Source organism: Python bivittatus, unplaced genomic scaffold (genome assembly GCF_059951505.1).
Source record: "Python bivittatus isolate LINGU-HERP-01145 unplaced genomic scaffold, Pbiv_v1 ctg000020_np1212, whole genome shotgun sequence".
In the NCBI taxonomy this organism is placed as follows: domain Eukaryota; kingdom Metazoa; phylum Chordata; class Lepidosauria; order Squamata; family Pythonidae; genus Python; species Python bivittatus.
The window spans coordinates 46,763,887-46,908,065 of record NW_028277030.1 but is presented as its reverse complement, the minus strand read 5'-3'; the positions used below and the strand labels follow the sequence as shown (position 1 = coordinate 46,908,065).

The following is a 144,179-nucleotide window of genomic DNA, read 5'->3' as shown; positions in this document are numbered from 1 at the left end:
TAGGCTGAACCCATTTAGCCAACTGCCAATTTTACTTCTAAAACTTATTCCAGAGATCAGTACATCAAGTTGTCTCCAACGGGTAAGGGAAACATGCACCACAACAAACATTTTAGATGAATTGCTAATACAGTACATGTTTGGTTCAAACAATGCAACATGACTGCAGACTATATATGAGATTTAAGATTAAACAGAAGTTACTTCTGCAGTGTCTGTCAGGCTGTCTAACTTGTAGTTCCATTATGACTGAATCTGCATGCCCAAGCATTTCTAAATGTGTATTATGGAAATCTTTGCAGTTTTAAAGGACAACATTGGCATTAAATATAAACATTGTTATTTTCAGACACTAAATGTACATTTTCATGCATTGCTTCTAGGGAGTGCAAATGTAAGAAAAGAACACCTCAAATCTTCAGCATGCCAGCAATCCGTCCCCATCACTGCAAAGCTTAAAAAGAGCTCTGGGTACAGGCCAGTTCTCCTCTGCAAGGGCCGTACGAGAAGATGATCCTGCATTTGGGCAACTCCCATTCATTCCAACAGTTTCCTGATAGATCATGCTCCGATAGCTAAATATACCTATATTACTCCTGGATTAGACCTGTTTCAAATGTTATTTCTGAAGAATATAAATTTGGCTACTGAATTCAAGGAATGAAATGCTGTTAAATTAAAGCACACACAAAAAACCCTTTGGAGCAGACCAAAAGCCTTTCTAACAGAGCTCTGCAAATTGTTCAGAAGAGGCTGTTTAGAACACATGGGAGCATTTGTTACAGCAGCTGCGTCATTCTTCTTCAGAAACTGCTCCTGGCATTCTCCAGCTTGAAGCAGCTGCTTTAATGATGTTTCCTATGGGCTCCCACCTGTTCCAAGGCATCCCATTTAAAGGATTTGCCAAGCCCTCTATCTAATACAGCATCCTGACTTTTGTAATGGCTGAGAGAGACTTATGGGAAATTCCCAAGCACGATATGTTGCCCAGGTCTTGGGACTTAGGAAATTCTGACTTTGAAATATTGACAGTCCTACATTTTGTGGGTCTCTTGCTTATTTTGCAATATAAAAGTTCTAGTAGAGGCTTGGATACACAGTGTAAAACAGGGATCACAGCTCAAATGGAGAAACTATCTGAGGTAATATTTGCAGTCTTGAACCTTTGAGCATTCACATTAATAAGCCCCACTGAACATTAAACCAAAATAATATCAGTCTGGATGGTGCTCAGAATTCAGTATATTCTATGTTTCGTGTATTCAAATATTCTGTTGGGTTAGGACAGAATAATAGCCCTTGTTCCCTAATTGCTTTTAAAAATAAAATAAAGGACAACTGATCCACTGCAGCTGATAATACTTAGCAAATATTATTTGTGCACAGTCCTTCTTTCCAGACTGATGGTTTCTATTCTGTCTATCTAATTATCTATAAATAATTCTAAGGATTTAGATTTGAGTAGTTTTTAATCCTATCGAGCAATCCAGTGTGGTCTTGTACCTATAGGTCAGTGCAAAGTTGCATTGAAATAACTCATTTTCAAGAGCCTTCCAACAGATTGTCTGAATACAGGTAATCCTCACTTAATGGTTCAAAGTTACGATGGTGTCCGAAAAAGCGATTTACAACCTGTACTTGCACTTATGACCATTGCAAACCGTTGCACCATCCCCCGTGGTCACATGATTGTGATCTGCGACCTTTTTTATGACAGTCATTAAGCGAGTCACATGGTCGTTAACTGAATTCCGGCAAAAAAGTCCATTGGGGAAGCCGGATTCGCTTAACAACCACGTGATTTGCTTAAAGACTGTTGTAAAAATGGCCATAAAGGTCTGGTCACATGGTGACTCGCTTAATGACTTCCCCGCTTAATGACCAATTTTCTGGTCCCTATTGTCGTTAAGTGAGGACTACCTGTACTGCAAGTTTCCAAATACTTAACATAACGCCCCCCCCCCAAAAAAACCTCTGTTTCTTACCACTCTGCAGGAACCAGCTTGAGATATTTCCTATGCTCCGGTGTGTTTGGTCCCTGTAGTTCAAACTTCACCTGAAGAAAAAGGGCCATATGGGACATCCAACTCAAATAAATGAAGGCTTAATTTTACAAGTACAGGTGAGTCAATAACTGAACTGGGCTGCTCTGCATAGCAGGCTACTGGTATTTTGAGGGGTACTTTGCATAATGGATAATAATAGGAGCCACCAATCGGTACTGAGATGGAATGGGAGAAGGATGTCTGATAAACATTTTCCCTGATAGATTTAGCTCCTATTTAACTGAAATGAACGATCATGCTCTAGAAACCAATGCTGTCCAAACTTTGAAAGATCTTTCTTGAAACCAACAGGGCAGAGTGCATTCTCAAGATACACATATACCCCTGGTGCTTCTGAAATAGTTCTGTCCCTGAGTCTACATTGCCTGCTTGGTTAAAGATTACACACAAGTCAGGACAGTTGCCAATGTTAGAGTAACCATAGGCAACTTGGTGTTTTCTAGATGTTTTAAACTTCAGCTCCCATCCACTCTGGACTGTGGGAATTGTCAAAAACATCTTGAGAATATCAGTTGCCTCCCCCATGTTAGAGAATCAAGAATATCGAAACCCTTCCCAAATTCTCTCCACAGGGAACCAAATCAAGCCTGTTTTTTTTTTTTCCCTTCTCCCTGAAACAAAATTACTTCCATTTTTTCCCTGTATGTAATTGCACTTCCAATGCAACTTCAAGATATGAAGGGGGGAAAACGCACAATAGTGCCCATATCACACATATTTCCAAAAGAACATCCTTCCATAGAGTTTTTCATCCACCACACAGCAGGCACATGGGAGCCCATGAAAATGGCAGGACCCTGTTTCAGTCAAGCAGGTTGTTGTCCACTTCATGCCAAGGACATAAGTTCTACCTTGCTTTTGCAGTACATAAAGAGTGAAATAAGGAGGTTGGAATTAGAAACTGTCTTGAACCAAGTCTTATTCTCCTTTCTCCCACACAGAGGTTTTTCTTGTTTTGGTCGAATTCATTCAGCCGCTGAAAAAAGAAAGACAAAATTAAATCAGATTTTTTTTTCATCTTGCCAGCTTTAACTGCTGCTCCTCAAATATCTTGACTTGAGAGGAAATTCAACAACTAAGTCTACTGAGCAGCAGTCAAGGCAGCTAGTTATCCAGTCCACTGGATCAGAGGAAGGATGAGAGAGAGAAACCACGTTTGAACTAGAGATTAAAAAAAAAAAAAAAAAGGAAATTTTCAAATTACTAATTCATAATGAGATCTTATCAACATCCTTGTCCGATCACTTTCTATTTTAATGGTTTAGGCACGCGTTGTTTAGGTGTTATATTTTAATAGTTTAGGCACACATAGAACATTGTTGAAACTAACAGGGCAGGCCTTTGATCAATGCCTGCACTACCAGATAGTTTTAGGGGAATAAGGATTGGGGTCCAATCATTGCATCAAAATGATTCTTTCTTATTCACTATTGCACATTAGTTATGTATGTATAGTCCAGCAATCCAGTTAGCAAATACATGGGTACAACTGGCATCCAAGAAAAGAATCATAGGGAAGCAAAACACTCAAAGGTTTTGAAACGCAAATCATAGGATTGCTGAAATGCCAGGTGACGTGAGAAACTGCTGGCACTCAAGAGAAGAGCATCTTTATTGTATTCAAAAGATCCTAGGCTCAGCCTCCAACATCTGTACATATAGGAAAGCCCCCATGAGAAACCCTGGAAGACCATCTATGAAGACCAGATGGTGAGGTGAATCATTTCCTGTCCTCAGGTATTGGGGGAAAAAAAAAATAGTACAGGCAATCATGATTTGGTTGAAAATGGTCAGGTAGATGAAGACTGCTGAGCATGAAACTGAGCAAACTCAGGGAGGCAGTGAAGGACAGAAAGGCCTGGTGCGATATGGTTCATGGGGTCACGAAGAGTCGGACACGACTTAATGACTGAACAACAACAGATGAAGACCAGCTTATAGTTTTTCTAGGCATCACCTTCACCTTTTTGCCTACTTCTTCCCACCCCAGTTGGAATTAATAGATTGCTATATGGAAAAGAAGAAACTTGGGAGAGAGAGGAGGGTGACAGGACAGGTCTTCTAATTTCATACAACAAAAGTAGCCACTTTCAGCATCTCCTCTCCTTTTCCTGAAAAAAATGCTGCTCAGCTATACGAATGCATCTAAGGGGAAGAGAACAAAAGTGAAGCTGGTAACGGCACTTCACGTGTAGTGTTGTGTGTGGCTGGCTACTCCTCACATCATAAGGTAGTTCTGCTTTTTGTGTACAGATGGAGTATCTTAATAGTTAAGTCTGATAATTGAAGTGTTACAGTAAACAAGGAGCCCCAAAGTACAGGCAGCCACAAGGCTGATGATACTGAGCTATTTGGAAATGTGATGTTTTTATAAAAAAGAATAATCTTCTGAGGAATAATGTAAGTTGTTCTGCAGACTCCAAGTGTACCTGGGGAAAGGTCTTCTTGACCTTGGGCCCTTTTCAACTCTATTCCAACTTCTATTTCCATTCTTGGGATGGAATGGCGTGAGTACCTATTGGGGTAATCCATTTTCCATTCCAGATTAACACCTGAATCTGAATAAAGTTCTTAGATGAGGACAAAATAGCATGACTGGTCTTGAAATACTTCCTTTCTAAAAGATTTTCTTGGCAAATCTGGACATTACACACTTTATAAACCGTAAATGCTATCAGCTGCTAAGGAAATAGACGCTGTGAACTATGCCAAGGGGCTCCAGTACCAGAAAAACCAGCTCTGAGAAAGAGAAATTAATACTTTCTAGTTATATGTTGCAGAGAAAAGGCAATACTGTACATGCATTTGTTTCAGCTGCTATAGGATTATATTCTATATATTTTAATTCTCATCAAACAGATAAAAATATCAGTCTATTGTTTAACAACAGTTCTAAGTGCATATAATTTGAGAGCAAATGCCCATCTAAACACATCATGTATTAACAAATGCATAGGGAAGCAGGGAATAGAACCAAGTTCCAAAAGAGAAACAACCAGTTCTTTAACATTATAATTGCCTTCCACTTGTTTCAAATGTCTACTTCACTTCAGCCAATCTGACCAAAACTGATACAGGAGAATACTGTATTCATTGATTAGGAAACATGCAAATGTGCTCAGGTTTTTTTTTAAAAAATGAAAGACTGATTCAAATTGGTCCAAATCTCATAAAAATATTATGGTATGGAATGCCATTCAAAGCCTTCATTGAAGAAGCTGATGTCTCCCTGTAATATTATCTGCTAACATAGGCATGTGTTTGGTTAGTCCTGTACACATTTCTCATGGGTCAAATTAAGATTTGCATTGCAGTATTGCTTAAGAGAATCCAGTGCACCTTCCAAAACTGAAATGTTACTTTTTAAAATCAATACAGACCTGTATTAAAAACATTGAAGAAATGACTTTAACAGTTATGCTGTCTGAAAAGGTATTTTTAGTTAGCACCTGCTGTATTTTATTTTTTTAGAAAAGTGCTTATATCAAAATAGAGTTGTATTACAAACTCTAGTAATGTCACAGACTAAGTAATGATTAAAATTAGAAAATTTGGATTTGTAAAACAAAAACATAAGTCAGTAGTACAGATTTTATTTTCTTTTCATCCCCCAAATATGGTATGATTTTAACAAATTTGCAAAAAGGGATTTAGCAGAACTTGCAAAAAGGGTGTGTGTATATGTGTACGGAAGCTTCATAAACAGTGGTATAGTTTAGCTATAAACATTCTGAATAATGGTAATTATTTTATACATGCTTAGATAGATATACATGCCATTGAATTCATTGGGACTTATTTCTAAATTAACATGTGTAAGATTGCTCTGTAAATTGCTACGGTAACTTGTTTGTGATTTATTAGACCTAGCTGAAATAACAGTATTTCACAAGCAATACCAAGAATGTGATACATTACATAACTTCCCAAAAATTGCTAAGGGCAACTTAACAGAAAGTGAATTTATCTATTTAGAGCTGATGTGCAGATTGGCATCACAGTTCATGCATTCCAGTTTGTTTCTAAGACTGTGTTTAATATACTTCCTGTGCTATCACAATGTTCAAACTGAAGGTGACACTGTGCTTTGCATAACATCTTTATAAATGTGCAGACACACATACGGCCATAGCTATGCACAAGTTAAACCATAAAATATACGTTTAAACAGATGCTATATCCCTCCTTGTGAATATTAACTGAGGTTTGAAGGACTGACTTGCATAATATGGCCTTTAGCTTGATTCATCTGCTTATAATTTCTGCCATATATATATGGCAGAAATTACAAGCTGATGAATCAAGCTAAAGGCAATATTATATTGCATATATATGGGTGATCCGATAGTTGATTGCTCCTCCACATTTACAGCCACCCGAGTCTGGAAAACTGTATGAAAACCATTCTTCTTAGTATTCCACTCTTCTACGTAAGGGACTATACAGGTGAACAGTTATGTCAGCCTCCCACCTTGAGGTTGGAAGATTTACCACCTCTCAACTGAAAACTAAGGCCACCTTAACTCCAACAGAGATGATGTATAATCAGATGCTGTTGCTAAGCATACTTATTTGGGAGTAAGCCTAGCACTCCATGGACTTACATCTTAAACATTTCTCCAAAAGTATATGTGCTTAGGTCCTCAGTCTAATTATTCCAGTTTAGATACATTAGGTATGATTTGGTCAAATTAAGCACTTGGAAAACTACTCTTTTTCCACAAGATGGGGTGTCACTGAAACTCATGGGACGTTATGGCTGGGTTCATGGGTTAAGCCATGATTGGTTTAATAATGGTGTGTTGAATAAGCCACAATTGGCTGGGTTCACAAAATAATCTGAGCAACAGTGAAACAATCCATATTTTAATTCAATGCAATATGTGATTTCAGTTTAAGATTCCTCACATGCGCCTGGGAGTAATTCTCACTGAGTTGCCAAAAGTAATGTTTTCATAGATTCAAAAAAAACTGCACAAGTGCCCATTACTTAGCAGCAAGATCCTGCTCCCAATTTCAGTGATTGTTCCAAGAATCAGTGGCCATTTAGTCCTTTGTCTTTCCACTTAGAGCTGTTGTACAACCACCCCAGGTAACAAGCAGCTGTGTAAAATGAGATTGTATAATAAAAGAGACGGCTGTTGACATGCAGTTTAACAAACAAGTGCAAATTATTATATCTTTGCATTTTCCTAGCCTGCCTAAAAATAAACATTTCCAAACAAATGTGTGTTTTTTTTTAAAAGGACATTCTTTCATATTTTGCACAATTTTTATCAAAAAGGAAAGTACCTTCATCCTGTCGTGGGCTTAATTTCCATATTATAAGAGGATAATAGCCAGGTTCAGCAAAACAGAAATTCATGTAAGAACATTTATTGAATTGTTTAACAGTGAAAACTCAGTTCATATGCAATTTATATGAGGTGAGGGTCCTTAAAAACACCAATTTTCACATAAATTGCAAATGCTTGTATCTTTTACCAAAAGCAAAACCATACAAGTGGTTTGCTCAAACAAGTAAAGAGCAAGCATGCAAATACTTGATTTTACTTGGCTAAGGGATTTGATTTTACTCGGGCTAAGGGTTTTCCCCTTAGCCAGGTAAAATCAAGTATTTGCATGCCTTGCTCTTGCTTGTTTGTACAAGCCACTTTTCTAAATATGTATGCAATCTATAGGCCTCTTCACAATTAGGAGGCATAAAGACAACCTTCTAGCAATCAGTAAAACATTTCTCTCAAAAAAAGTTGAGGCAGTCTTTGTTGAATGGTACTTTTTAATATGCGCTCATGCTTTGAAAATATCAGAGGGGGAAACAAAGAGGGAAATGTTCCTTATCTTTTTAGATGCTGAGAAATATCCAACCACGAACTGGTAGTGAGTTGCAAAGAAAACAGGCTGGAAGGTAGTAACGGGTTTCTTACATATAGCCTGGTACCATGCACCTCATTCATAATAACAATAATGTGAATGTTGTGCAGGGAGGCATAATTCTCTGCACATGTGAAGTCTCTGATGTCTAGGTGAAAAGGGGGCAGGAAGTAGATGGAGGGAAGGAATAAAGCTAAAGTCTACATTTCATGCATGGCTATCATGCATCAGGCCCACTTCCCCATAGTGTATCTTCAGACATCTGAGTTGGAGTTCAGGTTTGTTAGCCTGGGATCTGTGTTGATCTCGTACCTGTAGTGATAGCCCTCCATGTGGTCTCTACAGGCATCTCTGATATTATACATCCACTTTTTGATCCCCTTTCGGTTCAAATATAAAACCAGAAGGAAAATGGCACCAATGAGGGCCAAGACTATCCCAAGGAAGACGTAAGAGGTCTGCAGCGGGGTCTGGTCATCGATAGGAAGCAGGCAGCTGAGCTGTGACACATTGATGCTCACCAAAGAGCGCTCTTGTGACTCCTGGGGATAGGAGCACTTGAGGGCCCCTTTGGCCTCCACCTGCTTGTTCTCCTTCAGCCAGTTCACCAAGTCCTCGATGTGGCAGTCACAGACCCAGGGGTTGAGGCTGAGGTTGAGAGCCAGCAAGGGGAGGCCCTGCAGCTGCTGGAGGGTGTCATTCCTCAGGGTCTTCAAAGCGTTGCTGCTGAGATTGAAGCTCTGCAGCCGGCGGAGGCTCCCAAAGAACACGTTATGCAAACTCACCAGAGAGTTGTTATGCACATCCAGGTGCTCCAGATTGGGCAGCGTGGAGAACATGCTGGCCGGCAGATAAATCAGATTGTTATCCGACAGGTCCAAGCGCTTCAAGTTGAGAAGCGTGCCCATCTGGAGCAGCTCGGCAACGAGGAGCACGATGCTGTGATTGTAGAGGGAGTTGCTCAAGTCCAGTTCCTCCAAGGGGCTGCTGGCATTGCCCAGGGCCTTGGGGCTGAGCCAAGTGAGTGCATTATCACTCAGGTCCAGCTGCTTCAGGTGGGGCAGCCCTGCGAAAGTCTCAGCGCCCACCCGGCTCAGCTGGTTGCCCCTCAGGTTGAGGCTGCTGAGCTCCGAGAGAGAGGCGGAGAGGAAGGAGGCAGAGGAGAGGTTCCTGATGCAGTTACTGGTGAGAAAGAGGTCCTGCACGAAAGGTGGCCACTCGGGAGGCACCTCTGTCAAATTCTTGTTGATGCACTTCACTGTTTGGGCTGCCTCGAAGCACTCACATAGCGCAGGGCACAGGGCGGTTGGCAGTCGTGGCTGCTGAGCCCAAACCCAGCTGGAGAGGAGCAGCAGGAGCAGCAGCTCCAGTCCCCCAACTCCTCGCCTCTCCCCACTTAACGTAGGGGGTGCACAGCCCCAAAGAGAGCACCCCAGCATCACCGCCTCTTGCCAGGGCCTGTTCTCCTGTGGTGCTCCCTGGGCTGGTTCTGTCTCCAAACAACCCTTAGCTCCAGCACTCCCTGGAGGGCTGCTTCTTGGTCAAGCTGGAAGGTGGAGAAAGGAAGCCTGGAGGGAAGTCACAATTTCTTCCACACAGGCAGCTGGGCTGGGACACCGCGGTCTTGGAAGTAGAGGAGCAGCCCCAGGGATGGTCGTTTTCTGTTTCACGTCCGGCCACCCTTAAAAGAAGCAGAAACAAAGGGGAGGATGAGAGGAGCTGTTTGAACCGAGCCAGGCTGGGGAAGAGATCATGCTTTGCTCTAAGACCCTGCCTTCCTGGATGCTGCCAGCACATCCCTGCACACCGTCTCAAGATCATTTCCTCCTGCCAATGCCATCCCTTGAGTCAAACCACCAAACAGCCTGGACTGCAAAAGAGAGAGAGAGAGACGGAAAGAGAGATAGATGGAGAGAGAGGTCCTTAGATTTGTCTTGATGTATTACAGCAAGTTTTGCCAGCCTGCCTGTGTCTGACAGAGCCACACCCTCGGGCAACCTTCCCCAGCAGGGAACAGCAGAGGATAATGGGCATTGTAGTCCAAATACCTGGAGGGCATCTGGTTGGGGTATGCTTGTTTATTTGCTTTTAATAGATTTCTTTTCCTCCTTTGCTCAGAAGCTCAAGATAATATCTATAGTACTCCCTCTTGCAATCCCCCCAACAACCTTGTGAGGTAGGCTGGACTAAGAGCGGCTGGCCAAAAAGTCATCAGCGAGCTTCCATGGCTAAGAATGGCCTTGAACCTGGGTCTCCTTACCTTAACCACTATGCCACACGTTCTCTCCCTTACAACTTCTACAGATAAAAACATGTCCGTGCGCCTGAATTGCTGCTACTGGGTAAAACGCTAGGATTTCCCTCCCTCGCCCTTCTCTGCCGGCATCCTTTCAGAGGACTGGAAACGCAGCGTTGGGTTCAAAGGATTTGCTGTGGGCCAGCGAGTTACTCTAGTTCTTGTCCCTCAAAGGCCATGCTGAAAAGCGGAGCCTTAATCCGCGTTCGCTTTCAGAATTACGAGTTATGGTTTTGTTCAACCTAAGGAACACACTGGAGAAATCTGCAACTTTTCGCAAATCCCCTCCGTTGCCAAACCCGAAAGCCGCCGCTTTCCTTATTCATCTCCTCCCCTTCCAACTTTTCCAACATCCTCCTCCCCGCCACACCCCAAAAACAAGCTTCACGCCCGGGTCCCGGCGCTTCGACGTTCCCAACGGGAAAGCCAGCCTTCCCTCCCCTTCGCCCTACGGCTACCTCCAATCCTAGGAAGGCAATGCCCGCGAGCTCCAGCGGTTGCGTTTCCAGAGGAAGATGCGCGCGGTCGAACCGTAGAGCGAGACATCCCCCGCCCCTTCAGGCGGGCGTAAGCGGGGGCTGAATCAACCTGGGACGAACTGAGACCGGACTCGTCTCCCTCTCTTCTGGGGCGGGAGGGCGAGGGCATTTAGGAGCGGGTTCAGCCTGCAAGGCTCAGCCAAGGAAAGGAGCGGACGCGAAAGCAGTCCTTCCTCGCTTTCCCAGCCCCCGCCAGCATCAGCTTACCTGCCTCGCGCCTGGGCTTCTACTCCGCCAGTCCCGCGCAAACTCCCGGGCCGACTGGGAACTGCACGGCGCAGGCAGCAACTTTCCCTGCCCCCCTCTCTCCCGCCCTCCTGGCTTGCCTAGCCCAGCCTCCGCTGCAGGAGAAGCCAATGGTAGCCGCGGCCTGCGGGAGGCCGCCCGGCTCCGCGCACCACACCCTCGGTGGCAGCGGGCGCTTCTCGCCTCCCTGCAGCGGTTTCCCTTGCAAAGAGGTCAGGTAGGGCTGGTCGGCCGCCGCCGGCGCCGGGTTTGTAAGTATTATGCCCGACCTTACAGTGGGACTGCCAAGGGCTCACGGGAACGGGAGCCCTCTGCGGTAAGAGGGAAGCCCTCTGCACGAACTCAGAGGTACTCGTTATGTGTAATCGCGGCATCGCTTTACAGAGCGGAACCCTGGCATCTAAGAGGGCAGGTTTATGTGTTGACCTCAACGTGGTGATCACAATGCTCAGAGCAATGCACAATGCCTTTCATGTGTCTCTTCACAGCAGTCCTGCGGGGTAGGTTAAGCTGGCAGAAAGATAACTGAGCATCTAATTCAGCCACGGGCACCCAGCGAGCTGTGACCCCAGGATACTACTGCCATAACAGGCTGGGCACTATTCTGTGCTGGGTAAACTTACCCTGCTCGAAGCAACATTCTGGCTGGTACTGTAATTCTTTGTAGCCGCAACTTTTGGTAGAGTCGTTTAACCCCACTGAGAGGTCTGACTCTGATCAGGGAAGTTTGCTGAAGCAGTGGGGAGATTTATATACTAATTAAAGACATATGGGAACTGAAGATGGGTTAGGTGCTGTGTTTAGCACAGCTCTGTTCTTTTTGTATCTAGGGAAGAATGGAATAAGGAGCTGTTTACACAAAAATCAGAGTGTTCCCTGTACCCAGTGGCTGTTGCACCTTAAACTTTATGCATAAGAGCAGATTCTCCTGTGCCGAAAGCCTGAAGACTTTCTACCAGATGCAGAGATGTAAAAGACAAGGTTAAGTTGTAATTGTGGAACCAGTGTCCCTCCATATTGTTTCCAGAAGGATGGAAAGAGGTGGTGTACTTGCTGCTAGACCTAAGCCAGAAGACAAGTTTTCTGCATGCATGCCTGAGATTACTGTCATGCCCATGTCAGCTCAGGACCAGGTGACCCTCCAGATAAGAAATGATTTCAGTGACTCCTCTTGCATTCTTCTTTTGTCTATGTTTGGGAAAAAAAAAGTTTTCTGTCCTATTTCATGACTTTGCATTCATGATTGACTTCCCACCTTAGAAGATGAGTTTCCACAAACGGATCTGATCGTTGTCACAAGAGGGAATCGAACCCTCCCTGTAAAGGTATAGTTGAGAAACTTTATTCCTGGTTCCTATAAGGGAAGAAACCAATATTTTCTAAAGGTATTTAAAGAGAAAAAGATCAGTTTCTCTTGAAACAATATTCTCTCGGAATGAGTTGGGGTCATTTGAGGAAATATTTGGAGCGGCTTAGTTGGGGGCACGTCTATAGGTTCTGATCAGGTATTTTCATACATACAATTTGGACACTGATGCCTATTCTGTCACAGATTAAAAAAAAAAGTTGGGACATTTTAAACCAGTTCCTGAGATCTGCAAGCGCTGATAGAGGGTAATATATGTTTCAGCCCATAAGTGAATGATTGAACAATTAGTCTGTGACAGGTGTCCTCTGCCTCCCAAGCCTAACACGTCAGTCAGTTTCCCCTAAAGCTGGCCCTGTTTCTCAGTTGTCTTAAAGAAATGGAGGAAGAAAACTCTATGCGAATGATCCTTTATGATCTGAAAGCTGAATGATAGCCTGGCTGTATATGTGGGTACCAGCCGGGGTGCAGGTGGAAGTGGGCGGGGGACAATGACAAAATGTATATCATAACAGAAATGCTGCCTCAGTGTTGACTGCAAGTACATAAGCGGTGGAGCTTGTGTTGTGCTGTCCTGACACACATTTCATCATTTTGACAACATCTTGGCTTGCTGCGGACGTCTCTGGCTGTACTGGTAGATCCATAGTGAGTCACTTATGCTCTTTTATGACAAGGTTACAAAGCCATTTTTAATGAACACGGTTCTTGCTTAATACTTTGGGGAGTTACATGCTTATCGACTGACTGGTGATTGGTCATTGCAGGCAGGGTTCACAGCTTTACAAAATCCCATTAAGGCTGTTTTTGGGGGGTCCGGCCCCACTGAGAATTGGCTATATACTAAAGGCTTTGTGGCTGACACCACAGAACATTTGTGCTGGCAGATTGGGGGCAATGCCTTTGTGGATACCCTGTTCTTCTCTTTTCGGTTCCTGTTGGGAGTGATGAAAACAAAGCTGCAAAAAAGGCTACATTTCTGAAAAAGGTGACCAGATGCAGCTCAGAACAAGGATGAAAGGAAAATAAATCAGGACCCATTAGTATGTCTCTGGACAATTTGTTGTACATAACAAGGTTTCTAACCCCCATTTATTGAATCATGGAACTAAAACATAACACTTCATCTTTCTTTCTTCTGAATTAGGTTTGTTTATTTATTAGATTTCTACCCTATTTTTCCCCCAGACCTTACAGTGGTGTACAGAGCACTTAGTCCTCTGTAGGTCCCCCCACCCCCCAAGCAACTATTTAATGTCACTCAGTAAATCTCCATAGCTGAACTGGGTGTCCCTGATCCCACAGCACCTTAACCACTGTGCCAGTTTGTTAAAACTGGTTTATAACTGGATATGTAGGTTATTCCAGAACATGACTTAAAAGTAAAGAATTTATGGAAGGCAGACATGTTAGTCTATGGTGGTAAAAAAATCAGGAAGCGTCTACTAGCACCTTTTCTAACATATTTTATTAAAAGTGAATGTTTTCATGAGCTGCAGGTCACTGCATTAGATGTATAGATTACCTAGACTGATGAAGAATTTAAATGGGATGAAATGGGAGATAGAGGGGAAGTTAGGTTGGTTATGCACATATAGGTTACACGAGAGAGAGATTACAAGTACCTTATCAATTAACAATTGCAATGGGTTAAAAGCCCATTGGGTTTCATGAGATCTTCTGAGATTTATGTGAGATGGGGAATGGGGAGAAAGAAGAAGATCCATTGTTTAAATGGTGGTTTGCTTAACTGGGCATTGGACATATTGGACTTTTATTGGGATCCTTATGAAAGGGGCTTTTATGGTCACAATATTTGTAGAGAGTTTCTAGAGGTAGCAAAATCCTGCCAGGATTTGCTTATCATTTTGTTTACATCCTTTGATGTTCCTGGAAACACATTTCATTCTTTTGCCTGGGGAGGAACCTCCAGTGATGTTTTGGAATTTGGGCAGGGCAATGGTGGGAGAGTCTAATGTCAGTGTGGGAATGAGCAAAATCACCTTGTGATGTCATTAGGAACTGAATAAACCAACTTCATCTGTATATCTATCAGCAGTGTTGAATCAAAGACTGTATAAAGTATCTATATTTAACTGTAATTGGATTAAGATAATGTCAGTTGATTTTAGGGACATAGTAAGCTAAGCTGGCATGTCTCAGAACTATATGTCTGTCTTGGAATGCTTGCAAGCCTATAATCTCTGGCTGCAAAAATCCAGACAGCATTTGATGGCATCAAAGAGGTAGACTTTTCTGAATCTCTTTGCTGCCGTCTAGTGGGCACCCCAGTTTTTGCAGTCAAAGTATTTGTATGGCAATAGTTCTCCAGAGTCTCAGGCAAAGTTTTTTTCACCTTGCCAGTTATTTTTTGCAATGGTATCTGGGAAAGACCTTTGGAAATGAGACAAAGAGATAACAGTCAGATAAGAGGGAACATAGCCCACAGCTGCATAGTGTGTGGAGCAAGAGGCTCAGAAGGCCCCCTCCCCAAGTTCTTAAGCTGTAAAGGTTATGGCAGGAGAATTGTACTTTCAGACTTGCAAGATTCTGTTAATGTAGCTTTACAATAAAGTAGACTTAGTTTATCTGGTTGTGTTTCCTGTCTGGTCTACCTGGTGAGGCTGACATTTTCTTCTTTGAAATACTGATGCTAGAGGTGGACTGCGGACCCTTCTATAAGCAAAGTGGCCTCTCAACACTGAATTGTAGAAGTTAGTCCGACATCTGGCATTCCAAAGGTGTTTTTCAAATCTTGGGGCTGCTCTCTTAGGTTCCATGGAGCAATGAAGTGCTTTGTCAGTTATTGGGAAAGGCTGGAGAACCAGCTTCAGTAATGCACAAGAGCAGTAATCTTCCCCACTACAAGACAGCCTTTTGCAATCATTTCATAATACTGAAGTATCAGATTTCTTTTATCTCCATTTTGGATCTGTCTTTTTCAAAGACTAGGCCTTAAAATAGTATGTTCTTCTTGGCAGCAGTGCTAGTGGTAGTGAAATGAGCCTTGTTTTATATTCTGTTTTTTTGTCATAGAAATTGTTTGCAAGAAGAGGGTTGTGCTTTTTAAGTTGGGGATTAACTTGAAACTTAAGTGTGCTGACTATCAGTGAGGATAGCATTCTTGAATAAAGCCCTTCTGATTTATCTTCCCCCCCAAATGATCCTGTTGGTTAGGAGAGGGAAGGGTAACCTGTGTCTTCCAGATGTTGTTGAACTGCAGTGCTCATCCCTTCATCTATATTAGCTAGGACTGATGGATTTCAACATCTGGATTACCATACAGTATACTGTTCATCTCTATATTGGAATGAATATATTCCAGTATAGTGGAATCCCTCTCTCTGAGCCCTAGGCTGAAGGAAATGGCAAGCCACTCCAGGGATTTGTCCAGGCAGTTGTCCTGAGTAAAAACTGACTTGAAGCTTTAAATTTATTTAACACCTGAAAGGAGTAAACGCATACCAGATTTTTTAAGAAATGCAGGTGAAAGTTTGGAATAGACATTGTCTGGATTCTTGAGAGTAAATCAGTGAGCAAGTACTCTCAGTGCTACAGAAAATGGCTCAATGTAGAAGCTTCTTTGATCTCCACAGTTCTGGCTTATTAGTGCTACTTTGGTCTTTACTTGGAACAAATGATCTCTTTGCTCTTTCTGCATCCAGGAGAAGATGTATGGACAGAACTTTACAGCTGATGACCTCTACTGCCCTTCTTGGCTGCTGATTTTTAACCAGTGTCATATTGTCAACTGAGCAAGTGCCAGCAAGATTAACTATGTCCACAGCTGCCAATTCACAAGTTGACTCAGAAGCAAAAGTGTTCTTCCCTTCCTGTATTGCACTGTGAACATGTAAAAGAGACTTTGAAGCAGAAAGGAGCCTGTGTGAAGGGATCTGGGGACCAATGGCTTTGGGTGGGTAAGGGTTGGATTTGGCCTTGGCTTTCAAATGCTTATTACCTTACATTCTCTTAGCAAAAAAGAGACTCTGAGATCCTTCCAAAGACTGGGAAGTTAAGCCATGTCAAAAAGCACTTTTCCCCCCTCAGACAAATAGAAGAGAGCAGAAACCTGTGACTAATAGGTGGCTACAGAATTAAGGGGGAAAATTGTAATAAAGAGAAGAAGAGCTGAAACTTTGCATGTAGAAGTTCTAGGATCAATCCTGGAAAGGCTAAGTAGAACTGGGTGAGACTATTTACTAGAACTTTTCGTTTTCTTTCTTTCATATGTAGCTCAAACATCAGACACTTCTTGTATGCCTATAGTCAAGATAAAAAAGTAAACTCTGGAAAATGTGGAAAATGTGCAACATACCCCAATGAGAGAATGAAAGTAGAGCTTGAGACTAAGGGCACAATTGCCACTCCTGTGTGTTAGAATTTAACACAGAGTTAACCTAATATGTGCAGTTGTTTATCCAAAAGGGGATGGAGAAGGGATTAATAAAAGCACAGTGGCACGTTCTGAGTTGCCACCCAACAATATATATTCCATTGCTTGCAGATCCGATGGAATAGAAAGCAAACTCAGAAGCTCTTAAAAATACTAGACCAGAGTATATTTTAGGAAGCAGAGCAAGATAAGGTACAATCGTGAAGGTATGAGAGTGATAAAATTATGAAAAAGTGAATAAGAATATTTTTCTCCCTCATAATATTGGAAGCCACGCTCTTTTGGTGAAGCTGAGTAGTTGGAGATTCAGGTCAGACAAAAGGAAATTCTTCATACAGCACACTGCTAAAAATGGAAACTGTGGTAAGATGTCAGAAGAGCATGACTGGATTCGTTCATTGCACTAAGCCGTGATTTCTTGAATAAACCACAAGGCTGGGCTCGCTCAATAGACTATGCCAGACCCAAACATACCTGATACCTTTAAGTGGGAATTAGACAGATTCAAGGAGGTGAAGATAAGATAACTATTAGTCGTGATGCTATATTCTATTGGTAGCATTAAAAGCAACATATTTCTGAATTCCAGTTGTTGGAGAAAACAACAGGATGGTGCATTGCACTAATGCCCTGTTTCTGGGCTTTCTAGGGATGTTTGATTAACATATTCAAAAGTACTGAAACAGAATGATTGGACTTGATGGATTTTGATCTGATCCCACAGGTGCTTGTTATATTCTGTAATCAACTTGTAGGATTTTGGGTAAGTAGAAAAAGAAGTCTTGTCAAAGTGTAATGAGAGCAGTGCCCTGAGAATTCTTCATATCTTGAAAGCCATATTCTGCTAAAAATAAATGAATATGCCTCTAGAATAGTATTATTCTTAATCTTGCTCTCTCTTTCCTATTTATTACTTAAAAGAACTATGCTGCAATTTAGTTCTGAAGTTCTTTAAATTGATGAAAAAGGGGAAGGAAGAAAAAGAAAAAGAAAAGAAAATTCAGAAGGATCACCATGTTGAGTCAATTGTATTATTCAAAAGAACAAAAAATCTTATGGCACCTTAATGCAAAGGAACTGAAAAAGAGAAATAAAAGTTGAGTTAAAAATCAATAAACCATTCCATTCTTTTTTCTATAATTTGAATAAAGAAGAACGATTTATTTTCTGATCGCTTGTCTCTGCCCATAGGCTAAGCAGGCTTGGGCCTGGTTAGGAATCCAACTCATCTTAAAGGAGATTTTACCTTTTTTTACACGTGCTCATCCTTTGCTTGGATATGTGTGTTATAATCTGATACTGAACAAATTTTATGAACGAACAGTTTTATAAAAGTGAAAAGATGTTTGTACTTCTTGCATTTCATTTCCTTCTGACTTCCATATTTACAATCTCTCTTTCCTGTGAAAATGTATCTGTAATTTAACACAACACACCATTTGATAAAGTGAACTCTAATAAACTGGTTAAACTTGATGCACTTGTGAGACTATTGTTTTTGTTAAAAAATGAATCCACATAGGATCAAACAATATCACAAAATAATTGGATTTTTACACCTTCCTTTTCTCTTTTCATGGTTAGGGTCTTTGATTGCTGTATATTAAAGTCAAGGATGCTTCCAAGGATGGATAGAAGGTAGATTTGAATCTTCTGATAAATCTCTGATAAATTTGTAGTAGAATATCCTTGGAATTATCACATTATTCAGTTTTAAATAAGAGTGTATGGAATGTTCTGCTCGTGGAATTGGATGGGATGAATTTCCCTCCATAAGGCATATCATCGGTACTTGTAGAGGATATCCCAGCCCACTGGATCACACTTGGAAGATACAAGGGGAATTACGGGGGGAGACGGAGAAGAACTACCATTGATTGAAGGAAAGTCCAGTCTTATTGGATTCCAGTGCAAGATCTTTTTGATGACTCTTAGGATCCTAATTTAAAAAAGGTAGGTCTGGTTAGTTTAAACTCTGGAGACCTGTTGGATTATCCTGTAGTGATAATGCTTCTGCCACCAGTCAGTTAGGTTCCTGTGATGTGGTGTAGAATGAGTTGCTCAACTATTTGCCATGCAGTTTTTATGAGGAAAAGGAATGTCACTTTGGCGTTGAGTAAAGATCTCCCTCAGTGCAGGCTGATGACAAGAAAAAGCTGATAAATGCAATACTGGCTTCCTAAGAGAAAAAGGAAATTTGGAACATTGTGATCAGCCCCTTTCTAGGGGACTCTAATCTTAAACTGGCCATTCTTCAAGCAAAACCAATTTCAGTGCAAACTAGTATTCATTAAGAGGTTCAGTTCCGTAGACTGTGTTTCAAGTGACATAAAGGGCTTATGTGGAATGGCATACAGTACTATATCATTTTACTGGTGTCTAAGGTCAAATCAGGACCAGGCATATGATAATTCAAAAGATTGTTATGATCTTATTACACTGATCTTTATTGTTGGACTTGGCCAGATTTCTGCAAAAGGATATTATTTGTACAGATTCCTGTGCTTCTTGCTGAATTCTTTTTTAAGTTTTAATATCACTTCTCCCTAGAAAGAAAGCAATATTATGTCATTAACTTTCTCCTTTGACACAGGATATTTCTTCTCTTCTAGCCAATCTGATTCCCTGGCAGACAGCTGGGATTTGACATAGTTGAACAAAAGTGAAATATTAGTGCTAGGAAGAGGTAATAATTCAGTCTGAAAAAAATACTGGTCAAATGATCAGAAAGAAATAGTTAGACCACCTTTCTCCAACCTGCTGCCTTCAATGCCCTCATCCTCTGTGAGCATGGGATATTGACTTGGAATGATGGTTATTGTTATTCAACCCACTTGGAGAACATCACCTTGGGAAAGATGAATGAAAGAAACAAGAACATACGCTACGGCTAAAAAGTTCAAACAGCTCCATTATCTATCCTGTTAAACTTAGAACTTAAATATACTTAGGTAGAATTGAATCTCAATGCTGTAAGCTTTTGGATCTCTTCAGTATAATATTTTTCAATAATAAATATGAAGCTTTGTCATATGGGATGTCAAGAAACTTTTCTCAGGGAATGCAGATTTTGCATTTACTTTTCCCTCAGTCTGCAATATTTTATCACTGATAAATGAAATTTGTCCACTACTTACAGCTTACAGTCACTTTAGCAAATATGATGAGGCCTGTGGATTTGATTAGACAAGTGTGGAAAATAGTTTCTGGCATAGCTTATAATAAATAGGTACTCAAACATTCCTCTCAAAATGCTTTTGAGCAAACATATTCCCTCTGCTGTATAATTTCATAAAAGATAATGATCTAGCCATTTTACAAAAAGAAAAAATTGCAATTATCCCTATGTTAGCACTAGTATGATTACTAACAACAACAATAATGGTAAAAGTCTATTGTTGTCTGGAAAGACCTATATTTTTCATTTTACACACACTAGATTGATGTGAAATGGTAAAATCATGATTCCAGGTTCAGAATTCTTTTATTGGAATTTGTTTGTAGCAGCATATTTTGAGATTGCTATAGCTCTGGTTCTACCAGAGAAAGAGAGTTACACTCAGTAGATATTTTCAACAATTCAGCAAAAATTTCATATATGATAATAGCATCGAATAGTTTCACCCCCAATACTGTAAATTGGAAAACAAGGTATCTCAATGGTGACATCTTGTGGCTAAAACAACCCATAGATGCTCAAGCACTTGGGGAGATTATTTCTATTACTACTATTATCTGACAAATGGATAAAGTTATTCCTTTATTAATAACAGCTCTTAATATCACAAGAATTGAAATACATCTACCAAATCAATCATACTAATTGAAATCCCATTTAACTCAGTATAACACAAGTCAACATTATTTAATGGTAATAATGTGGAAGTAATATTCCGGTAGATAATCTCTTACACCACTCTGTTTATACAACAATGGAGCCAACAAGGTTCTGGATATCATGGGAAGAATCATATTAGGCCGAGAGGATAAGCTAGGTTTCCATAACAGTTTTTCTCCTGCACTGCTACTAATAAATATGCATCAGGACATTTCAGTTATATATGTTTAAGATCAAGGTTTAAGACTTCACCCAGCCAGGTGGCAGCAACTAGCTGCTTTGGCTGATCTCAAACTACACTGGATCTGACTGATTAGGGGTTGGATGGGAGGCCTCCAGAAAATCCCAGGACTGTAGACTACATGCAAATCCATTGGACTACATTACCATCTAATCCATATTTGCAAGACAATTCCTATCTGCAAGGATATCATGTGAGATCTTGACAGATGTCTTATTGAGCTAAGGGATATTACATCCATAGCACTCCCTTGGTCTACCAAATTAGTCACTCTTTCATAAAAAAATAGGGTTAGACTTATATGTCATGTTCTTTACAAATCTGTGTTGGTAGAGAGAATAAAGAGGATGGCCTTGATGGAGAGAGGGGAGATCCATTAGCAAAGCAATGAGGAGGAAAACATCGCTTAGGTCCAAACAATGAAGGAGGAATGTGAAAACATCTCAGACACTTCCCTCATTCACATTAGTATAAAAGGGGAGGAGGTAAACCACAATAAGACATGCAAGATTCTGTTATTATGGTCAATCTTAATAAAGCTAGTTTTAGTCTTAATGTGAAATGATTTCTTGTCCTGATCTACATAGTGGGGCTAACAGGTGGTTCAGGTAATGGTAGCGCTCTTTTTAAAAGTGCTCTGTACTCCTGGGAGTGCAGAGATAACCTTGAAGAAGGAATGCAAGAATGGCTGAGTAAAATTCAGCTCAGCCCTGAGAAAGGGGAGTGGAGTAAGAATGAAACTCAAAATTACCCTGCCTTGCTTCTCTTTGGAATAAGTGGGGGCAGAAGAAACTCTGTCAGGCTTTCATGATTCTGTTGTTATTCCCTACAACAGTAGAGTTCTAGTAGTCGTTGTGGTCTCCGTTTCTTGCCCTGGTCTACTATATATTGAAGTACTGACACAAACATGCTGTTTGGCAATCTCTTCTGCTATCTTGTCAGTGCAGATGTTAAACCAATAGTTTTGGTTGATACCACTTTCCCTTTTTAAATATTAGGAACCCAGTTTGCCTTCCAATCTTTTGGCATGTCACCGGCTCTCAGGAGTTTTCACAGGTGGTAATTGGTGGTTCTGAGATCACATGTGCCATTGTTTGGTCCTGGAGTTTTGAATTCATTTGAAGTAGAAAGGTAGGTCACTTTTATAGCTATAGTGATCCAGAGCTGTGTTCTTCCTCCTTCTTCAATCTCCCTGTTCTGAGAAAAGACAGATGTAAAGATGTTATGCAGTTCTACTGTCCTACCCTATTCCCTACTAAGCAACAGGCCAACAGACTCCTTGACCCTTCTTTTATTTTGGATAGACTCTGCAAAATTTTCTTACTGTTTTGTACATTCTTCATTAGCCTAACCTCATCCCGAGCTTGAGCTATTCTGACTCCATTCCTATGGGCTCCAGTTAGCTGTTTGTTCATTCCTTTCTATAGTTTTCAGCCCCTGATTCTATTTCTTATAAATACCATTTTTGCTTCTGTTTGTCACAGAACTCACTATTTATTAATACTAGCATCTAACGGTTTTATCTGTTTTTCCTTCTTATTTATGCTCCATGCAGTGCATATCTTGTTTATGGGTGTTGTTTGTGTCTATATTTTAGTTCCCCATTTTTCAGGATCTTCCATCCCACTTTGTCTTGCTTATCCTTTAAGCTTTCAAGACATGGAACCCTGCCTACCTTTTTCTGAGTTCATTAAAAGTCAAGGTATATGGCTGACATTTCTTAGCTTTTCCTCTCCCAGTTTTCTTGAACTCCAATATGATGTGTTACTTTCTCCCAACATGCCTGATACCTTCAGTTCATCAACCATTTCCTTTCTATTGGCCAGAATTAGGTCCAGAATAGCTGATCCCTAACTCCTTGTTTCTTCTTCCATTTTCTGAAAAATGAAATTGTCAGCGAGATTAGAAATCTGTTGGATCCTCTACTTCTAGATGAGTTAATTTTTTTTAGCAGATATCAAGGCAGCTGAAGTCTCCCATTACCACTATAGGCCACCCTCTAGAGAATTTGGTGAGTTGATTTAGAAAGGCACTGTCCACATCTTCTGCCTGGGTAATGGCCTGTAGTAAGCTCTAACAATGTTATCGCTTTTGCTTTTTGCTCCTTTTAATTTTGCTCAGATGCTTTCATCATTCCATATTCTAGAGACACAGATTTCTTCCCAGCATATCTTTCAGTACAAAGCTGCTCTCCACCTCCCTTTTTGTTGTCTGTTTCTTCTGAACATGTAGTATATTTTGAGTTCTATATTCCAATCACAGAATGTAAGAAAGTTCATCCATCAGTGAATTGGCTAACGGAGCCAAACAAATTGCTCTGTACTGTATTCTGTGATGTTTATATAATGGGGATTTCAATCTGATAATTTTACATCACCTTGATGTAGATAATTATGGATATTAATTTTATTTTTCAAATTGATTTCTATGACAATGTTGATACTGACATCTTCAGCATGCAAAGCTAGCACAATATTAGGAGAGGGTGTGGCTGCTGAGTGCCATTTTAACTTGTAAATGCAAAGTATATTTTCCTCAAGTCATATCCCTAGTGGTGGTCATCAGTAAAATAAGCAAACGGCTTAGCTATTAAGATTAGTCTCTATTTCTGGAAACTTTATAATGGAATAGGAATACATTTTAAAATTGTTATTAAATCAAGTATAATACACCAGGGCAAAAATTCTTTTTTCACAAGGAGACTCAAAAGAACTCTTCACAACAAAAACATTATACTATAAAGTGTTATTTATCTTAGGATGCTGAAGTCTGTTCTATTATTCTATTATTGTTATAACCATTATAATGCCAGTTATTTTTGGCAGGGCAAACTTTAATGTGTCTGTTCCCATTGGCTATCTCAAGAAAGAGCGGTAAGGTTTGTAATTATTACCCAGTATTATCTGATTGTAGTGTGTGTGTATGGGGGGGCATATCTGTGCTGTATTTTTGTTTATCACATTATTTGTATTTTCAAGTTGTTTGGATTGTTTGTGACATGACTGCTTCATCTTGAACATTTTTTTTTTAAAAAGCACACACACTCTTGACAATAATAACTAAGGTGAGTGTTCTGAAAAATGACCACATAATTTTGTTTTAAAGCTAACCTACATATTTAATGCTTTTCACTGTCCACCCTAGATAAACCACCTTCCCACTTTCGGTTCCACTTGGGCAACTGAAACCTAAGTCCATAAGTTGCTGAATTTATAGAAGATGAATTTTACATCTCCCTCAAATTGAGCTTGACCCTAGTGACATCATGGACACATCCCTGCTATTTCTTTGGAAATGATGAAAAAGTGGTTGGCTGCTGCTTTCTTCTGCGATGAGAATCCCGGGCTAACCTACTTCCCTGGAATTCCTAGCGATTTCTCATCTGATCCCGCTTGGTTTTTTCAAGACCAGCCCAGGCCGGCTAAATTCCTTGAATAAAACGCTAGATATGCCTACTGAAACCAGCCTGCGCACCACTAGAGCACCAGTTGCAGACTTCCTTGCAATTTCCTTGAAACTGGAAGGGCTGGAGAAGACGTATTTCCCATTCCTGTCCTGCAGCTACGAATCTATGCAGACCCTTAGCGGAGCAAGCCCCATTGAATTCAATGGGTCTTACCAGGAATGCATGCAGGGCAGCCTCTCAATCGCAGCCTTTCTAGGGAATACATCTCAGTGAGGAAACTCAGGAGGTGCTGGACCTACAACCCAAACCACCCGAGCTGCAATTCAGGCGGAAGAAGAGGAGCGTAGCCGTTGCGGACCGCTCCTCCTCCCCCGCCCCCTTATCGTTAGCCTCCTGCCCGAAGCGCCCTTTGCGTGTCAGCCCCTTTCAGCGCTGGGCAGAAGCCGGAGGGTAGCCTTCCGCCAGCCAATAAGCACTAGGAATACTCAGGCGCTGCCCAATCCCGCGCTCCTTTGCTCCCGTGTCCCCGCCGCCTCTATCTCGCCGCCTTCAGTGGCTTCTGGAGGTTTGCAGCCGTGGCGGCTCCTCGGGCCGTCTCTGCCTCCTTCTGCGGCCGCGCTCCTGGCCCGGCCCGGCGCCCTCCGGATCCACTGAGGATGAGTTTCCCGGCCTGCCAGCGCACGTCCTCCTGCGACCGTCCCAGCGCCTTCAACTAGCGATTGGTGAGGCGGTCTCGAAAGGGAAAACTCTGCTGGGGGGATGGCGAGGGAGCCGCGGAGCGAGAAGGGGCGGGCGCGAGGTGCAGGAATAGCAAGCGGGACCTTCACCCCCACTGGCTTCTGCTTTTCATACCTACTGCAGGCAGAAATCCGACAGGTGCAGAGTTTCCAAGTATGGGCAAGAAGGAAGAGGTGGCCGGATTAGATTTCTGCACGTCACGGAGATACTAAAGCTTCGTTGGGGTGTCTGTGTGTGTGGATTGCTAGTCCCAATAGATGAAGAAGAAAGGGCGGGGAGGGGGGAAGTCAGCAGTCGGTGTAACGGACAGTGACTGGTGAAAGAATAGGTATATAAAAGGAAAGGGAATGAACTATTGCCTCCCCCTCCTGGTGATTAGCCTAAATTAAGCAAATAGTAGGTATTTCTTAGGGTTACTGTACCTTATATGATCTAAAGATTACGGATTAGCACAAAAATGCCGTTCCTTAACTTTTTTTGTAGTGGAACTTGTAGTTTGGACTGTGCAGTTGCCCACGAGTCGTAGTAGTAGTAATCTTCTTTCTTCTTTCTTCCTGAAGGAAAAATCCGTTGTACTGTTTTCTGGGCAACTTTTTGCATGATTGTTTATTTTAGTGACAATGCTAAGTACTACCTGACTCTCAAATAAATGTTGCTTAGGTCAAAGGCTCCTGACTCTTTTTACGTTGACTGTAAACTGATTGCCACACAATAGCAAGTTGTTTAAATCAAATCAAAACAAAATCTATTGATTAGCCCTAAGGCCTTATCAAAATAACAATTAGACAGTAATTAATTAATACAACTCTTTACAAAAGTAATGTAGCAAACAGATTAAATAAAACATGAATAAAAATAGAATAATAAGTATAAGTAGGTATACATATAAGTGAAAATACAAATCATACAAATCATATTTCCATATCACTCTGGCAATTCACTCCAATCGACCCCACATATGTAGATCTCAAACGCATTGCTTTGCTTAAAAACAAGGCTGTGTTGTATGTTATTTTTGGGTTTTGACCACACATAAAATATGTTATTCTAATATGTGAATCCCAATGGGTCGTTCGTTTAACATATGGGGCAAGGTGTAAGTCTCTCACCGTCTTATACAAGTTACAGTTGAATAGTATGTGTGCTATATCCTCAATTTCAGGTGTTCCACATATACAAATGTGTTTATTATAAGGGATCCTGTTAAATCTCCCATATCTGACCATGGTATCAAGTTGTTCGAATCTAACTCTTGTGAATACCTCCCTAAGTTGTTTTGGCATCTGCATTTTTAAGTAATTATTGGTTTGAAATGTAAGTTTATAACAGCTCAGCCATTTTAAATTGCCAACCTTGCTGAGGGTGGCTATATCTTTTTGCGCTTTGATATCCAAAATTCTTTGTACAGCTCTCTTTTTAGCTTGATCTCCAAGAACATCAGAGACTAGGAGACCACAATTCCTTATAAAATTTATAAATTGTGTGATCCAAGTGGTCTGTCGTTGGGATTTTATCTGTTCTAATAAACACAATCTAGGAAGTCTATCAGATTCCATTTCATTAATTTTATACCAATAATTATATGCTCTGATTTTAGTTTGTGAATAGATTGTATAAACTCCCAGTTAGCAAGTTGTTTATCTTGATAGAATAGAGGAAACCCTACATTACGAGAAAGAGATCTCATATGAAGATATTTCAACTTTAGAGTGGTCAGTCTTCCTCAGCTTTGTGATCTCTAGATATATTAGCTTTCATGTCCCATAATCCTCAGGTTGGATGGCTTTTAGAAATCAAAAGCCAACATCTTTGGGCATTAGGGTAAGATGGTGATCTGAATATTTATTAAGTCTGAAATATTCAGAAGCAAGGAATATCAGAGTGACATTGCCTTTAGTGTTGTGCTTGTCTTTTATGCTGTTCTTGGTCATTTCCTGATTCTCGCTGGCATCCTCACTGTTTCATTTGTTGTGGGAATGAAGAATAAAATTGTGTTCGTTATGATTGGGGAGCTAAGTGAATTATGTTCCAAACATTGTGGTAGTTTTTTTAGGTTTTTCTTTAGCTATCATTGTTGCAGCCCAGTAACTTCAGTATTGTGCCAAATATGCCAACTATTGGCTGATAAGTATATGAATTAGGTATAGTCCACTGGCTCTAGACAAAGATTCTAAAATGAGTTCCAGTTACAAGCCATGAGGATGTGTGATAGGGGTTGGGTAATTGAAGCACTTGGAAGTGCCTCTTCTTTTTATACTGTTTCCCTCTGATATCAATATTATTAACAGTAGAACATATTAGTCTGATGGTGTAGTTTTATTACCTGGGAGTAAGTCCCATCAGATCCTGGTAAAATTTATGAAATATCTATATCTATATATCTATATCTATATATATGTCTATTAGTAGCAGAGTGAATGTAAAGGGATTTAGAGTTGACTTTGGAAATGGCTTGAAAGAGCCATTAAATGAAGAAGGAAGGAACAAACGGAAATTCTTGGAGAGGAGATTACACAGTCCAGAAATTGAAAACCTCTTGAGAAAGAAAATAATCTCACATTGATTTTCTTTAATATAAAATGGGACAGATAAACTTGGATTGGCTTTCAAGGTTCTGTTATTATCCCCTACAACAATAAAGTACTATTCCTGAAATCCCTGTAGTATCTCTTTCTTGACCTGGCCTACCTTGAATGGCTGATGTTATCTGAGACCCAGTCCTCATATAGCTAAAGTAACATTATTTATATGAGAAGAGGATTAACAGAAGTGCAATATATTTTTAAGGGAACAAATCCTCTGAAGAGGATCTATTACCCCCCCCAAAAAACTGCCAATGATCCAACATTTTTTATTTATTTATGAGATTAATTTATCTCACCTTTCTTTCAAAAACTCAAGATGGTGAACCTAACAATCATTCAACAACACTGTGAGTAGGTTGGGCTGAGAGTGAATGACTGGTCCAAAGTCACCCAGTGAACTTCTGTGGCTGAACATGGACTTGATTCTGAGTCTCTTTGATGCCATTCCAATACTCTAACCACTACACCAATACTCTAACCACTACACCACACTGGCTTTTGCATCACTATGTCACTTTGGAATAAAAGGTGGAAAGGAACTGATGAGAATGGCATGTAATAGCATGGTTGTCTGTCTGCATTTGTGAGAGAAGAGTTTCACACTGTTAGTAGTTTGTTCAGGTCTTATTTTTCTCTTCTGTACTCTATTTTCTAGATTGTGACTCTACTGTGACTAAACACCCAGGTGGTGACTTTGATAGTTACAAGCTTTTTCTCCGTTTTCTCACCTTCTCTCCTTTCATAAAAGTTCTGGGAAACATCAAAGTTCGTTCGTTGTTTTGTGATATTTTTGATTGCTTAACTGTGAATTTTGTCATTCACTCTTCCTTTTTTTTCCTTGAGTCATTTTAACTATCCCTTACAAAATGTCCTTAACAGAATTTCAGAACTGAGCTAATGTTTTTACAATTATAGTGATTTCAGAGCAGTGTTTGTGGCTCCTGGGAAACTGGGATATAATATTTATTTATTTATTTGGTGGTCTAAATATATTTTTCCCATTAGTTACTTTGTCCCCCCTTAGCCAAAACCTTAAAATAGGTGCCTACATATGTTTTTTTATTTAAAATGGGATGGAGATACAGTTAAATTCTCCAATAATATGAAGTTACAATGAAAATTAATGGATGTAGTAGATAAATCTAAAAGTTCTGGGGCAGAAGAAAATAATGGGAAATTAGAGATTGGTAATGCTGTGCTTTGAATGCTTTAAATTGCATGCTTACCTGAAGCAAGTGAAATCTTTCACTACTGTACTTGTATCTCTGAAATGCTGCTTACTTGCTGGTTGGCATCTCAATTAAATATGCAGCCTAAAGGAGCTGTGTTCTGATTATTTTTAAAGTCTCAAATTTATTGTTTCATTATTTCCCCATCTGCTAACAGTTAACCACATAGCTTTGGAGAATCTTGATTGTGATTTGGTTTCTTTTTTTCCTATAAAATATATGTCTCAAACACTCTGCATTGCTATAGAATCAGAGATTGATGTTACTTTTCTAAAAGTTGTTAGAAAGTTCATATTTGGAAAGTTGCATCTTGTGGCACTGCCATCCACTTCAAATCTGAGTTGGGCAAACTTGTTCCTTCAAATCCTGAGGATAAGCTGTTCTGAAGAAAAGAGCTGCTATAGAGTGCCTGCTGCAAGGGTATTATAGGCTGGAATTGTATACGGTTTTAAGGTGCGTAATCCATTGCACTAATAATTACTTTATTGGGTGATTCAATATTCTGGGAGGTTTCTGGTACACACAGGCACTTGCATTGATGGTATACACAGGCTACTTGGCATTCTATTCCTTGTTTCATTTTAAATAGTCAGTCATGAGATTTGTTGCAGGTTTCTTTGTTCTGTGTCATTCTCTGTTCTCTTTCTATTGTTTGTGAACATCTGGATGTCAAGAGAGGAGAAGTTAGATATTGTTTGATTATATTGCATAGTTGCTGATATTTTGAATAGTATACATCTGAAATCTGTGAGGCTAGCATACATTGTTTACATTTTGGGGATTTTAGGATAAACAAATTATTGTACTTCTAGCATGGATAGGATTGAATTTATTGCCACTCCTGTCCCCCTGTCCCCTTAAAAAAGAATATTTTGTATAAAAATTACTTCATGATAGGTTAAAAAGCTGTTCTGAAGTTTGAACACATAGTTTAACTATTTGGTAATCAAGAAGGAATATATAATTTTATTTTTTTTAATAATTAGCATGATTTTTAAATCAATATAAGGACACTGAATATACTCATGGATGAGCCAAGAATTTTAGGTACTAAAATACATCCAAAAAATCGGGTTCGTCTTATCTGTGGATGGACTTATCTGCAAGTACAGGTAGTCCTTGTTGAACAACCACTTGTTCAGTGACCATTCAAAGTTATGATGGTGCTGAACAAGGGGGACTTATGACAGGTCCTTGTAGTTGCATCCGTCACAGTCTCCCTGTGGTCACATGATTGTGATTTGGATGCTTGGCAACTGGTTCACAATTACAACATTGCAGTGTCCCGCAATCATGTGATTGCTGTTTGTGACCTTCACTGCTGGCTTCCGACAAGCAAAGTCAATGGGGAAGCTGGCAGGAGGTTGCAAATAGCTATCATGTGACTGTGGGATGCTACAATTGTGTGGGATTTGCCTAATGACTGCAACTGGGACTGCTGCAATTGCTGTTATAAGTCAGCACAGTCACATGACAACACACTTTACAACTATGTTGCTTAGTGATGGGGTTGATGGTCCCAATTACTACTGTTAAATGAGGACTATCTGTATAGGCAGTAATTTTTTTTTAAAGTACCCATGTATCCCAAATGTACTTGCGGATAAGCCCATCAGAGATAAGCAGACCCTTAAATTTTTAACAAAAATACCATGAAAAATGCACCACTCATGGATAAGCCAATTGTGAAAATGAAAACACATGAAAATTTTGGGAGTTGGGTTATCCATGGGTAGTACATTTTTCATGGTATTTTAATTAAAAATTTAAGGGTCAGCTTATCTGCGGATGGGCTTATCCACAAATATATACAGTATATCTTTATTTTACACAAAAATTAAATCATATTCTCTTAAAAGGGAGACATAACCATCTCTCAATTAGGGACTGATTCCTGTTTAAAAATACTGATATAATATATCCACTGAGATTAAGCATTATGAATAACATGTATAACATTTACTTTTTTGGATCCCAACAGGTGTGAGTATAGTAATATCACTATTAATGCTGCTCTGTGAACTGCTGTATAAGACTGTATCAAGGTACTGAAGCCTCATCATGACTGTAATTGTAAGGATCATGTATTCAGATGTATTCATCCTCTTGGGTGCAGTTCCCTTCTGCCAAATTCCTGCTTGGGAAATTTTGACTCCATTTGATGATGTCAGCCCTTTGAGGTAGGCCAGTTAAGGAAACTGATACCCCAAGGATTCCAGGAATGCTACTTTATTTTCCTCCCTCTCTTCCTGCACTCCTTTATCAAGGTTATGTCTGCATTCTTCCAGAAATGAAAATGTTTGAAGCAGGAAGGGGAAGCCACAATGAAAGGGAAAGTATCCAGGTGGGGGGGGGAGAAAGAGTGAGGGAAATAAGCTGAAAAAGAAGGGAGAAATGGCCCAATGATGATGCGGTAGCTCTGCAGCTGGGAATGTACAGCTTTCTGTCTATCAGGGTGATATGGACCAGCCCTTGTGTAGATTCAAACCATGGTGACCCAATACTGTGGCAACCCTTCTGGGACGGAAAGGATTTTAGGATGCCCCTTCTGGGCCAAGACTGGAGAGCCTGCCAAAGGGAGAAGCAAAGGAACTTCCTGAAGCAACGCTTGGATGCCTCCTGTTGTTGGACCAAGACACCTGATAAGCCTTACAGTTTCTGTGGCTGGCAGAAGGAGTCAGACTGGGAGAGGAATATCAAGCATAGGAGGAAGAAGAAGAGGCTGTAGTGCCAAGGCAGCAGGGAAGAAGGATGGCCATCTGGCTGTTCAGTAAAATGAAGACTGAGCATGTGGTAGCTCCTGAGAAGAATTTATCTGTTATTTTATTTTATTTATCACATTTATATAGCTATCCATCTCATGCAAAGCGACTTAGGTGGTCATTATGACTCACACAATGACTTAGGTGGTCATTGGCAACTGCCTGACAGCAACTCTGGTTCAACTAGTTTGCCTTTTTTACCAGTGACTTCCCATAGTGGTGAGGATGGTGCCATGCTCTTTTCTTGGCTGGGAGGAAGCATCTCTGTCCAGACCCAAGTTTACACCTTTTAATAGTGTGGGCTCCATTCCTTCTGTTGTCACCAGACATTGGAGCTCTGCAAATACTGTACTCTTCCTTCACCTACCTCTCAACACTTCTGGCTATCCAGAAATTTGTGACTCCTCCAACTTGCTTATTACTTCCTTTTTGAGAACGGGAAAATGTCTACAGAGCAAATGTCAGTAGGCTGTTAGTTTATGTCAGGGGTCTTTCACTGGCATGTTTAATTATTTTAATTAATAGAGCAATTCCAAACCAAGTATGATCCAAGTGTTACTTGTTAATGTTAGTAAGTCTTTTTTTGCTCTTGTATTACAAATAATAACATTTTGATTACCGGTTCTGTTTTAGTCTGGCCATAAAAGAAGCATTTCTTATTTGACTGCAAAGTGATTTCCGGCAGTGGCCATGTACTTCAGTCCCTGTAATTAAATTTGCAGTAGTTTATTGTGTAATGCTGTTGTAGCATTTTCATGGTTTATGGCCAGACAAGAAAAACTTGTTGAATGTGTAATGCTAGTTACTGCATTTGCTATAACATTGTAATAAAAACAAATTTGGAGATACTGATGGAAATAGAGATCTTTAATATTATGTTAAATTCTAGATATACACTTTTCCTGTTTTGGGGAAGGATCTGGGGTCAACTGTATTTTGAGCTGAATCCTAACTTCCAGCAAATGCTACTTAATGCTTGCTATATGTATAGTATTTTCTAAAGAGTTTACTAGGATAAGCTTATTTTTCTAGGAAACTTGCTTTGTATAATAAAGGTTGTTTCTTTATGTCTTGAATTGTTAATCTTGGGCATATTGCCATGAAATATGTAAATATGACTGTGAATAATCTGTTCAGCTTGGTTTACGAAAAAACATGTCTGAAGCCCCCACTTGCATGCTTAATTTGCCTGTCATTATTTCGTACTTGTAAAGTAATAGATAAGAGACAACTACTGAGTCAAAAATGTTTCACAACATCAGCAATCTATCTTCTTTTATATTAAGGTCCTAAATAGTATTCTAGCTAAAGTTGTCCTGCTTTTGGTTTTGTTCCCTCTATTCCCTGTAGTGTCAACTTGATAGACTAAATAGTTGTTATAAAATTGAATTTGCAATGGTTACCATTTAATAGTGCACAAAAAACATGTTTGTGCCTTTCTAATGTGAGAAGAGACATAGCTTCCAGGAGGAAATCTTTCACAGTTATTAAAATAGATTCTCCTGGAAAGAAGGAAATAAAGTTGAAACATAACTTGCCTTCCTAAATCATACTACCACAGATCTTATTGCATATACACTAAACAGTTGATACTATGAATTGTGTGATAAAAGCTGTCTGTCTATCATGGAGCACGGCATCAGATTTTTCAAGTATTTTCATAATTTATTTAATGCTCACATTTGTTTGCCACTCCCATACTGACTCTGAGCAGCATGCAAGGGGAAAAAAAAGACAATGTATTAAAAACAACTAAACAATAAGGCACCATCCACTGGGGTAGGCCCAAACTAACATCCCTTAAAAGCTTTATCAAATAAACATGTTGTTATGGCCCTGTGAACACCCAACAGAGAGGAAGTGGTCCAGATGTATGAGGGCAAACTCTCACAAAAGGCCATCACTTCATCACTGAGAAGGCCAGATTTTATGGTCTCTGCAGATGAAACAGTATTTGATAGGTATGGTTTATAATCAACATTGTTTAATATTCTACTGAGAAAATTCATTACTTATTTTGTGGTACCATTTTTGTGTGTATAGTCTGATTTATCAGTCTGATTAAGACTATTTGTCATGAAATCTCTGTAGTCTCACCTCAGCTATGAATACAGTTGCAAAGTAATTCTATACATGTCTATTACTAAGTAAGTCCAAATGAGTTTAATGGGACTTAATTTAGGAAAGGGAAGTGGCCTTAAATAACAAGCCAATTTTCTTTCAGTTTGTAATCCTTAATAATGGTATAGCATGTATATATTTATGGTAGGGGTTACTGAAATAAATTATGTGCAGACAGTTGGAAAAGAACGAAGAGCATAATGGGTTATAATTGAAAATAAGGGACTACATTAGAGAAAGAAGTTTACTTTGTTACCAGGCTCTTCAGCATAATGTATACACTATTGCTAATTTTTTATCTTGGATTTCTCTGTGTTGCAGCTCTCATTTGTGGAAAAAAGGCTTTCTAAATTCAATAGTATATTCCCCCTTTCCCTCACCATTATGGAATACATGGGTAAATAATTATTTGGGACATTTATTTCTAATGAACTGAGGCTAATGTCTAGGAAAGAAAATAAAAAAAATGGTCTTAATATGATTTATAGGAATGTGCAAAATGGAACAGTAAATGAAGATGCAACTGAAGCCATAGACATGCATATAGCTATGTATATTTCTCAGAAAACAGATTCACATTCTGTGTCAAGAATTTCCCAGTTTTGTATTATAATCGTTCATGAATACGATCAGTTTACTTGTCTCATTATATTTGGGATGAACAATATATTTAAATTCTATTATCTATCATAGATATACCTACTTATATGGATTTTGATAACTTGATCCTCTGAAAATTGCTAACCGTTATGATTGTATAGCAATAGTTTGAAGTATTAGTGTAAATGTGTGAACTAAAAGCTTTGCTGGCAGTCCTGGTGATGAGATAGAACTTAATTGCTAGGAAGAAACAAGGAGTACAGGCTGTATATGCCATCTTTCCCAATTCATAATGCTTCAGATCCTTAGCATTTTCCCTCCATTTCTGAGGATTTGAGTCTAATGTTGTTATAGCAATATTTTATACTCAGTGGTATGTGCATAGAACATATATACTCTGCTTGTTCTCACACCATAAACATAGTATCTTTTTAATATATTGAGATAACAAAATAACAGTACTAGATAATTCTCTTTTTTAGGAAGGCTTGTTGAAAGGTGGTTGGGTTATGGCTTCAGTCAAGTTTCATAGTGGGACATAATACTGAGATAGCATTGGTTGCACTTGCTGGTGGCACCAGGGCAGGGATAGTGCACTTGTACTGGTTCTCCTTGATTTCTCAGCAGCTTTTGATACCATTGACCATGGTATCTTTCTGGACTGATATGGGGATTAGGAATGGGAGACATGATGTTGTGGTGATTCTTCTCCTTTCTCTGTGATTGGTAGCAGGGAGAGATTGACCCAGAAACTCCGGGCATGTGAGTGGGCTTAGGGCTCTTTCTCTTTCTGTTTAACATTTACATGAGATTGCTGGGTGAGGTCATCCATCATTTTGAGGTCAGCTATCAGCAGTATGTTGATGATACCCAGTTGTACATCTTGAACATAGGCTGGTCAGGTGATATTATCAAGGTCTTGTCTCAGGGTCTGAAAACTCTGCAGATGTGGCAGAACATCTCAAACAGGCTCAAGCTCAAGACTGACAAGACTGAATGGGTGTGGGTATTTGGACTACCCAGATCTAGGGATATTCCATCTTTAGTCCTGAATAGGGTTGTACTTCCCCTTTCGGGATTGGGGAACAGCTTGGGGGGGCTTCACAGTCCTGCTCAAGCAGTAGGCACCAGGTGTGGCCAGGAAAGCCTTTACATAAATTCATCTAGTGCATCAGTTGCATCCGTATCTGGACTGAGAAACCCTTAGGACAGTCGCTCATGCTTTGGTTTAGACTGTTGCAATACGCTGTACGTGGGGCTGCTCTTGAAGACCACTCAGAAGTTCCAGCTGATTCAGAATGTAGCAGCATGGGCAGTTATGGGGATTGCCACAATATGCCCATGTAACAACTCTGATGTCGGGTTTAGCCCAGGGAACTCCAGGAGACCATGCAGATTCAATCCAACAAGGTTTATTAGCTGCAACCTCTATCAAGAATCTTCCCAGACTGAAACCTCAGTTCCCAAAGTCAGCCAGTCAAAACAGAGTGAATTCCTCAGGGAGGTGCCAGCCTCCTCCTCTTATCTCTTCCCCGCGCTTCGGGAGATGAAAACGCATTCTTTACTCCCCGATTCTGGCCCCCACAATTCCAGTCCATCACATCTGCTTTGTGAGCTGCACTAATTAATGCACCAGTACATTTCTGGGTGCAATTCAACATGTTGGATATCAACTATAAAGACCTTCATGACATAGGGCCTGATTATTTGAGGAACCATCTGTTTTCCATAGTTTCTGCCCATACTATATAATCAGGTAAGGTCAGCATGGTTCAGGTCCCATTATTAAACAGTATCATCTGGTGAGACTGAGGAAGCAGGGCTTCTCTGTCACATCACCTGCCCTCTGGAAAAATGTGCCATCAGAGTCATATTTCTCCCCCCCCCCCGCCAATTTAGATGAACCCTCAAAACCTGGGTCTTTCTCTAGCTTTGGATAGAATGCAGGTGGACCCTATGGGAGATATTTGGTTTGGAAATGTTGGTATTTTTTCTGGAGAAAGAAAGAAAAAAAAGAAAAAGAAAGAACGAACAAACCTGCAACTCTGCTATGTTAAATACTCTAATCTCTTTCCTTTCTCTGCTCCTCTTCTTACAGGTCTTTCTTGCAATTATGGATATCTAAAAGAACTAGACAGAGTGGAGGGGGAGCCCCCCTCCCCACTCCATTTGTTGCTTTTTGGAAACTTTTTTTTCTGGACAGTAATATATTTTGTAAATTAAAAATGAAGAAATGAACTCTGACTTTATATTGATAAAGTTATTTATTTTTTTAAGAATCAAGCCTTAATAGCACAAAGATTCCCGTGGAAGCTACCCGAAACTTGGAAATTATGAACTTCTTGTGAAAAAAGAGCAAAGCGAGAGTTTGCAGAGCCTTATCTTGCTTAAAGGAACAGTTCAGTGGGAAATAACATGAGTTCTTTGGTGCCTGATTGTACCTTGAAGTGTCGATCACTACAGCATGCTTTAGATATTGTTTCAGTAGTGACTCGGGGAAGTGAAGGTCAGATCAAAGCCTTTCTCACTTCTCATTGCTATAATGCTGCAACAAGCAAGGATATGTTTGGCAGGAATGCCCTCCATATTGCCTCTTCCTGTGGTAAAAAGGGAGTGCTGGACTGGTTGGCAGAAACAAACGGAGTGGATTTGTTGGCAAAAGACAAGGAGTCGGGATGGACAGCGTTGCATCGTGGCATTTTCTATGGCCATATAGATTGTGCATGGTCATTACTAAAGGTATTTCACAGTTTTTATTAACATTATGAATCTGTGCCAAGCCTGATGTCTTGAGAAACCAAGCTGTAGGCAGAAGAAAATTTTGTATAAATGTTGGTTGCTTTGTTACGGGTCCCATATAGTTAATCATTTTTTTATCTGCACATAACTTTTAGATGTTTGCTGAAGTGCTAAATAAAGTCTAACTAGATTGGTCTATTGACAAAATATTTAAGCAAAAATCCCAGCCCCCCCCACCCAAATGCTGAAGAATTGAGAATGATTGGAAAGACATTTCTTTCCCAATCAAGTAAGCAAAGTAGAGAGATACATGAGCTAATAAACAATTCAGATTTGCTTATTTTTTGTCTGTTAAAATTGCTTTAAACTACAGAGTAATTCTAGATGGTGTTATGTAGGATATATCTGGTAGCTGCTTTATCAAATATCCCTACTTTATTGGTGTGGTAGTTGAATTTTACTTGCCATAAGAAGTGAAGGAAAACTAAAACCAAGCGTGAATGCATAAATGAAAAAAAAATTAGTACTAGTAGTTGGTCAAAATTTATTTCTGCAATTAATAAGGTGGGGGAATGTCTAGTCTGACATCATAGCTTGGGGGATGGGTTTGTACATTATTCTGTATGTGGATTATTATGGGTTTAGTACAGAGCTTCTAATTTTCTTAATTTCTTTTCCCCTTGCTTTCAGCATGGTGTGAACTTGTATGCTCAGGATAAAGAAGGCTTGTCTGCTTTGGATCTTGTCATGAAAGACAGGCCAGCCTTTGTTACCTTCAAGAATACAGGTTGGTCATTATAGTGAGAGGTTTGTTACGGACTTGAACAAAAACACAGAATTGTTTTTTGGCTGGTGTGAATAGATATCGTACTCAATGAATGCATTAAAAATATCTGTTGGATATAATAACAGTATCGCATTAAATGTTGTATATCCCTCCTTAGTATATCTGGTACTGAAGGCAGTTCTCATAATGTGTGGACACCATTAGATACTTTAACTTGTCCATTTTCAATACATTATGGTGGGTAGATGTCAGTTATTTGTGGGTGTATAATTTTGTTATAGTAATACATTGTAATACAATAATACAGATTAATATTCCTAAATGTTATTTTGGGAATACAAAAAAAAGCAGTGATGCCAACATTTAGCATTTGGTCTGCTCAAGCCAAGAGATAGTCTTTCTTTTGCCTTAAAACAGCAGTGTTTAATCATTCCAGTCTGAGGGTGTTGTTAAATCATCTGATATGTTTTGGAGCCATCATTATATATATATTATTGTTGCTGTTATTAAAACAGGTGAGGTTATAATCTACTCACTTTCCCTCAGCTTATGCTATATTAGCTTAGCATACTAAATCTACATTTTTGAACCCTTCCAAATTCTTAAATTACATTCTTTAAAAAAAAAAAATTTGGAGTAATCCATAGACTTTATCCAATAATAATGATAGCAACAACTATTATCATTACTACTATTTTATATGCCATCAAATGGTATATACTGATTTGTTCTTCTGAACGTGTATGGTCTGTTTCTAGGCTTATCTTCTTTGTAAAGTATGTTAATTTCAAATAAATTGCACTCCAAAAACACTGTTTGTTCTGTTTTGTAATAAAAAAGTAAAGGTTAGCTTTAATACCAGTTTGCCTTTGGGAGCATATCTTACAAAATACTGTATTTTTCCATCAATAAGATGCCCCCATGTACAAGACAACCCCCACTTTTCCAACCCAAAATTAAGAAATCAATATTTTAAAGATTGTGCAGAACACATTTTTATTTAGTAATTAGTTAACATTTACCTTATACACTTGGTGGGAGGAGGTCCAAACCGTCTCTCTGCAGCTCTATTTCCATGCTCTTTTGCATAACTGATTACATTCAATCATGAGGGAAACTGCTGATAGCTTGTCTCTGTAAACAGACTTCCTCCAATTGGTTTGTTCAGCATCAGCTGACGTCAGTTACATAAGGCTCGTGATTGAAGGAAGTCTGTTTGCAGAGACAGTATGGGCAGTTTCACTCATGATTGGAGGCTCGTGATTGGAGGAAGCCTGTTTGCAGAGTCAAGCTATTTCACTCGTGATTGGAGGCTAGAAATAGGAGGAAGCCTGTTTGCAGAGACAAAGTATGGGGAGTTTTGCAACCGCGTGGTTCTCTCCTCAGCTTACTTCCTTGAATAAGATGCCCTTCAATTTTTAGCGTAAGGATTTTAGAAAAAAGTATTGTCTTATAGTTGGAAAAATACAGTATATTTGTAAGGTAAAATGTATTTGTATATAATATAAACATTGAAAATACAACACTTGCTATCATGAATAATGTCTGATTCAGCATTGATAGAATTATGTGTCTGCTTGTATTCTGGGTATGTCTTTTAAGATGGTATTACCTTAATTTTGATTCTGCAAATTATTGGGTGTATAATTTTGTTATAGTAATACATTGTAATACAATAATACAGATTAATATTCCTAAATGTTATTTTGGGAATACATGAAAAGCAATCATAAGCAGAAATAAAGTAAATGCATTTCATCCACATGTCAAATGATATAGTTAGAACTTACCATTTTACTTTAGATCCCACAGATGTCTATACATGGGGAAACAACATCAATTTTACTTTAGGGCATGGTGGTCAGCAGAGTAGACATCATCCTGAGTTGGTGGATCTCTTTCCTCGAAATGGCATTTATATTAAACAGGTAATGTAGGCATTGTGGAAAGTACTGCAGGGTGGGAGACTGGGGCGGTGGTGGTGGTGGTAAGCACTTGGCTGACCATAGAGGTTTGGGAGGAGTTCTTATAATTATATAGCAGCTAGTTCTCTTTCTGCTTAGCAGGAATATTTGAAAAGAGTTGTGATATTCTTTTGGCCCATGTTCCTTATTATACATCTGTGTCTAAACCAGTTTTTTAACCCATGCTTACCAAGAAATTAAGACTTTTATTTCTACTGTGTTTGTGGACAAGGGGAAAAAGTTGAAAATGGACAGGCCAGCTAACTGCTTTTTGGCTCTGTTGTCAAACATCATAACACAGTTGGGATTGAGCTGTGTAAAAACACTATTAGAACGCTTGTAGTTTTGCATTCTGTATCGTACAGTGACCAACCAGATGTATTTAGGAGCTCAAACATCTGCTTAATAGATAAGTAACAGGTATTTTAAACATATTGCCTGTAATTCCAAAGGTACTAAATAGTCATGACGATTAGTACCCATTAATAGCTCATCTTCCATAAATCGATCTATTCCATATAAGAGGTTGAGGTAGGACAGTAACCATTCTTGATACAAATGGAGCTAAGATTGCAGTTAAATGAATGCTATTACTGTATAAAATAGTTGACTAAAATAATAAATAAATTTGCTGTTTGCATTAAGATGCAGTGTCCTTTTCTGTTTTAGGAATACTTCATGTGAGTTCTTAATTATAAACCTAATTTAACAAATATCACATGCACACATGTAATTAGTGGCCCCCTTTTAAAATCCTTTAGTTGCCAACCTAATTGCAGACTTTGTTATGCTAACTCTCTTAGGCTAGCCTTACTTTCAGTTTCCTGGGAGAATAATAACTACTCAGAAGAGAGGTCAAAAGAGAAGAAAACTCAGTTTTTCACCCATTCTCATAAAAAGCCAGCTGTTGAACTACCCTTTTCACTCCACTGTGGCTCTCAGTCTGTGGCTGTCTTGCTATTAGTTTCCTTCCTCAGTGTTGCTTGGGTCCCTTTTCCAGCCGGTACCTGCTTTTTTCGGCAACTGTGTGGCTCTCACACCTTTCTCCTGAACTTCTTCCTGCCCTACAGCCATCAGTTTTCTTGGTCTTTAGCTTCTCCAATAGGTTGGGTCACCAACAGCATCTATTGATCCTGAAAGCAACCTCCTTCGTAACAGCCTACCTACTCTGTCACTTATATGCCTTGTTTCAAAAAGCAGATATGCCAGCTTACAGGCTAGAATTTTTTTCTAAATGCCTTCATGACTTTAGTCCTGCATCTGTCAGATTGCTAAGAATGGCAAACAAAAACAAAAAACCCCAACCCTTTAACCTTAATATTTCTAATGCTGAGAAGAACAGTTCCTATCATGGCAGTTCGTATTGCCACCCTCCCCTTTTATAACTATCTAAATTGCTGGTCATCTGGTGGTAGCAATGAAATTCATTTTAACTATTTGTTAATGCATTTAGTTTTAATGGTTGAGTCTAAGTTATAACTTGGTAAAAGAGGGAGAAAAAATTTTACATTTTCTATATCATACATGATTTAATAATTTAATATACTAATGTCTTAACTCCCTATGCCCATCTTTGTCCAAATTACAGTAAAAAGCCCCAGCTGCTTTTTCATATGGGAACTGCTTTTTTCATCACGTGGGAGCTGCTTTTTTTCCAACTTTTCCAGCTCTGCAATATATTTTTTAAATGTATGCATTTGTTAGATTTATAACCTGCCTTTCTTCCAGGAACTCAAGGTAGCATACGTAGCATTCCCTTCTTCATTTTTTCCCTCAACAGCAACCCTCTGAAATAGGTTGGCCTGAGAGGTGATTGGCCCAAAGTCACTTGGTGAATTTCTATAACTGAGGGCGAACTTGAACTTGTCACCCAGGTCCTTGTTTAATACTATACTGACACTTTTTTAGGGGTGGTCACTAATGCAGTACTGTATATAGCATTCCAAGTGTATTCTCTGTGTTATTTACCTGATGGTATTAGAGTTTTAGCTGTTTTATTTTCAATCAGTTCCTAATTATTCCGAGTATGGAATTTTTATAGCAGCCACCTATTGTGCTGGCATTTCCATTGAGTTGTCTGTTTAGTCCAGATTCCCTTTCTTCAATTACTGCCCACTCATATCCCATTACTGTGTGTGAGAAGTTTGGATATGTTGTGCCGGTGGGCATCACTTTGAACTTGCTTACATTGAACTCCATTTATCATTTTGCCCATAAATCACTTTTTTGTCCTTTTGGAATTCATGGCATTTTTCTTGATCTTAGGTGTATATTCTAACCAAGTAGTTATTGATGTAGATTTCAGTAAGCTTCAAGCATCCTGGAAAGACTTGATCCCCTTGACTTTGCTTTTCAACTTTCTTTTTACTGGTCCCCTCATTCTTTTTGGAAATTTTCTCTTTTGAATTAAAACAATGTGCAAAATTATATGCACATTGAATATGCTAGCATTATGATCAGATACAGTCTCCCTTCTAAAAATAAGTACCTGTGCCCTTGTTATCTGTGGTCTCATTATCTGTAGTTCTGATATCTTTGACTGGTAGAGACCCCAGACCCAGTATGTTTGTAAAGGCTTTTGTAGCATATCTGCAGGTTTGGCTCATTGTTTGTTGTATGTGAAATGGTGAACAGTTTTTTTGTGCATGTGTGAAATACATTTTTTAGATCACTCGTGCAATATATCAATATTTGCTTATTATTTTGCTCCTTAATTGCTTGGTTGTAGTAGAACTCATTGAGTCATCCTGGTTATGAGACCTTCTGTGACTTTTGTATCTCCCATACACACAATATCTTCTGTGCCATTGGCTGCACCACAAGCATATTCTTCTAAAACTTCATCTTTCTCTCTCTCCACCCTCTCCCAAATGTATCTTGTGTGGTGGCGGCTAGAAAACACATGATAAAATTTGTTTCATTAGTCCAGAGCAATTTGGACTGATATATTTAGAATATTTATCAAGGTTTTCTTTTGTCTGTTTGAAACAGTGACTTTGTGAAAACATGAGAGAAAAGGTTTTCTTATAATTCTCTTCTGCAGATCATTACTATATAAGCAATGCTGTACTTGTGGTACACTAGCTATTCTAGTGTCAGGTAAACTTTTCAGCAGATGATTTGCATTCATCTGTGGGGTCTGTTTTGCAGATCTGATCAGTTTTCAAGTAATTCTAGTAGAGATATTTCTTGGTCTCCAGATCTTGCCATGACTTTGACAATTCCATGTAACAATATTGCTTATAGATGAAATTGCTAGCTGGAAACATTTAGAGATGTTACAGTCTTGTTCTGCTTTGTAAGAGTGAATTATCTTTATTTACAAATGCTGAGACAACTGCTTAGAGGAGCCTATGGTTGTTAAAATTAGATAAAACAGTCATCACAGCCTGAGAGGTTAAAAAGGTCAGAGTACTTTTTCAACAGTGGAAATGTCTTCACCTGGCTAATTATACAGTAGGTCTAATGAGTCGATCACTTTTTGCAGCCTTATTAAGGACTTTGTTGTACAATGAATGAATGAATGAAAGCAAGCAAGCAAGCTGTAAATTTCTGCACCTGCACATATTCACTCTTTTCTTATTTTGAATCTGTAAACATTAAGCATGCAGTCAGATTTGCAGAAAGACATCAAGTTTAATGTTGTATCATGTAAAGGTTGTGTCAGTTTCTATTCACCTAGGGATTCATTGAAACATAAAGTTTGCTTCTCTAACTTCTCTGTATAACTGTGGCTGAGAATTAGCATACCAGTGGTATTTCACCTTGAATCAACAGATCACCTTTTCTAGCAGGTATTAAATAACACAGGGGAGAAGATAAAGTTTTGTGGCATCTCACATTGGAGTAATTGTAGGCGTGATTGCTCCTCCCCCATAACTACTAACAGGAAGTGCCCACTTGGGTAGACCCAGTCCACCATAACAAAGTTACTCCAATCTCCATTCCTTGCAGGCTGTCCAGAAGGATGCAGTGGTCAGTAGTGTCAATAAGACTAGGAGAGGCACACTTCCTCCATCTAGGTTTCAGTAAAGGTCATTCATCAGAGTGACCAGTACTATTTCCATTCCATGTTTGGACCTGAATCCTGACTGAAAAGCATTCAGATAATCTGTTTCCTCTAGGATCCTCCCCACCCTCTCAACAGCCTTCTCTTAAAAGAGAAGGATGGAGACTGGGCAGTAGTTGTTCAGTATGGTTAAACTGAGAGATGGCTTCTTCAAGAGAGGGCACAGTTCCACGAAGGAGGTTGGCATCTCATTTTCCCTCAAAGAGGCACTTATCACCTCTTGAATCCACAACTCCGAGGCTATCTGTAGGAGCCTGGTTTGGCATGGAATATAGCCAGAGATGGTAGAGCTCATGTTACAGAACACCCTTTTCACTTCCTTAAGTGGATATGTATGAAATGATCTGTTGCTACAGGTTTTCAGATTGATGCATAAAGTTATACTCTGTCTTGGTAATTCATGTGTTATTTGTTAAACTCATTTGAAAAATATTAGAAATAAAGACATTTGTTTTTGAAGTATCTATTTTTCATGTTACTTTTTCCTGTAATACAGTAAAGATAATAAGTGGTCCTGTGTGTAGATACCCAGTATTATAAATGTACAATGTAAATTTGTTTTGTATGTATTCATTTAAAATCAAACTGACACATGATTTCTTTCTGCATTATTACAAAGTAAATTATTTAAATATCAAATTACTTTGCAAAAATTAGCTAGATGAAATTCAAGTCCTCATTTTTTTTTCTCTCTCCCCCCTTAGGTAGTACTCTGCAAATTTCACTCTGTGTTCCTTTCCCAGAAAGGCCAGGTTTACACCTGTGGACATGGTCAAGGAGGACGCTTGGGGCATGGTGACGAACAGACTTGCTTGGTATTCTAAAACTAATAACTTAGATTATTAAAAAATAATTGGTTTTCAAAGATAGTTTCAGATCAACTAAGCTATATATACAGTAGGGCTTCTGATTTCTTTTTAAAAAGTGGCTATTTTGCAGATATCAAAAATGTGTTTCTGTTTAATGTAGTCTACTTTAAACATGAATATTATAATTCTAATTGCATATCCAGAATGTCATGTACACAGATGTTGCTCCCCTATTATCCACAGCTTGAGAACCATCAGATGGTGACTTTTATTCGAAGATGATGGAGATAGTCCAGTGTAGCTGGAAGATACAAGGTTGCCTTATACTATTAAAATAACTTTCTTATACATACACTGAACTGTACATAGACATACAGTTTACAGTACAAGCAAATATATATACACATGCGTATATATACACATATATACACCTACACATATACTTCTTGAAGAAATTAGGGGATGCCGTAATCCTATAATGGGTAGTTCATATTAAACTTTTTTGATCTGTGATTAAAGGTTGATTTGGTAATTGATTCCATAAATAATTATCTGTTTTCACTATTGATGAGTTCTCAAACCATTTGGTAGTGAACATGAATTAAGGAATTATCTTGGATAATGTTTTGAGAGGTAGCCATGGAGAAGTATTTTGCAGCAAAACAGAATCTTATACTTTAAAATTAACAAAGTTATTAGAATATAATGAAAACCCTATAAGAATATTTATTTAGTCAGTTTTCAGTGTAAATGGGTTATACTATTACGGGAAAAACAACAGAGCTTTGTAGTACATTCAGAAATTTACTTTTCCCCACAAAAGCTTGTATGGTAATAATAGTATTATTACAAAGTGTCCTACAATTCTTTGACATATTTATAACTACTAAGGATGATATTAAGACTGTTGGAGACACAGTATGTATGTTACATAAAATACTACTTTGAATATGATTTTGCTTGCGTTCTAGATGATGAACCTCCTAATTGAGAGAGGTGTGGTTTGAGACATTGAAGGTGACATTTTCTTCATCTGTCTTAGATTCCTAGACTGGTAGAAAGCTTGGTTGTTCATCAGTGTTCACAAGTAGCAGCAGCTAAAGATCATACACTTGTACTAACAGAAGATGGATGCTTATATGCCTTTGGCATCAATACTTTTCATCAACTTGGTATACTTCCTCCTCCTCCTAACTGCAGTGTTCCCAGACAGGTAAAATAACCTCCTTACCAAGAAGATGTTTTAGATGTGCCTATACATTTGTATGTGAATGCATAATGTGTGCATACCTGGGGGCATGAACATACTGCCATATATATGCACTTTCATATATCAAATGTAGTGCCAGTAGTACTGTGTGATATTTATTATTTATTCTACAGTATTTATATTCTGCTCTATTATAAAAACTCTAGGCAGTTCACAAAGCCGATTCGTAGAAGGATAATACCATGTTCTAGCACAATATAAATATATAAAATCCAGAATTAAAATTTAACATACATCTAATTAGAATGAAATGCAGCAGCTAGATGGTAATCTCTGAAATCTTATCTGAAAGGCCAGTTTTTAATTGCTTTCCTAAAAATAGCAAATAGAGGTAGTCCTCACTTATTGCCCACAGTTGGGACTGGCAACTCTGTTGCTAAGTGATATGGTCATAAAGTGAAAAATCATGTGACTGCACCAGACTTACAATGGCAGTTCATCAGTTCCTACTGTGATTGTTAAGTGTGACATCATGTGACTGCACCTTGCGACTTCCTGCTGGCTTTCCCATTGACGTTGTTGTCGGAAGCTGGCTGTGAAGGTCACAGATGGTGATCACGTGACCATGGGACATTGTGACCATTGTAAATGCGTGCTGGTTGCCAAGCACCAAATTGCGATCATGTGACTGTGGGATGCTGCGATGGCCACAGGTTCGAGGACCAGTCACAAGTCTCTGTTCAGTGCTGTCATAACTTTGATTATTGAACGAGTGGTCAGGACTACCTGTATGGGGACCATATGGATCTTGGAGGAGGAGATTTATTGCAGAAGATGGGGGTAACAACAGAGAAGAATTTCCTCTGTGCTCCAACCTTCTTCACTTTTGGGCAGGATGGAGCTTATATGATCCCTTCCCATGTGGAATGGACAGGACAGTTAGAATCATTATGATTTGTGCTACAGTTGAAGGAAAGTTATGAATAAATCAGTTAATGATTAGAACTTGGTTTTCTCTCAATATATTTATCATCCCAGATTTATGAATGAGCTGTATAATTTCAGCTATCAAATGTTGCTTATAAGACAGCATGTTTTGGTTTAAGCAAACTACCTGTCCTCAAGGCACTTGGTGTAGTGGTTAAGGTGCTGGGTTAGAAAGCAAAAATCTGAATTCTAGCTCTCCCTTAGGCCTGAAAGCAGCTGGGTAACTTTGGGTTGGTCACTCTCAGCCAACCTGCCTCATGGGTTTGTTACTGTGGGGAATATAGGAAGAGGGAGTTATTTTTATCCTGCCTTGAATTGATAAAAAATAAAGGGAGGATAAAAATCTAATAATAAATCAAAAAAATTAAAGCTACATGTCCTCCAGAAGGCTTGGTGTGGTTGCTTCAAAGTTTTCCCTGGTTGCTCTTGCGTGTGTGTGCATGCACAGGCAGCACTTCTGCTGGGTCTGACAGGGAAATGAAATGACTGTGTGTGTACACCACACAGAGACAATGGGGGAAAGCTGGTTTGAAGACTGCTGTGCTGAGCTTCTGTTTTGAGTGCTCTGCAAAACCCTATTAAGCAAGCTTTTTATTGCGATTAACATCATTCTTGGTGCTTTTAATCTAAACATGAGCCAAGCAGATGACAACAATAAAATATTAAAGCACATAGCAATCTGAGGGAATGTTGCAAGCACTTGTAAAAGCTGTCTTTAACAATTAGAGTTTTTCAAGGTCACTGAAAGTTGTCCAAGCCTGTTGGATGAAAAATGTTTCTCTCTGACATCTAAAGCTAAAAAGAGATTGCTTGGCAACTTTCCCTGAGAAGGGAATTCCAGAGCCGTGGTGTCACTATCACAGTGTTCAGCATCTCTTTTGTCAGTGGTTGGTCTAATAATATGTGTTTTTTTTTTTTTAATTTATGAATTAAAATGCTCTTGCTGAATTCTGTTGTCTTCATGTTCTTTAGATACACGGCTAAGCTAATTTGTTACATGACACCTGTATGTATGTCTGTGGGCTTTTTTATTCAGGTTCAAGCAAAAAATCTTAAAGGAAGGACAGTGATTGGTGTGGCTGCTGGCAGGTTCCATTCAGTACTATGGACCAAAGAAGCAGTCTATACAGTGGGACTGAATGGTGGACAATTAGGTGAGAAAATATTGACATGTTTGGGGGAAAAATCTCTTAAATCTTGCTATTCTTTTTAGAATCTTCTTGCTGTATGACCAATAAGATGCCTAAGTTGAAATGTATTTGAAGCGATGCTGTTAATGGCTAAAGCTAACTGTGCCCTTGGGAAGTTGCTTATTTTTTCATATTGCAGTTTTGATCTTAGTTATTTGATTTTCGTTACTGTGTAGCCCTCCTTATATATTTTGCCTACAGAATGCGGATGCCTGCCCACCCACACGAAAGGAAGGATTATTCTGACAGAGTGAAATAATTCCTCCCAGCTTAATACCCAGAATGTAGATACTCTTAATGTTGCACACAGAATTTTGTAATTAAATAAAATTGAACTTGAGCATTTTCAATTTAGGAGCTACCTAATCAATGGAACATAGGTACAAATTTTAGAAAAACGTAAAGCTTCCTTGAAATAGCATGTGAGTTTAATCTGTAGATTTGGCAATAGATTCAGACTGGTAAAGGTTGCATTATGAATCTATATCCATATAGCTTTAAGACTCCTTTCAAATAAATGTGCTCCAGGTAAAGGTATATATATTGACCATATTAGCAGTAAAGTTTTGTTTGTAAAATGTTTTAATACAGTTTGATCCTCCCTATAAGGTTGGCTTTTAGTGATATGCTAAGCAGGGTATTGTGCAATTATTAATTTAACAAAACAGATTTTGTGACCATCTTTCCATGCTGTAATCCAGAATTCTGTAAACTTTTCCAGTGTTCTATTTTAATATGGTCTTCATTACAAATGATCTGTGCTTTGGCAGGAAGACCCTGGAACATTGTTACTGATCAGAAAAAAAAAGTGCTGAATGTGGTGGGATAGTGGACTAACTCGGTATAAGGCTGCTTCATAATATTGGCATATGTTTAAAATTACTTTTTGATCCTCCAGGCATTTTTATTGTGCAAGTGGGTGAATGGAAACACTTATTTCAGCCTTTCTTAATAAGAAAAGAATTGTGCTTAAATGCCAAATAATTATGGATCTGAAAAACTTGACATTTAGGATATTCTCTTACATTGTAGGATACTTGCTAGATCCTAATGGAGAGAAGTGTGTAACTTCTCCTCGCCAAGTCTCTGCTCTACATCACAAGGACATCAATGTGTCCTTTGTCACTGCAAGTGATGGTGCCACAGTTTGTGTTACTGAAAAAGGAGACATCTATTTGCTTAGTGACTATCAGTGCAAGAAGATTGCTTCCAAGTGAGTGGTATTTTTTTTCAGAGAAATCTATAAGCTTCTCTTCCTGAGGTTTTTTTTAACTATGTCAACAAATTGAAAGGTTATGTTTTTTGCAAAATTTTCTATTTTGAGCATACCTATATTGCTGACATCTAATCCTAGGCCAATTGAGCTGTGATGCAGAAGGTTGCATGTGGAAGGACTAATACAGCTTGCTCCACTGTATAGATGTACAAGTCTTTGCCTAGACTGTTGTGTTAGTTGTGTGAAATAGGCTTCTGCATGTAGAACTGGCCTGGATGCAACCTGTTGTTTCTTATAGTACTGCAGGAACACAAGAAAAGGTAAAGCAAAACTAGTTTGTAAAAATAGAAATCCTTTAGATAATCCAACTTTTGAACATTTTTTTCCAGGGAGAGAACGCCAGTGAAACAAACAATATTTTAATATTTTCTGAACAGTACCTATGTTAATCTGTTAAAGTAGTGCGGTAGCACCTTAAATGTGGACCATTTATGATATCTCATTATAACATCCTTTTTTTTTTAGTTTTTAAAGTGCTACAAATTAATATTGCAATAATAATGAAGGCTGGCACATTAAAAGTGAATGATGGTGCCCCTAGAGTGAAAATATAAATCACTGACAATAAAACATTATGCTGCTTTTAGTTTCAAAATTCTATTGCAAGGGTGGGGAAACAATTTTGGCCAAAGGTTGAATTGACTTTGGGTAGCCATGAGAGTGGGTGGAGTTGCCTAATGCAGGCAAGCACCCTGATGTATTTTCTTAGAGACCACCGCCACACTCTCCAATTACTCGCCCTTTGTTTACTCATACTACACATGAAATTCTCCTTCCCACTTATTCAGCTTTTCTTACCTTCCTTCTTTGAAACCTGTGACAGTAACTGTGACAAAATGATATTGGGCTTACTGAATTTATCTGAAAGTTAGTTGCAGCCAGTACTCATAATTTGCAGAGGAAGTCTGTTGTGCAGAGAATCAAATGGAATGTATATGCCTATATTCGTTTATTCATTTCATTAGTCCACCAATCAATCAGTCAGCTAGTATACCACTAAATCCCATAAGACTCCTGCTGGTTGACAACACTGTATACATATAAAATATCCATAGTAAATTGAGATTAAAACATCCATGGTAAACAGCATTAAAATAAATGTAAAAATCAAATAATTCAAAGGTCATAATCATACATTCAAATCAAGATGTCATCAGTCAATATGCAAACACTATATGGAGAAGCTTAGTCTTGAGCATCTTCTGAAATGAAATCTGGATGGGTCTTCGTCCCTCTAAGCTTTAGCCCACCTCACCTGATAATAGTTGGTACTAGTAGAGGCTTCTCCTGGGTCAGGCTGGCTGATTGAATTGATTCTGCCTGAAGAATGTGTTGTACCAATTTTTTTGTATGAAATGTAATCTCACATTGTCCACTGCATGTCAACTATATTTAATTTTAGTTAAATTTAAATGTAAAAAAAAAAAGGTTAGCTTTTTCCAGGCCTTGTTTTTTTGGAGCACAGCTCCCAACGTGCCACTGAAAAGTCAAGTGTGGCCCCCTATCTGGAAAATGTTATATACCCTGCTCTAAATGCCGATAGTGCTAGAATCTATTAAAATACAATGTTAATTGTATTTTGTTTAGCTTAAGTTATGTAAAAATGAAATTGGAAATTCTACAAATGTTTCAATATGAATCTATGATAATCTTTTTTAAAATTATAAATTGATACTATGTGGCTTTCTAGATTTCTCAAATTTTGATTACCTAGATTGTGGCTATAATTTGAATCATTATCATCAAATTCTTTCCAGTTTACTTCAATCTGGAACTACAATGCTTTCCTAAAAATAATGCTTAACTTTCTGTTTTCAGGTGCCCGAGGAACTTTGCATACACTCTTGTCAGTAATCCTTACAATTTAATTCATACAACTCATATAATAGATCATTATTATTTATTGAGTATAAAGAAAGCTGAAAGTTTTAAGATGATTTATTGTGTTTGTGTTGACATTTCACCCGAAAAGGGCCTTATCCAGATTTTAAGTGTTTGAACCCACTTGTTGCCTCCAGGGTTAAGGATTTAGTTTGTGTTGTTTTTATTGACACACAACTTTTTTTTTTTTAAATGAGAGTTATGTGGTAGATACTGCATGATTTGTGAAGCAAATTGTTAGCAACAGAACAGGACAAAATGTCATATTACCCTACCATTGTACAGTTGTGATATTCCTACAGCAGTGAGAAAGGTTACTGTTACGCTGTTCTCTGTGCTTACTCATTGGGTTCTAGTCATGCCTGTATATCAACACTGTGGTTCTTTCATTTAAATTCACTTTTTAAACGACAAAATGAGATTTATTTTTATATTGTTATTGTTATTTGTTTATGTCTACATAAATACTTTTGTGTTCTTGTTTAGGCAACTAAACCTAAAAAAGGTTCTTGTAAGTGGAGGGCATTTGGATTACAGAGTGAATCCTCAACATCTTAAAGAAAATGGAGGTCTGAGGATTTATATTCTTGCACTGGATCAAGCTGGACGAGTAAGTTGTCTCTCTCCTCTCCCCACTCCATTGCTGTACCTGGATAGCATCCCCGGGTGGGTGAACTGCTGATCAGGCATGCTAATAGTGCTTCCCCCCACACTTTTTCCCCTTTTCTAACATTGAAAATTTTCTTTTTGAATTGGTTTAAGATTATGATTCTATTGATGCAACTATACATAGAGACCAAATTCACAATTAGGTTTCTGAAGTAAAATAGGCTCTATGGACTTCTCAGTACAGAAAATAATAAATGCAGGAAGCACTTAATCAGGATGTACAGTGCAACTGATGTAGACATATTTTTCTTTCCCTTCCTCCTATGTTATGTTTTAGGTGTTCTGCTGGAAATCTGCCAACAGTCCAATGAAGCAGTGCCGATGGATCTATGGCCGCCAAGTGTACATGTCTGATATTTTTCTAAATAGGAATGAAATTATGTTTGTTACACAGGATGGTGAAGCTTTTAAGGGAAAATGGATGGATGGGAACAAACATTCAGAAAAGAGAGGTCAGTTAACCTCCAGTAAGCTAATTTTCACAAAACTGAAGCCTTGAGTTTAATCATTTTTGGATAAGTATCAACATAAGCATACATCCCGTTCCTCTTCTCCCACTGCCAGCATTTATCTGCCTTTCTACTAGATTTGCTCTTGGTTGTCCTTTCGTTGTCCTGAGGAGGTTTTGAGGGTACATGAGAAAGTTGCAGTGAAAATGGCAAATTGCAGTCTTCTATTTACCTAACAGCAGTTCCCTCAGTGAAAAGATTATACATTTGATTTCACTCATAGTATTTCTTCTTATCTTCATGTATTCAGACACAAACTAAAAAAGCACATAGTCATGTTGGCAATTTTACTCAGGTATGTGGGACTGCTGACACCTGAGACAGTATTACAAACAGTGGAGCAAAAAAGTACCTGGCTAGTTAGTGCCATCTAGTGTGGTATGGATGCATGTATAAAACTGATGGAAAATGTGCTTGTTATTAAAGTGGAACTACATTAGTAATATATTGATTTTATTTATTTTAAAATACTTATACAGCTGTCCATATTGTAACAATAATCCTGGGTGCTCCACAAACCAGTAAAAACAACAAAAACTCATTATAGAGTTTCCAAATTATAGAATTTCAACTGAAAGGATCACATAAACCAACATATCTTCTAAAATAGTAGCATGCTAAAATTCTGCTACAGATGATTGATTTGCAGGTCATTCACTAGGTCCCCCCGTGTGGTTCTGGGATTTTTGCTCACCGTTCTTGTGATCATTTTGACCCCACAGGGTGAGATCTTGCGTGGAGCCCCAGATCGAGGGAGATTATCAGTGGTCTTGTATGTCTTCCATTTTCTAATTATTGCTCCCACAGTTGATTTCTTCACACCAAGCTGCTTGCCTATTGCAGATTCAGTCTTCCCAGCCTGGTGCAGGTGTACAATTTTGTTTCTGGTGTCCTTCGACAGCTCCTTGGTCTTGGCCATAGTGGAGTTTGGAGTGTGACTGTTTGAAGTTGTGGACAGGTGTCTTTTATACTGATAACAAGGTCAAACAGGTGCCATTACTACAGGTGACGAGTGGAGGACAGAGGAGCCTCTTAAAGAAGTAGTTACAGGTCTGTGAGAGCCAGACATCTTGCGTGTTTGTAGGTGACCAAATACTTATTTTCCACCATGATTTGCAAATAAATTCTTTAAAAATCAGACAATGTGATTTTCTGGATTTTTTTTCTCATTTTGTCTCTCATAGTTGAGGTATACCTATGATGAAAATTACAGGCCTCTTCATCTTTTTAAGTGGGAGAACTTGCACAATTGGTGGCTGACTAAATACTTTTTTGCCCCACTGTACAAGACCACTGATAATCTCCCTTGATCTGGGGCTCCATGCACGATCTCACCCCATGGGGTCAAAATGATCACAAGAACGGTGAGCAAAAATCCCAGAACCACACGGGGGGACCTAGTGAATGACCTGCAGAGAGCTGGGACCAAAGTAACAAAGGCTACCATCAGTAACACACTACACCGCCAGGGACTCAAATCCTGCAGTGCCAGACGTGTCCCCCTGCTTAAGCCAGTACATGTCCGGTCCCGTCTGAGGTTTGCTAAAGAGCATCTGGATGATCCAGAAGAGGATTGGGAGAATGTCATATGGTCAGATGAAACCAAAGTAGAACGTTTTGGTCTAAACTCAACTCGTTGTGTTTGGAGGAGAGAGAATGCTGAGTTGCATCCAAAGAACACCATACCTACTGTGAAGCATGGGGGTGGAAACATCATGCTTTGGGGCTGTTTTTCTGCAAAGGGACCAGGACGACTGATCCGTGTAAAGGAAAGAATGAATGGGGCCATGTATCGTGAGATTTTGAGTGAACACCTCCTTCCATCAGCAAGGGCATTGGAGATGAAACGTGGCTGGGTCTTTCAGCATGACAATGATCCCAAACACACCGCCCGGGCAATGAAGGAGTGGCTTCGTAAGAAGCATTTCAAGGTCCTGGAGTGGCCTAGCCAGTCTCCAGTTCTCAACCCCATGGAAAACCTTTGGAGGGAGTTGAAAGTCCGTGTTGCCCAGCGACAGCCCCAAAATATCACTGCTCTAGAGGAGATCTGCATGGAGGAATGGGCCAAAATACCAGCAACAGTGTGTGAAAACCTTGGGAAGACTTACAGAAAACGTTTGACCTCTGTCATTGCCAACAAAGGATATATAACAAAGTATTGAGATGAACTTTTGATATTGACCAAATACTTATTTTCCACCATGATTTGCAAATAAATTCTTTAAAAATCAGACAATGTGATTTTCTGGATTTTTTTCCCTCATTTTGTCTCTCAAAGTTGAGGTATACCTATGATGAAAATTGCAGGCCTCTCTCATCTTTTTAAGCGGGAGAACTTGCACAATTGGTGGCTGACTAAATACTTTTTTGCCCCACTGTATATATAATTCTAACAGTGAGACAGTGAAATTTAAAATCTTACAAATCTTACAATTATACAATTAGTGCTGTTACGCTGTGAGACCAGCAGGGGCCGCTAGGGGGTCATCCAGGCTTTTCCTCCTCCGTAGATCTTCCTCGCCGCTCGCATCGCTCATCGCTTACGCCAGCTGCATTCGGAGTTCGGCTAGCACCGGTATTTTGCTCCCCCACGTAGCACCGCTGGTTCCTCCCATCTACCCATAGAATACCCATTTATCTACTCACAGATGGAATAGCTTTCGAACTGCTGGGTGGGCAAGGAGCTAGGACAAGGGACAGGAGCTCACCCTGTCCCGCGGAGCTGGGCCCGAACCGCTGGAGTGCCAATAATTGTGTTTCATACTGCTTTGTATATGACATGTTGGTCTGATATGCAGTGCTGCCCTTATGTGGTTGACTGCATAGCGAGAGTAAAATGTTGGGGCATACAGGTAGTCCTCACTTAACGACCACTCACTTAGTGACTGTTTGAAGTTACGATGGTGCTGAAAAAAGTGACTTATGACCGGTCCTTGCAGTTACGATTGTTGCAGTGTCCCCATGGTCACGTGATCATGATTCAGGTGCTTGGCAACTATCATGCATTTACGACAGTCACAGCATCCCACGGTCACATGATTGCCATTTGCAGCCTTCTCAGCCAGCTTCCAACAAGCAAAGTCAATGGGGAAGCTGGCAGGAGGTTGCCAGTCATGGTCATGTGATGTCTTGCTTAACCACTGTGGGTGATTCGCTTAATGACTACAGCTGAGACTGCTGGAACTGCCTGTCCTATCTCAGGCCACACACCCACAGAGAGGTGGTTGCAAACTTTACTGGGAAGTTTGTGAAGCACATAAGCGGCAAAAGAAATGTGAGTGCAAACGCACATGCACGCACACTAGAGAAATCAAGTACCCAAAAGTCCAGCAAGCTTGCCTTGAGAGAATTCTAAATCCAAAACAACAGGTACAAGAATGGTCAAGTGAAGTTAAAGAATCCAAAGGTCGTGGAAGGGTCGTCAGCTGGTCCAGATCCAGAGTCACAGTCATGAGGTTTCAAGGCGGGAGTCAAGGCACATGGATTCCGGGTAAACGAACGGTTGTTGCCAACAGAGAGGCTTGAGGTCACTGCTCTTTTTAAATAGAAGCAACCCTGGTGTTGCTCATTTGGAAGGGTGAGGTTCCTTTCTTACAAGGAGCTTTGCAGAGCGCCTTTGCTCTGCTGTGCTCTCCTCTCTGCACAACAAGCCCTTGCACTGGGAGGGGGTGGCAGCTCAGACTCTTCATCTTCTGAGACTGGTAGCAGCTGTGTCTCCTGATTCCTGGGTGGTGCAGCTTCCTCTTCCTGCAGCTCCTCAGGCAGTGGTTCATCTGGCAACTCTGGAACTGGCTGCTTATTGCTGGTTTCCTCATCAGAGTCCAAGCTGGCCATGGCACTGCCATCGTAAGTTGGCGCAGTTACATGATGTTTCACTTAATGACTGCTTAGCGATGGAGCTGCCGGTCCTAATTAGGGTCATTAATTGAGGACTACCTGTATGTGTGTGTACACAAAAATTGGGTTGGGGAAGTGTGCATAAAGCAAAGTATATCCTGAGGCATTATACTGAAATTTATGCAGGAGTCTATAGAAATCGCAGTTCTCTAAATTAATGTATTTTTAAGTAAAAAATCATATAGTAAGAACTCTGAACTATAATTATTAGTGTGTTCTTTAATTACCTATATATTACTTCAGCAGTATGCTTCAAACAGTATGTTATTTTATGTATGATCACACCACAATTTTTTTCTGATTAGTTTCTCCTGTTAATTCTTTTCTTTGTTGCTTCAGAAAATTAGCCATTGAAGTTTTAGGGCTTGTAATATTGTACGCTTGGAAAACCTGTTGCTTTTTCTTGCTGTTTGCTTCCAGTTAATGTATCTTGTACTTGCAAAACAAAACCAAATGCAGCAAATTTACTGAATTCTCTAGCCACCCCAACAGTTTAAATCAGATATACTGGATCCTCTGTGTTGGTCAGGCATTATAGTCCTTGGATTTGATAAAAGATGAAGCTGTGCAGGTATAGAGTTACTCAGTTTGATGTTAAGGTTTTGAAAAATCTGCTGCATTTCTTATTAACATCTCAGTGATACATTTTATTTCCAAAAGCAGCAGTGGATATAGTAGGTGAAGGGTTAGCATTTTCTTTATCTGGTAAGGTGCTCATATTAGGAATTACTGTATTAGATTTATTTCTGACAAAGCAACTTATGAAGGATATTTTCTTTGAAGTCATGAAAGCTTATTTAACAAAAGAAACATTGTAAGAAATAATACTATTTTAAGGTAGTTGGCAAAAATGTGAGAGCCAGTTTGGTCTAGTGGTTAGGATTCCAGACTAGAAACCGGGGACTGGGAGTTCTAGTCCCACCTTAGGCATGAAACCTGGCTGGATGACTTTGGGCCAGTGGCTCTCTCTAAGCCCCCAACATCATGCTCAGGCAACCAATGGATCAACATTTAGTTGATCCGTAAAAACGGACCCTGCACATGTGGGAAAGACGCTAAGATGAAAAAAAGTTGGCAAAAATGCAATGAAAAGCTAATAATTTAAGGAAAACAGTTACCTTTCAAGAGGCTTATCTATTATTAGAAAAATCTTTAAAAGAAAATCCAATGTGTTAAACTTGAAAGTTAGTCCTTTCTTTTCCTGTTTGTTTTCAGTGGTCTCTCATATGAGGCTATGGTGGTGCAGGTTTTAGACCTCCTTTTTGAGAGACCCTCTGGGTCTTCGCACCCTAATCTTACTTTCTGCTTTTTGGAATAGTAGCTTGGTAAATTAGGTTTCCTACCATCTGTCTTCCAGGGAACATGTAAACTGGGGTCCTCCCCCTAACCTGGGTTACGGGCAGCCTTTTTAAAGACTATGAACCAGCTGTGGATGGAGAGATAGAACTTTCACCACCTATGCTGCCTGATCTAGCAATTGAGAAGTCAGAATGGGAAAACATGAGAGAATTCCTTGAATGCTACTTCCTGGAAGTTCAGTCTTTTCCTCTTTGGAGACAATAGACCAATCTCACAAGAGATAAACAAAATCAAACTTTTTTTTTTTTTTAAGAAAGATAGGAAACATGTAACCCTTACTTTAAAAGCAGTTTAGTTGGCATTAGTTGTCTCTTTTTAGGTTTGGGGCCTCAGTTCATTTTTGGCTTTTAGTTCAGATCAAGGACTGATTCAGGAATTGCTTAGTCTCCAAGATCATACATCATGATCTATCACTAGGTCAGGATCTCCAGTGTACTTTGATGCTTTTCCCAGGACTAAAGCTACCCATTTTCTTTTCCTAAATTATCTTGTTGCCTCATGAGTAAAATGATCCATTTATCTTGTTCATTCAAAAAGAAGGGTTAACACCCTGAAAAGTGTTTATTGATAAAAATCCTGGTCCTATACATGGTATGAGATAGGCTTCTTTCTCCCACTTTTGGTGTTTCACACCAAATTAAGTCTAAATATGATGCCTACCAAGTTGAGTTTTGTGATCAATGGCTGTGATGGCTTTAGTACCATTTAGAGATTTTTTACCCCCTGAATTGCACTTGGTTCTGCAGTAATTTAATATTAATTGATCCTCAATTTAATTTCTGCAGTACCTATTTTATACAACAGTGTTCTTATGTTCTTGATTAGCTTGAGGCTTTTTATACATTTCAGATCCAAAATCAAAATTATCATTTCCCCAATCTCTATCTTTCAGTATCTCTCTGCTATAATTATTAAAAATAATATACTTGTCCACATGATAGAGAGTAGATATAGCTAATAAGCTGTTTCACTCTACTGTAATGTATTTGCAATTTAATAAAATAACATTTTAAAAAATGCCAACTTAAGAACTTAATTTTATAGCAATATCAATGAGTATTCTATGCATCTTGTCTCTCTTTTTTGTTACTTATCCTGTTTTTCTCTTTTTTGTCATGCTTTGTTTATTTTAAACACCACAATATACCTAGGGTTTTTTTCACTGTATAACCTCTATTTTATCTTTTTTTCTTGCTGGTATAGTTTTCTGTATTCAATAATAATGATGATGATGATGATGATGATGATGATGATGATGATGTTTATATACATGCAAAAAAGTGTGTAGTGTTCTAGACCTACCACAAGATGGCAGCGGTCTGCTAAAATTGGTGAGATTAGAATAGAGACTGCTTCTAGGATACCTTTCAGCTCATAAGAAGTTAATAAAGAAAAAAAAAACCCTAAAACTTGGCTATAGCTCATCATAGGAATAATGAGACAACACATCCTACTTCCACAGAAAAAATAAGCACAAGAGACAGCAAGGCTTAACTAGTACCAGAAAGACAGATAAATATCAAATTTCTAATGCAATTTTTTTGCTTGACTTTTTAATCTTTTCCTTAGAGATAAATGGATTCCTGAAGCAAAATTCTCTGCTGTGGTTCCCCGACTTTTTCCAGCTTCTTGTAGATTTCAGCTTCCGTTAGAGGGTCAGAACCGTGTTGGTTCTCTTCTCTTCTTAAGCATAGTACCAAGATTCTCCATTTCCTCCTCCAATTCTGCTGCAAGATTTAAAATGAAATTTAGAACATTTTAAACACTTCTTCATTTTCTAGCACACAGAGAGGGATTGGAATCTAAGTCCTAGTGCAGATGAACAAGAGCCTTGCTTCAATCAAAAATGTGGATTGAAGATATCTGCAGTCTGGTTAGAGGGAATGTGTGTGCTGTGTCTGAGCTGGCAGCCCGTGTGAGCTGCAGACCTTACAGAAGCCCTAAGATGGAGCTTGCTTGTGCCTAAATCTGACAGCCCCTTAATACATTTGCTTAAATAAAGAAATTCATAAATAAAATCCAATATTATAAGAAATCGCTGGTAGCAGTGGCTTTGGGGAAAGAGGTTGTAGCCTTCAGATCTAAGAGCCCTTAAAGAAAAAGAATAATCATTATTGTCTGTCTTTACTCTTAAGTTACTTGCAAAGTTCTAGAAATCTTAAACTCTTTACTTTGCTAATTTGTGTGTGAAAGTTTAGAAGCCCAGAGAGGAAACTGACTGCAAACCAAGCCCCCCTGTGGTTATGGGCCTGATTAGGAGAATTTAGAAAGCAAACTAGATATGAAACTTAATAAAAATATGAATCCATAAATTTTCAGCCTTAGAGGAATCAGTAAAATTATTCGAATAAAAATATTCCTCTGCTGATCATCTAATTAATTAACTTTTTCTGTATTTACAGAGATTGTGTCAAATCTTCAGAATTCGTCAAGTGATCTCTCATCTTATGATGGAAACAATGTATATGAACGAATACAACTTGAGAAACTTGCTTTTGTTCACAGAGCAGTCAGTATTACCACAGATCCTAATGGATGTAATCTTGCTGTTTTACAATCAGATCCCAAAACAAGGTTTGAGTACATATAGTAATATGTTTGAAACTGCTGGAGGGAATAGTGCTAGTGGATGGAGAATTCTTTCTATCGATTAATTATGCCTTTATGCACATTAGTCAAGCTCCTACCTCATTAATATTTAGCATTCAAGGTTGTAATGTAGATACTTCTACCTGACTAAGCAGAGGGGTGATGAGCCCAGCTTTGCTGTCAGCAAATAAAAGAATATTGGGCTAAATTAAAAAAAAAACTAAGAAAAATATGGATATAAATACAGTAAATGACAGTATGCTAAATCTTCAGAATGGGAAAATGTTTTTGTTACTGTTAAAAGATAGATATGAACTGAATGCTCTTTATTCAAGATACTTACAGTCAGCAGCTGAGAGCTTCCCACATTCTCTCTTCCAAAAGGTGGATATATTTGTGCATATCTAAAAGGCACTTGTATGTCAAGGACAAGATCATATTCCTTCATCATGGTTTTGTTTCTTTTGATGTTCATCAGAAGATAAAAATTCCTGTCATTAAAGTTGTTGCTTTCTCTTTCCATCAAACTTGAATATTTTTATAGGGTATATTAAAAGCTAGATTTGTTGAAAAATTAATGCTTATATACTTTTTTCTTCCAGTTTGTATGAAATTCCAAATGTGTCAAGATCCACCATTACTGAAGATTTTGGAAAGTTGTTGAGAGAAGCTGAAGTTATGGACACCATCCATGACGTAACTTTCCAGGTTGGCACTAGGATGTTTCCTGTGCACAAATACATGTTGGCAATGCGCTCTGATTTTTTCCGGAAACTCTTTGTATCAGACCAGAGTTGGTTAGATTCTGCTGACCTTTACCGTAAAGATAAAGATGATGTTGGCTGTGATCTTTTTGTGATGGAGAAACTTCATCCAGACTTGTTTATGTACCTTCTCCAGTACATTTACACAGACTCATGTGATATGCTGATTCATGGCTACAGGCCCAGAATGGTGTACAAAGAAAGAGTGGAAGAGAATGAAGACAACTTAATTACAAACTTGAATAAAATAGCTATTCATGGGGATGTTAATAACAAGTCTGCATTTGCGGTTTATAGACACAACCAAGGGCAGATGATGAATGAAAAACAGAGGAGTAAATCAAAAACCACTTCTAAAAAGTGCAAAGATGTGGGAGAAGAAATGAATCTTATTAAAATGTTGCAAATTGCTGCAAAGAAATTTGGTCTTAGTAGTTTAAGTTCAAGGTATGTGATCCCTTTATATGATTTTGTATGTGTGATTTTTTTCCCCTTAATAGTTTAATCCTTAGGTTAAATACCTGGACCCAATATTGAAGCATCTGGTAATGGGTAGGACTGTACCTCCAGAAAAGATACTTGAAAACATGTGGCTTTCTGTATTTAATTGTGTATGGTGTTGTATCAATGTTGTACTAACAGAAAATATTCTTAAGGGGAGGGTTCCACCTTGCTCTTTGAACCATCCAGCTGAATTCATTTTCAAACATGCAGAAAGCTCAATAGCAAAAGTAGCATCCTGTTTGTGTGTGTTGACAGTGAAAATTCTACTGCATTTACAATGCTACTCAAATTATAATAACAAAATTAGAACCAATTAGCTATGGACTTTTTACCAAAGATTTGGAGCAATGCTACAAATCCTGTTTAGCTTCCCTGTTTATAGGAAGCCTCAGTAATCTTTTTACTTTGCTAGCATAGACAAACAACTATGTGCAAAAGCAGACATTTTTCTAATTCCTGAAAAAAAAATGCACTCAATACTGGAAAAATACCATGTATTGAACATTGGCAGATAACTTTCTGTTGGTTATATATTATTACTTTCAAAATAAATTATTGCTATAACAGTGATTTTCTTCTGTGATTGTGAATAATTTTTAAATTTTCCATGTAGGCTAGATGGAATCAGAATAGAAAATGGAAGAATTAATGTTGTGAACAGCAAAAAAGGCAACAAACCAAAGTTCAGTCAGAAAAAATGGTGAGTTTATATGATCTGGGAGAGGTGGGGATTACAGGACCAAATCAGCCAATGGGTAATCCAGAAACTCCTCTTCATGAATTGTTCTTTTATAGTGGTGAAGGGATTTTACATCTCAATGATGGCTATGAGCTATGCTATTGAGAGTGTGCCCTTCAAGAAGAGTCACCCATGACAGGCGGAATACAGTAGAGGGATAAGACTAAATAAGATCCACTGGAAAAGAAAATGACAGTCCACTCTAATATTCTGCCAAGAAAACCAGATGGACACTCACAGCCTGTTCAGTGTCAGTATGATACTAGGTTACTTCTTGGGTCAGAATGTATCCAATAAGCTATTGGGGAAGAGCAGAGGGCTGACATAAGTAACACTGGTGCTTGTTCTGGATTGAAGCCAGTCCTGAAGTGACCAGAAGCAAAAGGAAAGTTGAGCATTGCAACATTGGCAAAATGATGAACCAAGGCAAACATGATGTTGTCAGAGCAGAAATATCAATACTGGACATTGACATTCTGGGAATCAGCAAATTGATATGAAATAGAACATATCAGAGGAGCATCAGATCTACTTCAGGCAAAAAGACCATAAAATAATGGAGTGTCTGTTAACAAAAGGAAGTCAAAGTCAGTTCTGCAGCACACCCAAGAAATGATAGAATAATCTCAATTTGAGTGCTAAACAAACCAATCAATAATATGGTGATATTTAGATATGTCTCTACAAATGGACATCTCTAGATGGACAAGACTGAAATCAGATTGGCTATATACTCAGCAAGCAAAGAGAGAGAATCTCTGTTCAGTCAGCAAGGACAAGATCTGGCACTGATTGTTGGTTCAGATCACAAACTTGTTTTTGCAAAATTACAGCTTAAAAAAATCAGACCAAGAAGAATATAACCTCAGCAGTATTCCATGCGATTATGTGAGAAAGCTAAAGAGTAGATTTAATGGACTAGAATTGACAGAGTGCCTGAAGAACTCTGGCATCATTTAAGACAGAGCATAGAAAAATATCCAGAAATTTAAAAAGTTAAAAAAGGCAAAATGGCTCTCTGTTAATATACTGAATGCAGCTGAAGAAAGTTGGACATTTGAAACATTTTAAGCTTAAAATATTTCCAACCATAGTGGGAATGATCTGATGCTGCTCCACCTATAGTGAGAGTGTTCCAAGTTCAAAATAGCCATTGTGAGCTCCGAATACTTCTAGTACATTTAGAGAATTCCTCTTTCTTGGGCTGTTGCCAGTCTCCTCCTCTGTCTTAGCATTGTTAGTGTTTTTTGGACTTGGTGTTTGCTTCCAATTTTCACTGTACTCTGCTTCTCGGATTGTAAATATTCTGGATAGCTGCCATTCATTTTATTGTGTTCATTACTGGCGTGCAAAATATTTTGTATTCAAAATTGATGGTTCCAACCTTACCAGAAGTGTTCTGAGCTTACACTGGCTGCTTTGAGCTTGAAATACTTTTGGTGTAGGTAAGACAGCATCAGAATGCTCCCACAGTGGTTGGAATAATCCATTTTAAGCTTAAAATATTTCAGATTTGAAATACTTCGCATACCTCTAATGCTTGCGTGCATGGAAGCTCTGGGTACTAAACTGTAGGATACTATAGATAAAGATAGTTTTTCCTGAACTTGTACCTTGCTTGTAAGATTGTCAGCTCCATCTTTGGTTAACATTTGAAAAAAGGATGAAACTGTTTTGTGGTTGCAGGCTTTTAATTTTTTTGAAATAAATACCTTATGTGTTTACATGTTAAGCTTTGTAAGGAATAAACTACTGTATTTCATTAATTAGTATAATATTTGTATACAGGTGAAACTCAAAAAATTAGAATATCGTGCAAATGTTCATTTATGTCAGTATGGCAACTCAAAAGGTGAAACCAATATATGAGATAGACGCATTACATGCAAAGCGAGATATGTCAAGCTTTACTTTGGTATAATTGTGATGATTATGGCGTACAGCTTATGAAAACCCCAAATTCACAATCTCAGAAAATTAGAATAGTGTGAAAAGGTTCAATATTCTAGGCTCAAAGTGTCCCACTCTAATCAGTTAATGAATCCATAACACCTGCAAAGGGTTCCTGAGTCTTTAAATGGTCTCTCAGGCTGGTTCAGTAGGAATCACAAACATGGGAAAGACTGCTGACCTGGCAGTTGTGCAGAAAACCATCACTGACACCCTCCATAAGGAGGGAAAGCCCCAAAAGGTAATTGCAAAAGAAGTTGGATGTTCCCAAAGTGCTGTATCAAAGCATATCAATAGAAGGTTATGTGGAAGGGAAAAGTGTGGTAGAAAAAGGTGCACAAGCAGCAGGGATGACTGCAGCCTGGAGAGGATTGTCAGGAAAAGGCCATTCAAAAGTGTTGGGGACTTTCACAAGGAGTGGACTGAGGCTGGAGTTAGTGCATCAAGAGCCACCACACACAGACGGATCCTGGACATGGGCTTCAAATGTCGTATTCCTCTTGTCAACCCACTCCTGAACAACAAACAACGTCAGAAGCGTCTTACCTGGGCTACAGAAAAAAGGAACTGGTCTGTTGCCCGGTGGTCCAAAGTCCTCTTTTCTGATGAGAGCAACTTTTGCATCTCATTTGGGAACCAAGGACCCAGAGTCTGGAGGAAGAATGGAGAGGCACACAATGCACGATGCTTGAAGTCCAGTGTGAAGTTTCCACAGTCTCTGTTGATTTGGGGAGCCATGTCATCTGCTGATGTTGGTCCACTGTGCTTCATTAAGTCCAGGGTCAACGCAGCAGTCTACCAGGAGATTTTGGAGCACTTCATGCTTCCTTCCGCAGACAAGCTTTATGGGGATGCTGACTTCATTTTCCAGCAGGACTTGGCACCTGCCCACACTGCCAAAAGTACCAAAACCTGGTTCAATGACCATGGGATTACTGTGCTTGATTGGCCAGCAAACTCGCCTGACCTGAACCCCATAGAGAATCTAAGGGGCATTGCCAAGAGAAAGATGAGGGACATGAGACCGAACAATGCAGCAGAGCTGAAGGCCGCTATTGAAGCATCCTGGTCTTCCATAACACCTCAGCAGTGCCACAGGCTGATAGCATCCATGCCACGCCGCATTGCGGCAGTCATTGCTGCAAAAGGGGCCCAAACCAAGTACTGAGTACATATGCATGCTTATACTTTGCAGAGGTCCGATATTGTTCTATTTCCAATCCTTGTGTTATTGATGTCATGTAATATTCTAATTTTCTGAGATTGTGCATTTGGGGTTTTCATAAGCTGTACGCCATAATCATCACAATTATACCAAAGTAAAGCTTGACATATCTCGCTTTGCATGTAATGCGTCTATCTCATATATTGGTTTCACCTTTTGAGTTGCCTTACTGACATAAATGAACATTTGCACGATATTCTAATTTTTCGAGTTTCACCTGTATGTTACATTATATTCTATACAATGTTGTAATTTTTTTTCAGTTCATACCTCTGTGATGTGACTATGAAGTCTAAAGATGGAAAGGAATTCCCATGCCACAAATGTGTACTATGTGCAAGACTTGGTAGGTATAACGTAAGGTAGCTTGGTTATTTTATTAATAATTCTGTGCTTTTTTAATACATGTCAAAATGAGATCTGTCTCCTTTTCAGATTACTTTCACAGCATGCTGAGCAACTCTTGGATTGAGGTGAGTGTGCAGATTCATTACCAGTCCCTTTTTAAAAAAAATTCTGCAAAAATATTTATTGGGGATTATGTGGAGAAAGTAATTGCTTATGGAGTAAATTAAAATAATGTCGTACAGCATAGAGGATTATATCCTTTTAAGAATATAAAAATCACTAAAGAACTAATCACTAATAAATATTTGCCTTTTGCATAACTGATTAAAGAATGGATACTTAAATCATTTTAATACCTACAGTGGGGCAAAAAAGTATTTAGTCAGCCACCAATTGTGCAAGTTCTCCCACTTAAAAAGATGAGAGAGGCCTGTAATTTTCATCATAGGTATACCTCAACTATGAAAGACAAAATGGGGGAAAAAATCCAGAAAATCACATTGTCTGATTTTTCAAGAATTTATTTACAAATCATGGTGGAAAATAAATATTTGGTCACCTACAAACAAGCAAGATGTCTGGCTCTCACAGACCTGTAACTACTTCTTTAAGAGGCTCCTCTGTCCTCCACTCGTTACCTGTAGTAATGGCACCTGTTTGACCTTGTTATCAGTATAAAAGACACCTGTCCACAACCTCAAACAGTCACACTCCAAATTCCACTATGGCCAAGACCAAGGAGCTGTTGAAGGACACCAGAAACAAAATTGTAGACCTGCACCAGGCTGGGAAGACTGAATCTGCAATAGGCAAGCAGCTTGGTGTGAAGAAATCAACTGTGGGAGCAATAATTAGAAAATGGAAGACATACAAGACCACTGATAATCTCCCTTGACCTGGGGCTCCATGCAAGATCTCACCCTGTGGGGTCAAAATGATCACAAGAACGGTGAGCAAAAATCCCAGAACCACACGGGGGGACCTAGTGAATGACCTGCAGAGAGCTGGGACCAAAGTAACAAAGGCTACCATCAGTAACACACTACACTGCCAGGGACTCAAATCCTGCAGTGCCAGACGTGTCCCCCTGCTTAAGCCAGTACATGTCCGGGCCCGTCTGAAGTTTGCTAGAGAGCATCTGGATGATCCAGAAGAGGATTGGGAGAATGTCATATGGTCAGATGAAACCAAAGTAGAACGTTTTGGTCTAAACTCAACTCGTCGTGTTTGGAGGAGAGAATGCTGAGTTGCATCCAAAGAACACCATACCTACTGTGAAGCATGGGGGTGGAAACATCATGCTTTGGGGCTGTTTTTCTGCAAAGGGACCAGGACGACTGATCCGTGTAAAGGAAAGAATGAATGGGGCCATGTATCGTGAGATTTTGAGTGAACACCTCCTTCCATCAGCAAGGGCATTGAAGATGAAACGTGGCTGGGTCTTTCAGCATGACAATGATCCCAAACACACTGCCCGGGCAACGAAGGAGTGGCTTTGTAAGAAGCATTTCAAGGTCCTGGAGTGGCCTAGCCAGTCTCCAGATCTCAACCCCATGGAAAACCTTTGGAGGGAGTTGAAAGTCCGTGTTGCCCAGCGACAGCCCCAAAATATCACTGCTCTAGAGGAGATCTGCATGGAGGAATGGGCCAAAATACCAGCAACAGTGTGTGAAAACCTTGTGAAGACTTACAGAAAACGTTTGACCTCTGTCATTGCCAACAAAGGATATATAACAAAGTATTGAGATGAACTTTTGATATTGACCAAATACTTATTTTCCACCATGATTTGCAAATAAATTCTTTAAAAATCAGACAATGTGATTTTTTGGATTTTTTTCCCATTTTGTCTCTCATAGTTGAGGTGTACCTACGATGAAAATTACAGGCCTCTCTCATCTTTTTAAGTGGGAGAACTTGCACAATTGGTGGCTGACTAAATACTTTTTTGCCCCACTGTATAATTAGTATTAAATATTAGCTGCACTATATTGATGAATTTTAATGACATTTTTTTGTATATAATAGAAAACAGGACCTTGCTCAGTGGAAGGAACTTTAGATGTTCCGGGAAAGAGGAAATATTAAACAGTCAGTTAATAATAAAACTGTTCACATGGAAGAAAATTAAAATATCCTCATTGCCTGTCAAAAGTATCCTTAGTAGACCTTCTTAAAAATATTTTTAGAAGAGTAGGAATAGTTAACTTTTATAGAAATTGCATTTGTGACAAGGAAGCCACTGTAACAACAACAACAATTCTTTCTTCATACTGTGCCAGCCAATGTAATCTCAGATGATATCTGGAGCTTGGAGCAAGGTCACCTTTTCATACAGTCATATATTCTCTGGTAGTCAAGTCCATGTATCTGGCTAAGCCATGAGGCCTTCAGGATACTGCATTTATTAACCCCTGATCCCTATTTCTGAAAATTATTTGCTTCTTCACTCTAGTCCTCCATTTATTTCCATTTTACTGGGTGTTTTCTTTTTTGAATAGAAATGCTTGGGCTCCTTGTTATTCTCCTGATTGCAATAGAATAGATTTTTTCTATAGGCTTGACTGTTGCTAGCTAAGTAGCACATTTATTTATTTAATTTATCACTCAAATTTCTAAAGTCACCCAACTCATAAACAACTCTGGAAGTTAAAAACAACATCCAGTACAATAAAATATAAAATAGAGATTTCTTGGGTTGTTCGCAATGCTAATAGAGGCAACTGATTCATTGCTAGATTTGGCACTTAATTTCCTGGTGCTGTGCCTGAATGTGCATGGCTTTGTCAGTATTACTAATAGTGTGCACATATTAGTGTTAGATAACAGTAATCCAAGTCCCTGTACCCCCCGCCCCCCCAAATGGCATTGGGAATTCTTTTCATGGTGTGAATGTCCAAAGCTTTTTCTAATAAATCTTGAAAGCATGAAGTCAGATTGAGTCTTTCTCAAGTTTGTGTATACTGAAAGTGCCAGTGGATGACTAATAGCTATGGAGCATTTAGTAGACTCCCTTACAGTTATTTTCCAAAATGGAGCATTACCAAAATGTTTGAAATAATTCGGTTATGTCTGCAGGATGCTGTGTTCGTGTGAGTTTTTCCCCTTTGTTTGCATTTGGCTTGATAGTTCAGAACAATTGATGAGGCATGGATGCTATATAGTGTACTGTATCATTAATTCCCATACTGTATGCTATGAGAACATAGAGAAAGGTTCTATGAATCCACTGTAGCTGCTATCAGAAGAGCCTGCCAACTGCTTTTTAGTTTTATTCCCTGCCATAGCCTGCTTTCTGGCAACTGGCCACATTGGAAATAGATAATTCTGTGAAGTCTCTTCACTGGATAGGCTTCCATCATCTTTCAGAAGCGTAATTCCTGTAGAAACTGGAGGTAGTCTTTGAGGATTGAAAAACATTACTTCTGCTCTAGTTCTTCTTATACAAAAATGCAAGAAGCTTTAAACCTATGTATATTATCCCAGTTGCCTTGGAAAAAGTATACTTTGGATACTTGGTAAAACCCGTCCTGATTTTCAAGAATGAAAACATTATCATCTATCGTATAATGTGTACCAATGTGGGCTACCAACAGAATAAGTAAATGATCTTCATTATTTGAAAATCATAGGTATTTATTTGTTAATAGTTATTTTGTGTGGGCAGCATATGTCTTTTGAAACCTGAAGACTTTTCTGAAAGTTTTTAGCAAAATTGTCCTGGATCGTAAAGTGGACTTGCACTTGAAATGTCTGTTTAAACTCCCTTTCATTTAGGCATCACGTTGTGCATCTCTAGAGTTGCCATTCCCATCTGAAATCCTGCAGGTCATCCTGGATTATATCTACACAGATGAAGCTGTTACAGTAAAAGGTGAGGGCGTTAACTTCTTTTGCATTACTAGAATAAGAATTAGTAGCAATAGGAATTAATAGGAATCTGGTATCCTTTGAGAAGTTTTGTGTTGCAGATAATTAGGGATAAGGTAGAAATTGGGAGTAAAGAAGAAAGTAGTATTGATAGTCCCAAACTGTGGTATGAAATTCCATTGCAAATGGGATTAATATTGAGGGAGAAACTCTTTGTTTAAAATTAGCATCCTGCATTCCCCCACAGCAGCTGTTGAAAATAGTAAGTCATTTTAAAAATATGTTTGCAGAAAGCTGAAATGAGGAAAAGAGGAAAAGAGATAATTTATTGTGGAAAATGGAATAGAAGTACTTCTAGAGGACAACTTGCATATTCCAATCTAATCATTTGAAAACATTTGGTGTCAAGTGAATTAATACACTACAAATGGTAGAATGTGATATTGGTTCAACTAGCCAATGGACAGTAAGTTGGAAACTTGTTTAAATTACAATTTTTCACTGATTTCCAGAATCTCAAAATGTGGAATTCATCTGCAATGTTCTTGTGGTAGCAGACCAGCTCCTTATGTTACGATTAAAAGAAATCTGTGAAGTAGCCATTACAGAAAAATGTGAGTTATTCATTGTTTCAGAATGTTCTTATAATGTTTTCATTTTCTATTAAAGTAAAAATTCATATCAAAGCGAACACATGGTCATATTGTTTATTAAATGTGGAAACACAAGACCTGTTCTTAAAAAAAAAGTGTACTTACCCAGTAGTTTTCATTCTATGCTCCATGAATTTTTGCTAAGGCTTTCTCAGTTAGAAGATTACTAATACAGACAGTCCCCTACTTGCAAACTTTCATGTTGTGAACTTTCACCAATACAAACAAGATGGACCTGGAAGTCAGAACCGGAAGTTGGGCTGGAAGTCAGAACTGGAAGTCAGGAGAAGGCGGGAAAGGGTTAGAAAGGGTTAGAAAGAGGTAGGAGAGGGGGCAGTGGCAGAGAACAGGAGAGAGGGGGTGGAGATCTCCTGCCTTGCCTGGCAACAGAACATGCTGCGCCCCACCGGTTCATTCTTCACTCCCCTCTCCTCTGTTACCACCCCCTCTCCTGCCTCACCTGGCCACACAAGATAGGGCTTCTCTGCCCACACCGTTGCCCCACCTCCTTTTTTTTTTACTTTTTACTTTTTACTTGGTTGGACTTACGAACAAAATGGACTTATGAACAGCCTCTTGGACTGTTTGTAAGTAGGGGACTATCTGACAAATGTTCTTTAGCAAAGATTATCCATCTTCTTTTGCAAAATGTAACTGCAACAGCACACAAAAGAATTGATTCATTCATGTTAGTGCTCAGTGTGATTTGAGTATGCATTTTAGAAAATGCCCTAGGATCTTGTGAATAAACTGGAGTATGGATGTAGACCTTTCTCTATATGGGTAGCCTACTATTGGCACCAGGTGAAAAGCATAATCTTTTATTGTTTCTATCATGTTCTCCAAATAAATAGCCACTATTTCTAAATTTCAGTGACTTTAAAGAATGCTGCTGAGCTCCTGGAATTTTCAGCCACATATAATGCTGAACAGCTAAAACAGTCTTGCTTGCAGTTTATCGTAGTAAACATGGCAGCCATACTTGAAACACGGTAAGAGCAGGGCCTTGATCTCAGTTGCTGTCTTACTGATTTGTAGTGATACACGGAATATCTATGTGTCTTACTAAGTGGTTACATATCCTTTAGTCTCCTATCTTGCTTCCATGCCAAAAAAGCCATTTGGAAATATGAAACCAAAGACATCAAAATAAAACTGTCTAGAGGCAAGGTTTTATTTTGCTTTTTAATTGAAACAGAACATTGACAAAAATACTAAAAATAGCAAATAACAGAATTATATTAAGCAACAACACAACCCATATTTTTAATAAAAAAACACACATTGAATATATACATCCACCATGTTTCAATAATTTTATCTTTAACTGCTGCTATTTAACTAATTCTGTTTTCATGAACACTCATTTGATTTGAGTGTTCTGAACTTATATTAGAACATACATACTTCAAGAATTGTATTTTGAGGGCAAAACAAAGTATCTGACATGTTTCAATTTTTGTTCCAATGGAATGCAACCATTTCAAGGTGCTGTTTTGTTCCAAGTTCAAAACATCTGTTTTCTCAATTCCTGTCACTTTAGAACTTAAGTCTATTATCAATATATCCTATGCTTTAAGAAACTGAATTTTAAAAAAATATTCAGAAGTCAGCATGTTCAGCTTTCATTGTTTTCTACTGGGGTACAGCAAGGTATAACGCCGTTACTGAACCACATTTAATTTGTATTTGTCATAGAGTTCTGGATGTTTTAAGTGATGAAGTTTTGAAGGATCTTTCTACCTCTTACAGAAAAATGGTGAGTTCTGCATTGATTAGTTAAAACAGAATACCATTTATAATAACTTGAAAGAAGAAATGTAACAATTGTTTTTAGGTACCTGTTTAAATTAATGTAGGCTATTAAAGTCATATGGTATGCTTTGAAGTCATTTTATTTTTTTACTGAAACTCTCTTCCCAATTTATTTTTGATTATATGTGGCATTGATAGCAGTCTCATGCGTCATTAAAGTTATAGAAATATATTGTGAGAAGTTCCAAATAAAATGTAAATGTGCTAGTGAATTGTGGCAGAGTGAGCAGTTTCTCATATTGTAAAATAACAGCTTTAGTATGAGCAATACAGTCCTAAAACACAGTACAGCCAGTTGAGCAGCACAACTGATAGTAGCATGGCACGCTCAGGCACCAAGATGCTTGTAATTTATCTGATCCTCTTGGAACCCCCAGTTAAACATTTCATTTATTTTTCTATAAAATCTTTCAAGATTTAAGTCTAGTAATGTCAAGGCATTTCAACATTTATGCTTGCAAATTTGGTGTTCCTATTGAGACCTCAAATATTGTGAGATTTTGATAAAGTCATTTTTAATTTTTACCAGCCCAGACATTGTACATGGATGCATAGGAATGTGTGCATCCTGAAAAGGTTGCCCATATCCGACATTGCTTTTTTCTTTGCAGAAAAAGTTGATTTAGAGAATAACATATTTCATCTAATTTTTTTATATTGCATTAAGTTCCTATGGTTGCGAAGATTATTGTAATAATATAAGTAAAAATGCATGTACAACATTTTCTCCTTTTTGATAAAGAAAGCTACATGTGTGTTTTTTATGCATTGTTCCCTCAGATATTTCTGTGTGATTAATTCATTGTAGAGCACTCTTAGATCACTGTAGCACTCTTTAAACCATGGGTTTTTTTCAGAATTTCAGCGTTCATCCCAATAGCTTTTTAAAATACAAATCTGATGGTTTCCTATTTTTTCTGATTTTCAAATTAAAAAAACGTTACGATGTTGCAGATTCCTGCTATGGATCGCAGAGTAATTACTCCATACCACGATGGTCCTGATATTAGTTCTCTGGAGCCTGAGGAAGGAGAAACATTTGTCTTCCTAAAAGAAGAACTGAGTACAGAGCAAGCCTTGCAGTGAGAATCCCTTTTCTTCTGATAGATGCATTGGGCCTGAGTGAAGTTCTTCATTCAAATTGAGTCTTCAGCGAAGTAGCCTTTAAGTGCAGCTGCACAAAGCAAAACACACCCTGCTTCTATGGGTTGTAGCAGAGTCTCAGAGCCATGTTGGGGCTGCTGCTTTGTTGGCCTTCAGTCCGTTGCACATGCCTAAAAATGTTTATGCCATACCTGAGCTGAGTAGCACACTTCGATACATAGGTTGCAGGTTTTTTAGTCCTGCTTCACTCCAGAGAAGAGAATCCAGATGGCTCTGAAGCATTGCTTCTCCATACAGCTCTAGTATTCAAGAAACAGTCATACACTTGGAATGGAATGTGAATACTTTTCTTAGTAAAGTGGGCCTGCCAGCCCTCAGAGTGGATGGGCTCAAAAAACAGGGCCCATTTTATTGTTGGAGGGGCATGGGGGCAAAATGAGTGTTTAAAGCTTTGTAGTGCCTTAAAGCACCAATTTCACTTCTTCAGAACTTTGAACGGTGCTTGCCATGCTGCAGAAAGTCTGGCCTAGCTCTCAGACAGATGAAAGCTGTGAATTCGTCTCTTAGAAGATTTTCTTTTATGCTTCCTGAGTACTATAAATGCCCACTGTAAATTGCACCATCCTGATTCAAAACTAAACAAGAAATAGAGAAAGAGTTAGGCAACTGTGGTGTTCTGGTGTTGATCCTAGTCAGCCTGTACAATGAGCAGTAAACCCACTTCAGTGTTATAGTATAAGGTAAATTGCAGAGTATGGAACCTTGGGATGGAATATATTAAAAATGTCTAGCTTTTCAAAATTGGGCTAGAAAAACCATTGACCTTGGATTAGGGGATATTTTAATCTGGGAGGCTATAATAAGAGGGATGGACATTTTAAATCAGTGTTTTTCAAACTTGGCAACTTTAATATGTGAGGACTTCAACTCCCAGAATTCTCCAGCCAGCATGTTGGCTAGGGAATTCTGGGAGTTGAAGTCCTCATGTCTAAAGTTGCCAAGTTTGAAAAACACTGTTTTAGGTCATTCTTGATCAAGGATTTGCAACCTTTTCATGGCTGGGGCTGTCTGCCACAGTTGATGGGGCAGTGACATAAAATGAGTGGAGTTCTTCCCTATACAGTTTTGGAACAGGGCTTGGTGTTTTTTCCACTGAGCTTTGAGTGTTTTAAGGGCAATTACTATAGTTGTTATATGTTTCCTTTCTCAATACAGTGGGAAACCATGCCACTGAATTTCATTAGCATTGTCTGAAAAAAGATTAGAAGTCTGCCCATTGCCCAGGGATCACAGGGTATCAACACATATTCTAGATGCTATCACTATAATCAGGAGTGAGTGAAATTGAAGCAAATATCTGTTTTGTTTTTCTTAAACTAGAGAAGCGCTTCTCAAGAAAGTTAAAGCAAAGGCTAAAAAGAAGCCTCGAAGACGGTCAGACAGTTCAGGAGGGTATAACCTGTCAGATATTATCCAGAATCCACCAACTACAGGTGAGTGGCTAAAAACAGGGCTGATCTATTCTTTCTAACTATTATTTTTAGGTAACTTCTGCATAATGGCAAAAATATAATGTCTGAACTTTAAAACATGGCTTGTAATGGCTGGTTTTTCTGTAGTGCCAGAATTAACTTATGAGGTGATGAGTCCCAAGGTCCAGTCACTTTATATATGAAAAGTATTGTGTGCTAAGGCTGACTGTACAAAGGGTTTGAAAGAGATGTTTCACGATGCACAATACGAATGCAGCAACTCTCTTTGAATCGTTAAGGAACGATGTCTTTTTCAAGTCCTGTGCAGCTGCCTTGAATGCTGGCTCTGCATATGCGTGTGTGCATAGCCACTTTACTTTGCTGGTGATTCCAGAGAACTGGAGCAGCAGAAAAAGATGCCCTTGGTTTAATTATTTGAAGGTTAGCAGGTTTCATGCTAACACCTTTTCTAATGCCTTACACAATCTTGTTCCTTCCTTTCACTCAAGGAGGTGAAATTTGCAAATTGTTTTTTGCTGAAGCAAGTTAATACACATCCAGCTACTGCAGTGTGTTTTTTCTTGTAATGTTACGGACAGGAATGTACTGTTACTAGTCCATGAGGGAATCACATAAATAGATATTATAAAATGAAAAATACTGCAGTGTGTTGTATAATACAAACATTAAGGTTTCTTCTCTGTAAAGTTGATCACAGTGTGGGGAGATGGCTGCAGTCTGCAGATATCTCAGTAAAGAGAGAGAATCAGAACGACATCTTCATCTGAAAAATGAAAATATAAATACCCAAACACACAAGGACTGCATGATGTGGTTTAGTAACTATGTTGCATATGAATACACATTGTTCATCTTAATGTTTAGATGTGGCAGGTCATTGGTTTATTTTCAGTCTGAATACATACCCTGGTTATGAAGACAAGACTGCTACTGATATATGTATGCATTTGCCTTCTGATTAACACATAGAGCCCAAGAAATGTGAATATAAAATTGAGCCCCGGGATATTGCAGTATTTGAGGTTCAACTTCATTCAATTTTAAGCCATGAACCAGCTTGAAGTCATACTTTCAAGCCTCATTGATCTTAATGGTAACATCAAGCTACATCAAGCTTAAGCATACTATCCCTTGTTGAAAACAGTAAAGAGTTAAAAAAAAAAAAACTTTTTCTGAGTATAATCTACCCTTATATTTTAAGAAAGTGTCTTTTGCAGAATTAATACTTTCTTGGGTTATAAAGTATATGTGAACTTAAATGGTGATTACTTAATTAAAATGGCTGGAATAGCATTTCAGAGAGAGCATCTGTACCTGTATCACTCACATAGAATTAGTTTACATTGGATTAAATAAGTTAGCATTTTAGAATTCCCTGTAACAAGAAGTGTGTATTTGGCATGCTTTTGTGTTGTAGCTTTAAAGTAACATTTCAAAGTAACATTTTCAAATTGTGTGAAATTAATGCTATTTTGATATGTACAAAAATTGGAGTTCGTGACTACATAAAGAATGATACTGAGCTATTTTTTGCTACATACCTAATTGAAAGTTAAAGGGGTTGTAGCCCTACTAACCAACATATAACCTCTTATTACTAAGGGAAAATTAAAAGGAAGATTGTTGTTATATTTTCCAAATGATATATGTATTCTGTTAAGAAGAAAATATATAAATCTGCTTTTTCCATGCAAGCAGTTTACTATAATACAAATCACTGAGGTGTGCAATCTTGAATTGAAAAGATCTTGTTTCAAGTGTAAACAGGTCTTTCAATCACTCTGAAAGCATTCCATGCTTGAAGCAATGCTATTTCAGAATGTTCCCCAAAATGACTGAAATGGCATAGTTTGTACTTAAGAGGCAATACATTCTTCAACTCCAGCTCAGCAGCAAAGGAGAAAAACAATTCTGCACATCACATTAACCACAATTCCAGATCCTCTGATAGCTTTAATTCTGTAAGAATTTCAGTGGCTTTCTAGGAGCCTCGCGGGATAATTGTCTCTCTTGCCGCTTCATTCCCCAGAAGTTACACATGTGTAGCTATGGGAGTGTTGAGAGTTGTGCATAAAAGAGCAGACGGTGAAGGCTGCATGCTTGAAATAGAGGATGTGGGGCAAGGATCGGGTAAACATTTTCTCTGTGAACTCAAGCAGGCAGTCCATTTGCTAGAGCAGTCTTTCTCAATCTCAGTGACTTGAAGATGTATGGATTTCAACCCCCCAGCTGGCAGGGGAATTCTGGGAATTGAAGTCCACACATCTTAAAAGTCACTGAGATTGAGAAACACTGTGCTACAGGATAGCAATCCGTTCCCCAGGTGCCAGAATGCACTATCGGTAGTTTTGCTTCCTTGGGCATTTCTGATTTGCCCCAAGATAATTGTGTATTTTTTCCCCAGTACATGCAGGAATATTGAAACTGGATAAAGCTAATTCTGTTGAATCCCTCCCTGAAATGCTGACGTCTGATTCCGAAGGCAGCTCTGTGGGAGTGAACAGTCCCAGAGATTTGCAGTCTCCTGATTTCACAGCAGGACTCCATACAGATAAAGTTGAGCTTAGAGTATGCACATTGTTTTTGTCTTAATACTCATTCATTAAGTATGGCATAATTTAAAAAAAAAATTAGAGACAGATTAACCATGCCTAATGGTTAAATGACTAAGGGGAAAACCTCTCTTATCTAAGGTGCCATGTCAGTTGATTGGACCTTGGTGGTTTATGTGTATTTCATTTAAGTGGGGCTGTTTCCTGAGTTCTGGAGAAGTTATTTCTCTGCAATAGGCTGTGGCTTTATCCTCTACCAAATATTATACTACATAAAAATGTATGTTTCGTTCAGTGCAGAATAATTTTAATATAAATTGTGACAGCTTTCTCTGAGAAACTGCCCTTCAGTAATTTTGGAGTACAACTTCCATTTACTCCAGCCATCTTGTTTAGGGATGATGGGAGTGGTAGGAAGGCTGAATATAAACTGTACTTATTTGAGTACAGAGTCTAATGTTAATTAATTTGAAGGAGTTATAGTGAGTGTATCCTTCTTAAAAGAATATAGCATGTTGTTGTAGCTCAGGGTGCTTATAAGAGAACTGCAACCAAGATTACACTTCTTGGATAATGAAGTCATTAAATTGCTGTGGTTCATGCTTTAATCCTGGCATGCTGCCCAGTGTCACTGTTCAGATGGGCAGCCATATAAATAATTTAAATAGATAAATAAAAATAAATTGATAGTATAATCCAAAGTGGCAGAAAAGTCAGTAGGATTTTAGATGTCAACCCCCAAATATTTCCCAAGATGAAGTGTGTTAAAGGCACTGCAGTGTGACATGAGAACTAGCTTTTAAAATGAGATAAAAGAGAGGGAGTCATTGCTTTTGTAAACTTCAGCCAAAATAGATTGAACCCTATTTTCTGTAAAGTCCATAAGGTTCCTTTTCTACAACAACGTAATGCTAGTATGTTTTGACTACAGGTGAAAGAGAACATGGGTATTTCAGATACATTTGTTTCTCATGCCAACAAAGAAGTAAAAATCTGTCGTGGATCATCAGTGCAGAAAAGTTCTCTTCCGCAGAGTATTCCTAGTAACAAAAACACCTATGTGAGTTCATCCAACTGGGTTGCCAGCTCTTTTAGGTATGCATTTTCTCTGTGTTTCTCCCTTTGTCAAACTGCAAGATTGTTCCTCTGTCTGGAATGTGAGCTTCCCTCTCCATTAAAACCTGGGCCTGCATGCAAGTGGTTTTTGCAGAATCAAATCACCTGACTACTTTGTAGTCATTCTGCTCAAAAAAGTAATGTATTTCTGCTTAGGCTGCTAATTTCTGCCTCTTGGTGGGCCCTCTTGCAAGCCTAGCTATGCTTGGTTGCAGTGTAAATTTTCCATCTGTGATAACCTAATTCATAATAGGCTTTAAAAGAAAAATAACCATACACCTTACCTAGAATTCTGTGTTAAATATTTTACTCAGCATTGTCAATGGACCTAAAAATATCCTTGGTGTGTATGTTTCCTGAAAAATATATATAAAATGTTCATCTGAAAACATTCTATTTGAGGTTTGCCATAATTGAGGAAGTAGACATAAATTATACATCCGGTTACATATAGAAGGCTACAATGGTGTTTGGCAACTGGAATGTAAGTAAAAATGGATATCTTGAAAAGTAACAACTTGTAATTTTTTTTTTTTTTAATTCAGTCCGGCCAGTCCTCCTGCTGTTGATTTAAGAACTATTATGGAAACTGAAGAAAATCTGCAGAAATGTGGGAGTGTGCCAAAGATAAATTCAGGGTTGGTAAAAAAGATATAATACAATCAACTTGACTGATGAGCATTACAGTCCTAATTTGTTGTGTATCTCTTTTTTTAAAACTTTGTTAGAAGCTACATTTTTGAAGTTTCGGCTTTGGATTAAACATTGGTATTAGTGGTGCAGTACCCATGTTGCCCTGCAAACATGGTTCATTATGTACATGAATACATAATCACAGATTAGGAATATTTCTTTTTAAAACTGCTGTTATTATTCAAATTATGGATTTAGATAATGGCAGATAATTTTGTAAATTCAGGACATATAATCCAGCAGTTCTGTGATTGATATGCTTTCGTTACACTCTGTTTGATAAGCTTTAGTAAAGTACTTTTACATTTCTGTGTCTAATTTTAGTAGAGCCACTTCTCATGGAAATAAACTTTCTCAGAAGCAAAGGAAACTGATTGCTCTGGCTGCTAAGGATAATAACCCAGAGGTTGTGCCTGATGCAGTAGTGCTATCTACAGCTCCCAAAACTACAAAACCAGCGACTGTGTGGTATGTACCTTGTTATTTCTTTAGGTTACTGCATATTGGGGTCATTTCAGTTTTGCTTCAGACTCACTGTTTCATAATCTGTGGGAAGGACAGTAATTCAGTGCTGGAGTTTGTGATTTGAATGCAAATTTTGAATTCAGCCCTGGCATCTCAAAGTAGGAAGAGAACCTGCTTGAGACCATGAAGAGTCACTGCTGGTCGTGGTCTGTGGAAATACTGGGTGGTTGGACCAAGAGCGTGACTTAGTGCAAGGAAATACAAAATCTCTAATTAAAGGATTTATAGACTCATTTGTGCACACAGTATTGGTTCCTTGAGTAATTGAATTTATTTTAGTCTTTTAAAGTTTCCATATAAAATAAATACCTTATTATGCTTAGCTTGATTACGTTTTTGTATTAGTAAACAAAATATTCACTGAATATTCCTGAATGCTTAGTTAATAGTGAGAAAAAAGGGGGTGTACTTAACATGTTGAGTTCTGTCGCTCTGGTATAACTCTAATTTTTAAAAATGAACATGCATTTGGCATCAAATTGAAGTTTCTGTGCTTGCAGTATGTGGCATTCTCTTGAAGCGTTGTTTTGCAGCGAAACAAGATACTTGTCTTGGAAATTCAGCAGGTCTTCTGGCAAGAAAATATGCCAGATGGGTGTGGGACCTTCTGGAACTTTTTTGGTTGACATGGAGATTCAGGATACCTTAAACCATACTTGCATTTTTCTTGCCAAAAATAATGTCCAGCTTCACAGTTTTGTGGAATCAAGGATACATATTGTTCTTTGAAGATTAATTAGGTAAAATATGTGGAGATTGTTTTTAGAATGAAATGTGGAGGAAGACTAAAAGAGCAAAGACTAATCTTTCCTTTTGGAAATGGATTTAAATATAATTTCCAAATATGTGTGTGCGTGCATATACATCTCTGGTGAAAAAACATAACAATTTATCTGGGGGAGATACGACTTCTCCTTTCTTCTGGCAGGATACCCTATGCTGTTATTTTCCTAAGTACCAGATGGTCAGTTTTTCAGTTAACAGGTTCAGCAGGTTCTCATCTCTGAGTATTATTTATTTCTCATGTTATGTTTAAGACCTGTGGTGGCTTTAACTGAAAAATCTCATGTTTTGCCTAACTCATGCCATGAATAGGCTTGCAATACTCATGGTACATCAATGTTGTAAGCATGTTTCTTCATCTAGAATGTTGAAATTTAATAGATGTGTAGATCGCAATATCCCAATTACTGCAAAAGCCTGAAAAGAGAAATACCTTGTTGAAAATGAGAGCTTTTTGTACCTAACAGAAAAAAAAAAGTGTGATGGTTTTTATGTTAGAACAGTAGGAAGGAAAACTGCATAAGGCCTTCATATATATTTGCTCCTGCCTCTGTTTTAAGGTAATAGAATTATTCAAATAATGCTGTTAAAATAAACCCTATTTATCTTCCCCAGCCACTTTCAGCCCATGCTTCAAGAAGGAAAGTCAGTTTAGAGTTGGAGACTAGTCAATGTTAATGGCTCTGTGTGTGCCTTACATCATATTTTTCTTTTTGGTCATATTATGTTAGTGTAGTTGAACTATGAATTTACCCAGCAATACAATACAGTAAACTTGTATTATTTTATTTTTATTGGTGTATTATGTTCAGTCAGATTACTGATAGATGTATCATCCAGTACAGACTACTGATACATCCTTCTGTGGATGGTGTTAATTTCTGATTTTCAGCAGTTGTGTTAGAGGGGCCCTGGGGGGGGGCGGGCACAAAAAAAGGCATTGCCTACCTTTAATTTAATGACTTCATAGTTTCTACTAAAAGCTTTGTACTGATTGAACAAGATAAGTGGAAGATACAGAAATGTAATGTTCTAGGACAGCAGTCGTGAAGATTCATGCTTCCAAGTGCTTCATTTCACCAGTAGAAAAGATAGGTTAGTCAGTGAAAGAATTGCACTAGGGTTATCTGGAAATGTAGCTTAGCAAAATTTCGTTCCTTTTACTTCAGGGCTTCCTCATTGCATTCTGCTTTGCCAAAATCATTCCGTGACCTCCTGTCAGAAGAAAAAAAAGTAGTTGGTGCCAATTGTGCTAGAGCAATGGAGAATGTACCAGCTCAAAAATGTCTGAGGTGAGAGAGCTTTAAATTGTATTTCCATTTCTGATAAAGCAGTTTTCTAAGAAAGTTTGAAGATACATGCAGGGATAAAAAGTCAGTAAACTTGTATTATTTTATTTTTATTGGTGTACATTCTGTAAAGCTGTGGTGGCCAGTCATATCCAGCATCATGAGATCAGGCTGCCAAAATTCAGTGACAAAATAATCAAATTTTAGTATGATTTTCATAACTTCTGTTTTCTCAAAACTGAAGGTAGAGATAGGAGCAGCAGGCTGCTGGGGTGCCTCCTGCACTCATTTCTACCATTCATGATATAATATCTCCAGAGGCCTGAAAACTTTGTTTATTGGGCCACTATCAGCCCTCAAAATTGGTCTTTTGCTGCCATCCCTCATCTGCCCACCCCCAAAAAAAATTGGTGATGGCATCACTGGAAGATTGGGAGACTGCACTGTAATCTTTTGTTCCTGTGTAAGGCATTATGACTGACAGATCATCCTTTTGGGACTGCAGAGCATATTACTTGATGCAAATGAATAGAACTTCTGTTTCTTTCCTGATGTGTGATCTATTTTTTAAGTCTGGATCTAGGCCACTCTACCATAACAAAAAATGTTTGCCAATCCCAATCCTATCAGAACAACCATCCTGGGCTGGAATATTGTTCTATTTTGTTTTTTTAATATAATTATTTTATTGAAGTTTAAAAATATGAAGATAAAAAACTAATACAAACTAAGAAATATAAAATATAATTAAAAATGCAGAGAAAAAAAAAAAAAGAAAAAAGATATGTAAAAAAAAGAAGAAATAACTTCCCCCTCTATCAAGAGAAGTACAGGTAGTCCCTGGGTTAAGAATATCCTGGTTACAGATGACCCATAGTTAAGAACAGAGCTTATTGTAGCAACATTTGAGTTAAATACACAATGGTTCAAGTCCATTACACAATACTACTTATATAGTATTATACAATAATACTGTTCTGGCTTAAATACAAATTGGACTTAAGGACAGACCTTGAGAACAGAACTTGTTCTTAAACTGGGGACTACCTGTACAAATAACTTCAGTAACTTATCACCTTCTCTGATATTTCAACAAAAGATCTCTTCTTCTTATATCTCATCTTTTATCAATAAACAAATTATAAAGACTTTTATAATTTATATTATAAAACTTTTATAACTAAAGTTCTAATCAGCAACAGTCCATTAAGAGTTATCAAAAAATAACACCTATATTTTAACCTTAATCAAATAAATCAGTTTTATATTCCTTTACTTTTAACACATTAACTGATCACTTTCTGTAATAATACAGCAAAACAAAAACACCAAAAACCTCTTCTTCCCATCTCTTATCTATAAACAAATCATTAAAGCTTCATCATTCAGTCTTAGTAAAAAAAAAAAAAAAAAAGTCCACCAGAAACAACAGCATATATATTTTAACCTTGATCGGATAAACCCACTCTTAATCAAATAAGCCAACTTTGTATTCCTTTACTTTACTTTTAACACTATAGCTTATCACTTTCTCTCAAAATGTAACAACAACAAAAAATACCTTCTTCCCATATCTTATCTGTAACAAATCCTTAAAGCCTTGTCATTCAGTCCTGGTCGAGAAAAAACCATTAAGGGCTATTGGAAAGAACATCGTATGTATTTTAATCTTGATCAAATAAGCCAACTTTATATTCCTTCTTTTTGCTTTTAAAAATCTGGTGTTCCCTTTAAATAGTGTCCCAAAAGCTGATTTCTTTTCATTTTCTTTTCTCTTTGTCTTTTCTTAGGAACTCCTTCATAAGTGTAACATGTCTCTTTTGTAAGTCCAAGAGAAGAAAGTTGTCCAAATCCCAATTCTGATTTATTATTTGTGTGTCCCTTTTGGTTATTAAGACATCAGCTGGTTTCATTTGTAAATCCAACATAACATCTCTTTCCATATCATTCTTGAAATTTGTCATTTTTAAATCCAAATCCAAGACAGCCAAATTCTCAGTTGTATCCTCTTCTGTCTCCTGTTTTAAACCCATTTTTATGGTAGCAGGCAATCTTAAGAGACATTTCTGAGTGATTGTTCCCAAATATCCTTAAATTCTTCCAAAGTTAAAATATTTTTCTCCATTCTGCATTAGTGGGTCTGTTTTCCTTTAATTATGATCTTTAGTTCTTTCTGGTTGCCTCTAGTGTCCCGCCTCCCCTTCATGGATCACTGCCTTGTCGTGGCGAAGGGGCTTGCGTAACTCAGTGAAGCCATGAGCTATACCGTGCAGGGCCACCCAAGACGGACAGGTCATGACAGAGAGTTCTGACAAAATGTGGTCCACTGGAGAAGGAAATGGCAACCCACTCCAGTATCCTTGCCAAGAAAACCCCATGGACAATGTTAAAAGGCTAAAAGATATGATGCCGGAAGATGAGCCCCTCAGGTCGGAAGGTGTCCAATATGCTACTGGGGAAGAGCGGAGGGCATTTCCAAGTAGCTCCAGAAAGAGTGAAGCGGCTGGGCCAAAGCCGAAAGGACGTTCAGCTGTGGATGTATCTGGAAGCGAAAAGAAGGTCCGATGCTGTAAAGAACAATATTGTATAGGTACCTGGAATGTAAGATCTATGAACCAAGGCAAGCTGGATGTGGTCAAACATGAGATGACAAGATTGAACGTCGACATCTTGGGAATCAGCGAACTGAAATGGACGGGAATGGGTGAATTTAATTCGGGTGACCATTATATCTACTACTGTGGGCAAGAAACCCTTAGAAGAAATGGAGTTGCACTCATAGTGAATAAGAGAGTGGGAAAGGCAGTAATGGGGTACAACCTCAAAAACGACAGAATGATCTCAGTGCGTATCCAAGGCAAACCATTCAATATCACAGTCATCCAAGTCTATGCCCCAACCACTGATGCTGAAGAAGCTGAAGTTGACCGCTTCTATGAAGACCTACAACACCTTCTAGAACTAGCACCAAAAAAAGATGTCCTTTTCATCATAGGGGATTGGAATGCTAAAGTAGGAAGTCAAGGAGTAATCGGAATAACAGGCAAGTTTGGCCTTGGAGTACAAAATGAAGCAGGGCAAAGGCTAATAGAGTTCTGTCAAGAGAACAAGCTAGTCATAGCAAACACTCTTTTCCAACAACACAAGAGACGACTCTACACATGGACATCACCAGATGGTCAATACCGAAACCAGATTGATTATATACTTTGCAGCCAAAGATGGAGAAGCTCTATACAGACAGCAAAAACAAGACCAGGAGCTGACTGTGGCTCAGATCATGAGCTTCTTACTGCAAAATTTAGGCTTAAATTGAAGAATGTAGGGAAAACCACTAGACCACTCAGGTATGACTTAGATCATATTCCTTGTGAGTACACAGTGAAGGTGATGAATAGATTTAGAGGATTAGATTTGGTAGACAGAGTGCCTGAAGAACTATGGACGGAGGTCTGTAACATTGTACAGGAGGCAGCAACTAAAACCATCCCAAAGAAAAAGAAATGCAAGAAAGCAAAATGGCTGTCTGATGAGGCTTTACAAATAGCTGTGGAAAGAAGGAATGCGAAAAGCAAGGGTGAAAGGGAAAGATATAAGCAACTGAATGCAGATTTCCAGAGAATAGCCAGGAGAGATAAGAAGGCCTTCTTAAATGAACAATGCAAAGAAATCGAGGAAAACAATAGAATGGGGAAGACTAGAGATCTCTACAAGAAAATTGGAGATATGAAAGGAACGTTTAGTGCAAAGATGGGCATGATAAAGGACAAAAAAGGCAGGGACCTAACAGAAGCAGAAGAGATTAAGAAGAGGTGGCAAGAATACACAGAAGAACTCTACAAGAAAGATCTTAATGTCCCTGATGTCCACGCTGGTGTGATCACTGACCTTGAGCCAGACATCCTAGAGAGTGAAGTCAAGTGGGCCTTAGGAAGCATTGCTAACAACAAAGCTAGTGGAGATGACAGTATTCCAGCTGAGTTATTTAAAATATTAAAAGATGATGGTGTTAAAGTGCTGCACTCAATATGCCAGCAAGTTTGGAAAACGCAACAGTGGCCACGGGATTGGAAAAGGTCAGTTTACGTTCCAATTCCAAAGAAGGGCAACGCCAAAGAATGCTCAAACTATCGCACAATTGCACTCATTTCACATGCTAGCAAGGTTATGCTCAAAATCCTACAAGCTAGGCTTCAGCAATACATGAACCGAGAACTACCGGATGTACAAGCTGGGTTTCGAAGAGGCAGAGGAACTAGAGATCAAATCGCCAACATTCGCTGGATCATGGAGAAAGCACGAGAGTTCCAGAAAAATATCTACTTCTGCTTCATTGACTATGCAAAAGCCTTTGATTGTGTGGATCACAACAAACTGTGGCAAATTCTTAAAGAGATGGGCCTTACCTGTCTCCTGAGAAATCTGTATGCGGGCCAAGAAGCAACAATTAGAACCAGTCATGGAACAACCGATTGGTTCAAAATAGGGAAAGGTGTACGACAAGGCTGTATACTGTCACCCTGCTTATTTAACCTATATGCAGAGTACATCATGAGAAATGCCAGGCTGGAAGAATCACAAGCCGGAATTAAGATTGCAGGGAGAATCATCAACAACCTCAGATATGCGGACGATACCACCCTAATGGCAGAAAGTGAAGAAGAACTAAAGAGCCTCTTGATGAGGGTGAAAGAGGAGAGTGCAAAAGCTGGCTTGAAACTCAACATTAAAAAAACTAAGATCATGGCATCTGGACCCATCAATTCCTGGCAAATAGAAGGGGTAGAAATGGAAGCAGTAACAGACTTCATTTATTTGGGCTCCAAGATCACCGCAGACGGAGACTGCAGCCATGAAATTAAAAGACGCTTGCTCCTTGGGAGGAAAGCTATGGCAAGCCTAGATAGCATATTAAAAAGCAGAGACGTCACCTTGCCGACAAAGATCCGCATAGTCAAAGCTATGGTTTTTCCAGTAGTAATGTATGGCTGTGAGAGCTGGACCATAAAAAGGCCGAGCGCCGAAGAATTGATGCCTTTGAACTGTGGTGCTGGAGAAGACTCTTGAGAGTCCCCTGGACTGCTAGGAGGTCAAACCAGTCAATCTTAAAGGAAATCAACCCTGATTGCTCATTGGAAGGATCGATAATGAAGCTCAAGCTCAGATATTTTGGTCACCTAATGCGAAGAGAGATCTCTTTGGAGAAGACCCTGATGCTGGGAAAGATTGAAGGCAAAAGGAGAAGAGGACGGCAGAGGATGAGATGGTTAGATAGCATCACTGAAGCAATGAGCATGAAACTGAGCAAACTCAGGGAGGCAGTGAAGGACAGGAAGGCCTGGCGCAATATGGTTCATGGGGTCACGAAGAGTCGGACACGACTTAACGACTAAACAACAACAGTGTCCCGCCTTCAAAGTCTCCTCTTAGCATGTTTTTTTCTAATCCACAACATTTTCCCATATCTTACATTTAGATTCAAAATCTTTGTATATTTTTAATAGAATTTTAAACAATCCATAGGAAGATCTTTATAATTAATTTCAAAATCTTATTTCCAATCCATCTGGCCCCTTAATCCATTTATTAACTTTCCAGAATCAATGTTCTAATCACCCTTTTGCTGTTTATTTCAAAATAAAAAAAAAATTAAGTCCTTAAACTTACTTGAAACTTCTTTCACTGAGGATTGAAGGAGAATCGCCTGGTGTGATGAAACTTGTTCTTAAAGTTCTTAATATCCAAAAAGCAGTTAACGAGCAATTTCCAAAAGTGATTATGAAAGGAAGTAGGTGAACCCAGTGTCCGTTTGGAGGCTCTGAAATGCGGCTTGGGCAAAGCTGACATTCCCTTGGCTCCCAGAGCTCTAAAGCCTGCTGGAGACCACTGTTTTATGGTCTCCTTGTGGAGAGCCTCTGTATGGAGCACTTGTGGGTGATCCCAGGTCCTCCCCTTTATCCAGAGAAGAATTTCGAGGTGCCAGTTCATTCACCAGCTCCTTGTTCCACCATGATCATCAGCTCCACTGATAGTAGAACTGTCTTCAGTCCGCCATTGCTTCCCCAGAAGTCGAATATTGCTCTATTTTATTCAAACATTGTTTCTCCCTGAAATACCATTCCACTGACTCATATTATATACTAGTAAATCCCAAAGTTGCAGTGGCTGTTTATGTGTTCACAGAAGTGCTGGTTTAAACATTTTAGTACCTGGTGAATAGTCACTATGTGATCATGCCATTACTTTGTGGAAGATAGAGAACTTCATTTATACAAGTTATTTGGGCTTTGCGTTCTGACTTTTTGTGCCTTAAAGAACATTTGTAATTAAAAACTTTTGTACTAATTTTTGTCTGTAGAGACACAAATGCCATTGCTCTTGGAACAGAAAATGAACATCCCTGTGAACCAACACAATCAGAAAATCAGAAGTAAGTTATATTTATAGTGTAAATATATATGTGGAAAGGCATATCTTGTAAAGTTGTGATGCTTTGTATTTGTAACTTATCTTACAGTCCTTGGTTAGCATCATCCTTGAGAAATCCAGCTGCAGCATTGCCTATCACGTTTGCAGAAATTGTAGAAGAAGAACTTCAGCAAGAAGCTGCTCTTATCCGAAGTAGAGAAAAACCTTTAGCTTTGATCCAGGTAAAGAATAAAAGTCAGCATTATGCACTGTAAGAATGTCTGTTTCTTGCCTTCTTTTCATCTCTTCCTTCTTTTTGGTTCCAAGGAACCTTACTGATGTTTCTAAAAATGCCATACAACATGGTGTTCTTAGTGTTTTAGACTGCAATATGCTTATTTAGGTTAAGCATTTCATATCAAGATTGCACTGAACCGTCATTATTTCAGTAGCATAGCTAGATCTAATTGGTGGCTGCTTCCCTTCTGCTTTGTTTCATTAAAACCTTATGGATTGCTCTCTAACTAGAGAATCCAGAGTTGAAAGTAATAAGGCGTGATTGATCCCATTAAACATTTTTAGTATATATGAAAGATCTGGTGACTGCCCTGTATGCTTTGCCCTGTGAGCATTTGTTCTTATTCCAGTTTTTGCCAGATTTCTAAGAGTTTCTCCCTCCCTTTCCTCCCTTCTCATTTCAGATTGAAGAACGTGCTATCCAGGATTTGTTAATCCACTATCAAGCAGTTGGCAACCCTGATGAGTTTGTGGTTGTTGAAAGGTCTCCACAGGGGCCAGTTGCAGCTCCTATGTGGAATAAGCATTGATGCCATCAGTTTTTTTTTTTAATTTCTGCTGTTCATAAATGTGAGGTTATTTGTTGTCTGCATGGATCTGCTGATTCTAAAATAAGAATGAGGATAGTAAGGTGTGTTTACTGCTTTTCAATATAGTATCTGTTTTGAAATGTGCATTTTCCTTATCAGATTGCAGCTTGTGCTCATTTACCAGATGCTTTTTATTCACCAGTTGGAGTTGAAAAAATTGCATATGGTCAAACTTAAAGTAGGCAGCTTGCATTATTTCTTGTAATTAATTGTCAGTAATAAGTACAACATTTGGAATTGCTTTTCCAATTAGCAGCAGTTGAATTCTCATACTCATGCATACATGTGAAATTAATGGGACTAAAAGTGATCAACCTGAATTTCAGATTATCTAAAAATGCTTTTGTATGTAAAAGCAAGAACAATAGTGCTATTACAGAAACGGGTATTTGACGTCTGTGTTTTTGTGTAACTGTAGTCTTCGCTTTTCTGGACAATGCTCTTAACTCTCATGCCTTACAGGAATGCCAGCGCTTGCATTGTTATAAAAATGATGATGATGATGATGATGATGATATTATTACTATTAATTTCTTATGAAGCTAATTTTTGAGATGGGGTCTTGCAAGAAGAGTGTGCAAAATGGGATCTGATAAACACAACATATTAAATTGAAAAATCTTTCAGGAAAGATGCAAGCTAACTGTTAAAAATTGAAAGGAATTGGGACAGCTTAGATCAGTGTTTCTTAATCTCAACAACTTTTAGATGTGTGAATTTCAATTCCAAGAATTCCCAAACCAGCATGGGGAATTCTGGGAGTGGAAGTCCACACATCTTAAAGTTGCTGAGATTGAGAAGCACTGACTTAGATGTACACATGTAACATTTAATACTGGCTCTTGAAAGCCCTAACTGTGGTGTGGTTGTTCCAAAGCCTTTCTGCAAAGTCTAGAAAATGATGTAAATTATGTCTGAAGTTGGGAGTTGGGGAGGATGACCTCTTTCCATCATTTCAGATTCTCCCATAGTAACCTGTGGTACAGTGGACTTCCCCTCCTGATCACTAATGGCCCTTGGAAAAAATAATCTTTATAATCAGTGTAATTCTGTCTAATGATGTGTGACTGGACCCTAAGAATAACTCTGTCATCAGAGCTGCAATAAAGAGCAAAGTGAAGAGCAAGTTCCAACAGGCAGTTGGAAACTGGAGTCCTTATCTTCTGTGCTTGAGTGAGAAATTCTTAGTGTGTTCATTGTGCTTATGCAGGAGCACCAAAAAGGTGCAGGGATCAAGCAAAGTGGGTAAAACTTAATTTCATTTTCAGTTTGCAATTAGAGAGTCATCCCTAAAATTGGGGCTGAAGAAGCTCTTGAGTATCTTTCTCAAGTGATGTTTTTCCACTATCTACCCCTTCACAAGATACCTTCACAAGATAATGGCTCTGGCACTGATCAGGCTGTCTGCAGAAGTCCTTTTTGTGTGTGTGTGAAAAAGAAAAGATCTATTCTAGATGCATTTATCAGGTTGCTTATAAAAACTGTATTCTTTCTTCTTAGTAGGTATCATATAAGAAGAGAAGTATATTTTCCTCATCTAGTACAGTCTGGTTTTTTTAATATTAGTTTTTTAATCATCTTTAGTTAAAAGATTCACTTTACTGATAATTCCAAGGTAACCTAGGGTGAATTCAAGTGGTGCAAAGTGTTTTGGATTTGAAACAGCTGTTTGTGCTCAAAAAACAGCTCAAAAATGTATTCTGAGGCTGAGCTTCTGATGGTCCAAGCTCCAAGCTATCTCAGAATCGAAGCATTTCAGCTAATGTTGGACAACTATTTCAAACTCAAAATGGGACATTTCAGATCTCTATTATTTTGGACACCACTAGGGTGTACTAGTGACATATTCTTATTCATCAGTACTTTGGCTAGTTGATTACTTTGGTTAGTGTTCACACTTCCTTTTGAACACAATGAACTGTAGTTCAGTTGTGCAGGTGATAACTCTCTCTCTTTTTTTTTTAAAGGAGGTTTCTCATCCCAAAGTGAATAATCAGGACATTGGGCAACTCTAAGCTGATGAATTGTGCTTTGGGTTGAGTTAGAGTTAACCGCTAGACTTCCAAGCACCATGGAGCTTGGTGTAATGATTACAAAGTGAATCATAGCTCTGTCATTATTAAACCACTCTATCTGTAAGATGTTCAAAAGTGGATAAAAATCCATTACTTCAAGATAAAACATTTACTTACATTAGAACAATGAGGTGTGTTTTTTGCAGTGAGTATAAAGCCTGTTACGAATTCAAGAGTTGCAAGGCATACTTTCCTAGATGAGTGCTGGTTTTTATCTGTAGTTAATTTAAATACTCGTTCCTAGAGACTTCTCTTTAAATATAGGATTCCCTAAGAATGATTCCAGATGCATTAATTTATTTTCCCTATAAATTCCACAGTTAGTTGCCTGTTGTGGTCAATAAGCCCTTAAAAATAAATTACTGTCAGCTCCCCCCCCCCCCAGCATACAAACTGCAACAGAAAATGCGCAATTGTAGTTTTGGGATTTGTCACAGGGTTCAATGCAAAAGCACTTTTGTAAAAAAAAAAAAAAAAAAATGCTACCAAGTCTGCTATCTTCTTTCTTGCAACAGTGGCCTGCTTTCTTGCCATTCAAAGCTTTCTGAGGTCTGCACTTTTGCATATCCATTCTGGAAAATAAAAAATTATTGTGCTCCATATTACTTAAAATCCTCTTCCATCTCCCGTTAAAATATATAGATTATATAGAGCGATTGTCCCTTTTTAAAGTCTTACAGGCATCTCAATATAAAGCTAGAATATCATCCAAGAAAGCCATAAATGTACCATTTTGCAGTTGAGGAAAAGTATATTTGTATTTTCGAAGCTATAGCAGAAAGGAATAAAGTCGAAACTAAACCAAGCAGTCGAAACTGTTTTTAATGCTCCATCAGTGTCCTTGCAAAACTCAGTTTCTATAGTGGTTGAAAAATAACCATTATACATTTATTCTGTGAAGTGGAGACAAAATATGATTTTAAAATATGGAAGTCAAGGGGAAAAAAGACTACTTCTAAAATAATACATGGAAAATGCCTAAAATGAAATATGGAGATTAGTGTGTTGTGTTGTGTTGTGTTGCACAGGGCAAGCACCTCCCCATGGAAAGGATGGAAGAAGTCCTGTCAGTGGAATTGCTACCTTGAATTACAGTCTTGGTTTGTGATCAATTTCAGAGGGTAATTCTAAAGAAACATCATTTTCTGTGTATGTTCCCCTTGGGTTCATAACTAAACCTTCAAAATTGCCACCACGCAAATGCTTTTTTAAAATTTGTTAGCCTCTTTCCAGAGAAACCGTGCTTTAAAATGTCAGCAAAATAGAAATAAAGATGCAATTCCTTCAGACAGAAGCTACTCTTATTCTCAGATTCAGAGCTTAACTGTTAACATGCTCATCACTACTTTGATATTAAAAATGCAAGCAGTTGCAAGATTGCTACGCATTTGTCGATTGTGTGGTTTAATTAGATATATGTTGATAATGAAGCAAAGTACTCTAAAGATTAATTATTATGCAGTGGACTTCCACTTGAGGAACAGGCTTCTCTTCACTGTCTCCTATCTGAACCTGCTCCAGATCATCCCACATGGAGCACATTTGAGGATTATGGGAAAAGGAGGAAGAATTAGTTCTGCCAATAGAATGGTGCTCTGGGTTACAAACATAAATCTGTTTTGCACCATTTAAAAACATTAGGTGGTACTTGTAAATGGTTCCAATTTTCCCAGTGGTTGTAGTTTTCTGCATTTCTTTTTCAAGGTCTTACCAAGATTCTTATATATCTCTGCTCTTGCCATTGCAGTGTTCTTTTGGAAATGAGCCTGTCTCAGTTACTTTACAGAGTTCCAAATTCTTAAAAAAAAAAAGTTGAAAATAATCAAAATCAGAATGAGCATCATAAAAGAATATTCCCAGTTGTGCACTTCAACTTTGATTTTTTCCATAGTTTGAATAATATCTATAGTGCATGCAAGATTTATTTTAATACAGGGTGAATTCATGATTCACTATTTTTCTAAGGGTAAATATTTTAGATGATTTTTATTTTCCTTTTTTAAAAAAATCCTAAATATTTGAAATCTCCATGGCTGTCTTATGAATCACTTAACGTGACATGTACAAGAAGTTTTTATTTTGTGAGACAAAATTACTTAGTTTTTATTTTTGCTATAGTTACATAAATTTTAAAAGTGGAAAAGCCAGCTTTCACATTCTGAAAAATAATAATGGGCTTTTATCACTGCTGACATTACTACAAATATCACGCTGTTTGAAATAGACACGATATGATAGGTTTATAATTGAAATCTTGTTTGGATGTCATTTCAAAGAGATGCGCGTGTCAGATTTTAACCAGACTAACAGCACTTTTAATATCCCCTTCTATACACTCATGAAATTTGAACAGTCTGTTATCAAACACGAAGCAGGAGAAAATAAGAGCTTTGTTCCCAATACTGTAGCTCGGTTCAAAATAACTTCTGAATTTTCCATCATTACAATTAGAGTTAAAAATGTATTAGTTTTCGTATGTTTACGTGTTGTATATGATGTCATGGGTTTTTGTAAATTCACAGGATTCGATGCAAGACCCAGTGCAAAACACTTCTTGTGCATCCCCCTACCTTTAAAAAAAAAAAAATGACATTAACTCAAGGAGCATTTTCTTTTACTTTCCCCAGCCAGTTTTGCAAGCATACTCTAGAAGTAGATAGTTGCATCCCTTTGCCCACTTGGAAGGTACCCACAATGGCCTGAGATTATTAAAAGGGAACCTTTTCTCTGCTGAAAACGTTTCCAAGCTGTAATGTTAGCTGAATATGTATGTATATGTCTCTAATTCTAAAGACTCCTAACTACCTCTAGAGTTAAGAAAAGGACACAAGAAGCTGGCTAGTATTTCCTTTCTCATTCTGATTCTGGTTTGTCTCCATGACTGGAGGAACATGGTCTTCCTCGATCCCTCCCAGACCCTGTGTGTCAGATAGTCCTTGACCTTTGGTTGTCCCCAATCTTTAGCATTTTTCTCTGGATCGTGCCTTGGTCGGCTTTTGAGAGGCTTGCCGTGGCCTTTCCTTGAACTTACAATACAACAGTATTGCAGGTTCACCAGCCAATGTTGCTCTGTATTAAAGCCATCAATCTTCAACAGCCAGATCCATCTTGCCTAGATCCGTCTTGGGTTGCCAGCCATCAGTTCTATCAAATGTTCTTCCCCCTACCTTCTTTTGAAAGATTCTGCCAGCTCAGCAGCTGTCCCCACTCTTCCCCTTGGGGAAAAATCTTCCTAGCGGAGATTACTGGCTGCTTCTGTTTATCAGCTAACCAGAAGAGAGCGCCTGTTTCGACTATCTGATAAGATGTAAGGGAACCATGGGCAATAGCAGGCTCTCACATTCCTGGTTCACATGTTTAGTCTGTATTTATAGTATAAGTTGTAGAAAACATTTTTATATGAAATTAGACCATTTCCTGCTACTTATTAAAAATAAAGCCAACACAAGGCATGTGATGTATGGGTCACGGTATTAATCCCATATTATTAAGTGGCTAAGTTTTGTTTTGTTTTGAGCCAGATCGATCCAAATACCACTTTGGTTTTTCTGCAGGCTGTAAGGTTTTTGGTGGTTCGTTTGTTTTTATTTTGACTGGCTAAATTACCCTTCAGAGCAGTCGATACCTTTTGTATAAACTTCTCATTAAACTATGACGTGGTATTCTTGTACCTACAAGCTGCTGCTTGTAATCTAATTTGTTATAAGTATTCTTATGGTTTGATTTCATATAGATGTCCTTATTTATGGAGAAAAGCTGAAATATTTAATGTTAGGCTCTCCTTACAAGTTTGTAAATATAGAGTCATAGAGCTGGAAGCAACCTAAGAGGTCATCAAATCCAACCCCCTGCACACTCCGGAACTCACTACACCATCCCCGAGAGATGACTACCCAACACTCCTTAGTTTCTAATCATATTTGCATGGCAAGGAGGTTGTCAGTGGGCCAAGCTAAACAATGTAAATAACTACACATTGTTCCTGTTCGGAGTGGGATGTGATGAATTAGCTATACTAGTAACATTTTTTTTAATTCTGCATTTTAAGAATACTTACATGCTTTGTGCTATGTTTAGTTGGTGAAATTTAAAATTTTAACATGCATAAGAACAGGAACTTGGTTATCAGACTATGGAGAAAATGCAATCACAGTCATTCAACATGAGAATCCTGATGAGGCAATCAATGTATAAATAATTATTTTAGAAAGCTGAACCTTTTAAAAGTTATGCATTAAATTGGAGAAGATCAAAGGAAATATTGTTGGCTTGAGGCATGGCTTGCTATCTCATCTTTGAATCCTTACGTGCATTCTATTTATTCCCTTTGTGCTCCCCCCTCACCTTTCCATTCAACATCGGTTGGAAGCTTCTGATCAGGTGCTCCTAGTAAAATATACATGGAATGGAAAACAAAAAGAGGGAAGTTTTTTTTTTAATCTACCCAATAATTGCTGAAGAAAGTCCATTTTTAAGGGCTTTTTGGTATTCTCAATTTCTGATACATAGGAATCATGAAGCACTGCTTTCTCAAATATTTCTCCACTTAAAAGTCAAATTTTTAATAGTAGCAAGTGAATTCCACTGAGAACATAAACCATTTTCCTTCAGTCAGTATGAATCATCACCTGTATCATTCTGTATTATGACTCATTCCTGAGGGCTATTTTCTCTCTTAATTTCATGTGGGCAGCTGTTTGCCACATCTGCTAAATGTCACTGAGCAGAGTTGACACTTCATTAGAAGTGATGTGCTTTTTCGTAATAAAAGTGACTGAAACAATAGGTGAAGACCAAAGTGGAAGCATTAATGAAAAGATACTTGTAATGGAAAAAAATGTACAGTTCAAGCTATGCGCAAGTTGGGTGATTTTATCTGAAAGCCTTGAATCCCTGCCTTCAAAGGGGATTATACCAGGAGAGGGAGCTGAATCTTCTGGACCTTAAGTGAAGTGACATTTGAGCTGACATTTTTTAAAAGAATCGAGCTATCATTTGCTAATCAGATTGAATTACCAGCCAAAATGGCTGCTTCATATTCAGTTTTCTTCTGCTGGACTAACAGGAATTTCCTACCCAGAAGTAGTAGCAGACTTAATTGCAACATGTAAATGAGGCTTTTCTCTTCCTAATGTGCTGTTTTTTACATGTAGATAACCAAAGACTGGAGGAGGTATAGGGTTAGACTTAGTTGTGGGTGTCACCACTGTGTAGCCAAAAGAGGTACATCCGAGAATACCAGCTTTACACCTGCAGTGAATCTAGCCAACCTCCAAGGGTGGAGTTTCTTGCAGTCTTAAACATTAAACTGCTACACTCCACAAAGCAGGACCCCTTTAGCTCTGGTAACCTCCCTCTTGGGCAATAGACCAAAAGGCTGACTGCAAGACCTGGGAGGGACTGTAAGACCTATCGAATCCCCACAAATCAAGCTGAGTGAAAGGTATTGGTGACATGTACCACCAAAACGAGGAGGTGTAATCCTGAGCAGTTGCCCCATCTGTTTGCTATATTCAATTATTAGTTTGGCTCTGATACGACAGTTGCGTGGATGCAGAATTCTCATTCTTCAATGTGGCAATAAATGACATCAGCCAAAGTTAGGAAGAAGGTCCCAGCCTGGGATAGATTTCTGTGGAGGGAGTGAAAGGCTCAGGTGGCATTCCCATCCATTTCTTCTGTGAAAGGAGGAGGGATGCAATGAGCCAGCAAGAATGTTTCAGGTAAATGATCATCTGTGTTTTTGATAGGAAAGGCTCAGTTTGGGGCCAGTGGTCTCAATTTCTTTATTGAAAGTTTATGGGCAGACCTGAGTTGTCTTTACATGGATTGGGGGAAATGTGTTTGGCAGAAGCCTGGTGAATGTGTTCAATGCTCTGCTGGATAGTGTGCATCTTGATGAACATATATGGGCGTGCCATTTACTGTCCTGTTCAGGCTGCAAACCATCTTGGTTGGGCCTTGGTATGAACGTTTGGTTGTAGCTATAACATTTTTGTGATAATGTTAGGAATTTCTGGCAAAAACAACACAGAGGCATCGTTCCATGCATGAAACAGGACACCGAAATTCATAAGAAAGTTTAATTTTGTTCAAGCAATTGTTTCCTGTCCCACAGTTGTGCAAAGTTGTGTTAGCATCACCAACTGCTTTCCTCTATTGAAGCTTGAATTAAATACAGTACAAATACCTTGCGGTTCATTGCCACCCAAGTCTCATATGCTGCTTCCTCTGTCCACAGCTTATTCAACTAAGGATAATGCCTCAGGAATCTGAAGAAAGGAATTCTCATTCACAAAGCTCATTCCATGATAATTTGTAAATCTTCGTGGTGACAAAAAATTCTGTGACAATTTTGTAAGAGGTGTCACATTCAGTCAAAGCATCTATGGAGATGATAATCTTGCATCTTTATTTGCCAATTGATATTTGCAGGTCTTCAAAATCCCTGCTCTTTCTGTGTATAGGGTAGATTGGATCAGAACATTTATTTCAGCATGACCCTGAACCAGGATTAAGGCATTCACATTATTAGCAACCAATACATGATATCAGTCAAGAAAGTCTTTGCAAAAGAGATTTTACATGTGCTACAAAACGCATCATAGGGTGATGTAGGCAAGCAGTTCCCAAATACGTTCTTGCTGCTGGAAAAAAGAAAAACTTATTAAAATGAATGGACTTTTAGATGTTATCTATTTGGTATGTCATTGATATTATCCAACTGGGGACCCCAGCATTATCTGCTAGTATGGACGTTATATTTTCTTGCACCTAATGTCAGATTGGAGTCGCCCAGTTTTTTTCATAGAATTATGGGTTTCCTAGTGGGAGAATGATGGCTAACTATTAAGAACTCATTGTAGCAGAGAGAGAGTCTTGGCAAACAGCAGCACCTAGCTGCCCTTATTGTGGGTTAAGAAGCTAAGCAGGATTGCCCTTGTTAATTTCTTGGATGGGAGACTGCCAGGAAATTACTGGGGCACTGAATATGATGGTTGGCAACAGCACCCAACTTCTGTATTATTGCCAGTAAAATTTCAAAAGCTTGAGTCAAAGGAGACTTTATCTAAATAAGCCCAGAAGGGTTTTACATATTCCAAAGTATGCCTATGCAAATTTCTTCTTACCAGCTGTGAAAAGAGGAAAGCAGCCCTATAAACTCAAGAACAATGAAACTGGGGCTGCATAAGTTGGCAGTGCTTGTATGGGGACTTCCTGTGTTGCAATCCAATACATCCAGAACCACATTTTTCAAAGTTGGCAACTCTAAGATGTGTGGACTTCAACTCCCAGAATTCCCCAGCCAGCATGCTAGACGGGGAATTTTGGGAGTTGAAGTCCATACATCTTAAAGTTGCCAACTTTGAAAAACATGTATCTAGAGGCATTGAAAAGCATTCTATATGATGAGTTTCAAGCCTCCCTCTTTAACTTTGGGAAGGAAGATCATCCTGTGGCTGATTTATATTATGGGTTTAGTTCTCATTTTTCCCTTCTCACACATCTCGCACACACACACACACACACACTTACATTATCTGATGAAAATGTGAAGTAAGTTCCGTTTCTGATTTGAATGGGCATAGGAATCACAGTATTTGCCTTTACTTCCTGGTCATGTAGCTTGTGCATACTTGGCCCCATCTTAGGGAAGAAAAGTTCCATCTAGCTATCAATTAACAAGTTCTTGCATCACTCACTAAAATATTTCTTAAAAAGCCATTTCTACATTTTTCAAACTGGTTTTCTCTACTATTACTATCACTATCACTAACAGGTTTTTCATTCTGCTGGAAGCACAAATAATTTTTCTTAGTATTATTTAGATAGATGTGAGGAACAACTGTCAAATACAGGTAGTCCCTAGGTTAAGAATGCCTGGTTTAAGGATGACCCACAGTTAAGAATGGAGCCTATTGTAGCAAAATTTGAGTTAAATACACAATGATTCGAGTTAAATGCACAATTGTTCGAGTTCATTACACATTATTACTTATACAGTATTATACAATAATACTGTTTCGGCTTACATACAAATCTGACTTAAGGACAGACCTTGGGAATGGAACTCATTTTTAAACTGGGGTACTACCTGTATACTGACGTCTTTGGGAGATGCAGATTTTTTGGTTTTTCAAAGAGAAAGGCAAACGAGTTCATAGATCTGTCAACAATGTCCAGATAAAGCTTCAGTTTAAAAGTAATATACCTTCTAATATTGGCACAATCAACTGGAGAGTTTCCAGCTGTAATGCCCTGCTTATGAGGGCACTTGTCTGTGATGGCTATTAGAGGATAATTCTCTGAAGACATCTACTTGGAGAGTTGTCTCAAGTGTGCTGTAAAGAGAAAAACCCATATTAAAAACAGCTAGGTTGAAGTTGCCCATCCTTCAGTAAGATAAATATATTTCTATTTAAACTACAGTGATTATTTTGAAATTGGGACTTTTACATATAATAAATATATGCAGATGTGTGCAGAACAGCCTGAAGATGTGTAGAATCTATTGTGCTTCAGTTATTATGTTGCAGGCACATTCAGGTGACCAGGTGGAAGAAGCATTTCTAGGCTATTTCAGGCTCATAGGAGGATGTCTCCTCCTTTCTGTCCCACATCAGTCTCTTCTGCTACCAGTCTGCTGTTGTCTCATGAAGAAGTTAGACACAGTGGCTCATGAGATGGCACGAAAACTATTTGGTGCGTATTCTTGCCAAGAATGCTACATGAACTTGTCTGTGTGATCACCAGGATTCTGCTTTCCCCAGGCTGGTTAATTCTAAGGATCAAAAGGATGAGCTTTTGCCACTGAGAAAAAAAGACAGATTCCAAAGAAAGAAAATGGGTCTTCCACATAGCTTTCTCCTATAGCTTTCAGCATTGGCATTTGGGTAGAATTTTCAGAACCCAGCATTATTGAGTAATTTGTATTTATTCAGGCCAGTTTAGGCATCAAGAAAAAAGTTTGGTCTTTTTTTTTTTTTAAGTAAATGGGCTTATCACTCCCTCCCCCTCTGCTTTAATGCATTTAAATTTTAATTTCTTGCTTTCTGGTTCCAAAGAAGGGTCAGGGAAGGTAGTTTCAGCTACTTGTCCACCTGACAGAAGGTTCTTGCTAGAGAAGTTTGTCAGACCACTTTAGCTGGCTGGCATTGCTAGATTCATTAGTCCTGCGCAAGGCTGAAATAATGTTAAGAATAAAAGGAAAGAAAGGGAAAGAAAGAGGGGTGATCGTGTCATGACACCATTCCACTATTTCAGCCTTGTGCTTCTCTGTGGTGCGTTCAGGACATACTTTGCCTTTGTTGACAATATTAGGAAAGGGAAGAGTGGATAAATCCTTACTAAAATTGCTCCACTCTAAGAAACAGCCATAGTGGTTCAGCTCTACTTGTGATTCTATTTTTTTTCTTCTTCCATACTTTATTCAACTTGTATTATGACAGAATGGTGTAGGTGTGTATGGGAGTGGAGGTAGACAAAGCAGCCTAGGGACATCTGGCGTCAGACCCTCCCATTCGTGTTGCAGGGCTGGGATTGGTGGATGTTTTCCACGTTGGACAACGTGCTGAAAAGGGAAGGCAGCAAAAGTGAACGAATCAGCCAATCATTTTGCATATCGTGCACTTCATATACTTAATCAGGACAACAATCAGGAGTCGTTGGGAGTCAGGTGGTATATGAGTTTAAATAACAACAACCAGCAGTGACCAGGAACAGAGACATTAGAAGCAGGATATGGAGTGGCTACGAAGGCAGCAAATCGACATGATTTTCTGCTGATTCAAGGAAGGGTGAGAGAAAACTTGAAGTGTCTTATTGACTTGTTGTATGCTGCCCAGAGTCACTCATTGTGAGATGGCAGCCATATAAATTTGATTAAATAAGTCAGCCAGCCAGCCAGCCAGCCAGCCAGCCATGGGGAAACGCCACAAATGAAATAGCACATTTTATTAAAAGAAGAGAGGTTGAAGGGAATGGAGAGGGAAACAGGAGAAATGGGTGAGTTAAAATGTCTTAATTCAAAATAAATTGGTGAAAACAAACCATTTAAAACTCAAGTCTGTTCTGAACTTCAGGCCCCTTTGTGCTCCTAATAACTTCCCATCTCCTGTTCCTTCCTCCTCTTCCTTCTGCAGGATGGGACAGTCTATTCTGAAACACAGTAGAGCCCTTGCAAGGCCTTGCAATGCTCTCTTGTGGCCCACAATCCTGGGCATCAGGACCCATGCGAAAGCTGGCTTCTAGGTTCTGGTGGTTCATACCAGGCCTGGCAGCCATGGGAAGCCTCTTCCATTCAAGGACAGAACTGTCTAGGCCAGTGTTGTCCAAACTTGGCCACTTTAAGATGAGTGGACTTCAACTCCCAAAATTCATGCTGGCTGGGGAATTCTGGGAGTTGAAGTCCACTCATCTTAAAGTGGCCAAGTTTGGACAACACTGGTCTAGGCATCACGTGCTGGAGCTGGGCATATTGGATAATCCACAGATAGGTTTTAGCTGTTCTTACTCCCTCTTTTATTTACTCGCTTGCTCTTTTCTGTCTTTCTTTTCTTTCTCTAACCCCTGCTCTCTTGTGTTAACTCTGTCTTGCCCTATAAACTGCATCCCTTCACTATGATATGAATATAATGACACGCTTTATAATTGCTGAGTTGCTTCCATTTAATGATACCCTGTAGTCTTCTTCCTGAAACGGCCCACCCGCCCTAATGGCTGGCTGTTCTCCACTTCTGGAACCCTCTTTTCCAAGGGTCTGACCAAGACTCAGCCAGGAGAGTTCGCAGCAATGATGTCATTCACTAAAGGAAGCATTTAGTGGCTAGGGATAAGTGTGGGTTTGTTTTAGTGGCATGTTTTCTATGTATTTTTGTTATATATTTTTGTGGCTTTTTTGGAAGCATTTCAAAAAGTTATTTCTCTCAACCTAAGGAATATGTCAAGTTACAACTCTAAAATAAATCAAGAGGATTACATTTGCAAACTACTGTCTTTTGGAAGATAGTTCTGGAGGCGTTAAGGTATTATAGACAGGGAAGGGGGTCTGCCTTACCGGTGTCACTGATGCTCTGACCTGGGGTGGGGGGATAATATCAGAATTGCATTAGGAACAATATCAAGGGAAGTCTGAAGGACACAAAGCTCTCCCACAGCTCCCACATGCCCTGACAAGATTAACACGTGCCAGAGCTGTGCTGGGGTCAATCTGAATGATACTTGGGATCTAAAGGACCAAAAGCTCTCCCATAGCCTTCAGTATGTTTTTGCCATTAGCAAGATTTTTTTTTTTTTAATGCCAACTCAGGTGTTGGTATATTGGATTGTTTATTGATCTGTTTTCCAGTTATTGTCAATAGGAGATAACATTTCCCCTTTCTGTCTGTGAGCCAGCAAAGTTTAGCACTTGTAGTTTCTCCACTTGAATTGTCCTACCCCTATTGGATTATTCAGAGAAAAGAATGAAGTATCTTCCATCCTTTAGAACATATACCTATTAGAATCCACGTAGATGTTTGGCAATTGATGCACCCACACCCACTTTAAAAAAAGTATTCATGTAATAACATTATTACTAAATTGGTATCTGGTTTACAAAGTGGGTTACTGTTTGCTAGTCTGTAAAGTAATGTATTACTCTGTTTTAAGTGTTATGCTACATGTAAGATACTTGAAATGTTTTTTAAAGCTTCAGTCTAAAATACAAATCTGATACTTGCTTTGTGATAGGAATGGAGAAATATGCAAATTCCTGTTTTTGCTGAGTTTCTCAGTTTAATATATTTTGCTACATTTCATCTAATTTCTTAGTTTGCACTTAAAAAAAAAAGTAGCATGAAAATGTGCATTTTAGGTTATGCCCATTATATCGCTGCTATATGCCATGTTGCCTAATGAGTGCAATTTACAAAAAATTATTTCTCTCATAATGCATGTATGTTGCTTTCATGAATATTTGTGTTTTGTATATATGCACTTGTTAAAAAATGGAGAGCTGGATTTTAAAGTTGGGAAAATAAGATTCTCATAGCAAAAAGCACAGCATAAATGTGCTTTAATCTGCTCATCATTTTACGACAGCAAATTAATTCAGATTCCATTAAAATATGAACTGGACAAATCTTCCCCCCATCCCTAAGTCAAGGCTTTGCAATGAAATGCCTTTTCTCTCCTAAGAAAAGAGACAAACAATTAAAACTTGTCATTTTTGTACGTGGTGGCATAGTTTAGACTTCCCAAAGGTATAATAAGAGTTGACTTTGTAGTGACCTTTGCATCCAAACCAGCAATAAAGGGAAAACCCTCATCTTAAACACAGTGATCAACTTGCCATCATCAAGTCCCACTCTCATATTTTTAGTTCTTGTGGTTTTGATGAACTCGAAAAAAGGAAGGAAAACTAATCTATTAACATAATGGGTGGAAAAATATGCATTTGTTCTATAAAGCTGCAATCTTATGCACCCTTATTTGACAGTCCTAGTGAATTCTGTAAGACTTACTTCAGAGGAGACAGGCTTGCCCTGCAATAACTTTTGGGGGAATAAAGCCAAATTTAATTCCAGGTAGGTAATACAGTAGTTTGTTCATATGGTCTCTGAAGCATGTGTTCTGAAGTTAAAGCACAAGGCTTGTTAAGAGACGAGTGCAACTGAATTCATGGGAAGTTCAGTTTGCCATGTATATGATTGCTTTAAAGCAGGAGTAGGCAACCTGAGGTTGTTCTCCTGAGCTTAAGAACAGAGGTGCTTTCTGTCTACTAGGTTAAATCATGCTTCTTTAAATTGATCTGTTTGTAATGCTGGCCAGATGCATGATATCTGATCTTTCCTTTGTCCTACAATACAATTCTGAGTTGTGGATCATCCCTAGGGATTTGTGAGTGTAGCCTTCAGTTTCTATCATGCTCCTCAAGTTCTAGGCTTGTCTGCACAATTAGATGAGTTAAAGACCTAATAGCTGCATTTTAGTTTTAACTTGGTTAGTTTTTATTATTTTTCTATTCTGTGACCCTAGCCTATTTGTCTAAGAGAGCCAGTTTGGTGTAGTTCATAATTCAATGTATTATATGATGCCAATACACAGTATAAGTTCAGTAACCAGGTTACACATGTTGTCTGAACATAGTCAATATGTAGGTGGCATAGCAAGCAACCATCTTCTCCCAAAGAGTAGGTTTGTGATATATTCTCTCCCACAGATTCTCCTTCAAATCCCCTTTCAGAAAATGTGAAGTACCTTGTATGCTATTTTATGACATTTGGAATGTTCTTAATAAAATATTGTTGAACATCGAGTTTTGTGGATTTTTAAAAAAGTACGCTTGGTTTTCACATAGTTTGCAAAATACTTTATTTAGAACCGGCATAGGAAGGTTATATTTCTAATATCTAAAAAGTTGCAGTTTGAGCATTCGGTTATTTCCAAACATTAAATAATGATTCATGCCCAACGTTTTTACCTGGCACAACTCTCAGACATAATCTCTGCTTTTCCTAATATAAACACTCATATCCCCCCCGCCCCGGCCCATTTTCTACCCAGGAACCTCTGCATTTTTCCCGAGGCGAGAGAGTGGAATGCTTTTTTAATGCTTTGGGGAGAATCGTGCTCAGGCACTGCTTTTTCATTCCAGGAGGTTAGATGTAACATGGCATCTGCAACGACTAATTCATTTAGGCGGCAGCTTTCCTTTTGTAGTTAGGCCTTATATGCAAATTTCATGGCTTGTTGCTTGCACTGTTAAGTCCCTGCCCTGGTCTTTTTTTCAAAAGAAAACAAAACCCTAGGTAGCTTTGGAAAGTTTTAGAGAACCCAAAACTTTGTATACTTCTTTTGTGACAGCTTGATTGGTTGAAACAAAGACACTGCCTGCCTACCTGCAGTCATGTAAAGTGTAAGCAGCTGATCCTCCCATTATAGATGAGGTCCAAGAGTGAAATGTAGCCACCTTGTTAATGTAAGAGTCTTCCAGTTCATCTGGATTGCTGTTATTCTGCAGAGTTCTGGACTCAGGTTCAAATGCTTACATTAATGCGATGACCAGAACAATATGAAACTTGTTCTTCTGAGTTCTTTGCAGCTATTAAGACCATTTCACACTATATGTTTTGCCAGTTATTAAAATCATATCTGAATTATCCTAGTAAGACAAAATGCTGCCATTTTATCTATGTGGACTTGTTGATTGACTTAATGCTTTGGGCCAGTGAGTCATTTCTGCCTACAAAGATCACATTTACAGAAGGAGTTTTTATATCTGTCTTTAGTCACTGCATTTCTTCTTTTTTCTTCTTTTGTAGATTCAGTGTGGAAAAATATCTATGGGAGCAAGCAAAACAGAATCATTTTATTTTCAGTATTATAAATGCTCAGGTGATCGGTTTTATGGCTGAAGTCATAGCAGAAAATTTTAAACTATGATGGTTTGATTTCCACATGGCACTGGGGGGAATTCTGGATAGAGATCTCTGCACAAAATCATGATTTAACTGTGGATCACTCAATAAATAATAGTTGACAAGGTTTGCATAACACATAAGCCAAGACCAAAGAACTGGAGGTTTTTGAAGCAGGAGCTGAGTGTTGTACCCTCTTCAGCATTTGTTACAATGTCAGGAAAACATCTCTTCAAACGATAATGAATATGTAAAATTAGGCTATGCAGCTTTCATGCTGAATTGGGATTTCACAACAGCAACCCACAACAGCCCCTCGCAAGAACTGGAAGTTCTTTTTGATAATTTCAAGGTAAGCAACAATTCCTCAACTTACTGGAAATGAAGGTGCTTCCTTAAATCAAAGCTGCTGCCATTTTTAATGTGGGAACTGCTAAAGGGAGGGCAGACAGCAAACTTCAGTTGGGTTCAAGAATGACTTCTTACCACATAGCCTTGTTCTGAAGGCAATTAGAATGAGCCAGTAGTTTTCACTCAAAGGTATGCAAGGTGAAGAACAATGTTATTTGTTACCCTAACAAAGTTGTGGATCTGTCCTAGCTGTTGAATGAGATCCTGCCCCAGTGAAAAAGTGCAGTGGTAAATTAATTTGGCAATGTAGTTTTCCACTTCAAAACATGTATAGCAGCAAAAAACAAAAAGAAAAGCCTCTATGCATGCAAATAATGTACAAAATACATGGCCACAGGATGATTGTTAGGAAAAACTTAGACAAAACGCAAATAAAAATGCAAATGTTTGGAGAAATGTGCAAAAAAATACATAAAACCTTTTTTAGACTGAAATTTTCATATTTTTTACAAGGACAGATCAACCATTGTTTTGAGTGGAGAAATAAGAAACTATAGATTTATCCACTCCTTATTTGGGGATACCTTCTTTCTCAACTTTCTCCAACTTCAAGTCAAAAGTTCTCTTTGCTAAAACTTTAGAAAGGTGAAGGATTAAGTCTCTGCTATGGCTATATTTAAACATACACACACAAACATGGGGTCCTATATTAGTAAAGTATTTTGTAATCATTTCCTTTGTTTGAAAAAAATAATAGACGTCTCTTCTGTATTATGCTGACGAGGAGCTATCACTTCCTAGTCATATCTCACTGTGTCAAAACTCTTAAAGCAGGTTATTTTAATTAAAATTCAGAATAACAGAACAGAATTCTACAGAAAAAGAAAATGTAGATTTACAAACAACATTTATAAATGGAACATGAAAAAGCCCACCCATTTGTCTTTTGTCATACTTTCCACCTAAGTAATATTTTCTTTGGTTCTCACAGTCTTTATTTTGTACAGTACATGTTCTTAAGTTCATAGTGTTGTATGTTAATATGAGATTTATGAAGTTTTCTTTTCAAGATTATGAGAAACTCTAGTCCATAAAAAAACAACTATAGAACATTATGAATTGAGACAATCTGTGCTTTCAGGATTAAAGTCTAAAGGACCAGCTATAAAAGGAACAGGAATTGAAAAGGAAGGAGTAAAAGACAATTTAGGGTGTATTTCATCTGCGATGAAAATAATTCAGCCCATTTGATAGAATGGCTTCTGATAGCCGAGGAAGGAGAAGAACAGAAGAAAGGTAGATTTTTCCACAGATTCAGTAGCATAATTCCATTTGATGTTCTCACTGCAGCCTGAAGGAATGGCCTTGAAAGTGTTAGGGGGTTTGACAAAGAGGCAGCTGTATATGGAATTTATAGTTTATACTTTATAGTGGCAGGCTTATAATTTGAGACAATTCCTTACTGTAAATCATATTGGGCTGGAGACCTTGTACAAGAAGAGCAAAAAGACCACTGGTACATCATGTGCTGCCACAGGACTCGTGCTGGATTTCTGTGTTTGCTGAGCCTTGGAAGAGCCTGTGCTGATGTCAGAGGAGCAATAGAAATTCTCCCTCCTTCTTCCTCCAGTTGTGAGGCCAATCCATGGTACAGTTGTCTGGTCAAGGGGACAAATACGATGAAGTCCATATTTTTCAAGTTGTTGAAGAAAATGCTGTCCCATCTCACCCTCCACCATCAGAGTCATGCATTGGACTTGTCTGGCAGAATGCTTGCTGGAAGATAGCTGGGCTTGTTGAGTTACATAAAAATGTATTTACATTATTAAAAATAATTATAAAGCAGTCATCTAGCCCAAGACATTCCATGCTTCATCAGTAGGGAAGCAAGAAATCTTGGTTTGGTTTGGTTTCTTTAAGGGAAAAGGGTTTCTAAGCCTTTTCTTGCTGCATTCCTGGCCCCTTTTTATCATCTCTAGAAATGAGATGAAGGAGAAAAAGTGTATGATTTGCATCTCTGGTGATCTTTACAGAATCTGCTTCTGAAGAGAAAATTCCATACAGGATTCCTGGGACTTGAAATACCTAAAATGGAAAAAGCGAATGGCCTGAGTCTCTCAGCCCCCTTCAGCAAGTATGCGCAGCTCAGCTGGACAGGCTATAGGAGCTGTCTATTAAGCACCTGACTTTATGCCTGTGGAATTTTTCTGTCTTGGGGTAATGGGATACTTGTAAACCTTTCCAACTGGAAATATTGGATTTTCAAACCTGTCTATTAGCCAGATGATCTTAATATTTTGGAAGGAGACAAATTTCATACAAAATGGGCTTCATACATTTCCATGTGCAAAAAAGAACTTTTGGATTTTACTGGCACAAGAAGGCTTGGAATTTTTCTGCCTTATTAGTAGAGAGTTGAATTGTTTCAAATGGGATACCCAGATGTTAGGGTAAGAGAAGAAAACATTATTTGTGTGTCAAATGATGCTCAGATTAGGAAAGCAGGCAGCCCTGTCATATTCTGATTAAAATTGGCCCCTCTTATGCTCAGACATGGCAGGGACCAAGGAAACATTCTCTGCTCATGACTGGCTTCTCTTCCGCTGCTCAGTTATTGAGTTTTCATCTTGATTGTAGAGTGACCAACTGTCTTGCTTTAAAGGGAATAGCATAGTCTTCACTGGACTCTTTAGCGGAGATGCTAGCTATCGGAAACTCTCTTTCCTACTGTGGACTGTACCTCTGCTTAATAGGTTAGAAATGGACAAGCAGCATTTTAGCAAATAATGGCGATGCTAAAGGCTGGTGGTTTATTTTGCAGCATGACAGCTTCCCATATTTGGTTAATTAAAAGAAAACTTAAAAACAAAATTCAGATGGGGTGGGATGGGAAAAGAGAGCCCTTCATCACCACCACCACCACCATCATCATCGTCATCACCACCATCACCACCTTGATGTCTCTTGATTGTGGCAAACCCCATAACACTTTTGCAGATTGAAGGTTTATAGCCTGGATAGAATAAAAGAAAAAAAAAAGTCTGATTATTAATCCGGTATTTTTACAACACATTTTGAGGAAGAATGTACAGGTCTCCAAAATTTTATCCAAGAGTCTATTTAAAGTGGGGGGTTGGGGGAGAAAAGGGGATCAGATGGCTAATTATTGACAATAATTCAAGAGAGCATCAGAATATAACCAAGTAAACTTGTGTTATTTGGAACACTGGCCTTTTACTTCACTGGAAAGAGAATCTTGGTATCAAATGCAAAATCTTTCTTACGGAATTTTGGCTACTCAGGAATTTAAGTCCACCAGAGAGAACATTCTTCAGCAAAGGTGAAGTTAACTGTGCACAAATAAAGCTTTTTGCAAGAAGATATCTTCTTGCATAGTTTATATGTGCCTGAAGCAAAAGGCTATTAAATTAAAACTGATGTGCTCAAATTTTTCCAATGTTCATTTAATGTTTTCTGCATTTCTTTGGTTAAACTAGCTATAATAAAAACTTCACACTAACTTTTACTGACTAGCTTCTGGGTGCAATTTAAAGTCCTGGTGTTAACACAAAGACCCCTTAATGGCTTGGTGCCAGGCTACCTGCAGGACCACATCTCCTGCTAAAGTTGGCTTGCCTTTTACAATCACGTCAGGAGAAGCAGCTGATTGTTCCCCACTTTGGGGATATCAAAGGGCCAATGCTCAGAAGCATTGCTTTTGGTGGTAGTGCCTGCCCTTTGGAATGATCTCCCACTAGAGGTTAGATCTGCTCCTACCTCGACCACTTTCCAGATGATGTTGAAGACCAAACTCCTCCAAAGGGCATTTGGAAGATGATGCCTCTTTGTTTGGTACTATGCACTTTATGGTCTTTAATCCTTTTCTGTATTTTTTATTGGGTTTCTATTGTATTTGTAAGCTGCTGAGTGTCTATTACACTGCAGCTGACTAAAAAAAAATAAATTAATAAACAATAGTTGATTGAATAAAACATTATTCATAATACACCAAACCATAAGCAAATGATTCCCTATTTGCTTCTGCTGCTGGGGATCTGGAATTTTTGAGGCCTTGTTTCTGACTGTCTCACCACGGTAGGTGTGGCCAAACCCACTTCACCAAAAGGCAAACAGTAAGATTGTTCTCCCTCACCCATTTTAACTTCCTGAGAAACCTGTCTGCCACGTCAGTTGATCGTTTCTCTTTTTGGACAGATATCACACTTCCAAATGAAACACTAGACAGCGGGTGAATACTCTTTATTTTCTAATAATGTCTCTTGGATCATTGTGAGAAATAAAACATATGCTCACGCTGGCGATTTGTTTTTCAGTATACTGTCTTCCTATTTTTGTTAGTTGAACAAATGTGTTTTAAAAACTAGGATTGGGTTGGGGAGGAATTCTAGTGGGAACCAAAGGGGCTGTTGTCAGACATGTTGGTACATTTATGCACCTCCCTCACCATAAACCATGGTTTACAAATTGCAGTCATGGTTATCACACACAAACACATTTAGTGTGTTTTTATTCCATGCATAAATTGCCTCTCTCAAGCATGACGGCTCCTGCTTTCAGTTTCTACCATTGCATACTTTAGTGAGATAACTAAGTTATTATGACATTATCCCGTCCCACCTGCTCCGGCAGGCAGGGCATGTTATGGACCCCATTGGCTAAAGAATTTCAACTGGTGGGGTCTAGGAGGAGAGCCTTTTCTGCCATTGCCCCCACCCTGTGGAACATCTTGCCCCTGAGGTGAGATTGGCCCCCACTTCTGGCCTTCTGGAAGAGCGTTACGACCTGGCTTTGCCAACTAGTGTGGGGATCCAGTGGGGTTTGCAGCACTGGGGGTGGCAGGTGGCTTGAGGACACTCTCTCCATCTTTTTAACTTTGTATGTTTTTGTAAGATTTTTATAGCTTTCTTTTTACTTGTAAGCTGCCTAGAATCACTTATACAGTGAGATGGGCAGCATATAAATTTCATAAATAAATAAATAATAATTTTTAAAAATGCATAATAGGTTCTCTAATGATCATAGCACTTAGCTCATTTTGGGTGACCAAACTCACAAACAAAATCAATGAATATGGTTACATTACAATACCTAAGAGGTTTGTTTTACTAATAACCACTCAAACAAAATAAAACAAGCTTCTAAAAATCATATCCCTACCTCAGGTCATACCTCATGCAGTCAATACCTCTAGACCTTATACTGTTGAACATTAATGATGGAAGTCTTTGCCCAGAAGAATCCATCATGACCCTTTCCAAGATCTCCGGTGTTGGAATCTCTGACATCTAATACACCGATGCAGCTCTGCCTTTCTGCCTGCGTCCGGGGGGAGGGAATGATTCCAGGTGAAAGCAATCTGGGAAAAATGATTTCTTCCACCTCAAGGGCATCAGATTGAGGGAAGCTGGACTGTAACATACTGTAAAACAAGTAAGGAGCCTACAACCATGTATTATAAGAAAGGGGGTTAAGCTCACCAGTTGATTCATGGGATGAAGAAAGGGTTTCATTAATGAAATGTTAAAGAGCACACACTGGTTTTTGGTCAGATTATGGAACAGGGGCAGCTTATGGAAGATGAACACCTAACACCAAAAAAGAGAGACAGAGAAAGAAATGAAATGAAATGAAATGAAATGAAATGAAATGAAATGAAATGAAAGGGGTCCTATCTAGGTATAGGTTATAGTTAATGGTGTGGTCAGGTTTTGGAGGAAAAAAAAGAGAACGAATGTACTAGTCAACATGGTAACCCAAAAGACAACTGAAAACAGCTTCAGAATAGTCTGGAAAGGAATAGAAGAAGTGCATCTTGCATGTTTCTATTTTCTGCTTTCTGGAAGACTCATATTTCCAGAATTTTTCAAGAAAAGCAAATCTGCTAAAGGTTTCTTTGCAAGGATGGATTAGGATGACATCTTGAATTTACTTAAAGCTAGCTCTTCCCCCCTGCTTTTAAAAATGATCTCTGTTCCCTGATATCTTATCAGGTGGTTTCAAGAACAGTAAATGTCAAGGATACCTCAATATGTATTTACTTATACAATATACTACTGTGTATGGCGCACAGACTGGAAGCATCGAATAAACAAGCGATTTGTTCTAGGCTGCCATGCTTGGAATGACACTGATCTTCAGTCTGTTGGAAATGAGAATATCAGCTCTGCTCCATCTTCAGATCGTCTCTTTCTTATTTATTCTCACTGTATTACTGAGCTGTGGAAATTGAAAGCCGATGCCATCGCACTTCAGAGAAACAATTTATACAGTGGGCAAAATGCACCAAAGTGGAGGAGTTATCCCCACAAATGATTCTGCCAGCTTCTTAGGGATATCAGTTTATATAGGTTGAAGTGGCTGTTACTGTTTGCAGATCTGGTGAACAATTAGGCAGCATGTGGCATCTGGTGGAGTCATGGTGGTATATAGACATTTGCCGGATTTCCTACTGTTGCAATTACTCACTGTAATGTTTTGCCATTTGGTCCCTGTGGTATGAGCACCAACACCAACTTCAGTTAGTCCCTGGGCCCCCACTATTCTTGTAGGTACTACAGATGCAGAAACTTTACTCTTATCTTTAAAACAAAAACAAAAAACCCTGCCTTAACATAAAAAACAAAAAGAAGGGGAAAATCCAGTATCTGGAGCAATTAGTCTTTATTAATATGGTCCAGTGCATTTTGGACTAAAACGTGCCTGAAATTCAACTTTCCCCCAGATCTCAGACACAATAAACCCCATGAACCAGCTCCTTCATCATTTTTGCCCTAATCCACACATTTTGATGGGTACCCTTTTTCAGTTGGTACTGATGTTCCTCAGTTAAGCAATTGTGAATGTTTTTCCAGTGCTGAATTTCATATGCCAACCTGTTGAAATATGATTTCTAAGGGCTCAAATGGTATCTCCATCACTCATATAATATAGAGAGTTTTTTGGACCATAGTGAACTGCTAGGATGTGTCTCAGAGACCAAGTGTGCTTGAAAATATTCATCCAGGCATTGATAGTAGCCATGATGAAATTAAAAATCATTCCATGAATTGCAAATACACTGTACCTTACTTACCAATATGTTAGTACATATACGTTAGTACATCTGGGGAATGAATGTATAGGAATCACATAGATCCTCTTTACCTCTTTTTCTGCTTTACAACCCAAGTGAGCGATTAAGACAGTCAGTTATGTATATAAAATATGTTTGTGCTTGAAGTTTCATTATTATGCAGATTGTAGGAACTTAGAGCAATTAAATCGGTGAGACGGGGATTTTGTTGTTGTTGTTGTGTTTGAGGTTCTTCTCCTTCTTTCATCTGTGTTTATTTTCTCAGAGCAGTGTCATGCCAGAGCACAGCTTCCATCCTGAGGTCTCGGTTGCAGTTCTTGCTCATTAAGAGCTTTGGGCATGTTAGACAGACGAGAGGGCCTGATTGTGCATCTCCCTCATGTCCTTACATGCCTGGTGGCGTTCAGCATGAAGATCTGAGGAAGTTTCTGGGAGTGCCCTTGGCTGCAAGAGCAAGCAGCTCTCAGGCTGAAGGAGGCTGTGTTTTCAAGCATCCTTATAAGGATGTTCAAAACAGATGTCTTATAGAGGTCCCCTCCAAATTACTGAAGACTCTCTTCCTTATAGTTCGTTGCTTGGGGAAGAGAGGCAAGGGTGTCAGAAAGAATAAGAAGGCACCTCAGACAGAAAATGGTGTCTCAACTCACTTTTGGCTCTGGCCTCACCAGCTGCTTGTTGCTCCCTGATGGATTACCGTGAGGGAATACAGCTCCTGTAAGGAAAAAAGACACTTCGTTCCGTTTACTGAGCTAGCATGATCACCAGTAACACTGATAGGGACATTGCCACGTATTATTTCCTCAAGGGAAGAAAATAGGAAAGCTTCTTCTGATTCATGTTAGAACTGGACCAACTTGCATCTTTTACAAGGAGTGGATGCAATAAACTGGGGGAGTGTGTCATATCTTTTTTGCTGTCTTCCTATTCTACCACTACTGGTAGAACACATGGGACAGTATAACCACATTACATTATGGAAAGTTGTCGTCCATTCTCTGCAGAATAATGTGGCTGGCATGAAAACTTTTGGCTGTGCCCTGCTACTTCAGGAGAGCTATTATGGAAATGACAAACTTTCATTGTAACATTTTTGCTCTAAAATATGAGGTCCAAATACAGTGATACCTCGGGATACGAACGCCTCTGCTTGCGAATTTTTCGGGTTACGACCAGCTCTGGCCCCAAAATTTTACCTCGGTTTGCGAACTCCGCCTCGGGGTACGAGCCATTTTCCGCCCATGCCACGTGGTCCGCGGCCATTTTCTGCCCGTGCCACGTGGTCCGCGGCCATTTTTCCGCCCGTGCCACGTGGTCCGCGGCTGTTTTTCCGGCCCTGCCGCGTGGTCCGCGGCCGTTTTCGCGCCGTGCCGGGCTGTTTTCACGCCGCGCCACGCTGCACCCGGCCATTTTCGCGCCGCACCACGCCGCGCCCGGCCGCTTTCCGTGTGGTCCGTGGACGCCAGAACGGATTAACGGTAATTACATTGAACCTTATGGGAAATTGCCTCGGGTTGCGACCAAATTCGGGCGGAGGGCGGAACGGATTAACCGGATTTACATTGAACCCTATGGGGAAATTTGCCTCGGGGTGCGACCAAATTCAGAGGGCGGAACGGATTAACCGGATTTACATTGAACCCTATGGGGAAATTTCCTTCGGGTTACGACCAACTCGGGATACGCCCAGAGTCACGGAACGGATTAAGTTCGTATCCCGAGGTACCACTGTACTTAAAACAGGAAGTGTTTAAAGAGATTCCACACTCCTCACTCTGAAAAAACATTGACAGCTTTTACATCTGAAGAACATCTGCCAGCTGAAAACATCTGGTATCAATAAATAGGCTCTGAATTTTTGTGCTTTGGGTTCACTCCACTTGTTGCATTCAAATATGGCCAGTTCAGATGATTTCTACTACATGCCAGTGTAATGAATGTAGCATATACTCGCTGAATTAGGTTGCATGGCAAAGCTGATTTTTTCATCCATCAGTGTCCAACATGTAGAAGATATTTTATTGATAACATTATTTATGGCTTGCCTTTCAGTCTAGGCACCTATGATAGCATGCAATAAAAAAAAAGAGAGATCATTAAAAACTAAATAATATATAGTTAGGCTTAAATCCATGTAGTCCAATATGGACTGGTGGCAAGGCATGCAGCAGATATCAGTGAAAATATTTAGCTTATTTGTGCAGCAAAAACCACCAACCAAATAATCAGTTAGCAAGCATATCATTGGTTTAGTCACTACAAAGTTTGTCTGTCTCAACCCATATATTAGGTGTGCTACTGGTGTCCCTAGAATATTTAGATGGCTTTCATTAGTTCCTTCTAGCACTACTTCTTACTTTGACACACAGTTACATACACCCCAGAATATAGAAAAGACATAGGAATAGAGTCCCAAATGCCTACAACATGAAAAAAAAAATCAATATTGTAATTTTATCTGAAAAAGACTAATTTTTTCCTCAAATACTTTATCCTCAAACTGCGTGGGTCATCCTGGATTTGCTAAGAATATGGAAAAAGAGAAAGGGGATCTTTTTTATGGTTTAACTCCCCATGGAGGTGTGGGCTCATCTTAAATGCAGGACTGTCTTCCATTCACGTAAAAAGGTATCTGTGATGTAAATGTATTGAAGATAAGTGAACTAACCATTTCACAACAGTAATAACCAGTGTAAACACATAATTAACTAATGGAGCTAATTAATACATATCAGGGAAGACAAAACAATTTCAAGCCTGAACAAATGACTCACTTTTTTCAACAGAGTCCAATTTAGCACTTTCACATTGGAATTCCCTGTTGCCATGTCTATGAAGTTTTGCAAACAATAAGCAGGCTTTAAAAATTTCTAGATCTCCTATTCAGGCACACAAAACAAAATGGACAAGTGGTGGCACGTGTGACATTTTTTCCCAAGCAACTCCTCTTTAAACAATTGAGCAGGTGAGAGCTGCAAACGGTATAAGGTGCTGGGTCCATGGATGATAGCCCATGCCCTCTCTGTGTATCTGCCACATCCTTTTAATCTCAGTTCTTGCCATATTGAGCAGGAAGACTAAAAGAGGAATCCTAATCTCTTTGTGAACACAGAGCCTGCTTTGTCAAGGTAAAATCAACAAAAGGTGAATCCCCAGCTCTTCAGTTCACCAACCTGTGTCTGCATCAGGGCAGGAACCTGATGCCCTTAGATGTTTAGACTTCAGCAAAGTCAATAACAAGATATTGTGAAAGCTGAAATCCAAAATGTCTTCAGGGTAACATTAGGGTTTCCTGGTCTGCATTAAACTGATTTAATTTAGCATCAGAGTGATAAAAGGTGTCAAGCATACTTTTGGGAGGAGGGAATTCTAAAATATGGACAGTATCACTGGTAATTTACAACCTGTATAATCTCTGATGGCAGGAGATCTTAGCTGGTATTCAGCTGAAGACCATGATTCTTTCAGTTTATCTACATTCTTTTTGGTGAATATGTGGCGTCTTTTTTGCCTTTTTTGGACTGAATAAGGGCCATCTGAGTTCTGCTCCACAGGCTAGTCAGTCTTCACATTGTAACCAATGATTTTGTATTAATAGAAAACACTTCTATTTTTGCAAGTTGAAACCCTTCCCTCCCATTTCTTACAGTAGTGTACAGTAGTGAAAACTGGGTATCTACTTTCTGCTAATGCAAAAGTACCATTGGATATAGAAGACCATTCTCCTAGTATTTACTACAGCATAGTGTAAACACTTGGACTCTGTGAAGCTTTGATTAAGAGATTCAGTTAGAAGCTCATTTGAGCAAATCGACTTTCAATTGGCCCATCTAGTACATTCCTCCAGGGGGAAGCTGTTGATTATTTCTCACTACTATGAAGGAAGGGAAATGGAGTCCAGGAGGTGCTGTTTTTCAGTTGCAACACCAGCTTTGTGAATTGGAGCAAATCTAGCTCCTCTCCAAAGAATTAAGGTTTGTTCCAACTCTCTTAACATTCTGGAAGTTACTTAAGGTGAAACACTTTCAAACAGTGTTTTATGGATAGTTTATTATTACCATCTTTAATTTGACTTTGTTATATTTTTATTTATTTCATCATTATTAATGAATTGGGATTTTTTTGTTCTTTTTGTAATTTGTTTAGTATGCTGTTTTTTTTCTATTTTTATTTTATATCTTATGGTGGATGTTTTAATTCTGATTCTGTTTTGTGGCTGTTTGTATTTCTTATTATTATTGTAAACCACCATGAGTCTGTAGCTTGGAGGCATGCAAGTTGAATGAATACATAGGAAACCAAAATCAACTAATTTTCTCTTCCCAATTCATCCAAATTGTATGCATCTGAACTCATTTGCTGATTTAGAAAGTTTGGAAAATCAAAGCAAACTGACTTCATTTTCTGAGTGATCAATGATCTTATTTGACTCAACATTTGTCATGCTCCTTCTCATAATTTGGAGATGAGAGGTAACAATTTAAGACCAGATTTAAAAATAAAATACATTATGAATTGCCTTAAATATGTGTAATGGATTTTAGCATATTTAGCTTCCACCATCCAGATCACCATTATAATATTAAAGAAATCTTAACTCAAACTTTGACTATATTTGCTATTTTGTCTAATGGAGTGCAATTATTATCAGAGAAAATGTTCAACATTCACCAATTAGGCTGTCATTATAACATCCAAATCGTGTTGCCAGCTAATATGTAGTTAAATGTATTTTTAATGTGGTTTCATCTTTACTGTGGAAACATTATTTTTCTTCTTCCTAATTAATTCAGCCATTTAAGTTGCCACCTATGAATGGTAATTATTTCAACATCCAGAGCACTTTGGCAATCTGTTTTCCAGCTCTCCATTTGAGCCAAGAACAGCTAAAACTACTGATTGGAAACAGTTCTTCAGTGTAATTTCTTTCCCAGGCCTCTCCCCTTTTGCTTGTGAATCCTTTTTTCTTGGATAACTCTATATACCAGCCACACAAGCTAATGCAGACCAGTACTGGCAGGAAAGGTGATTCTTTCTAACTCTGCTTTTGCTTCCCCTTTTTCCTTTCTTTCCCCAAACCCAATCTTCTCTTCCTTTCTTCTCCATTCTCAAGCTGAGCTATGCCTAGGACGTCTCTTTCAGCATGTGTGTGCATGTGTCAATCAATGCCACAGCTTAAAACTGTAGAGTTGAAAGATACCTCACAGACTCTCTAATCCAGTGTTTCTCAACCTTGGGAAGTTTAAGATGTGTGGACTTCAACTCCCAGAATTCCCCAGCCAGCATGGATGTCTGGGGAATTCTGGGGGTTGAAGTCCACACATCATAAACTTCCCAAGGTTGAGAAACATTGCTGTAATCCAACTCAGCAAGATTTACTGGAGGATCTCTTATAGATGACTCTCCAGCCTCTGATTGAAGACTTCCTGTGAAAGAGAACCCACCACTTCATGCAGCAGCCTAATCCCTTAGCTGGCAGCTCATATAGTCAGGAATTTCCTCCTAATGTCTAGCTTGAACCTCCCTCCTTGTAGTTTCAACCCATTGGTTCTGGTCCTGTCCCCTGAGGCAATACAGAAAAGTCTACTCCCTGTTCTGTGTGATAACCTTGCAGATACTTAAACATGACTATCATGTTTCCCCGGGTTACCTCTTCTGTAGGCTAAAAGTACTCAGATCCTTTAACCTAATAGGACTTGTTTTTCATATACCATCTTGGTAGCCTTTCTCAAAACTTGCTCCAATTTGTTACTGTCCTTTTTGAACAGTAGTGCCCTGAACTGCACATAGATGCTGAGGTCTGACCAGGATACAGTATTATTTTTGTTTCTCTCTCATTTTAATTTTCTCAAACATTTTCAACAGGAATTCCACCCTCCAGTTCCTAAACTTCTGTGCAAATTTCTTTTCTTTTCCAGAGTGACCCTCTGATGGGTTGTTTCCTTGTAACCTTCCAGTGCTTTGTGCTGATCATGAATATCATCCCACCAAATGTCAGTGATGCCTAATACCTGTACATCATAACTGTCTTTCTGAATTAGGATTGCTAGTTTTCCGTGTTTATTCCCATACTCTGGGCATTGGTGCAGAAACATCTGAGGCGTTGAGTGGCACTGCCTGTTATGGGTTCCTGTGAGACTGAAATCCCACCTCTGACCTCCTGCTTCTGCCTTTTTGTTCTCATTTCTTGGCCCCAGTCCTTGGCTTATACTTGTGGGCTTTTGACACGCTCCTCCTTTTGTTCTAGTTTCACATTTTACCCCCTCCAGATTGGACTGAAGATACCTGCCAAACACTCCCTTCCCAGTCTTTCTAAGATGTAGCCTATCTCTTTCCAGAGGTCCTTCATGAAACTCACATAAGCCACTGTTGTACAATCCAATCGTTTTTTTGATAACACATCTATGTAGCCTTTAAGAGTCTCTATTTTACCAGTAAGCTTTTGGGTGGAATTCAAGATGCTGGTGATCATCTTTAAAGCCCTGTGTTGCATAAACTGCAGTTATCTCCCCTAATGTTTGCCCAAACCATATGATCCAACAAAATTGGCTTGGCAGGATTGGGTCCTGTTAATGAAACAATGTCATCTAGCAGGACCCAGGAAATGTTCCTTATCTGTGTTTCACCTACTTCTGGAATAGCATCCCTCTGGAGATTCCTATGGATCCCACCCTACCATCTTTAAACAAGCCTTTAAAACCTGGCTCTTCCCCAAGGCCTTGGCTTAGTGAGTGGTCACACCCCTTTAAGTTGGGAAATGGGATAAGTGTTTTTGGATGTGTTTTTTTAAAAAGTAATATTATTAATATGTTAATCTTTTTTTTTCATGGTGAAATTGCTTGGAGTTGTTTTGGAGCTGGGCAACTGAGAAATCTGATGAATAAATAAATAATAAATTGACATGATCCAACAAGTTATGTTAGCTTGATAACATAGAAATTTGGTTCTGCAAAACTACCTAGTTCTTTTGAACCTTACAGTATCTTAGATTTAATCCTTGGTCTTTTTTGGGCCATCTAAAGTTAGTTATTTGTTTCTGTCAGTCATTTAATATTCTCTTTTAATTTTTTATTGGAATCATTTGAAAGAGAAAGTTACTTTTTACATGATGATGATTCTTCCTAACCAAGGCAATTTTTGCTTCCTCAGTGCTGAGAATAAATTATGTAGAACTGCAGTATAAAAGATGTCTAATGAAGATGGATCACTAAACCCATCCTGTTTTTCAGCGGTATGGAAATTTTCTTTTCTAAGGTCTCGGATGTCTACCTTAATTGCATTTATTTATTTATAAAATGTAGAGATTGCTTCAATTTAAGAGATTCTAAGCAGCAACATATACTGGACTCTTGCTTGACAAGTGTAGGGCTACTAGATCTGAGCTCCAGAAATCTGGAGAGTCATTAGATCAAGCAAAGATTGCCTTCTTTCTGCTGGCATTGCACTCTAGTTGTTCCCTCTTGAAAGATTTCTCAGGATGTTGAGTTCATTTAATCCCATTATGCAAGCCACAATGCTTTCGCTGGCTAACTCTAAACTGATTTTCTTTTTAAAAGATTTTACATGCATTCTGGAATCTGAAATAAAGGCCTGCCGTTCATGATTACTGATTCACACTTGTAACATTTGTTGGTTTAGGCAGTTCTAGACAAGAAGTTATGATTCTCTCTTGAGCTCTTCCCCTTTCCAATACAAATATCCAAAAATTTCAGCTGACTTCCAGCTATTGGCTCTTCCCCTGCTCAGTTTAATTCCTGAGGTATTCCCCCCCCCCCATCTCCATATGACTGTGTGAATACGTTGACAAGACAATAAGATTTACTAAAACTTCAGCATAATTTTGGAGAGTGTGTTTCCTTTGGGATGTGTATATGTCATTAGAATAAACTTTTTTATTTGGAGCTGATTTTAAAATATTGCCTTGGGGCCTATAGAACCCCGGAGAATGAAGATACTTATCTTAATTCAACAGCAGATCATTTCAAATATATTTTAGTTACAGTATAGCAATGTGAACACATACTTTCTGTTGATTGTCCTGTTAAAAGAAATACAGGGAGTCCTTGTTTAATGACTGCCTTGTTTAGTGACCGTTTGCAGTTACAACAGTGATGAAAAAGTAACTTTGCAACCAAACTTCGCATTTATGACCTTTGCAGTTCGGTAAAGCAAAGGAAAGCTAAAGGAAGATCATAAACACAGTTGTGGTTTCACTCAGTGACAGCTTTGCTTAATGACCAAGTGGCTGGTCTCAATTGTGGTCACTACCTGTATTAGCTACTGGCCTCTAAGCAACAAAACAAAACATTTTTATAAAGCAGTTGATTTTTCAGTATGGAGTCATAGAGTCTCCCTCCATGAGAATTAACTGATAAATGATTGGAGGATCTGAGGAACATAGTATATGAGTTAAAAATTATTACCCCCACCCCAGATTAGAAGCCAAGTCAGAGAAAAAGTATAGGGTCATGGCACTTAACTTGTAGTTGAGATTAACCTTATGATATCCTCCTATGATTTATATTTCTAGGTCAGGTACATAAGCCCTAGTGACATTGCTAAGATCCTCAGATTGATTTATCCTCCTCAACATTCTTCATGACGGCCGTATCCTGCCACATCCTGCATGACAAGCAGAGTTTCAAGATCTACATCTGCATCTGCATGCCAGGAAGTTTTTCATGACTGGATTTATAGCTTTAAGTCAGTAAGAAGACTGGTAATCTTGATCTACGTAGTGTTTCTGTTCTATAGATATATTGTTTTCAATAGTTAATTGTTGAGTTAATGTCAAAGAGTGCATCGATTTGGGCAAATCCCTAAACTTATTTGGCTTGATTCAGAAGATACACAAATGAAAGTGGGTCTCTTCTGAATCTTTCCAAGCTTTGTTATTGCTTTGGAATTTGGAAAGACCTTAAAAATACATTTATTTCTCCCCAAGTGATACATAGAAGGAAACTCCAGGGTTGGGAGAAAAGGCAGGGATTGAAGGAAGTATAGTTTTAAGACCAATAGCTCTACTTCTAATTACAATGGATGGTTCTATCAAAACTTTCCAATCACAGGGCTTTGGTGAGGGATATAATGTATTGCAAAACCCATGCCCCTGGGTAATCTGTTCTTTCAGGAACACTAAAAGAGGTTTTGGGCAGTCACTTGGATTTGGGTATATTGGTACTTACTTTGAAAATGCTGGATGTTCAGTCCTCTCTTGTCTGATACAGCTTGCTCCACATCCTTCTGAATTTTTAAGGTTTCTTGTCTTGGGAAGCATTTATATAGCCTACACTTTCCCAACAATTTGAAAAAAAACAACCCAAATCTAAGGGAGAAAAGGAAAAGATGTGATGTTATATTGAACATATCTTTGAAGATATATTGCACTTATCCATTCAGAATTCTGCAAGTTTCTTTAGTAGGGTCATCTTTATTCTGGATGGAAGATAATTTTAATATCCATTGCCAAAATCTTCATACAAAACTTTTTTTTTAAAAGCCACAGGCTTAAACATTTTCACTCAAATGGAAAACCCATTCTTGTATGAAACCCCCCTGAACCTGTTCATCTTAAGCTTGGCAGGCCATGAATCTCTTGGAAGGATTAACTCTGCTTTCAGATCACATTCAATCCTGGCAAGAAATGAAAAAGGTTATTAGAAATTTCCTTTAAAAATCTGTAATGGTAGTGTAGTTGTTTGGTGTGTGTGTGTACATATGTATATGTATATGAATATGTATATGTGTATATATATATATCTCCTTATGCCATGTATTTATGTCAAAGTATGTATGGACATGTATGAAGTGAAATATGATGACACTACTGAAGCAGGCCTTTATAGTGGAAAGGTTTGTATTGGAAGATTTCAGCTTAAGCAGCATGTGGAAAAATACTAGAATGAAAACCCCAAGAAGACTTAACAAAGAGATGGCTTTTAAAAGAAGAAATGGTTTCCAGGTGAACTAAGTAAAGTAATAGCATTCAAGTGGAAAACTATCAAGCTGGATTGGAACATAATTCTACCTGGCCAACTAGACATTGAGGTGGGTAGGTATATATGGAGATAAATCAACATTTAGCCCAGAAGCCAACAATAAAAGTTGTAAACCTGTAATTGTTTCTACATATCTTGAATCCATGGATATGATGCTAATGCTTGCTGACTCTTTAGGAGCCTCCATATATGATTCCAAGAGAAGAGAATATATGTAGCTCAGGGTTGAACTGTGGTGCTCTCTGAGCTTGGTTGTTTGCTTGCAGACGTTTCATTGCTCAACTAGGTAACATCATCAGTACTAGTGAGTGTAGGGTTTGCTCCTGTTTGCTTGCAGGCATTTCATTACCCAACTAGGTAACATGAACAGTGCAAGTGAATGTGGGGTTTGCTCCCTGTTTATATACAGTAGCTTGCCCTGCCAGTTTTGGTGGGATTGTGGTTTTCTCCTTGGTAGTTCCTTGATTAGGAAAGAAGGAATTGATTAGGAATCACAGAATTGATTAGGAATCAAGGAACTACCAAAGAGAAAACCACAGCCCCACCAAAACTGGCAGGGCAAGTTACTGTATAATAAACAGGGAGCAAACCCCACATTCATTTGCACTGATGATGTTACCTGGTTGGGTAATGAAATGTCTGCAAGCAAACAACCAAGCTCAGAGAGCACCAAGTACTCCACAGCCCTTCATATAATAATAGTGTTTGTTCAATTCCAATTATTTCTTGGAAGATTCCATTTTTTCAGCTGAGATTTGAATTCAGGTACTGAATTGAAGTAGGGGGCTTCCAAATTACTCAGAAGTAAAACGGGCTGTCTCCAGAATCAGGATTTGAACTGAATCTTGTGATCTTTGTTATCTGTAATAAATGTGATTCTCCCCAAAACTGATGAAAATGTAATTCTCTAGCCCAACTATAAAGCTAACCACATTTACTGGACAACAAGTTTCACTAATTCTGTGGGGTATAATTTTGAAATAAACTTTTATAGCAGCATGCTATGCAGTGCAACATGAGACCTCTAAATAAAAATATTTATTAATTATAATATTCTCTAATCAGAATGAGACATATACAACATAAATCTTCAGTTCACAATCTATATTGATGAAGAGTGCCACCATTACCAAAACTCACCAGTCAATGTTGGATTTAAATAATTCAGGAGGGATCAAGTGATGTTTCTTTAATGGGCTATTTGATTCTTTCTCTCCCCACTTTCTGTTCCCCTGGAAGTGCCCGATTTCTAATCTGCTCCTTGTTTGTCACAGCCAGAGTACTTTCAGCTGTCTTAAACCCCTGAGTCTATTTCCTCTTTCATTCTCACTATATTCATGCAGCCAACTGAAATGTTTTGTTAAAATCAAACAAAATAGATAGAGTGAAGGTTGGCATTAAAAACATGATTTCTGTATTAACCTAACTGTAAAGCAGGAATTACAATTATATTCCTTTAAGAAAAAGCTGGAAAGAAAGATTGTCTGAAAAGCAAGCCACCATTACAGCATTCACCCAGACTTGCAGTACAGAGGAAACCACACAACCCAATCGCTATAGGGCTATCATATTTGGGCTGCGAACCTCTGAGTGACCACTAGATGGAAGCAAAGAGTTAGAGTTTTCTCTATCCCTTGCTGTGATCTAGTGGTCATTTATTTTTCTGCAGTCCTCCTGACTGTCTGCAAAAGCCAATTTTGACCCAGAAGCACTGGTAGTGGCTGACTGTGCCAAGCAGATGGTAGAAATGGGGCATTTCTCTCAAGCCAACCTATCCCAAGGATTACTGTGTTCGACATATGGAATGTCTGGAGGAAACACAGGACATAAATCTAAGAAGTCAATCAATTCTATGGCTTCAGAAATGAGATGGCAAGTGAGTCTTAAGTTCTGATTATGTTAGTATGGAGAGCGAATATGCTTATGCTTGAAAGGATACAGCTTTATATGTGTAAACTGTATGAGTCAATACAATCAGGAAGGTTTTACAAGGTCCTGGATCATTCAGCAATAACACATACTACGTTCACAGCAGGCGTTTAATCAAATGCGTGGGCTCGGTGTGACATTTGCTGCCAGGATCCCACTTCCACTTTTATACATCCCTGTTCATCATATTTATCTTGTCAGAAGTGTGTTGCTGTCCTGTTCAAAATCAACAAGACGTGGGAAAGTTCAGCAAAAGTTTGAGTTTGCTATAATATTCAGGATGGGATACTTATTGACTTGATTATTCTTTAAAAGGGCCAAAAATGTGCAGAACTCAAAAGAAGCTCTGATGGAGATCTTCCTTCGCAAAGAAGAGGTGACTAAAAATCAGTTGTAACTAGCAAGCAATTCCATTTTAGGAACTGAGACAAATTAACAATTTAGAAACACAGAAAGTGGTGCCAAAGGTAACAGATAACTCTATAGACCAGTGTTTTTCAACCTTGGCAATTTTAAGACGTGTGGACTTCAACTCTCCTGGCTGGAGAATTCTGGGAGTTGAAGTCCATACATCTTAAAGTTGCCAAGGTTGAGAAACGCTGCTATAGATGAAAGCATATTGCTATACTGTGACATAATTACATGAATAACCTTTTAAAACTGACTTCAGTATAATGTGAAAAGGTGAAATAGCATAGAGTGATTAGTCGATTGAGAAGGAAATACAAGCTGAGGAACAACCTATGGTATATATACTGACCTGATCAGAAAAATGTATTCATGGTCTTTTTTTAATTAATAAGGTGACTTCCTAAACTGTATTTTGGGTCTGGGTTTGCATATTACACTTCATGTGATTACTGAATTAGTCCATTTTTAGAATGTGGCCTACAAAGAAATCAAATAGGCTAGGTTTACACCACCTTCTGAGGCATAAAAAACAAGAAACCAAAGTTAAAATAACCAAGTTTTACAAACTTGCAAATACTAAGTGTTTAACTAACACAGTTAAACATGTACAATCCCAACCAATTGGTCTGAGCCTCTTGCATTCATCCTGAGTCTGCATTAGCAGTAATCTTACTCCAGTAAAGTTTTAATGAGTGGCAGAAGAAGAAGTCTTCAAATGATTCAAGTATCTGAAAGAAGTCACAAAAAGAAGGGTCTGTTTTGTTTCTCCCTTATCTCCAAGCATGTCTAGCTATAAGCTAAGCAGAGACCCTTTTTGTCTGGGTGAAAAGAAATTAGGAATTATTAAGAAGAGATTGCTGAACATTTCCCACACAAGCAGCCACTGTGTTTTTATACTGTCCATTTTTGGGGTATTTTTTAAAAAAACCCTAAATAATTCTTCTACAGCCAACCCACCTTCCTGCAACCTTAAGACCAAAAGGAGAAAAGATGGTCACATGGGGATCATGGAATACAGTGTCCAATTTCCTGGAGATCAATCAGTAGATACTAATCTGCCTCCACTCTACCTTACAATGAGGAATTAGCAGATATGAGGGGTTATTAATTTCTTTAGGATGCTACAAAATGGCACAATAGCTGGCAAATGAGTGATATCATTACATTTTTTTAAAGAAAGAGTACATCAGTTTGATGACAGCAACGTTATGTGTTTAAATGTGGTATCTGGAAAGGTGTTAGTTTTTCACTAGAATATCCCTTTGGCAAACATCTATGGTCTATGGATTACTCTGAAATTCCAAAGATTATATGGGAGATAAATGGTTTCTCAATACTTGCGATGGTCAAAAAGAAAATTTCCATCTTGCTATTATTCCTAAGCCTGCCAGAACTAGTATTTACTTTCCTTTCTCTCCAGCTTTTTTTCTTGGAAGACTAGATATATAAAATGGCCGAGTGGGATTTACTGTTCCCATGATATAGCTGATTGACTGGAGTTAGTTTAAAACTGTGTATAACTGGGTCTGTTATATGTTACCCTTAAATTTGTGGGAGTTCATTGACTAAATTAATTAACTCCTTTTGGTGTTTCCAAAACACATAAAACTTCTCATTGACTCAGATAAATATGTTGTAGGAAGAGAGCCTCTGAAAAATCGTACCCAACTCATGGTCCCTAGTGGATCTATGTCTACGTTGAGGGAGGTATGAAGTGAGATACACCAGGGTTCTATCCTGGACCCAGTGCTCTTCAACATTTTTATAAATATCTTAGATGTGGGGATAGAAGGGATGCTCACCAAATTTGATACAAAGCTAGGAGGGATTGCTAACACCTCAGAAGACAAGGTCAAGGCTCAAAAGAATTCTGATAGACTTGAAATTGGGCTCTATCCAACAAAATGCCATTTAGTTGTGAGAAATGTAAGATTCTGCACTTAGGCAGGAAAAATTAGATGTGCAGATAGAGGATAGGTAGTATCTGGCTTAGCAGTAATACTTGTGAGAAGGATCTGGATGTGCTGGTAGACTACAAAGTAAGCATGACCAGCAGTGTGCTGCAGCTGCCAAAATAACCAGTGCAGTCTTGGGCTATATCAACAGATGTATAATGTGTAGATCACAAAAGTGATAGTTCTGCTCTATGACGCACTGGTCAGACCACACCTGGAATACTATGTCCAATTTTGGTTGCCACAATACACAAAGGATGCTGAAGTACTGGAAAGAGTGTAGAGAAGAGCAACAAAGATTTTAAGGGGATCAAAAGCTAAATCTTATGAAAAGCAGTTAAAAGAACTAGGTATGTTTAGCCTAAAGAAGAGACGGCTAAGGGGAGACATGATAGCCATCTTCCACTACTTGAAGGGATATCACAGGGAAGACGGCGTGGATTTATTTTCCATAGTGCTGGCGAGAAGGGTAAAAGCCTTATGAGATAGATCCAGACTTGAAATAAGGAATTTCCTGACCATGAATGCTATTAAGCAGCGGAACAGCCTGCCTCCTGGAGTTGTGGGTGCTGCACCATTGGAGGCTTTCAAGCAAAGGATGGACGGCCATTTGTCTGGGATGGTCTGAGGATTCATGCCCTGAGAACAGGTTGAATTAGAAGATCTTGAAGGACACTTCCAACATGAATTCCTCTGCCCCTTAATTGTCATGCCATCCAGTCCACATCAGTAGTTTGATAATTAGAATATGCTAAAGCAGTTTGACAGATGCTCCACTGTATGTGAAAAGCATTCCAATAATCTACTAAGGAAGCTACTTGTTTGAAAAATGTTAGTTGTTTTTGACATGCTATGATTTGATAACTCATAACATTGTTCTCAGGATGGTTATAGACAGATCTCTTTGGGATCTGTTGTAGGATCTTTCTGGGTACTGATGTCAGACTGACTGGTCTGTAGTTTGTACCTTTTCTCCTTTAAAGATGGGGACAATATTGCTTTCCTTCAGACATCTGATGTTGCACCTGTTCTTATCACACAATTTTCTGACTAGCTCTATGGTTGTATGAGTCCTGCTTATAGTCACCCACTCTCCTTGGCCTCTCTTCAGTCTCACACTCAAGCTCCTCCCACTTGCTTTGATCAAGTATTCACAAGTGACAATGACTAGGCTTCTTGAAGGAGCAAATTTTGCGCAGCTGCAATTTTATGATAGGTTAACACACACATGCCTTTCACTGGGACTCCTTTCCCTATTTTACTTAAGGCACAAGGTAGTAGAGCAGCTAGGATCTTTCAGTGAGTAATGAGTAGACATAGATGATTGAGAAAAAACTTTCTTTGCCCTCATTATCACACACACTCCCATTTCCTCTTTCACTCACCTGTCTCTTGTGACTCATGGTTGGTCAAACATCTAGCTCAAGAGCACAGGGGTCCTCTATCAAAACAGAAATGGAATCGTTGGTTTCAGGTCTTTTATAGTCTTGCCAGTTGTTAGCCTAGTTGCCTTGTACAACTTGATTAACACCCTGTCACTTTAAATGTTTACCTCTCCAGGCAGCATCCTCATTCTTCTGAGATCTGTTTTTCTAACCCCCACTGTTTGTTTTCTAACCCTCACTGGAGTTAAGTAGGGCCATGAAGAGGAAGCTATTCCCCCAGACACTGGGCCAGGGTGCTAATGGAGCTGTGATGTGGGTCCAGGTTTATTTGTTGCTTGGAGATTTTTAAGGGCTTCAATTTGCTACTTCTTATGCAATGGGTTGCGATGTTGTTCTTTCTTGCCATCCAGAGCGCCTTTGGTAGATGGGTAGCCATATAAATATGATGAATAAATAAATAACCTATCCAATAAGATGTGGGTGTGGCTCTCTCACTTTCAGACAATGGCTTCCAGAGCTCTCTTTCATAGATGCTGTCTCTAAACCTTTTAGTAGCCTTCTTTTAAACATTGTCACATTCTCCAGGATTTCTCAGAGCTACTACACAGGGGTCTACCCAGAGCATTAGCAAATTCCTTCCATAGGATGAAATTAATCTGCCTGGGGAGCTTTAAACCCCTTCAGAGTAAATAAGTATTCTCTAGCCATGCTTCTAGCAGCTCAAGCTACAATCCTTCATGCCCCAAACACCGGCAAGTGCTGTGGAGAAGACACCATTCGCCAACTCTGGTATGGTTTACTAAAAGTCCTTCTCTTGCCAAAATCTATCTTCTTCGGTATTCCCACCCCTAAGGGCTACACAGGAACCTCTATTTGCAATGCTTTGGCAAGTGACAGATGGTAGACCAGTGCTGTCCAAACTTGGCCACTTTAAGATGAGTGGACTTCAACTCCCAGAATTCCCCAGCCAGCCATCCTGGCTGGGGAATTCTGGGAGTTCAACTCCACTCATCTTAAAGTGGCCAAGTTTGGACAACACTGTGGTAGACAGACAACATGCTCCAACATGCTCCATTGAAGCAAATCACATTGCCTCTTTGCTTCCAGGAAGAAAATCGTATCACTCTTGGTGAAACAAATCTCTTTAGTAAGAAAAATCTAAATTATCTGACTCACTTTTACATTTCAGGGCCCTGCATACTCTTTCTTGGAGACCTGTCCCTCTTTTTGTCACCTATATACATCCTTTCCTTTTCAGCTCTTCACTAATCTTTTTGCGTGGCTGCATTGAAGTCTTCTGCAGCCTTCTGTTCCCTCAAACCTATTGGAACTGTGTGCAGTTGTGGTTTGTATAATCTCTTTTTTAAGGAATTCCCACTACTCTTGAACTCCTCCTTCTAGTAGCTTCTTGTGATATAGAACTTAATACTTTCTCTGAGTTATTTAAAATCCACTTTCTTGAAGATGCATATTCAGTAATACTCAGCTTTCTCACAATGTTCCATGTACACATGGCACATAGCATATGGCTGGTTACTTGAGGGATTGCCTGTCTCCATAGTATCTGCCCAGCCAATTCAATCTTGCAGAGTTGACATGCTCCACATTCCTTTGATTAAACAATGCCATCTCTCAGGACTTCAGAAGTGCACCTTCTCTGTAGCAGCACCTGCCCTCTGGAACGAGGTTCCCCCCAAGATCTGGATGGCCTCCACTCTGCTGTTGTTCAAAAGAGCTATGAAGCCCTAGCTCTTCACCCAGGTCTTTGGTGAGGGAGAGTGAGACCCCTCACTTCATTCCATCTGGCCTGTTGCGGTTGCCATCTTTTATCATTTATTGATTTTATTGTAATTTCTTTGATTGTTGTTAGCTACCCAGAGTTGTTGGGAGTCAGGTGGCATACAAGCTTAATAAATTATTATTATTATTACTACCCTACTTGTTAGATAATTCTTTCCTCTTGGCTAGCATCACATGAATGATAGCTACGTATTGCTAACTAAGCCTCTTGTACCTTCCCTGTTCTCTGGTGATTGTGGTTTACAAAAGCCTTCTATTAATGTTTCACTACTATGCACTCTTTGATGCTGTTCACACAACACATTTAATTGGGCCCTGTGCACAAGGTGGCAGTGATAAGCATATTGTACAAACTTTAAAAGTGCCCAGCTAACTAACCCAAACAAGGACAGATTAACTTCTCCCAGTTAACCAGCTCCACCTGTCGTCTTGCAACTACTAACCTGAGTGTTAAAAATCTACCCTGTGCAGGGTCCACTGGAGTTGGGCAGCCAATAAACTTAAACAAACAATAATAATATTTTGTAATCTATGGTCAAGACTTTGTGAACAGGGTGCCTAGGACAGGCTATCAATGTTACTATAGTAATGTCTGTTTACTTTCTTAAATACTGATTGCTGGGCAGTGACAGTGGCAAGGGTGGGTGGGGAGACGGTTCATCCTCCATTCCAGGCATGTGAACTTTCTGGATGTAAGACAGATGGGCTTGATTCAGTAGGGCTTTTTTTATGAAGAGGGCTCATCATAATAGAACTTCAGAAGTCAGGATGACAACTGAAGATAAGCACATTTTAGCCACATTTGCATAAACAGGGTTTTAAGATACATCCCATTGCCTAGATCATGCCCCACTTTCCTTGTGCTTTATTTCAGTTTCATATCATTCAATAGTTCTACCACATTTTTCCTTTAGGCAAGAAGTTCACAGCCTGTCTAAATGCAGCTCAGTGTCAAGTTAAGAGACGGCTGCAGGGCTCACGTTGTTATCACTATGATTGCAACTAATAAATCTTTCCTGGCCCATAATGGGAATGTGGATTTTCTCCCATCAATCTCATGGAACATATTTGACCCACAAACCATGACATTTTCTGCTTTTCTCATTGCACCATGGACTGCTGACCCCTGAGCCATTTTGGCTGGATGAGATAATTCAGCTTTGGTCTCCTACTATGCTCGTAAGACATTTTAGCCTGTACCACAAAAGAATGAATCAGCAGGAGCAATAGCAAGGGTTGTAGCACAGCTGGAAAACATGAGGATCCCTGGGTATCTTGCAATGAACAGCAGGCTTCAAAGAGATTTGGTTATGATTTTCTTCCCTCTCTCCCCCCCCCCAACTCAAGCACACATTGAGTATATTATTATTATGGTTGGTTGCACAGCCAGCCAGATGTTTAGACTGGATTTGGCATTTTTATCCATCTATTGAGTCCTTCCCAAGGACCTGGGATAGGCAGATGTTGTTTGTTTGTTTGTTGTTGTTATTAAAAAAATGAAGCTGCTTTCCAGTGTTTGCAAAATATACTTTAAGCCTTTGGTTAATGTTGAACAAAAGCAGCTTTCTAAAGCAACATTTAAAATCTTTATGGTTACATCCTTTGCTGAAGGACTCTTCCACCCTATCCTAAATAAAGAAATAAGTAACAAATACCTGATATCTACAGCTCTAGAGTTTGAATTCATCACTTATTGCACAGAACTAAGTCATCACATATCTCGGCACCACACTGCAGCAAGGATTCAGATCAACTGGAACTGGGCATATGGAAGGAACTGGATATACTTGCTAGAGAAGACTAAGGAAGGACATGATCATACTTTCCATTTGAGAACCTGTGTCTACCTCCCTTCATCCCTCAGTTTTGGTTTCTGTCAGTTTTCATTTTTCTGACTATTCATTGCAGCTCATTTCCATATCAGTCTGTAAATTTGGCAAAAAAGTGGTAAGGAACATTTGTCTGTAGTTTTGAAGGCATTTTCCCCCATATGCACATTTTTACATACTCATTTGTGTTTGTATGTACGTTTAGCAAGGAACTACACTCTACTCTGTGTGTGTGTGCTTCTAAAAATGCATATATTCAGGGAAAATGCTTTCTGAGCTGGAACAACCCATAGCTTATATACATATAGTCAAAATTCTACCAGAGTTTATTGAAACTGGGTGAGTCCTGATTCAGTGCAGATGCTTTGGGTTACAGACCTAAAGAGACTTCTCAGCCCTATGATTCATGTACAGAATTAGTCAGAAATAATTAAGTCAGAATGCTTGTTCTTTTCAAGATGGTTAAGGATGTTCTGCATGACCTTATGAAAAGATCAGCACTATCACTGGGAATTTACAGGTCCCTTATGGCTCATTGAAAAACCTTGGGTTATATTCTGTTTCCCATCTTCAGAAGAAAACTTCCTCTGAGCTTATAGCCAAAATGGCAACAACTATGCATAAGGGGGAAGAATTAGCAGATGAATGAAATCTGAAAACTTGTGGAAGTCTCCAGAATAAAAGAAACATTTTGCTGGGTTGGAGAGGGAAAACCTAAATAGCCCAATGTTTAATCGCCACAAAACAATTTATTTTAAATGTAAATTTCATCCCATTCTCCTATAACGTACAAAAGAGTACAACTGTTGCTAGACTTTGAGAGAACAGAGTTCTATTTTTCTGAATCTTGCTCCAGATCTGCTCATTGAGCTTAACTGACTGACTTCTAAAATTATTCAGACCTAATCAGGACATTGTGGGATCATTTGGAGAGGGAAGTGAAATGGAAAGGCTGAAACATTTTATTGCAGATCTCACATGTTCTCTGCAGCGTTATTCTGACCACACACGCCTTATCTTTTCTAACCCCTATAAATGGGGCAAACAGTCACATTATTTCAGATATGCAGTTCTGGACAGTTTGACATCAAGAAGGCAATTGAAAACCATTTCCATATTGTTGCCAAGAAACCTACATGGCTGAGTCCAACAGTTAAGCTTGACTCAAAGGAACCTTTACTCTGTGTGTGTTTGTGTGTGTATGCCAGCTGTTCTACCAGAGCTGAGTGATGAATTCCCCAGGTGACAGATGGAGGAATCCTCCATACCAGAGAGCAGTTTACTGCTGTTATGGCCTTTGGGGTAGCTCAGAATAAACCACATGTTAGTGTGATAATAAGAACTACCAATTCACTTTGGACCAGCATGGTAGATTACAATTCAGAGCCTTCAGTGACTCATAACTGCAAAATATGGCCTTCATTTCCCAGATAGCTTATTTCTTATGGCAGCAGGAAGATCTATTTAAAGATAGAAGGTACTAAGATTCACCAGGTTTGATCAGGCTGCCTTTGGACTTTAAATGTAGGGATAGTAAATATTAGATTTCTTTGAGACAAATCAAAATGGGAAGAACTAATACATGAGTTATAACAAATAAAATGGGGTGTAACTGGACTATGTGAAATTAGACCTAAAGATGAAGAACAGACAAGTTTGTTTGTCAAGCAGACAAACAATCAAGCAGAAAGCAATACGCTAATCAAGGAACTACTAAGGAGAAAAACCACAGCCCCACCAACACTGGCAGGGCAAGCTACTGTATATAAACAGGGAGCAAACCCCACACTCACTGATGATGTTACCTAGTCAGGTAATGAAACGTCTGCAAGAGAATAACCAAGCTCAGAGAGCACCAAGGACTCTGCAGTTCAACCCTGAGCTACATATATTCTCTTCTAGATGAAGAACTGCTCAACACCAAGTCTAGCCACCTGTTAGATTACTGGGGAAAAAATGCCAATAATTAGTCACAGTAATGAAGAAATAGACAAATTCTATGAAATGATTATGTATCAATTGATCCAGAAGAATCTCTCTTTCAAAACAATTATGAATGTATATTTATGTCTTTCTATAGCATAGATATTTTCAGATACATTTTCCACAAACTTATGCTTTGAATAAAATATTTAAACTGAGAATGATGGAAGCTAATCATAACTGTAGCAGATGTCACACATCTGTTCCATGAAGCTTCTAATTGTAAATTAGTTTTAATGTAATTTTATTGGTTTTAATTACATTGATTTTATGGCTATCTTTTGTATTTTTTAAAATTATTGTAAGCTACCTTGCCTGTTTATATAAACCAAAAGACATGGTAGAAATGTAATTAATCAGTAAAACTAATGGAGGGTTCTATCCATTAAGGCATCATAATTAGCAAAACAGGAAATTTCACACCTTTTCCAAATGAAATGGTTATAGGGAAAACAAAGGTTTTGCTGAGGCTGGAAAGTCCTAATTCTTTGGTTAATCAATAAATGTAAGGGAATTAAGAGAATGTATGGGAGACTCATATGGCATTGCCATGGTTCATAGTTACTGAGATGCATATGAACCAGGATTTATTCCTTTTTTTTTTTTTCTTTTTTTATAGTACCCAGCCTGGTGAAGAATTTTGTACAACTTGAAACCTTGCACCTGCTTTTGCTTTAATTTGCTTGACCATAACAAAGGAATCCTCTAGTTGTGAGTTTGGATGGATCTCAATGTTTTTTCCCCATGGGCCAAGGTGGCTGTGATCGTTGTTTATGAGCTTTTCTCATACAGAGGTAAGGATATGCAAATATGGCAGTAGAAATGCCAAGCAACTTTTCTAAATCTATTGCTTAATTGCTTCAAGTTCTCTCATGAGAGAAGAATGCGAACTGTAGCTTTTGGGCACTTACTTCCCAGAATACATTTTCTTTGCATTGGAAATCAGTGGCCTGGCTTGGCCTGTGCAGCGTTCTTTGAGGTAACTTACTCAGTCTCTGAAGAAACCCGCCCATCCTCCTGGAAATGGATCTTGTCTTACTCATCGGTGTTTAAGCTGAGAAAGGGCAAGGAAGGCAATAAAGAGGGCAAGGGTCTAAGAGCAGAACATTGTTCCTTTGGAGGCCATTGTCTTTCCCTCCCAAAGTGGAGGTCTTTCTGCTGCAGAGCAAGTCTGCAATTTAGGTGAGGTAAATATATGAGGTGAAATAGCACCAAAAGGATCCCTCTTTTCTAATCATGCTGAAGAGTCAGAGCTAAAACTACTCAACTCATGATGATGCTTAGTTTCAGACTCTGCAGCATAGTCTGGTTGAACTTTCTATGTCTGTTAGTCTGAGAACTTCATGAATGTAGCAATGAACACACACAATGCAGATGTTTTTACTGACTGCATTTCTATCCCACCTTTCTGTTTCTTCAACAAAGTGCTTACAGCACAGCAGTGAAAAAAATACAATATAAATGTATACATTAATACAGTTAAAATCAAATTTAAACATAGAGATCAGTTACACAATTAATGGCTTGGCAGAAGAGATCTGTTTTTACTATCTATTTAGTGGGGCATGGGGAAGGGGCAAACACAGCTCCCTAGGGAATGTGTTCCGCAGCCCTAGAGTCATGCAGGAGAAGGCCCTTTCCTACTCACCAAATAGCTGAGATTGGTCTAAGTAACCAGAAAGGCTCATAACAGAAGAGGTAGTTCTGCATGTAATCAGACCCTTAGACTTTAAAAACTTTAAAGGTCAACATCAATACTTGGCACTGTTTCCCAGAAGACAATTAGTAGCCAGTGCAAATCTTTTGGTACAAGGATCATATTATGTATCTCATCAGTGGATCAGCAGCCTAGTTACTACATTTTGCATTTTACAGCTACTTTTCAAGGATAGTCCCACATACGACATATAGTAATCACGATAGGTTGTAACTGAAACAGGTTGTAACCAATCCAGTGACAGCTAACAATCAAGGAACACTGCCAAACTGCAAACATGTTCCTTCTGGGGGAATATAATCCCACCCAGAGCAAGCCTCATCATAGTTCCAGAGTCTAGCCTGTTCCTTAAAACAGCACATCTGTCTTGCCTGGATTTGTTATCAGTTTGTTCTCCCCTATCCAGCCATTATTGACATTAAGCAACACTCAAGGATATTGATTGTTTCCTTAGAATTAGAAGATAAGGAGCCATAGATCTGGGTGTCATCAACATTCTGATGGACTCCACTCCAAAAGTTTGAATGACTACTCCCAGGAGTTTCATGAGGAGACCTTGAGGGACACCATAAGTCACAATCCTTGATGTCAAGTAATAGCTCCCCCCAGCACCACCTTCTGGACATGTCCCAACAGGAGTGATTGGAATCACTGAAAAACAGTGCCTCTCAGGCTTGAACCAGTCAGATGATCCAGAAGGACATTTAGATGGATGGTATCAGTTGCTGAGAGGTCCTAGAGAATTAGCAGGGTAATGCTTCCCCATCTAGTTTCTGCAGAGGTAATTTTCCAGGGCAATCAAAGGAGTCTCAGTATTACACACACACATGCACACATACACATCAATATACACAGATACATATACTATTTATTATTATTTATTTTAAGTGCTTTTAAGTCACTTCAGTCATACAACTCTAAGAGGCACATAACAATATTTTTACACAATATGTCACTTAAATCCAAGTAAATAAAACTATAGCATTTTCAGTGATATACTTCCCTTAAAACAAAATTGATAAAGGAACTTCATAATAACCATCCAATATTTTACTCATAATCCCATTCTATATTCAGACTCATGGTGTCATCCCTCATTGACTGTTCAACCCCTCATTTGCAATCCTAGATGCTCTCTGGAGCAACTGCATTTTCAGGAGCTTCCTAAATGTCATGAGCGATGGCACCAATCTTATATCTGGGGGAACAGTATTCCATAGGAAGGGAGCTCCTGCACAGAATGCTTGCCTCTGAATCTCCTGTTACAGTTCATGAGGAGTGGGGATTCTCAGCAAGCACTCTGCAGACATGTCTTGGGCAGGTAGATTTTATTTGGGGTAAATGGTCTTAAGCGGCAAGGTAAATCTGTTTCACTATCCTTACTGGGATAGGTTATGCTAGATTATGGTCTTGTACCATGTGCAACAGGATTTGCTCTTCATCTTTCATCAGGGTTGCTTCAAGCATCTCTTCTCAATCTCCTGGACTTCCTTAGAGAACCAAACAGCCACATGGGATTAGTGCACAGAGAGAGGCCACTCAGGAACAAGTCAATTCACAGATCTCATCACTTCTATGTTCCAGAGATAACTCCTGATTATTGGGAATTTTTTAGGAATTTTCCTGGAATACAGTTGTGTCCATCAGCTGCCTGGGGAAGATGGAATTGGCCCTACCTCTCTGCAGAAGTCTGTGGCCCTGGTTTTTATCAGGAGATATGTGCATGACAAGGAACTTGTTCTTATTTCCTCCGTATCAGATCCCTGCTCTGAAATATGGATCAGATTTAATATATGGTCCCCCACTTGTTTGTTGAGTCTGTAATGATCTGGAACCGGCTCATAGTTGAACAAATTCTGAACAACTTCTGAGTCTACCCTTGGGACTGTAGGCTGAAATAATAAAATACCAATAGTCTAGGTATATTGACCACCAACCCACAGTGAAATTAAGCAGCTGAGGGAGAGATACTGCTCTGAGGTGAGAGGATGATACAAGGAAACATTGCTAGCCCTCTGACCCAACCATACAAAAAAGGCCTCAAACTGGACAACCTGTGGAAGACAGCTCCTAGTAACCATTATGGTATCCTGATAACAAATGGCACCCCCCTAGGAGTCTAGGCTGAAGCAACCCCTAAAACCCAGAGGAACATATCTTGGTCAGGAACAACCCTCACCTTTACCCACCCAGGTTTCAGTAATATATGCCAAGTCTACCTTTTCATCCATATTTAAGTCCTGTACCACTATGGTCTTATTGCAGAGTGCAATCAGTAGGACCAGTCTGGGCCCAATCTCAGTGACCTGAATGGGAGTCCTACCATTGTCAATGGTTTGGGAGTAAGCTAATAAATGTAGTTGTTGATCTTTCTCTAATCAAACAATTAGAAATATTAATTTTGCCTTCTCTTTGTTTTGTCACCTTCACCAACCATTCTTCTGTTGTGATTATTGCACTTAACTCTACACCAAGTACTAAGGAGACTGGCTCATGTGTGATGCTATGCAATAATGGTTGGGTTCACTATCACATTACAGGATGCTAAAGACAAAGCCACCCTTCCCACTGGAGAGTAAATCCACGCCCTCTGTGGAACTCCTTTCTTTCTTTTTTTTAAAAATATAATTTTATTGAAGACATTTTTAACAAGATAAAGACAATACAAATATTAATAAAGAAACAAAGAAAATAAGGAAGAATAGTGAATAAGTAAGAAAGAAAATAGAAAAAGAAAAAGAAAGAAAGAAAAAGAAAAGTTTATAAAGAAGCTGCTTCTGATCTGTTTTACAGCAGTTATAAATGCATCTAAACTTGGCTCTCTCTAATGTTACATCATAATTTCCTTCTTTCTGTAAGCTACCCTTTCTAATCTTCAAACCCATAAATCACAAGTTCGTTTTTCACTTTTTATAAGCAAAAAGTCCATAAGGGGTTTCCAGTCACTGATAAATGTAGCTGTTGATCTTTCTCTAATCAAGCAAGTTAATTCTGCTATCTCTGCTAGTTTTGTCATCTTCACCAACCATTCCTCCGTGGTGGGTATTTCAGAGTCATTCCATTTTTGCGCATATAATAGTCTTGCAGCAATAATCATATATACAAATAATCTTCCATGGTTCTTTTCTAACTGACTGTCCATTTATCCCAGCAAGAAAAGTTCTGTTTTCAGTGAAATGTTGATTTTTAACATTCTTTGTATCATTATATATATCTGAACCCAGAAATTTCTGACTTTTTTATAAGTTGACCAGGCATGATAAAATGACCCTTCATGTTGTCCACATTTCCAACATAACTTTGAAGTGCCTTTATAAATTCTAGACAATTTTTCTTGAGTCATATACCAATGGTGCATCATTTTATAAAAATTCTCTTTTAAGTTACAACATAATGAAATTTCAATCCTTTTAACCACATTTTTCCACTGTTCCATCAGTATATTGTGTCCAAAGTTCTTAGCCCATTTTATCATACAGTCTTTCACTTCTGTTTCAAATTTCAATAGCAGTTTATACATTTTGGCAGTTACTGTATGTGTTCATCATTTGTACAACTTCAAATTCTGTCTTCTGCTGCTCAATTCCAAATGTCCTATTATTTGCCTTAAATCTTTCTTTTAACTGTGTGTACAAAAACCATTGAAAACTAAATCCCTCTGCAGCCAATTGCTCTCTTGATTTAATCTTACATTCTCCATGTTCCTGGAACATGAATGGAAACCCCTTATGGACTTTTTGCTGAAAAAAGAGAACAATGAACTTATGATTTATGGAACTGACATTTAAGATAAAGGAAAGAAAGAAAATAAAGAACAAAGCCAAAAAGTGCAGAAAGAAAAGAAAAAAGGAAGTATAAAGAAATGACTTCCAATTTTCTTTTACCACAGTTATAGATATAAATTTAAACTGAACTCTTACACTAAGGTTACAACATAACTTTATTTTTTTCTATTTAATATTTTTTCTGTTCATAAAACCCACATATCATAATTTTATTTTTTTCTGTTTCATGTAAGAAGTCCAAAAGGGGTTTCCAGTCAGCACTGAACTTAATCAATGTCTTTAATTAAAGCTGTCAATTTAGCCGTCTCAGCAAGCTCTATCATCTTCATGATCCACTCCTTCATTGTGGGTAATGTCAAATCTTTCTACTGTTGTGCATATAGAAGTCTTGCTGCTGTTATCATATATAAAAATAAAATTCCTTGAGTTTTTTCCAACTTTTTTTCAATCAGTCCCAAAAGAAACATCTCTGGCTTCAGTTGCATATTAATCTTTAAAATCTTCTCAATTAATGTATGTATTTGGATCCAATTTTTTAAGGTTTTTTACATGTCCACTAAACATGATAAAAAGTCCCCTCTTGTTCACATTTCCAACAAAGATTCGAAGTACCTTTATACATTTTAGACAATTTTTCTGGTGACAAATACCAATGATACATCATTTTATAAACAATTTCTTTAAGAGTATAACAATACAAATTTCAGTCGCTTCATCCACATATTCTCCCATTGTTCCATTTGTATGTCATAACCAATTTTATCATATTTTCTTTCACTTCTTCTGTTTCAAATCTCAATAAAAGTTTATACATTTTAGCAATCACATGTTCATCATTTGTACATAATTCTATTTCAGAGTCAGTCTTACAATATTCAAAATCAGAAGTCCTTTCGTCTATTTTAAATCTTTCTAATAATTATACATAGTGTACCCTTCTAATGTCAGATCATCTGTTGATTTCATTTTGAATTCTCCCTGGGAAAATTCTAATATATCACCATAAGTTAACCATTTATGTTTAGTTATCATTTTTCTTCTATAATATGCTTTTTGTGGTGAGAGCCACAAAGTTATTTTTAGACACAATCTGGATTTATATCTGTTCCATATTTTCAATATGGCCTGTCTAACAAAATGATTTTTAAGTCAACATTAATTTTAGCTTTAGCAGACCATAAATAACCATGCCAGCGAAACCTCAAACTGTGTCCTTCTAGCTTCAATAGTCTTCTATTTCTTAGCATCACCCACTCTTTCATCCAAACTAAACAGCAAACTGCAAAGTATAGTTTCAAATCAGGTAAACCCAAAGCTCCTCTTTAGCATTTGACTCATAGTTTTTTCCCCTGCCACACAAATTTAGATATAGCTTTCTGCCACAGTTTAACTGGTACATCAGTTGTCAAAACAGGTGTTGTCTGAAACAAAAATAACATTCTAGGCAAAACATTCATCTTAATCACAGAAATTCTTCCCAACAATGACAATTGTAATTTGTCCCATCTTAACATACCTTTTTAAAACTTCATTCCATGTCTTTACATGATAATTTTGAAATAACAAACAGTTCATATTTGTCAAAGCAACACCCAAATATTTTACCTTTTTTTCAACCTTGAAACCTGTTTTTGTTCACCAATTCTGTTTGATCTTGTGTCTCCATAGTTTTGTTAGTATCTTTGTCTTTTGTTTATTAATCTTAAAGAGAGCTAATGCACCAAATTCCTTTAATTTTCTCATTAGTCATTCAATCCCCTTTAGTGGATCTTCCAAAACCAGATCATCTGCAAAAGCTCTCAACTTGTAAGACTCTTTTTAATTTTTACACCTGTTATCCTCTCATCTTGCCTTATATCTCTATTCAGAACTTCAAGAACCAAAATAAACCGAAGAGGGGATAATGGGCAACCTTGTCTTGTTCCTTTTTGTATCTCACAAGGTTTCATTAACAATAATTTGTGCTGTCCGTGAAGTATAAATCGATTTTACAGATTTTATAAAGTTATCTCCAAAGTTCATATCTTCCAGAACTTTAAATAAAAAGGGCCATTTTAAGTTGTCAAAAGCTTTCTCTGCATCTAAGAAAATTAGTGCAGCTTGTTTTACATTATGCTGTTCCAGGTATTCTACAATATACAACACCGTTCTGCCATTGTCTTTTAATTGTATTTTAGGTAAAAATCCACACTGGTCTTCATGAATAAATTCTTGCAGAATGATTTTCAATCTATCTGCTAAAATCATTGTAAATAATTTATAATCTTTATTCAATTATGATATTGGTCTATAATTTCTTGTTAGATCTTGCCCCTCTTTAGATATTAATACTATATTAGCTTCTTTCCAAGTCCCTGGTATCTTTCCTCCCTGTAGAATAGAATTCATCATATTTTGGAGGTTGTGGAAGTTCATCCTCAACGCATTTGTAATAAGAACCTGGTAATCCATCTGGTCCTGGTGCTTTTCCCAGTTTAACCCTTTTTATAGCTTCAGAAGCTTCCCTTACTGTTAGAGGTCTATTTGTAAGTCTTGGGAAGTTTTGTTTTTTTAAGTATTCATCTATTTTTTTCAAAAGAAATATCATGCCCTTTACCCAAGTTAGAATAATACTGATCAAAAGTTTTTTGTATAGCCACATTGTCTGTTAATACACTATCTCCCTCTGTATTAATTAATTTCTTTTTCTTTTCTTAATTTACACACTAACCATTTCCCCGATTTGTTCACAAATTCAAAATTCTTTTGCTTTGGATAATTCATCTTTATTTCCATTTCTATTACTGTTAATATAGATAACTGTTGCTGTAAAAGTTTAATGTGATGTGAAATGCTTATCTTTTCTGATGATTTCTTCAATTCTTCCTTTTTTCTGTTTATCTCATCAAAAGTAACCTTTTGAGTCTTCTTTTTTAGTTCAGTATTAGGTTGTATGAAGTAACCTTTAATGAGAGCTTTACTTACATCCCAAACCATTCTTAAGTCAGTTCCTTTAAGTTTTTTTTAAAAATTCTATTAATTTCTTTTTGCAATCCTCCATTATCAACTGTTTCTGTAATAACATTTCATTTAATTTCCAACTACAGGAGGTAGGTTTCCTTTTAAAAATCAAATTCACAGGATTATGATCAGAGAAAGTCTTTGGTAGAATCTCAACGTTAGAGATATTAGTAACCAAATTTTTTGAAGTCTAAATTATATATCAGTATATTCTCTAGAGTTGCCATTTTTTCTGTCTCCATACAACCACTAGGGCTAAGTTATCCATCAAATTAAAAAAAGCCTTCGGTAATTTACCTTGAGTAATTTCAATATTCTTCTCTGATATTCTATCTAATTGTGGAGAAATCACTCCATTCCAATTTCCCATCAAACACCAATTTTCATAGGAAAAGCTTGTCAATCACTCCATAAGTTGTTTATAAAAAATTCCTTTATCCTCATTTGGGACATAAATTCCCAATACCATAGTTTTAGCACCTTGTAATTCAATTTCCACTCCAACAATTCTACCACGTTCATCAGTGAATACAAGTACTGGTTTTAGTTGGGTGTTAAAATATAAAACAACTCCATTTATTTTTTTAGGTCCAGCTGATATAAATTCTTCACCCAAATTTTTGGAAGTATGTAGGCAAATTATATCTTGTTTTAATTTTTTTAAGTAGTGAAAGAGGTTTTTTTTTTCTTTTTTAAGGAGCATTTGCTCCATTTATATTCCACATTAAACATTTATAATCCATATTTAGGCCAGTAATTTTAAAAAATCAATGCCTGTAACATCTAATTCAGAATCATCTTTTTCAGAATCCTTTTGCAACTGTTGTAATTTTGGAGCAGTCTCTACTACAGCCTCCATTTGTACCTCTTCCAATTTAGCTTTACATTTTTCCAAAAATTCTCTAGCCTTTTGAACAGAGTTCAATTGAAATCTTTGTGGTTTAAAAGTAAAAATCACACCTTCTAATTTGTCCCAATGAAATGAAATCTTTTTCTGCTTCAGTATCTCAGTCAAAAAGGAATATTCATTTCTTTTACATAAAATTCTAGTAGGAATTTCTTTTAAAATAATATATATCTGCATTATCAATCTTCAGTCTTGTACTGAAGTGCTGTTGCAAAACTTGATCCCTTGTTTTTTTCCTCACAGAATGCACCAAAACATCTCTTGGAAAATTTCTTGTTCTTGGAGAACATGAATTTATTTGATACACTTTATCAAACTCTAGCTCAGTATCCTCCTCTTCCCAGTTTAAAAAACTTGTCAATGCTTGTATAATTTTTCCTCTAATATCTTCATCAGAATACCTGGAATAGCTCTAAATCTCAAACAGAATTCCTTCTCTCTGAGTTCCAGCAAAGCCACATTATCCATCTCTCCATTTCTCTATCCCTAATTTCTGATTTACTCTCTAAAATTTCCATCTGATCATTGACTTGTTTTATATCTTCAGACATTTGTTTTATGGAATTTTACATCTTAACAAACCTTTCATCTATCTTTTTTCCAAAGGCT

General features: G+C 38.4%; 2 protein-coding genes across 3 annotated transcripts; one reads left to right on the top strand and one right to left on the bottom strand.

Annotated features, from left to right (window-relative positions):
• Nucleotides 1–4,991: 4,991 nt before the first annotated feature.
• TPBG (trophoblast glycoprotein) lies at nt 4,992–11,090 on the bottom strand. Of its 2 annotated transcripts, none has more exons than XM_007425461.3 (2): nt 10,983–11,090; nt 4,992–9,621 (listed from the first exon to the last, which is right to left on the bottom strand). In XM_007425461.3, exon 2 carries the CDS (start codon nt 9,377–9,379, stop codon nt 8,195–8,197), a length of 1,185 nt encoding a protein of 394 aa, XP_007425523.1. In that variant the 5' UTR covers nt 9,380–9,621; nt 10,983–11,090; the 3' UTR covers nt 4,992–8,194. The 2 variants fall into 2 exon arrangements, with proteins under 2 accessions (XP_007425523.1, XP_007425524.1); XM_007425462.4 differs by lacking the exon at nt 10,983–11,090 and adding an exon at nt 10,695–10,975.
• A 13,674-nt stretch (nt 11,091–24,764) lies between these two features.
• On the top strand, nt 24,765–98,305 carry IBTK (inhibitor of Bruton tyrosine kinase). Its single transcript, XM_088138010.1, has 29 exons — nt 24,765–24,990; nt 36,402–37,042; nt 37,733–37,829; nt 39,633–39,757; nt 44,567–44,677; nt 45,714–45,884; nt 47,905–48,022; nt 49,091–49,271; nt 51,702–51,825; nt 52,162–52,336; nt 60,052–60,223; nt 60,841–61,449; nt 62,120–62,206; nt 65,684–65,766; nt 65,856–65,893; nt 69,546–69,642; nt 70,151–70,252; nt 71,166–71,283; nt 71,990–72,050; nt 73,061–73,188; nt 74,591–74,703; nt 77,108–77,271; nt 78,187–78,350; nt 78,917–79,009; nt 79,389–79,532; nt 81,542–81,664; nt 88,020–88,091; nt 88,179–88,311; nt 88,771–98,305. The coding sequence occupies exons 2-29, from the start codon at nt 36,719–36,721 to the stop codon at nt 88,894–88,896; spliced, it is 4,053 nt and encodes a 1,350-aa protein (XP_087994136.1). The 5' UTR covers nt 24,765–24,990; nt 36,402–36,718; the 3' UTR covers nt 88,897–98,305.
• Nucleotides 98,306–144,179: the final 45,874 nt, after the last annotated feature.

Excerpts from the sequence above, each read along its gene's own strand:
- TPBG (XM_007425461.3), bottom strand. The coding sequence starts at position 9,379 with ATGCTGGGGTGCTCTCTTTGGGGCTGTGCACCCCCTACGTTAAGTGGG.
- IBTK (XM_088138010.1), top strand. The coding sequence starts at position 36,719 with ATGAGTTCTTTGGTGCCTGATTGTACCTTGAAGTGTCGATCACTACAG. Across the intron at positions 37,043-37,732 it reads GTGCATGGTCATTACTAAAG|CATGGTGTGAACTTGTATGC; the intron begins GTATTTCACAGT and ends CCTTGCTTTCAG. Across the intron at positions 81,665-88,019 it reads CCAGCTCAAAAATGTCTGAG|AGACACAAATGCCATTGCTC; the intron begins GTGAGAGAGCTT and ends TTTTGTCTGTAG.